The 123,944-nt window shown below is 39.5% G+C and overlaps 1 protein-coding gene across 2 annotated transcripts; it reads left to right on the forward strand.

Annotated features, from left to right (window-relative positions):
• The first annotated feature begins 55,368 nt into the window (after nt 1-55,368).
• ttc34 (tetratricopeptide repeat domain 34) lies at nt 55,369-113,866 on the forward strand. Of its 2 annotated transcripts, none has more exons than XM_002938491.5 (8): nt 55,369-55,573; nt 60,933-62,594; nt 63,346-63,571; nt 71,847-72,039; nt 74,111-74,277; nt 80,675-80,948; nt 81,550-81,764; nt 113,239-113,866. In XM_002938491.5, coding segments are annotated over exons 1-8 (3,261 nt in total). In that variant the 5' UTR covers nt 55,369-55,571; the 3' UTR covers nt 113,761-113,866. The 2 variants fall into 2 exon arrangements, with proteins under 2 accessions (XP_002938537.1, XP_031761831.1); XM_031905971.1 differs by lacking the exon at nt 55,369-55,573 and adding an exon at nt 56,121-56,205.
• The last annotated feature ends 10,078 nt before the right edge of the window (nt 113,867-123,944 follow it).

Genomic DNA, 123,944 nt, shown 5'->3' on the forward strand with positions numbered 1-123,944 from the left:
AAGATCATTTAATTAACTTAACCCAAAAGGATTGTTTTGCCACCAGTATCGATTTATGCAGCTTAGTTACCATCAAGTACAAAGAAATGTCTGATATCCAATAAGAATATGTTCTGCATGCTGATTTAAAGGAGTTGTTCACCTTTAAAGAAGAAGTAAAGGTAAAAACTAAGTATACTATATCAAAAAGGTAATGTAAATACAGCTATAAGCACTCACAGAAACGCCACACTGAGTTCTCTATCAAAAGAAACACAGGATTCCTATTCTTTTTTGTACACATGTTCTTCTGTGTCAGACTTCCTTTCCTTTAGAGCTCCTTTAGGTTTGGGACACGAGTCTGCTCAGTTCTCTCTTCTCTCCCTCCCCCTCCCTTCTCCTGCTCCCCCCTTCCATAAGAATGCATAAGAACTCACTCCCCCCGCCTTCCTTTTCTACATCTTTCCAGCTATCAAACGGGGGTCACTGAGCCTTGCAGCCCAAAAAATCTTTTGTTCTGTGAGCTTTACTTTTATCATTATTGATACTTTTTATCCCTTATCTTTCTATTTAATCCCTCTCCTATTCAAATTCCAGCCACTCATTTAAGCCATGGCCTGTTTGCTAAGGTAAACAAGTCCCTAGCAACCAGACTGGAGAGCTGCTGAACAAAAAATTTAACTACAAAAACATCCAATATAAAAAATCAAAACTAATTGCAATTTGTACTGAATATCAAAGTTTATGTCATACTAAAAGTTCATTTAAAGGTGAACTACCCCTTTAACTAGGGTCTATATGCCTGTAGAAGCAAATAACAGCAGCTGACTGGCTGGTATAGATTGCTAGTTCCTAACCAATGTGCAAAGACTCATTACTAGGCAAGTTGTTATATTAGCATTCGGGCACATTCCCAGGGATTGGGCACCAAATCAAGAACAATTCAAGTTTATAACAAGTAAACAGAAAATGTTTCCCTCCATGAATATTCCTCCCTTTCAATATTCTTTTAAAAACTTTACATACACAACCCTTTTGTGATTTGTTGTTGGCCAGAGGATGCTGGGAAATTGAATAAGAAGAGGCCAGAGTTTGACATCGGTTGTTAAATTCTTCCATTCTTAAAAATAAAACTATGCTCTTTCTATTATTTAAATCAAATGTATTGATAGACCACAAGGTAGTGCTTAAACAAAACACTATTATTCTACACCAGTGCTGTCCAACTTCTACGGTGCCAAGGGCCGGAATTTCTCTAGCATACATGGTGGAGGGCCGCTAATGGAAGCCAGTTTTGACCACTCCCCTTTTTGAAACCACACCCACTTCAAACCACACCTATTTTATCACAATGGTGGTAGCACAGCAAAATCCCAAATGCTTGGTCCTTACTGTGGGGAGATCAACCATCATTCATATGTGAAAGAATTATGTCATATTAAGATATACCCTTAAATTCCATATGCCTCCTGCTCCCCTGTGGATAGCAGAGCAACCCCCAGTACATAATTACACACCTTTGGGACCATTTAATGGCTATTTCCAACTGCTAACAAACTCCCACAACAAACCCCTGACAGGTTTACCTCCCACAAGCAGCATAGGGCAAGCAGAGTATGGCACACACAGGCAGCACTCTGCCTGTACTATGCTGTCTGTGTGTGCCATACTCTGCCTGCCCTACCCTGCCTGTGTGTGCCATACTCTGCCTTCCCTATGCTGCCTCTGTGTGCCATACTCTGCCTGCCCTACCCTGCCTGTGTGTGCCATACTCTGCCTGCCCTACCCTGACTGTGTGTGCCATACTCTGCCTCCCCTACCCTTCCTGTGTGTGCCATACTCTGCCTGCCCTACCCTGACTGTGTGTGCCATACTCTGCCTGCCCTACCCTGACTGTGTGTGCCATACTCTGCCTGCCCTACCCTGACTGTGTGTGCCATACTCTGCCTGCCCTACCCTGACTGTGTGTGCCATACTCTGCCTGCCCTACCCTTCCTGTGTGTGCCATACTCTGCCTGCCCTACCCTGACTGTGTGTGCCATACTCTGCCTGCCCTACCCTTCCTGTGTGTGCCATACTCTGCCTGTCCTATGCTGGCTGTATGTGCCATACTCTGCCTACAGTACCTATGTCTGAGGTGTGAAGAAGTGAACAATGGGAGTGATTACAGTCTGAGTCTGAGGTGTGAACACTGCAGGGGGTGAACAATGCAGAAACTAAAAGGTGTGAAAAACACATGGGATTACATATTTAAACAATACAGAGGGATTACAGCCTGAATCTGAGGTGAGAACCATGCAGGGGGGGCTGTTAATCTCAGAACTGATACCATTTAATGCTTACTTAAAGGTAAGCCATCAAAGCAGCCAGACAGGTGGGGGGCCACACAGAGGGGGGTCGCGGGCCGCATGCGGCCCGCGGGCCGCCAGTTGGACAGCACTGTTCTACACAATAGCTTAAGGGAGTCATATGAATGAAATGATCTCTGATTTCTTATCTAAAATGAAAATTTCTGGCAAATACACTGCTAAAACAAAATCATTAGCATTTATAATCATTGAAAAGACCTTCTTCATCACTTCCATACATGGTTTTGCCTTGAATTAGCACTGGTTTCAACAGTACCCTTGGTATAAGCCCAAAGCGAAAGTATTGGAAAGTTCCTGCCTTCTTGTTTTAATCTTTCACCAAGTCCTGACTTTCGCCTCCAGCCCATCTAATTGAAACTAATCTTCGCGGGCGAGGCCTGTCTCTTTCTCCTAATCCTTCTCTAAGGAAGCTCACATGGTCCCAATTAGAGTCACACCGGCTTCTTTTATTCAGTTCCTCGTCTTTTTCTGCCAGCTTCATTTTTTGAACGTTTCCATTATTAACTCCATGCTTGCGAGTTCCTGACTGTCACGGGGGCCTGAAGATGTTATCGTTGCTTGCCGTTGTATAAGGTTACCATGAAAGCATTTTAGGGATTACATTTTGCAAAAGGGCGATAGAGGGCACGATAGCTAGCATTGTGGCAAGCTTTATAGAAAAGTTTTTATTTTTATCAGAAATAAGTGCGAAGCCCAAGCAAGTGTTTATTTTGGATTTTATACCTATATCATTTGTGTCAACTAAGAGACAATATACTGCTTTTCTCAGATACTGTTGGGATGTTCATCAACTTCAAATACTACTGTATGTTTGATGGTAACTGCTTAACATAGTTTTAAAATGGTACTGCTAAATTAAATGATATATATATGTATATTCGAAAGGCCATTAGCTAGACTAGTGTAAAGGTCACCGTTATTGGAATCTTGAGTAGTGAAAATGTGTCTTCCAATGTAATAAATAGCATGTTTGGCACATGCCAGTGAAAACTATCTGCCAAAATGCATAATGCCAACAGCAGAGATTGGTGGAGGAGGAATAACAGTGCGCGTCTGTTTTACATGGTGTGGGCTGGGGCCTCAGGTTTCATTGAAAGTGAAGCATTGTGTTAACAATTTGGCAAAGGTTCTTTCTTGTTTCAGCACAAAAATGCCCCATGTACTAAATGAAGTTTGTATAGAATAGGTTTGCAGAGATAGGAACGGAAGAACTTGACTGGCTTGTAGCATTGGCCTTAACCCAACTAAATACCCGTGGAATGAACTGAAATACTGACTGCAAACCAGGACTGATCCCCAACACCAGTGGGCAACCTAATGAATGCTATTGGGGCCCAATGTATGTTTTCAGACAAAATCTAGTGAGATGAGCGACCATTGTCATATTAATACACTTGACTTAAGCTGGCCACACACGAGGCGATTTTCGATGGTCGCACGAAAGATCGTTCCAACCCTCCACTGATGTTCAGGGCTGAATCATCAGATATTGAGGTAGAAACAATAGGATTTCTACCTCCTTCTGCCGATTCAGCCCTGATTTTGCTCAGGTGCCTTCTATGGCGCCCAAAATTTTCTAACCCGCCCGATCGGCGAGTTGACTGATATCAGCAGCTTCCTGCGATATCAGTCACCTCACCGACTTGCCATACACGCACTGAATATCATACAAAATGAGGTTTTGTGCGATATTATCGGTGCGTGTATGGCCACCTTAGGAAATAACATATATATGTTAACAAATATGTTGGACAGGCAGGGTTTGAAGCTTAAATTCTTCATTTTTGATTGATTTGTGGTTTCTCATAAGGTAAAAAAATAATTTCCTAAAGTGCAATTTTTTCAGGTTTCACTTTTTGTTGATGAAAACTAGATTTTGTTGCAAAAAAAAGTTCTAATTTGTCACGATTTATTTTGCAACAAAACCGTGACAATTCCAAATGCTAAAATTTGCCTGTTAAAACCTGTTGGGATCAAGCAGAAGTCAAGGGCAAATGTCTATTTTACAACTGGAAGATCTTATATCGCTTTGTGGTTTTAGAGATTTTCGGGGTTTGTTGATGCTTTTGTGCTACAATACGAAAAAGTCACGTTTATTGTGTGATAAGTTACTAAAGTCATTGTTTTTGCAACTTTTCCACATTTTCTTTCTTTTTTGTTCATGCGTTTTCACTTTGGATCATTTATAAATGATTCCATTTGTGGAAATGAGCTTTTTGTGGTTTAAAACAAAAATAAATGTGGAAAAAATTGATTTTTATTAAATCCCCCCAAAATGTTGTTAGAATAATAGGCCATGGGTGTTCTACATTATGCAGCGCCGGATTTAAAATCCGAGCGCCCGGAGGCCACCCAACGCAGCCGCCCCCCGCGCATGCGCAACTCGCCCAGAGCACGCATGCGCAACTCACCCCCCCCAGCGCACGCATGCGCATTTTTGCGGGCGCCGATATGAACACATACGGAGCAGCGGGGAGAGGTCCCCGCTGCTCCGTATGGGAGCAGAACTTCGGTGCGGCGGGGCGGCATGCCGCCCCTAAATGTTTGCCGCCCTAGGCCCGGGCCTTTGTGGCCTCGCCACAAATCCGGGCCTGACATTATGGAAATACCCATTCTGATCCCAATGATCCTTCATTGTTGCATTCCCTGTTAACCCTAAGTTAAAGGGGTGGTTTGCATACAAGTTAATTTTTAGTATGTTAAATTCTAAGCAACTTTTCAATTGGTCTTTGCTATTTATTTTTTTAAGTTATTTGTCTTCTTCTTCTGACAAAGACAAATGGGGGTCACCCCAGCAGCCAAAAACTATTGCCCTGTGAGGCTACAATGTTATTATTATAACTACTTTGTATTCCTTATCTTTCTTTTTATGCCCTCTCCTATTCATATTTCAGTCCCTCTTCTGAACAAAAAGTGCAATAATAAAAAAACACATGAATAACAAAAAAGGTCAATTGCAAATTGTTTTAGAATAATGCGCTCTACATCTACCAAATGTTAACACAGCGGTGAACAACCCTTTAATGTGTCTAGAAATAAAAATAATCGCTATTTTTATAAATGCAGTTTTAAATAGAACATTTTTCATTTAGCTGATACATATATTTTACTGTTTGATACTACAAATACTTGTCGAATCCGTTCCCCATCATAGTATTTCCTGGTTTCACGACCAGTATCCTCAGAGGTACAGGGGATTCATATCATTCCGAAAAATGACAAGAAAATTGTCTGAATGTTCATCCTTGGGGAAGGTCAAAAAGCTGAAATATTTTGACGTATGTCAAATAAGAAGTAGAGAACATCTGGAGAGAGGATAATGCAAAGAACTGTGCTTAGGAAAGGTCAAAGAAGAGGCAGAGGGAAAGGTAGCCTTGCGGTATTAGGGATGTCTAGGCCACCCAATTGGGGATGCAGCGTATACGCTGTGGGGAAAGGAAGTTTTATGAGGAATATGAGAAGGAGAGGCATATATAATTCCTGTGAGGTGACGTTTACTTGCTGTGAAAATAGTCACACCGGTATAACTAATCATCTCATTTTTATAAGGCATTTATGCAAATGAAAATATCTCAGAGGAGATTTGTACTAATATTAGTGCATATTAATTGCTATAACTATGGTCATATTAGCAGCACCTTCTATAAATGTGCATTTAGATTTGTGTGCAAGTATGTTTGGGTATACTATCCAGCAGACAGTACAGTTATGGGATCCGTTATCTGGAAACCGATTATCCAAAAAGCTCAGAATTACGGAAAGCCCGTCTCCCATAGACTCCATTTTAATCAAATAATTTAGATTTTAAAAATTGATTTCCTTTTTCTCTGTAATAGTAAAACTGTACCTTGTATTTGATCCCAACTAAGATATAATTAATCCATATTGGATGCAAAATAATCCTGGGGTTTTAATTAATGTTTTATTGGGTTTTTTTTTTTACTTGTATGTATGGAGATCCAAATTACGGAAAGACCCCTTATCCGGAATAACCTTGGTCCCGAGCATTCCTGCATTGTGTGTTGTTCAGCTGTGCTCCAACACACACATGTGAGCATTATGAGTGAGCATTTCAGAACACTTAATATGTGCGATGTCATACTCATGTACATATTGACTGAGCTGGTAAACTTGCTTATAATGCGCATTCGTGTGCCCCAGCCTGACTGAACAACACATGACACAGGAATACTCCATTATATTTTAAAGAATCTTACCAAACTGACATATACATATCAATAAATATTGCCCTTTTACATCTTTTCCCTTGAGCCGCCATTTTGTGATATTCTGTGAGCCACTTATTTATCACCTGACAGGAAATGAGGCAGGTTCTCACTGTAACAAGGAGAGGTGTGGAAGTAAAATACACAGCTCTGTACATTTATCGGATGATCTAACCTAGCATGTATGTGTGCCCTTCATTTGTGTGTGAAGCAGAGTGTGGAACATAGTGTTTAATATGGAAGTTTTTCTATATGGGATTATACAATGACACTGCTACTAGAAAATTATATTTCATTAAAAGATGTTATTTATATGAAGCAGTAATGGTTAATCATGAGGTGCAGGGCAGGGTACAAAGTAGATAAACAGGCACAATCTGCCATGCATTCTGTGCATAATAAAAAAATTTTTAGTAGGTCTCTGCTCTTTTAAATGAAGAGCAGGGACCTGTCTTTTCCAGATAAATACACCACTGCTTCACTGTAATAATTAGGGGTGGATAGGAGAAGGCACATGGGTGTACCCCATCCCATTCCCTATTTGCCAGTGGCACAAATATGTTGCTGGGCCCCCCTGCAAAAAAAATCTTTGTAGAGGCCCAGTGCGCATATCTACCCCTACCCCACCCGCCTGCATGCCCACCCACCTGCCCCATGCATCCCTTATTCATCCACTCCCTACCAGCTCTCAGGGAAAGGGGGGTTTGTATAGAAAAAGCAGACTCGGTGGTCCAGTTCCCCACGACTACAGGGTCTGCTTCCTTATGGGTATGCTTTTTTGACCCTTAGTGCTCTTGCACTTGTGTCCAGGGTTGCTGTAATTGGCCTCAAGTGTTTTATATATGGGCTGTTTTGTGTGATATATTTTTATAGAGGCCTGCAAAGTTTGGAGGTATAATTTCCCATTAAGAAAGTTTTTTAAATAGACAGATCATTTATTTAAAAAAATGTTCTTAATGATCTACAGAAAGATTTTATAAGAGAAAAACATAAGAAAACATAAGAAATAGGTGTAGTGGCACGCTGATCAATGGGAGGGAGGACAAAGAAAAGAATTTGACATTATTTAAAGTGGAGGATCTCTTCGTGCTGGAAAAAGCTTTTCGCTCCTGGCTCCCTGCGTAATAAAACATGTTTCCACTTTGGTCTTTTGTAATTTGGCCTTTTTAAAATGTATTCCTGGTTAGGTCCCTGCTAGGTGAGGAAATTGCATTTGCCAATCCAGCAGGGACAGTCTCTACGTTTAACAGAAAAAAAACACAAAAACAAAACAAAAAAAACCCATTCTCCTTAGTGTACAGTAAATTCTACTGCCAAGCACCATCTGTTCAGTCATTTAATTTATGCTTAATAGTGTCTTCTATGGTTCTTCTAATAGACTCTACTACTTTCTCTGTCAGCATTTACTGGGCAAGATGCAATTTTCCAATAAACACGACCACTTCCAAAATCAGCTCTTCTGAACTTGATCCAGGATCCAAAGGCTTTGGATTAGGCTGTAGCAATAGGAATCAAATTAGAAAAGCAAATCTCTCCATGCGTTTCAGTGTTCTTCCAAAGACAAAAAAAAGGAGGCACGTTGCTGTTTGTTTCTGCTTGTGTTGGCTTTTAACATGCAAGAGGGTGAGATTTGGGCTGCTGTCCCCATCACAGCTTGCTTATATACACAGCGCCCTGACCTTTGCCTCTCGCTGTGAGCAGCTGCACTGCAATTGTATTACGTTGCTGGAGTTCCGACTGTGTAATGGCTTGCAAAACATTTAGCGAGGGGTGACCTATCGGAGAGCGTCTTACAAGGAGCTCTTAACTTGCAGAAAATGTCAGGCAGCTGTTAATGCAGAATACTTGGGATGAAGGCTAGGCTCGGGCTTCCAACTTTCTCTGGGCATTCTGCATTGACCCAATGTCACAATTCAACATATTCCTTTCTAATTTCACGTGTTTGTGCAAAGCTTGCATGCACCCCAGTAGTGACCAATGGTCTGAATCAAAAATATCATATAGTACCGCAATAATGTTTTGGGGTCACAGACAATCTCATTCCAATAATACTGCAAAACTGCAGCAGACTCTATCATCTATCTATCTATCTATCTATCTATCTATCTATCTATCTGTTATTAGAAAAATGTATTTCTATTTACTATGTATATTTTCCCACAAATATTCATTGTGCAACAGTGTATACATTTGTAAATAGAGTACAGGTATAGGATCCCTTATCTGTCAACCTGTTATCCAGAAAGCTCTGAATAAGGAAAAGCCATTGTCGATTTTAAGCAAATAATTCTATATTTTAAAAAGTATTTCCCTTTTAGAGATAGATTGTAATCTCTAATGAGCAGGGTCCTATTTAACTCCTCACAATGACATAACATTTGCCCCCCCCCCCCCTACATGGAATCACGGTTGATCCGCAACATGCGCCAAATCCATTGTCACCTTCAACCAGCCCCTTCATAGACCCCCTGTTCCCACCACAGGTGTACGGTCTGCCACCTCTGTACTTACACCGCTGATTCTTATACCAGTTATCTATATTTGTATGTAATCTCCTATATTTCGAATATATATACAGGGCTGAGGACGGCACACAAGAAACATGGAATTGTGCAAAAAGTGCAAAAAAGAAAGGTTTCTTACTTGATGTTTCCATCTCACAGAGACATTTATTCATGGACGGAGAAACCAACAGAGCACTTCAAGTCCTGGGTCTATTGAAACCCTATTATAGAGACTAATAAAGAGATCATTTACGATTGCAGTGGCATGTAAGGGCCCACGATTAATCTACTCTAGCATGGGTAATTAATCTCCTCCAAATGTTTTCCCATCAGCGATAATGTAAATCAGCAATAAGAAAACATATACCTTGGTTCGGCTTCTTTGAGTCGCCCAAAGTTTCCAATTTCAGACAATCTCGGAAAGCTGAAGTGACTCCTATGTTTTGCCACCGTTGATTTACATTATCGCTGGAGGGAAAACATTTGACTACAATAGATGAGATTAATCACGGGGCAACTAATCTCCTTGTGTCAGGGCCATAAAGCCAATCCTTGTCCCATCTCCTGGTCCAAAAAAATGTGCAAATGTGCCTGTTGAAACCTGGTGCTATTGCCATCATCCAGGCAGAGGGCTCTGTCAATATACACAGTGCAGTTGTACCTAAAGAATTATGTGCTGACAGCAAAAATTACATAATTCTGATTAAAATAACACACATAATTGGGCATGCGTGAATGGACACATTGGTAGCCATTGTGTCAGACCCAACCCCTTCTTTGTGCCCACGATTGTGCTGGAATTATGGGGGAAAAAACTTTGTATTATGTGTAAATAAACAAAAAAAATTTTTGTTCAAAATTGCTCTTTGCACACTGCACTTGCCTAAGTAAAACATGCTTGATGTCTAGTTGTTGTGCTTATATACAGTATATATATTTATAATATACAGTTCCAATAGAGGTAGCACTCCAACAAACCAGGGGTCATTGCCTGGGTGCTAATGCATAACAAATAGTAGTATACAAATGAAAAAAGGCTAGCACTCGCAGGACTTGTTAAAAAAGTAAAAATAAAAAAGGAACTAGCAAAGTAGATGTCTTACATGGTTTTTATTCAATCCTTGAATTGAATAAAAACCATGTAAGACATCTACTTTGCTAGTTCCTTTTTTATTTTTACTTTTTTAACAAGTCCTGCGAGTGCTAGCCTTTTTTCATTTGTATATTTATAATATACATATGTGTGTGTGTGTGTCTGTTTGTGAATAGACTGGGAAATAATCTTTGTTTATTACTGACAGCAGTTACTATTGAAATAACAAATGAAATGTACAGTATAAAACGATTGCTTTTGATATCTCAGTATGGAAGGTTCTGCTGAATGTTACTGACAGAAGAGATTTCTATAAGGAAAGTCACCTTACAATACAATGACATCCATTGTTCTTCGGATATTACCTGCCGTGCAGACAATAAACGTGTTGTGTTTCTCTTAAGCTGAAACATATCTGCTATCTGCTGTAACAGAATAAAGGGGTTAGGTGAAGGTAAAAATAATTTTCCTTTCCAGGCGATGAAAACTGCTCCATTCATTTGAGATTTTGTGCCCAGATTTATATCTTTATCTAATTGTGTTTTCCTATTTCCTAGTGCGACTTATGGATTAACCCATTCAGTATTGAACAGATGCATGCAGGGAGGTCATCTGGGTGGCCACTTGTCTCACCGGTGCATAACAAACAGAGGTATTACGCTAAATGGATTTGCAAGGAAGAAATAATCATCAGGATGCCAGAAATGCTGTAAACACATTCAACAAGCACATTTGGGACTTACAACCTGACTAGTTCCTTCCACCCATACCGAGACTCGTATTTAATTGTCATGTAGATGAATCTTTACTTTCATTTAAGGTACAGGTATGGGATCTGTTATCTGAAACCCGTTATCCAGAAAGTTCCAAATTACGGAAAGCCTGTCTCCCATAGACACAATTCTAAGCAAATCATTTTAAAAACTGATTCCCTTTTTCTCTGTAATAATTAAACAGTACTTTGTACTTGATCCCAACTAAGATATAATTAATCAACATTGGTGGCAATTGGGTTTAATTAACGTTTTCTTGATTTTTTTAGTAGACTTAAGGTATGGAGATCCAAATTACAGAAAGACCTCTTATCTGGAATACCCTTGGTCCCTAGCATTCTGAATAACAGGTCCCATACCTGTACTTAAACCATGCACATGACCCCTGAACCCTATAATAGAATGTAGTGACCCCGGAAAGTTATGCTCATTGTTCAGGCAGTTCCCTTTAGTCTGGAAACCTAAAGGTTGTCCTGAATTCTGTGTGGGACACTATTTCCTTTTCCCAGGTTGAGTGATTTCCTTGTAGTTCTGAAATGCCCAGTAGATGGCAGTCTGTTCTAGTATAAAAGGTATAGCACACATGCTCAGGGTCTTTACACCTCACTGGGAGGTGGTTACAGGATTGGAGATCAGTTAGTGTTGGGTAAGTTGATGTGATTATAGGAGTCATTATAGGAGTGAAAGGCAGGCTCAGAAAGGTAGCAGAGCAGCCCTTTGCTTCAGCGAGGAGGTAAGAGGGGTTAGGACCCCACAGTGTTCAGACCGCCAGTTCAATGACCCGAGTGGGTGAGGACAGGGGCATGTAGTGTGCCAGGGAGCAAGGCACCACCATGGTATTGCCTGTACTGGGGATACCAGAAGTGAGTTACCTTCGAGGAGGAAAATTCTCTAAGGGGGAGTGTAATCATGAATGTTGCACTGTACTCAGGAAGCTTTTTCCCATTGTTGCTTAGTTTGTGTGTTTATGCCAAATTATTGATTTCCCCGAAAGTTATATTGCCTGGGGTTCAATAAAGAAGTTTGTTTTTGTTTGCAAGAGACATCTGTGGTCTTGGTCATGTCTCTAAGCTGGCGGCCCGGCAGATACCCACCAGAGTGAGCCGAACGAACCAGAATGAGCCGAACGAAAGGTAACATTGTGGTACAGAAGCTGGGAGTGCCCTGCACGTACTGCACACAGCCTATACACACACTCTCACTTCTTCTGAAGCTTCTTCTGTGCTACACAAAAACTGAGCATCAGTCAGTAATACTAATTGGTCCCCCACACTCCTGGGGTCTTCTGCCTCTATTGATGCATTTCTGGGCATTCCAGTGGCCTAACTACCATACAGCTGACAGGGGGGCCAGGAGATACCAGATTGCAGGGTCTCCTGTATGATAGTCTGCTTCCCCCAGCCCATTCTGCTGCTTTAATTTCACATATTTGCTGCTAGTTGGTGTAAGCGAGTGGGGGATACTGGGGAGTAAAGCCAGATTGTTTTGTGTGGGGTCCACTGGGTTACTCTTTTACCAAGTTAATATAAGTATAGGTGATGAAATCACTTGAAAATTTAGGGACATGTCTAGAAAACCCAGCCAGCAGGGCTGAACTGATTACAGTTTAGAGCAAGTAAAATTTATTTTAACATTTTTTCTCTTCATTTATACAAAATTATGTATTTATTGTTCTTAACTGTATAATTTAATTTGTTTTAAGACAATTTAGAACCTCTTTCCACAGCAAACAGAATACATGCTTGAATGCATTAGGCTTCTTGTTTAATTTCCCATTAAAAATCTACGTGAATTAAATCAACTTTTCTAGTAAGGCTTGTGAAACCTTATCTGATGGAGCTTAAACATTTATAGGAAGTATTTAATATTTTAAAAAAAAAGTCGCAGCAGTGCCTTGTGAAATTGGATCCTACTTCGCTACTCAACATTCCTGAATTTATGCAGATGTGTCCCTCGAGAGTTCCATGGCTGGCAATGAGCACAGACCTAATCAGAATACTTAGGGAATACAATATGTATTGAAAATTATTCATGGGCTTTATTGCGTGAACATTTAGTTTGCTTAACATAAATGATTTTGTAAGATATTTTCATTTATATGCCTGTCAAGTTCATCAGCTTGACCCGTTCTTGTTGGTGAAAACCCAAAACGTGATCATTTGTTTCCAAAGCAAAACAATAAAACATAAATGTTGCTGGTAATTCTTAAAAGTGGGATGGTGCTGGGACTGATCTCTGACACATCCGCCAGTATTGAGCCTCCTTTTGCAGCTGCAAAAAAGTTTCCCACTGTGTGGGTTCATCACATGGTTTCAGATTTCAATAAATACAATATTGTTCTTTGTGCTATATGCCATTTTACATTGATGTGAAACACAGGTACAAAGACATGGAGGAAGCAAGAAACAAAGGCAAAGTGTTACTTTTCCAGCTTCTTGCTAGTTTTGTTTATCTTATACATCATGACAGCGTTGGTACCAGAGGTTTGTAGACAGATGCAGATGCAATGGTCACTAACAATTTCCAAATACCAAAAGCACCTTGCATTGCAGTACTATGCGTGCACTAATGCTGGTATAGGTGCTCTGTCCACAGAAGCCCACAATCCAGCAGACAGATTGAAAATAGAAATATACACCTGCGGAGTACTTTGAAAATAAGGCCATTCCAGAACTCACTCCACCTGACAACTTTCCCTCCCCACCCCAATAAACAGAGAGAGTTGATCTGAATGATAACGATGATGGCACTGTCACCATGTGATGTGATCACCTAGCTCTTTGCCATGAAATTTTAAAATAAAGGATACTGAAGACCCAGGTTCAATGTTTGAATATAGGTTTTTCTTTGTGAAGTTCCTTGATGTGTATTCGGCTTGATCTACTAGTTCCTGACTTTCTGACTCTCTATATACAGCTTTCTCCTTGATCCGTACTTCAGCCCATTTTAGGCTGTCGGGCCTTGACAGTTATATTACCAATCAGGCATCAGAATCACCCTCCTCCTCTAAACTGCTGTCAAAACCTTTCCTAATGAAATCTACATCTATCTAGAACAATAGATCAGCATCTATAAACCTCTGGTACCCCTGACAAGGTACAATTTACAATTTATCCCTCCACCTAATGGCTTGATTCCAGTAGGGGTAATAGGCATACAATATAGCATCCCTGGCCCTGGCACCACTCAAGGGATCCATCACAACAGACAAGTAGTAGTGGATGGTTCCTTTGCCTGCTTTCCTTCTAGAAGTTGTAGCACTGCATCTGACCTTGGGTAATGTTACATCAAGAAACATCTAATTTTATTTTCTACAGAATGCTTCATGTAAGGTCCATAAAAGAAAAAGGTGACTGTGTATTTTAAAAGGAACATTATCCTCAAGAACTTGGTCCTTCTATGTTGTTACCCTTATGCCCCAAAAAAGTTAATTGTGTATGTAGAAGCCACTATATCCATTCCAGGACTTTATCTTGTACAAGCTACCACTCAGCAGGGACCAGACTGTAGCAGCACCAGTTCTGAGCCCGTGTCTGACAAAAACATTAACTTTTGAGACAAAGTCCATCTTGAAAAGAAGTCAATTGCATGTAGTACCGTGACCTTAAAAAAGTATTCATTTTTATAAATACATTTATTAGCACTTTGTAATGGATCATAAACGTTTGCCACAAAGTAGGAAGCATGGAATAGTCATGAAAGTCATTATACAATGTATCCTTAAGGCCTGCCTTTACTGGAACCAGGGGACCCTAGCCCATTATTGCCTCTTCCACCAAACTTTGCCATCTGCATTATGATGTCAATAATGTAGTGTTCTCATAATGTGCCAAGCACAGAAGTGTTAAGATGTTATAATGACTTTTAGCTGAAGATGTTTCAGATAAAAGTCCAAAGAAGTTGGACTTTACACCACTCCAGCCAACACTTGGCATTGCAAATGGCGATTATAGGTTTTCCTGCTCATAAAAACTCTACGCTCCCTATCAATATTTCTGGTGTGGTAACTGTTTTTCGCTGCACATCAAAAAAAATAGTTTCGCTGATTTTTCTAAGCAAAATGGGACAGATTCACTCACCACTAAATAATGATTTTTACACCAACTTTTACACCATTGTCTTGCATAAAATATACAGTATTTAACTCCTATTCCCACTACATTCCCCTGCTGCAACCCTGTATTTGTTCTATATACTATACTACTCTATAATAAGGAATTGTTACCTAACGTTTTGCTTCTGATGAAGTGGCGAGAAGCTATGAAACGCGTTAGGCTGTAGGTGCTTAACTCTGTGATGGTTTTAATGGACTGAATAAAGGTGGTATTTTAATAGAAGGATGTTCCTGTGCTCCGTCTACAATTTATCAATATTGGCTAAAGTTTTGCCAACCACTCTGTCCCTTCTCAACCTGTCAGTTATGGCTTCTAATGCTAACGCACAAATATGGCAGCCCCCTTATAGAGGAACATGAGGGAATCTGATAAGTATTTGAAAAGCATCATATTATACGTTTATGGCAAAATTATAAAGCTCATGCAAATACAATGTTGTGATATATTTAAAAACAGTTTCATTTCACGTGTCAGTATCACTTTAAATCCAACTAAGTTTCTCTTTTGTTTTAAATAAGTGCAATAAATTAGACTGACAAAATTATTGCAGCTTCTGAAATCTTGATACCTGAGTGCAAAAATACATCTCTTTCCATTGCGCTGCTTTATTATAAATGACACAAATGATGCGATCTCCCCGAAGCTGAGTCATAAATTGCATCCGTTAACATTGGTATTCTGCAGAAATGTAATAATGTTGGCTCTTAGGTCTAGCATTAAGTCTAACCATCGAGCATTTGACTAAATACTGTATCAAATAAGCAGAACAGAAAAGCAGATGTTAGTATGTGTGTGATAGTCCTTTCACAATAGTTTTATTTTAATCATTTTTTGTAAAGTAAGAGGAAAATTTAAAAAAAATGTTTGGTTTCTAGGATACCTGCAGTTTATACTATAAGCCATTAACCATCAAACAGAGTTAATACATTCAAAGCCTAAAGGGTTTTCTTTTCTATTTTTCGTAAAAGAACTTGAACTAAATATTTTTTTTCTAATTAAATAAGTCTAAGGTGCACATTAATGGATCCTGCTGTTTGCTTGACAGAAAGGCCAGTGGAATCGGAGGAATAATGATTTTTTATTTTTCTTTTTCATTAAATAGAATTATAGGCAGTCACTCAGGGCCACTGCAAGCTTAATTGAAAGAAAACCTTTTCTCCTTAATTTACTTTCGTACTTGCGAGTGATAAAGCAATGTGCAGGCAAGGAAATTAAATAAGAAAGCATGATGTGAGGAAAGAGGTTGTCCCGTGGAAAGTAATGGCAGAAATAATGATCGCTAGGTGTAATAAATGACTGATATAAACATTACTTTTTGCAGCCTTTTAACTAAAGGAAGCTGAGAGCATTTGTTTGTGAGCAAAACTCCATGAAATAGATGATCACACAGCTGAGTGCTGAGTCTATCAGTCCATGGAAGCTACAGAACAAAATATGTGGGGGGAATTGGCAATACAAATAAAATGCATGCCCCTCATTATATGTGTTGCACTCATTGTATAGGCCCTAAAAAGTGTATTTCAAAATAATACTACAAATATGGCGCCCCATGATCCTACCCATGCTTTTCTTAAGGTGTGGCCATATATAATTGAATCCAACTGTCCTATTATGCCTAACCTCGTACTTGTTAGCAAAGGTGGGACCCTGACTACCCTAAGCCATCGGGACAAGGTCCATGGTGTTCCCTAAAGTAAATATATAGTGTTTTTAAACTGATGAGAGTCTCACCCACATAGTCAACAAAAGCCACTGATCCTTTATAATCCCATTTCAATCCTATCCCAAGCAAAAATATACAAACAATTTATATAATGCACATTTTAAATAAAAAAATAAACATTAAAAATCTTGCTGGGGAGCTTCCCCGTTAAGTAAAAATGGTACCACTCAACCTTAATTCCAACAGGACAGTAGCTTTGTCAGCTTCTGCTTTGACTGGTGGCAATTTATTTACATTTCAGTTATTCACATAACATTATCTTCTCTGCAACTGATGATAAATTATAAATTTTGAGTTTATTGGGTTGGGAAGAGTTATTTACTTACCGCAAATGCAGTGTGCAAATTGCAATTTTAAACATAATCGGCATGTTTTTTCCATACAGTGCAGTGTTTTTCCCCCATAATTCCAGTGTCATTGTGCTGCAAAGCGGGAGATGTGCCTGATGCAGTTGTAGCTGATGCATTAAATTTTCCACACTTGCATGTGTGCTTCAATGCCTGCTTTAAGAACCCTGTAGCTACCACCATCTTTGAAGTTGTTGTGAGTAGACCCTGTGGCCGCAGGGGTGCCTGGGGGACTGGGAGCCCCAGACTGTGGGGATGGCTTCCTCTATCCCCCAGCCCCCCATTTGATTTTCTTTTTTAAATATTCATGCATGAGCAGGTGGGGGCGGTGCAGGTGGGAGCTGACCCTGCAAAGATTTCTTTTGTTATGTCACTGGTATAAGCTCCAGGGTTCTGTGGTGGTAGCTAGAGGGTTCCTTGGAATACCAGTGCAAAGTTCATAATAGGGTTTTTATGTGTTTTTATTAAAAACTTCACAAGAAAGAATTAACATAACTCAGACCAACATGCCGGCCAATAATCTCAACTTACAACCTAAATTCTTCCCCCGCAGTCCACAGCCCAAATGTCCCGATGAAGAACCAAATGGACAAAAGCAGTCTCAGTGCTAGGAAGAGTCTATGCCTTTGCCATGGATTTCTGGAAGAAGATGATGATGGAAAATCAATAATAGGAGGTGGGGCACAGGTAGGGCAAAGACTTGATTGACATAAAATTCGGCCAATTACAGGTGGACACATCATTACTGATGTCACCGCCTATACCTGAATGTTATTATCCTGCCCCAAAACATAACCAGCCTCGACACTGACATCACCCACCCTGCCTTCCTGTCCAAACCTTCAAGGGAGAAAACAGGCCCGGGAATCAAAATAGGTCCTGAGATGTCCAAACAGCCCCCAGCAGCCCACTAAATTGTGACTGTCTATGGCATCTCACAGCAGCCCCTCTGGCATTGGGAAGAATCCATAGTTTGCTAGTCTGGGCCTGGGTGCAAAGGTGGAAACCCTACATCTACAACAGATGTCAGTTATGGAGAAGGATGCAATATTTGTGCATCTTGGCTACATGACCACAAACATTATTAGCATGTGGGAAAGAACAGGGAGAAAATGCAAAAAACAGCCACAAAGGACCCTGTTGTTGCACTTTGCCCTTTCCACCAACTCTTTGTGCTTCAGAATTGAGGGCAAAGGTTTGTACCTCTCATTGTAAAGCTTTGCACCCCTTTTCAGCTCTGCAAACTCTACACTTGTAACCCTGTCCATAGCGAGTGATAATATGAAGATGAGAGGAGGCTTTTGTGTGCAGTACCTACAGCAGTGCAATTACACCAATATTTTATTCTTTGTGCCTCCTCAAATATGACCTAGTCACACCTGTATAATTTAGTCAAGGTGAAATTTTCTGTTATGAGCCAACATGAGTTTTACAAATTGAAAAACTAAAACATTGTGCTGACATATATAAATGATATACAACGTAATAATGCTGTGCTCTGAGAAACAAAAAGTACTAGTGAACATGTCTGCGAATGCTATGGTAGCACACAGGGAACACTGGAATATGCAGAAAAAAATGATTTAGGAGTAAAGCAATGCGAGCATAACGAGTAGCCATGCCTGTGTATTTTTATATTCTAAATACCTATAAATTCATTTTGAGTTGCTGAAAGCCAGATACACTATTTTATTGGCCTCAGGCTTAACAGTGGCTGCTGCCAGGTACAATACCATAACAAAATAAATGATCTCCAGCGCTATCAGATTGCAGGCACAGATACAGCACGCTGATATGTTGATACAAACGCAGGAAGGGATTTTATGGCTGCTGGTTTGAAGTACTGGAGCAGTATAAACTTCACAGACTTTTGAACTGAAAATTATGAGCACGTTTACGGTAACAGCTAAGAGCAAAGAGGGCAGGCAAGAATGTGTTACATGCATCAAGTCAGCTCTCTGCTACGGTAAAAGCATATCAGGGCAGAATTTGTACAATGGCAAAATCACAACAAAGAAAGCTGTGGAAATTATAGTGTTTAATAACATTGCACAAGAGACAAACGGCATATTTACTAAAGTGCAAATTTTCATCTTGTCTAACGTTGCTACAGTTCACATCAGTACAGCAGGTGTATTTTTAGCGGTGACATATCTTAATTTTGCCATTGCGAAAGGTATGTGCCAAAAATTATATTGGTGTAATTGGTAGCAGAAAGAGGGAGTGACCTACCCCCCCCCCCCCAGGGGGCACTGGTAGAAGTACTTTGTCTACAAAATTATATTAAAGTGGTTCATCTTTAAGTTAACTTGTTAGTATGTTATAGAATATCCTATTCCTAGCAACTTTGCAATTGGTCTTACTTATTTATTTTGTATAGTTTTAGTATTATTTGCCTTCCCCTTTTACATCTTTCCAGCTTCCAAATCGGGGTCACTGACCCTGGCAGCTAAAAAATTATTGCAATGTGAGCTTACAATTTTATTGTTATTATGTCATTATTGTTATTATTAATCCTTAGCTTTATATTTAGTCCCTCTCCTATTTATATTCCAGGTTCTCATTCAAACCACTGCCTGGTTGCAGTAAACAAGACCCTAGCAACCATATTGCTGTTGAAATTCCAAACTGGAGAGCAGCTCGATAAAAAGATATATCAATATCGATCAAGACAATATCTACATTCTTACATATATATTACAGGCTTGGGATAAGGAGTCCTTCTGCAATTAGGATCTCCAAAAAGTCTGCTCAAAAGTAATTTAAATATGAATTAAAGCCTATATGATTGTTTTGCCACCAATAAAGATTAATTATATTTTAGTTGGGATCAAGTACAAGGTACTGACCATTTTTAAATATTAGAATTATTTACTTATAGTGGAGTCTATGGGAGATGGCCTTACTATAATTCAGAACCTTCTGGATAATGGGTTTCCAGATTATGGATCCCTTACATAGTTACATAGTTACATAGGGTTGAAAAAAGACCATTGTCCATCAAGTTCAACCCATCCGAGTAAACCCAGCACACAACCTATACTAACCAATCTATACACTCACATACATAAACTGTATATACAACCAGTAATACTAACTGTAGATATTAGAATCACAATAGCCTTGGATATTCTGCTTGTTCAAAAACTCATCCAGGCCCCTCTTAAAGGCATTAACAGAATCTGCCATTACCACATCTCTAGGAAGGGCATTCCCCAACCTCACTGCCCTCACCGTGAAAAACCACCTACGCTGCTTCAAATGGAAGCTCCGTTCCTCTAATCTATAGGGGGGGCCTCTGGTGCGCTGATTGTTTTTATGGGAAAAAAGAACATCCCCCATCTGCCTATAATCCCCTCTAATGTACTTGTACAGAGTAATCATGTCCCCTCCCAAGCGCCTCTTTTCCAGAGAAAACAACCCCAACCTCGACAGTCTAACCTCATAGCTTAAATCTTCCATCCCCTTAACCAGTTTAGTTGCAGTCTCTGCACTCTCTCCAGCTCATTAATATCCTTCTTAAGGACTGGAGCCCAAAACTGCACTGCATACTCAAGGTGAGGCCTTACCAGGGACCTATAAAGAGGCAAAAATATGTTTTTTTCAATGCCCTTTTTTATACAAGACAGCACTTTATTTGCTTTAGTAGCCACAGAATGACACTGCCTGGAATTAGACAACTTGTTATCTAACAAGTTAAGGATCCCCCCAACACACTACCATTTAGTGTATAACTCGCGTTTATATTATATCCCTTGAGTCAATGCCCTTTTTAATACAAGACAGCACTTTATTTGCTGTATATGTTCTACATGTTATATAGCCATATATAATTATATCATATTATTGATTCTTCTAATCTATGTCTAGCTGCTAAATCTTTGCGATTCATAAAATTATTCTGTTTGAAAGTGTAAATTTTCAGAAATATGTAAAAGCTCCCAGAATGCTATGCACGCAGTGTCGCAGTGTCTGACACTGCCATGGTACAGGTATAGGACCCATTATCCAGAATGCTCGGGACCAAGGGTATTCCGGATAAGGGGTCTTTCCGTAATTTGGATCTCAATACCTTAAGTCTACTAAAAAATCAATAAAACATTAATTAAACCCAATAGGATTGTTTTGCATCCAATAAGGATTAATTATATCTTAATTGGGATCAATTACAAGGTTCTGTTTTATTTCTACATAGAAAAAGGAAATCAGTTTTAAAATTCTGAATTATTTGATTAAAATGGAGTCTATGGGAGACAGGCATTCCGTAATTCGGAGCTTTCTGGATAACGGGTTTCCGGATAAGGGGTCCGATACCTGTATAAAGCACTTTTTGTACCTGGTAAGGTTGCCAGATTCTGTGAAATTCAGCTTAAGGTGTGCATTTATCTAATTCAACATGAGTTTAATGGAGAGGGCTTGCACTGTACATGTTTTACACCTGTTGTTTTAAACACAAAAAAAAATACTATGCTTCAGGTTTGTTTGTTTTTTAGCTAAATAGAACAAACAAAGAAAATGAAGCTACTCCATTTAATTGTGAGGCATATAACACCCTCCCATCACCCTTTGCTGTGATTGATTTGTTAGCAGGTATGCAGGGGGATACCCCTGGTATCAAGAAATAACAAAAAACGTAAAATTATCATGACAATAGGCAAAAATATGTTCAGAGTAAGTCTTATTTGGTGCACTCATGATGAACAAGGAGGTAAAGGTCTCCTTTAATTTAAATGCAATTACTTTGCAATCAGTGCAACCCAGAACCTTGCAATCAGGACAAGAGCCCCTCCCTACTAAGTATCCTTGGTACATTTGGAAGCCATGCTGAGGGGGGACTAGAGTGCCCCATTCATTTCTAATCTACAGTTCTCATCCCTTTCTGCTATTATTGATACTAGACCCTTTGGTCAGATCTCAGCAATGCAGTAATACACATTACAGCTCTATCCATTCAGTTCTTTAGTTGCAAACAAAGAAGAAACAGAAGGGCATGTAAAGCCTACATTTTACTATAATGTATAGATGTTGGGCACATCACCAGCACCCAAATGGAATCATGTGTACTGCATATATCCCCTCTGTTTGCCAGCAGTATCACATTTTCCTATAACAAATAGCAGCTTTCACCTGGTGGCCATTTTCCCTTTGACACATCATCAGTTACAATTAAATCTGCAAACAGCATACCTGCACAAAAACCCCTATTTAGTGTACATTTTATTAAGTATGCAGGCTCACATAGGCGGAACTTACTTTGATAATCTGCTTGGATTGAGCACTGTAATGGTTAAACTGAGCTCAGGAGAGGAAGTTAGGAGAAAAAAAATAGGAGCAGACAGCTAGAGCTGAGTTTCTATGGGAACCAGCAACGCCATCTCTTCACTGGCTGCTAAACTGGTGGGTGTGTTTAGTAATCTGATCTGGGAAGCACTGAGCATGCCCAGGAGCCAACAGCAAAAGTAAATTCTGGAGGAAGGGGGCTGAGTGGGTTACAGGAGGAGAAGTAAAATTTAAGTCATTAATTGGATGCTGCAGCCTTACTATTAACCTTTGAACAACCGGAGTGCCAGGTATTTAAAGATTTCAAAGAGGTTGTTCACTGATTAAATTTTTGTGTGTGGGGTTTACATGTCCTTTAATGTATGCAGCCATCTCTGCATGATATATATACCCTGGTTATATCCATCATTTTAGGGACCCAATATGAGGCCTGGGTGCTGACTATGGTAAGCAAGTGAAAAGAGGTGCAAGAGTCCTAGCCTCTCAGTTCCACAGGGCATAATTATTTACTATGATTACAAACTTTGGTTGCATACATCACTATAAATGACCTAAAAATTGGCAACATGTTCAATTCTCTTTCATTTTTATCTATTTTGTGATTTATCTCCAAACCAATGCAGTGCTAGAGGATTTCAATGCTTTAAGTGAATGGGTGTAAACAATCCTCCTTAATATTTTTTGCACTTTTGTAAACTGGTCTGTTTTCTCCATTTTTTTGTAATTTACCCCTATTATTTTAGCAACATAGGTAGAGCTGTACACAGAGGCATTTCATATTATCTTCTTCTGTATGAAACATGATGCACCTCTTATGGATTCTTTCATATGGTTTCATGCATACTTGTACAAATAACAGAATTGGGAAAAATTTTAAAAAGAAATGTAGAGTGATCTTCTCTGGATAGAAAAGTACTTTGGTGCCCTCTGCAGGTTATAAAGTAAACTGCTTTATTGTCCCATTCTGTGTCCGTGTGCACATTTTGGCCACTGTTCTGGTTATTCCATTAGAATGTGGGGTTACATGGGGCTTCTTTTCTCTGGTGGACCCTCACTAGCTCAGAGAAAAAGTCCACACAGCTTTACACACACACACACACACACATCATACACACATACAATAATCTGGATGGCAGTGGTTTATCGCTGGAATTTAGTGTTATAGGTTTCTTGTTTCCCTCACAGTTTCTTGATGTCAATTGCCAAGGAGAGCAATTAATTACAGGCCGAACTATTACTGACTCTGAGGCTCGAGGCAATGTTTGCTCTAAGGTGGGCGCTCACACAAATGTTGAAGCCAGAGCACACAAGAACTTGTGGTGCCCACACAATTTAGTATTTCTTTGTTCCCACCAAACTTTCTGTAAATATTTTTAAAGTGCCCACAAAAATCATTTTTGTTCACAAGAAATTGGTTCCAGTCACAACATACAAGACCCTCCAAGGTGACTGCCGTCTGGTTCCTTACAATAGCATACTGATAAGTCACTGTACTCAGGGAGCTCTGGGTCTACAGTATGTGGCTATTCACAGGCTGACCCCTATGCAGGCCAAATGGATGAATAGTGTACGAGGGGAAAACAAGGTTCTCATTTCTATTGTTCCAACTGTTCAGACATACATATTATACTAGCAAAACAGCAGGAAATAATAAAGAGCACTGGCTGCCATTTACTTCTTCATCTAGCTACGTACCATGCAATGACAGTTATGGTTCATTGGTAGATCAGATTTTTAAACCTGCCAGATCCCCCAAACCAACTGGTATCCATTGTACAATGCTATGTTACTACTCTGATGTCCATGCCCTTCCTTCTCCTTCCCCACCACTTCCTGGGTCGTTGTTCTCTCCCCTTCCTTCACTCCCATTCCCGTTGACCACTCATCTTCAACTGCCTCTCATCCTCACTGTTTTCCTATTTCCACCTCCACCCAGCACCTCATTAGCAGATATCAATTATTTACTCTCTTGCTTCTAAAGACGCCTCAGTTCTATCTCCTCCTCCTGTCCACTCTTTCTCCTCCCACACCTGTATCTTCATGCTCTCTCACTCTCCTGCCATTACATTTATCCTGCTGTTTCAGGAATCTATGTAGAAAATGACGTTAATTAGCCTCCCAAAGTGGAATTCAGAGACCTGTGACCCCCCCTCATTAACACAGTGACGGGGCTGTCTGCGTTCAACAACACTTTGCAAGGTTAAATGGAGGTACAACTCCAGGGGCTATCAGCTTTACCAGTAAATAATTCATGTGGTATGTAAACTTAACCAGTAACTTTTTTATTGTTAGGATTGTAACACTTGTTTGGCTTAATAGGGGTATATTACCAGGCTAGTTGGGCACTTAGAGCATGGGTTACATTCAACCCCCTTTCCCAGGAATGGGCCTCCGCTATAAGGGAGCTATGTCAGGCTAGATGAGGTAGTTGAACTACAACTCACACTGGTGTTGTGCAATATAATAAGTGATTGGACGCCAGGAGCTCTTGCAGTTAACTGAATGATACTTTATTTGGACAAGGCACATATAGAATAGTGCAGCAGGGTATATACTCACAGTCACAGCAGTATAGAACTTGGTCACAGAGAACACAGCAGAAGTGACACTCAAGGTAACAGTATAGCCCACTTGGAGGATATGCAGAGTATTAGCTGTATGCCAGGAATGGATGCCCTTTACTGGAACGGATCCCCTCCAGCCAACTATGGTTCAGGGTAAGGAACTGCCTGAATCCTGCGTCTTAACTGTGGTCCCTACAGCAAGGCATACAGAGCCTGGGTTAGACTAAACCCTTACAGTCTCCTTTGATGGGGCTAGTGCTGCCCTTACTAAATAAGCTGACTATGCTCACCACTCCTAGAGGGTGCTATTACATATAACTGACTGTGCTGGCTTGTTCTCATTCACGGGGCCCTGTCCCCGACTTACAAATCAGCAGTTCTCTTTACTGGGGCCTAATTGCCTCAGGCTCAGTGACATGCAGCCTCAGGACAACATCAGCCAAAGAGGAAGACACTTCCTTGTGCCAGACACTATATAGTCTGCACAAGGGGAGTGGTCAACCTGGGCTAAACCTATAGGGGGTAGCCTAATAACTGTAATCTGAGTGTAGAGGGCTCTGCCCTATTACAACACAGATAACATAAAGGTAGGGGATAACACCATAGGGAACTTAACCCTATGGGTCCCTACATTCACCCGGGGGAAGAATCCATTCCGACCAGGCAATGGTAAATAACAATAAGTACACCTTTCAAGCAATAACAGTAGTGCATTGATTTAGTGCAAAAACACAGTACCCATACATCCATTTCTGATACCCTCTCCTGAGGAGTATCTGGTACATTGGATATCTGCAAGGAAAAGGTTAGGCACATACAGCAACTTGTATTGAATCATATACACTTTGAGTGTCCTGTAGGATCACTCCAGTGCACACATGGGAATTCTCCCGAGGTACAGGTTCCCAGGCACCATCTTAGCTGTAACAGAATTTTGATTTAAACAAAATATTAACTGTTTCGTTGCTAGTTACGTTACTGTAAACCATATACAATCATGAGTGTCATAATAGATCACTCAGGCACTTTACTTATAGATCCATGACACACCATCTGACTCTGCAACAGAGGTATGACAGGCACAATACTTAGAGCAAATCTTGAGTCACCTTCCTGACCACTACAGGGGTGCTCAGGCACACACTTAAGAGATCCTTGATATACTACCTGTAACCTGCAACAGGAGTATAACAGATACACTTACACATGGAAACGATCCTGCCTTCATTCAGGTGTTCCAGGCTCAAGCTTAAAGAGAAAAAGGTTAGTGCAAACAATAGTTAACTCTTTAGACATTCATGGCCCCACCCAAGCCAACTTTATTAGTCCATTGCTTCCCACCCTAGCCCAGTGTTCATGAATCTCTCGTCATGCACTTCGTAGGTGTGGATTAGGCAATGGATCCTCCCTGGTGAGGTTGAGGTAGAAGTTGCAGTGAGGTGGGGGCTCAGCAGCCTTTTTAGAGCCAACTATGTACACAAATTAATGTCTCAGCAGTGCCTCCTTTTGGAGGAGAACAAACCCACCACTGAGGGGTAAACGAAGGAAGAAGTCTCTGTTTGCTCAATACCGTGAGTCCAGAGTAGGGATTTCATCCCAAAAACAGAAGGAGGGTACTGGCCAGTCGCTCAGTCCCTATACAATGTTCCTACAGTGCCCAGCCGGTGCCACTGTGGAAAATCATCTGGAGGCCCCAAACCTTTTGAGGGTTTCATCCAGTGACAGATAATAGGAGGGGTGAGGCTTGTCGATCCTGCCTCCTCCTGGGAGTTGAGCATTCATGCTGAAGTATTTCTCCTCTTGAAATTTACCGCAGCTTTTTACATAGTGCTTGAGGATGGTCCTCCCAAACCACCACTCGTGCATGGTGTTACCAATAAATTCCACATCTCGGCTCCTCCTTTCGGGGTCGCTGTGGAAAACACCTTCTTTTCCGATGTGAGCTCTCCTTATGATCTCGCCATACAGCCACTCCTGTACTTTCTTCTCGACCTCGTCGAAAACCCACTCTGGGGCATAAGGCATGCAGTATCCCCAGAGGTCCCTCACGCGTGTATTGATCATGCGTTGAACACGGGACACTGACCTCATCTTGGCTGGATCTCCCCGGCCGGGCAAGACCCAGTAGGCCTGATTCAAGCCAGGCACGGCCCCTTTTAGTGGCACAGTGGGTAAAGACAAAACAGGCTCTGCAGGAGGCTGTTCAGGCATCACGGTGGCATAACTAGGAGGTTGTTCACTCCTATCCACCCATATGGTGGTGGTCCCGTCAGTGGCCCATTCTTTGGCCTCCTCTGCGAGCTGTTCTTTTGTTGGAGTGGAGGGCTTGGTTGCTACACTAGGTACACGGCCTCTCCCCCTAGCAACCGACCTACGCTCCCCCATAGTGGTTGGAAGCTCCTCCCCCGAGCTGACTCCACGCGGGCTCTCTTGGACTGTATCCCCAGCCGGGGAAACTGGCCCTACTGCCACACTATGTTTGGAGGAGGTACTGCGCCCCCCTGGTGAGGATGTTGGGGTAAAGGGCTCCGCCTCCGCGGAGAGTTCTGACCGTCCGGACAGCTTTCTTAACCCTTGTACAAAGGGGCCCGGTGTTGGTCTCCCTTTAGGTGGCCTGGGTTCTTGGTAGGGGCCTATCCAGCAGTCATAGAAACAGTAACTGCAGTGACTTTTAAAGTCTTTGGCCTCCTCAATGAGGTCTGTACCACACCGCCCACAATATGGAACTAATTCCCTCACCCCCATATCGGTGAGCCTTTCACCATAAGTGCCGCCCCATATGTAGCGGGCACCCGTATCTATTACTGGGGGATCTCTGAGGGAAAATCCCTTAGACTTGGGCTCATCCAGGACCTCCCAACCATCCCATCCTTTGTCTGCCATGATGGGAATAGACGGTGATGTTAAGCAGTTTAAGCACAAAGTTCAGTAGTGTATCCTGGCTGCAGCCGCAGACTCAGGTAACAACTGGCAAAAATACAACCACCCGCTCCAAAGAGAGCCGCCCCACTATGTGGCTTGGCTGGGCGCGGTGGTACTGACAGTCTCTTTATGCTCAGCCGCAGCCGCGGTCTGAACGGAGTTTTGCACAAGTTGATGTGCTGGGGTACACCCGTTTGGTCCCTCGCGTCCGCGGAGGGTAGGTACAGTTCCCCAAAAAATATGGCACAATTTTTATATGGCCGGCCGCACTGTTTAAGCCGCCCCACTATGTGGCTTGGCTGTGCGGTGTATATATCAGGCCTCCTCCCCAGAGAAATTCTTACCCGCAGCCGCGGTGTATTAACTGGAGGAGTTCCTGTGGCAAAATGCGCAGCCGCGCCTATGCTGGTAAGCTGTGGTGATGTGACCGGGTATCCCTTTGCAGCCGCTTGGGGTCTCTGTACACTATCCGGATGCGGAGCTACTCAGCACACGTCCGCTCACATGAAAGTCTCACCACAAAATGGCGGCGGGTGACGTGTGTCCGGGAGCCGCCCTTGGAGATCTCGCGTCTAGACTAATCCTCACGCGAGACTCCCCCTTCGCGCCAAATACCTCCCGCGTCACTCAGAAAGTGCGCGAAACAGCAGAGGGTGATTGACAGCGCAGGGAAACCAATGGGAAACGGTCTAAGAGCTCCAAAAGAACCGAACCCACGGCCAATTACAATTTAGATTTCTCAATGCAGGCTAGCCTTTTTGCCTGTCAGTGATTTTAGAAGCACAATTTACACACAGTGTTTTCCAGCCCCACAATTACGTTGGGCGCCAAAATGTAACACTTGTTTGGCTTAATAGGGGTATATTACCAGGCTAGTTGGGCACTTAGAGCATGGGTTACATTCAACCCCCTTTCCCAGGAATGGGCCTCCGCTATAAGGGAGCTATGTCAGGCTAGATGAGGTAGTTGAACTACAACTCACACTGGTGTTGTGCAATATAATAAGTGATTGGACGCCAGGAGCTCTTGCAGTTAACTGAATGATACTTTATTTGGACAAGGCACATATAGAATAGTGCAGCAGGGTATATACTCACAGTCACAGCAGTATAGAACTTGGTCACAGAGAACACAGCAGAAGTGACACTCAAGGTAACAGTATAGCCCACTTGGAGGATATGCAGAGTATTAGCTGTATGCCAGGAATGGATGCCCTTTACTGGAACGGATCCCCTCCAGCCAACTATGGTTCAGGGTAAGGAACTGCCTGAATCCTGCGTCTTAACTGTGGTCCCTACAGCAAGGCATACAGAGCCTGGGTTAGACTAAACCCTTACAGTCTCCTTTGATGGGGCTAGTGCTGCCCTTACTAAATAAGCTGACTATGCTCACCACTCCTAGAGGGTGCTATTACATATAACTGACTGTGCTGGCTTGTTCTCATTCACGGGGCCCTGTCCCCGACTTACAAATCAGCAGTTCTCTTTACTGGGGCCTAATTGCCTCAGGCTCAGTGACATGCAGCCTCAGGACAACATCAGCCAAAGAGGAAGACACTTCCTTGTGCCAGACACTATATAGTCTGCACAAGGGGAGTGGTCAACCTGGGCTAAACCTATAGGGGGCAGCCTAATAACTGTAATCTGAGTGTAGAGGGCTCTGCCCTATAACAACACGGATAACATAAGGGTAGGGGATAACACCATAGGGAACTTAACCCTATGGGTCCCTACAGGATCTTACACAAGTATTCAAGAACAAGTGATACGATACAATGCTTTTCATATACTCACAATATTCTCTTCATACCTATAAGGGGTCAATAACAGCACAGAGGATGAAGTAATTCAAAAGTATCATAACAAGCTTTTGGGCCTCTCAAGTGGAATCTAGGCAGGACAGTTCCGCCCCTAGGTCTGTACACATGGGCCCTACTGGGCAGTGCACCCAGTCCTTAATAAATCTCCTTGATGGAGCTCAGGATGCACACTAGCTGCCCTACTCCTATCTATGATTTATGACAGAGAATAACCTCACAAATAACTATTGTTTTTTTTAGTTGACAAAAAGCAGCAAACCAATAACTGTGGCTCTGTGTCTTCACTCATTTTCTTTATCAGAATAACTGTTGCTACGGCCTCACCGAGGGCCTGTAACACCTACCTTTGCCTAGGCTCCAACATGCTTACCCTGCCTCTTCCCCTACCTATCTAGGGAAAAATCCAGGAAGAAACAGAGATTAGGGTTGATTCACTAAAGTGCGATAACGCTTATCGCATGCTTTTTTGCGTTAAAATTGACACAAAAAAACACGCAATTCGCTAAAGTATTATCACATGCGTTAAGTCGCATATTGCGTGCGTTAAATAGCGTGCAACCGAATGCGTTAATTTTACCGCATTGCGTTAATTCTCGCGCAGAAATGATACTAATGCATGATTCGCTAAATATAGCATTAGTCTGTGCGAAATTAACACCTACTTGGGGCAGGCGGTAATTATAGAAAAGTACAGTTCATGAGCTTTTGGCAACACAATATGAACTTTGCAGTGGGATTTATTCAAGTCTGTGTTGGCCCTAGAGTGATGCAGCCTCCAGTTTGCAGGGAAATGGTCATTTTCATAAAAGTAGTTTTACGAACGTAATGGTGTGTATGGCTAATATGGCGTGCACGCGATAAGTAGCGCACGTGTGTTAATTAGCGTGCGCAACAAGTAACGCAAACAGCATCGCATCTAAATTAACGCAAATATCCTTTTAGTGAACCGTGCATTAAGATGCGAAAAATAAGACACGATAACATTTTTAACGCATGCTATAAATAGTGCTTTTAACGCACCTTAGTGAATCAGCCATATTGAACCTTAGCAGTTTTCTCACTTATATAGTTTAGGATGGTATACTGTTTTCATGAGGGCAGGCAGGAAAAGGCACATAGATGTCTGCTCATGCCATCTATAGAGTGCCGCTCCTACCAGAACTTTGCCTAAGGTGGCAGAGAGCAGCTATTTACCAGGGGCAGCAAAAGGCCACCTCTGATAACTTCAAGAGCTGAATTTCCATTTTTCAAAACAAAAATTTGGCTTTTCTAGTGTAGAGAGAGCATTAGCACTCTCAGCACTAGCTATGCCCCCCCCCCCCCAGGACCTGCTCCAGTGTGGAAGAGGTAAGGCGGCAGCAGCCCCAGAGACACGGCTACTTCGATATGTCTCAATCAATGATGAGCAAGTTACAAAGTGCGGGTGGATGGAGGCCCAAGACAGGTGTTAAGGACACAGCTGCCTTGCACTTACAGGTGAAAAACTCTCCCAGACTATGCGCAGATGGCAGCCAGACCCCCTACGCAAGTTCTTTAATAAAGAGGGGTGAGTTTTGGAAATGTAGCAAATGACCCCGAATGTATCCATGGACATGGCCCTGATATTGTCACCTCTACTAACTGGCATTAAGTAGTGTATTCATATTTAAAAACAAAGTATACACATTATCAAAAATAGAATGGCGTAAATTAGTAAATGCCTGAAATGAATGTATTTTAATATTTCAGTGAGATTGTGATTATTTGGATTCATGTCCTAGTTCCTAGACTGACTCAAAGTTCTTACAGAACCCCCAGTATGTTAACCATGTTACTGAATCTGTCTTTGAGATTAAGTGAAATGAGCTTTGTGGTTTTGGCTTAATCCTTGATAGACTGCAGTCCGCATCAGATATTATACATCATTTGGCATTGACGGTCTTTTCCATCAACAAGTCTTAAGATCTCATAGACAAATGGTATTTTCTCACCTCTGTAGCTTTCATTTGTGGCAAAAACTAAGAGCTCTAGGTCCATTAGTTTAGAATTAAGCTATGCAAATACTACCCCTTCCAGGCCTAAAAGAGCTTCTGGCACCAATACTGAGAACATTATTATTTATGTTTATATGAAAATCAGGAGATACCTGTGGACTTGCTTGAGTGATGGCTGATGGCAAACCTGGAACAGGCTCAGATCACCCATCAAAGCTCCATTCTTTGACCCTGAAGTTGTAAATGGAAAAAAATGGGCACAAATAAGAATAAAAATTTGCATTTCGTAATGTAATATTGTTTATTAGACTGTTACTGCATTACAAATTTTTAATTGCGCTTTGCAAACTTTTAAGGCATGTTTGAAGGTGGCGTAATCATTCGGAGCAAACTTAACAACGTTTCATTCGTTTTATTACATACACTGCGCACTTTCACAAACAATAAAATTCTCAACTTTCTTCCACTGTCAGAAGTGGTCGCTAAACATTTTCCGTATTTGCAAAGCCCATATAAAATTTGCGCAAATGCAAATTTGTTTGCACAGAGGCAAAAAATTGCAAAAAAATGTTTCCATTACCTACTTTTATTACATTCCCCCCCCCCCCATACTGCTGAAAGTAAGGTGACTGTTTATACTAACATTAGCCCTCATGATTGTGACCTTAATAGAATCTAACGAACAGATTTATTATTGTTTGCTAATTGTCTGTAATGAGAATTAGGCTTTGATAAATGTGTCGGTTCATCAAAACACTTTTCTGACTGTCAGCAAATTATGATACAATGGTGACTGTTGGGATTACTTCAGGATTTACTTACTGCCATTTAGCAGATTCTAATAAGATATGTGGGAAAAAAGAATGTTGTTATAATGCTCATATCCCAGTGAATTATAACCAAAATCAGATATATTTTAGAGACCTGTAGTTATCAAACCCCATCTCTAAAACTTTACATGTTTACAGGAATGTGCATTCTGGGGAGGTTCACAATTACCGTAGGTGATGTTACATACTGTTTGTGCAAGGGGTTTGATAGAACTATACATTTTATATATACTTAATGACCCCAGAGGCAATAACTAGATATGAAATATGGTAAAAATAACAATCTTTATTATCCAGTTCTGCCAACAGGATTTTATAACCCTTTTTTTATAACTCAGGATTTTATATCCCTAACCCATAAGACATAGAACTGTTTCGGTTTGTTCAGTTGGACTGCATAGTTCAGGCTTACAAAAAATTGACGCATGTACAGGTATGGGACCTGTTATCCAGAATGCTCAGGACCTGGGGTTTTCTGAAAAAGGGATCTTTCAATAATTTGGATCTCCATTTCATAAGGGGGTCCTTTACTAACCGGATTTTGTTGCAATAAAATTCATGGTTTTGGATTTTAGAGGCTGGTTTGTTGTGCAACAATTCAAAAAAAATTGGAATTTTCTCAACTTTTCTTCAGCGTTTTCAGTTCAGACTTTTTGGTAAATGTATGTATGTATGTATGCATATATAACATTATTTATAAAGTGCTACAAAGGTACGCAGCGCTGTACAATCTTACAATATACACAATTACACACAGGGAGGACAAGTGTTATAATAAATACAATAAATAAGTATAAATACACAGGGAGTAAGTGCCATGTGGTATGTGACACAGTAGGTAGGTGGTCGCTGGCCCATAGAGCTTACAATCCAAGTGTAAGACATTCATGAAAACAAGTTTATTCAAATTTTAAAATAAAAAAAAAGTTATAGTTTAAGTAAATCTGCCCCTTAGTCTACTAAATAAATAATTTAAACAGTAATTAAACCCAACAGAATTGTTTTGCCTCAAATAAGGATTAATTATGTCTTAGTTGGGATCAAGTACAAAGTACTGTTTTATTATTACAAAAAGGAAATCATTTTTAAATCATTTTGAAAATGGAGTCTAAAGAAGGGCAACTAAGCTGGTAAAGGACATGAAAAGTCTCAATTATGAAGAAAGACTGGCCAAGTTGGGTCTGTTTATGCTGGAGAAGAGGGATATGATAATTGTATAAATATATAAGGGGATCAAATAACTATCTATCTAATGCTTTAGTTACCAGTAGGTCCTTCCAACTGACACAAAGGCACCCATTCTGATTAGAAGAAAGGAGGTTGTAAATATTTGTATTTTTTACTGTGAGAGCTGTGAAGTTGTGGAATTCCCTTCCTAAACCAGTCGTACTGGCTGATACATTATATAGCTTCAAGAAGGGGTTGAATGACTTTTTAGAAAGCGAGGGAATACAGGGCTATGGGGGATAGCTCTTAGTGGATCCAGAGACTGGTCAGATTGCCATGTTTGAGTCAGGAAGGAATTATTCAGCAATTTTTTTTGCCATCCTCTGGATTAACTAGCAGTTAGGCAGGTTTTATATAGACATAAAAGGCTGAACATGATGGACGTGTGTCATTTTTTAAACTAAATTGCTATGCTACTATGTTCACAAAAGCTATAGTTAATTCACATTACCAATTTTTATTGCACTTCCCTCCACAATTGGCCACAATGCTCCATTTTTGCACTTTGCACCCTGCCTTTTCGCCCTTCATGAATTGCCTCAGCTCTCTGGGCTCCATTGCACAGTTATAATACTGGTGTTGGACCTGTTATCCAGAATCCTCGGAACCTGGCATTTTCCAGATAAGGGGCACTTTCCTTAATTTGGATCTTCATACCTTAAAGGAAATGGGTGGTTCACCTTTGAGTTAACTTTTAATATTTTTAATGCCCTATTCCTAGCAACTTTGCAATTGGTCTTCATTATTTAATTGTTATAATTCTTGAATTATTTGCTTTCCTCTTCTACATGTTTCCAGCTTTCAAATGGGGGTGACTTACCCTGGCAGCTAAAAACCTATTGCTCTGTGAGCTTACAATTTTATTATAACTGTTGCTTTTTATTCCTTATCTTTCTATTCAGGCCCTATTATATTCATTTCCCAGTCTCTCTTTCAAACCACTGCCTGGTTGCTAAGGTAAGCAAGATCCTAGGAACCAGATAGCTGCTCAATTTCCTAACTGAAGAGCTGCTGAACAAAAAAAACAAATAACCGAAAAACCACAAAAAGCAATAACCAATTGCAAATTGTCTCATTATATCATTGTCTTCATCACACTAAGGGCAGTGGCAGATGGGGAGATTAGTTGCCCCACGATAAATCTTCGTTACAATCCAAATATAGAGGAGAGCACCATAAAGCAGAATTCTGCTAAAATGCTATTTATTTCAGACCAAAAAACACCTTGATAAAGGGCGTCACACTGCCTGAAACATGTTGTGTTTTTTGGTCTGAAATAAATAGCATTTTAGCAGAATTCTGCTTTATGGTGCTCTCCTCTATATTTGGATTGTATTGAATGGCTCAGCGGTGTGCCTTGCGAGGATTGATGCATCAAGCCTGATCTAAGGGCTGTGCGGTTGAATACCTATTTGTTGATAAATCTTCGTTGTCGTGGGGCAACTCATTTACCCACAATGCAATCCACCAGCGTTGCTACGATTTGCCGAAGTTGCCAGAATTTTCTTCTCGAGACAACTTCAGGCCACTTCACCAAATCGTAACAACACGCATGGCATCCCACCGGTAATTTACATTCTTGCCGGTGGGATGGCATTGGGGGGAGATTAGTCGCCCGCGGCAACAAAGATTTGTCGTGGGGCGACTAATCTTGTCGCGGGGTGACTAATCTCCCCGCTTGTCACTGCCCTAAGGGTGCAGACACACTAGGCTACTAGTAGCAGCTACTTTTTCATGGCTAGTAAACTCCAGAACATATCCTACCATAGACAATGCTGAGAATTGCCTCTGCTAAAACACACAGAGAGACAATTATCAGTAAATGATCAGCATTGTCTATTTTAGTAGCCACAACAAGTAGCTGCTACTAGTAACTCAGTGTGTCTTCACCCTAAGGAAAGAGGTAAATGGAGATCAGTCGCCCGCAATGCCATCCCACCGGCTAGAATGTTAATCACCGGTGGGATGGCATACACGTCGCTGCAATGTCCTATGGTCACCCGAAGTTTCCGCAACTTTGGCGACTGCTGGACATTGCAGAAACGCGTATGCCATCCCACCGCCGATTTACATTCTAGCCGGTGAGATGGCATTGCAGGCAACTAATCTCGCCATGTATCCCTGCCCTTAGGGTGAAGACACAACAAAGATTTTTCGCTGGGCCACTAACCTCCCCATGTACCCCTGCCCTAAACGTTAATATAAAGGTGAACAACCATGAAGACATGGAGCTACTTAGTAGCAGCTACTTGTCATGGCTACTAAATGCCAGAAAATACCCTGCCATAGAACATACTGAGAATTGCCTCTGCTAAAACACAGGTAGAGACAATTATCAGTAAATGATCAGCATTGTCTATTTTAGTAGCCGTGACAAGTAGTTGGTAGTAGTAGCTCCGTGTGTCTTTATGCTAAGTCTCCTAAGAAATCATTCAAACATGAAACCCAATAGGATTGTTTTGCCTCCAATAAGGATGCATTATCTTATCTGGGATCAAGTCCAAGCTACGGTTTATTATTATAGAGGAAAAGCAAATCATTTCTAAAAATTTGATTTATTTGATTAAAATGGAGTCTATGGGAGGTGGCCTTCCCATAATTCAGAACATTCTGGATAAAGGGTTTCTGGATAATGGATCCCATACCTGTATTTATCAGATGAATGGAAAAACATGTATAAAGTGTATTGAGAAGAAACCATATATATATAGAAAAACAGGAGCAGCAATAGCACGAGGGACTAGTGCCCTTTAAACAAGCACCACCAGGGATACAATCGGCAGATGCCAAACATGTTAATTAATATTAATGTACCAACACTTTGAAATTCTCAAAACCATTCATTTCAAGTTCCGCAGTTCGGCTTGTTCATTTACCCATTAATTACATTAGTGCGCAACTCCTTCCGTCAGTGGTGTCACTAATGAAGACTCGGGGTTCTGCAGAAACCGGCGTGATTAAACTGATAGGAACAATATACAAAGTTATTTTAACTACATATTGTGTTTGGTTTCAGAATTATAAATCAGAAAGAAATCACAGCAGTTTAGCATTAAAAATACTTTAATCACTTAATTAATCTAACTCTTGCTGTTGCAGCAAATTATGACGCATTTCTTGTAAAATTGATTAAGTTGCTAATTAAGCTGTTTATAATTTGTTTCCCTAGTTGCCAATGATAATTAACATGCAAATTAGCTACGGGAGGGGAGGCACATGGGTCCCAAGTTCATTACCAAGTTAATTACTGTTTGCATACTATAGCATTACTGTTATAAATAGTGACATTTAACTTAATAGGCAAAAAGATAATTATACTGAAGGAATGGGGGGGGGGGGAAATGAATTTCACAGTCTTATCTTTTATTTATTTTTATAGTTATTACAGAAACATGTTTATTAGTTTATGAATATGCATTGCATGGGGTTAAAATGCTGGTTAGGGAGGAGATTAAATAAACACAGTAAACTTCATTTTTTTCTTCCCTTTCTTCTTTGCACTACCCATATATATATATATATATATATATATATCAAGTATCCTTGAGAAAGGTCCTAATGAGGACTGAAACGTCGGTTTTAAACAATATATTTTCAATAAATTTTTGATAAAGTATTGAAGGGTGTGCTGGCCACGGATGATTATTATTTTATATCTATATATATATATATAGATAGATAGATAGATAGATAGATAGATAGATAGATATAAAAGAGTCTACATGACAGCACCACACTTCAAAATGCTACCATGTAGCTGCTCCTATGCACAGAATACCATATAGATACCGAATTAAACACAACCAGCACCAAGGGTCTTGTGGATCAAATAAATATTAGTGTATTATAATTGCATGTACAACTGACGTTTCGGTCCCTTTTGGGACCTTTTTCAAGGTGAAAAAAGGTGAAAAAGGTCCCAAAAGGGACCGAAATGTCAGTTGTACATGCAATTATAATACACTAATATTTATTTGATCCACAAGACCCTTGTCACCCGGGGGCTTAATGAGTATTGTTCCTTTGCCTCTTATTTAGATACCAGGTAATTTTTGGGTTCTACCTAGTACGCTTCAATTTCCGGTTCTATTATTGCAAGTGCCATTTTACTCTAGGTATTTTTAAGTAATATTTTTGCAATGCTTTTATTATTATCTGTTATCATTGTGTATTTGTATTTGGTATTTAAGTCCTTTTATCTGTAAGAACAACAATGGACTGCATTTTAACTTACGTTGCACCATCCATTTGGAATTGAAGTTTTATACATCTACATGCACTATGATGTATTGCACTATATCTTATGTTGCACTTTATAGAATATTATGCATTATGCACTTTATTTTACAGATTACCTGGAATTGTGATTGGTTTGATATCTGCTGGAACTGAGATCTTTTTTAAGGATTAACACAGCCGCTCCAGAGAGGGGTGTGGTTTGGTGGTGGTTAATTGGTGAGTCTTTATAAACACTGTTTGTTTGCTCATTTGTAGCTTGATAAAGGTTCCGGGTGAGGACCGAAACGTCGATCTTAATAAAATGAGTATCTTTTTTTGATGAAATTATCCTGGTGTGCATCAGCATTTTTTACATATTTTCATTGTTTTTCTGATTTGCACCCAGGTTGTAATACCTATAAGTGTGTGCCTCAGTCTTTTTATATATAAATATATATATATATATATTACCAGAGGGGTGGCACACCGCTTTAATTATATACCCAGGTGTAAAAACATAACACATCATACAAAAAAACCAGCAACACTGGGATTTCTGTGCAAATCAAAAAAGTATATTTAAAAGTGCATATACACGCTGTATATGCACTTTTAAATATACTTTTTTGATTTGCACAGTAATCCCAGTGTTGCTGGGCTTTTTTTGTATGATATATATATATCCTTATAAATGATGCTTAGTGATGTCATCGTTTATAATCGGTGCTCAGTAATGTCATTTGGATCATGTGACTCACTTAAACATTTGTATTATAATAAATAAAGTAAACCCTGTTGAAAAATATGAGGATATTAGAAGTCACCTCAGAGTTCCATGACCTGTATATGGAATGGAACTCCTCTATGAATTATAATAGCCTTATATTTATTCTAATAGAGGTATAGACTGTATTAGAAATCCATTATCCAAATATGCTCCACATTACAGAAAGGCCATCTCCCACAGAGTCCATTTTAAACTAAAATAATTCTAAAAAATGTTTTAAAAAGATTTCCTTTTTCGCTGTAATAATTAAACAGGACCCTCAGCTTGATGATAACTAAGTTGCATGAATCCATATCAGTGTCAAAACAATTCTATTGGGTTTATTTAAATGTAGGGTTTCCACCAAGCTGGTATTTGACTTGCCTAGTCAGTAAATCCCCAGCTAGGCCCAGTGCCAGTTTTACAAATTTACCAGCAATATATTTGGAGGGCCGCAAACTTTCTTATAGATTCCTCCCTCCTGACCTTCTGTTTGGACATCACTCCCCTTTTAAGTATTAAAAATATAAATTTTTAATATACTTATTATGGAACAAGACTCTGAGACAAGGTTCTCAGCAAAACTGATGCTTTATTTATGAAACAAAGACATAAGAGACACAGAGTCATGTGGAAGCTTTCAGCAACACAGAACAATAACTGAAATGTGTCACAAACAGCCCTGCAAGTCTCAGCCTTTTATAGATTATGTCATATCTTATCTCAGATGTAAATTACACCCCTTTTATAACTTTCTGTGTACTCTGTGGTTACAGCTGTGCAAACAGCAAAGTGCACATGGGGCTTAGCTAGTCAGCACAATCATGTCAGGTCCTTGTGGTGTAGTAAGATGGCATATTGAACATAGAATGTATATTCTATACATATACAGCACATTTTAATACTTTTATCTCATTCCTTACCTGCCTTGGATTGCCTTTATAGGGGCACTGGAGCATTTCATGTGTCCCTTTATGCTGAATTTACCCATGATAAGTGAGGGTCTCCGAAATGCCCCAAAAGACATCACTGCCTGTCCCCCATCCAAAAGGCCAATATTAACACCAAAGAAAGGTGGCAGCTCTATATTCTAAGAAGACTTAAGATATAGAGATCCAAATTACAGAAAGAGCCTTTCTCCTTATAGACCCTAGTCTATAAGGAGTGACCTATTCACCGTTAGGGATGTAGCGAACCTAAAAAAAAAAGTTTGCGAACCTGTTCGCGAACTTCCGCCGAAAATTGCGAATATTCGCGAACTTTGCGAACCCCATAGACTTCAATGGGAAGGCGAACTTTAAAAAATAGAAAAGCCATTTCTGCCCAGAAAACTGATTTTAAAGTTGTTTAAAGGGTGCCACGACCTGGACAGTGGCATGCAGGAGGGGGATCAAGGGCAAAAACCTCTGAAAAATTGACACACGCTGTTTTTCGAAATGATCGGTAATTTTGCGACTTTTTCGTATTTTCCGGCGCTTTCGTAAAGTTATCGTAAGTTTTGCGACTTTTTCGGAGCTTTCGTAACGTTATCGTAAGTTTTGCGACTTTTTCGGAGCTTTCGTAACGTTATCGTAAGTTTTGTGACTTTTTCGGATCATTCGTACCGTTATCGTAAGTTTTGCGACTTTTTCGGATCATTCGTAACGTTATTGTAAGTTTTGCGACTTTTTCGTACCGTTATCGTAAGTTTTGCGATTTTTTCGGAGCATTCGTACCGTTATCGTAAGTTTTGCGACTTTTTCGGATCATTCGTACCGTTATCGTAAGTTTTGCGACTTTTTCGGATCATTCGTAACGTTATCGTAAGTTTTGCGACTTTTTCGTACCGTTATCGTAAGTTTTGTGATTTTTTCGGAGCATTCGTACCGTTATCGTAAGTTTTGCGATTTTTTCGGTGCCGGCGAACCCAAATTGCGAACATCACGAAAAGTTCGCGAATTTGCGGACTTGCGAACACCCGATGTTCGCGCGAATTAGTTCGCCGGCGAACAGTTCGCTACATCTCTATTCACCGTCAGAAATATTGTGTGTTCTTTATAGTTTGCACTAGTGCATGTTTTAAAGACGAAACGTAAATTTGCAAAGAAAGAACTGTCTAATGAATTATATCCCATTGTGAAATGCAAACTTCCATTCTTAATTTTGCAAATGTTCCTTTCTTTTATGACATTTACCTCTTTTTCCTATATGAATGTCTCAGTCTGTCCTTATTTTAACTATTATGAAGCAGCCAGCACCTACTGGCACTTACATGTAAAGGGGTCCCGTAACAGAGCGAGGGAGGAGTTTAGGGCACGGGGCCATGATAAGGTTAGGAAGAGGGGCCCGGGAAGAAAGTGTTAGGTGTGAGGGATTGTGGGTAATGTAGTCCCGAAGGGGATTGGCTACAAGGGGGAAGGAGCAGAAGTAAAGGGGAGGAGCGCAGAGGAGAGGGGCCATCTTGTTTTCAGCAGCTCCCACCCACTCTCCCTTATTTGGAAAAAGTGGGGTGGGGGAGGGAGAAGGTGAATGAATGGAACATAGTCGCAGCCGGGGGATCAATTAGCAAAAGGTGACTAGGGCGGAAGGTTAGGCCTGAGGCTAGGGTTTACAGCCATAGGGCAGTGGTAAATGGGGGTTTCTAACCTCAGGGAACTGTTTGCGGTGGGGGCAGTTAAAGCTTCCACAAAGCAGCCTTCAGCGGCTTATTGTTATTATGTTTTCAAAGAATAAGTTATGGTATTTAATTACATTAATATGTAATGGTTAAATGGGGTTGTTTGGAATAATGGCAAATTTGATATTGTTGTAAATAAACGGGCTGCGGCCTTTTCTACCCAAGAAGGTGGCGTGTGTGTGCTTTCTTTGTCGGGGGGCAGAAGAGGTAAGCATAAGGGGATGGGTTGCCTGGGAGGGCCCAGAAAATTGACGCTGCCCTTATCATGGCACAGGATGCAGACATGAAAAAAATGTACTGGATCTAAACTAAGGGGCTGATTAATCAAATTTAGATTTGGGAAACCTGCAAGACATTTATTATGTGCAGGATTTTTAGGGCTCATTCTAATTTTAGATTTTAGAGACATGTTTGTTTATGAGAGACAAGAAGAAATGAGGGATGAACAGACCCCTCCTACTTACAAAAAATTCCGTGCAATGTTAATTATCATAATATTTGGATTCCTTATGATAATTAATATGACCAACTATATCATTTTAAGCGGTAGGGTTGAACTTTTGCATCTAGAAATTTTTAGAAATGCCAGTGTATTTAAATCTTTCAAAATGCCTTTACTTCGGCAAGATATAAAAAATAATCACAATTTTAATTTTGGAAGGTTAATGGAGCAGTTTAACTAACTTCCTTTCATTGCTTCTAATTTTATATTTTTTTCCATAGGCTCCTTATTCCACAACAGTAATATATAATTTATCTGCATTGTTTGTATTCTTTTTATATCATTATCTATAATGCTTTCATCTCTTATAGTAGCTATCATAATATCTGCCTATAGGGCAAGGGCACAAGGGGCAGAGTGACAGCCTGCAGATAAGCGCAATCCCCCCATATGCTTCAAAAATCTAGTTGTGCCTTCACCCAGAAGAACTGAATTGACCCAGGCACACCCAGCCGATACCTACCAATAAAGGTGAGACTCGCCGTTTGTTTCCTTTTTGTTTTTTGAGCAAATGCCATGTCACTAATCTTATAATGCCAGTACCCTGCACTACAATGAGTATAGTTTATTCTGAATCCTATTGATGCATTAAATATTTAGTTTCTCTCTGATCCTTTAGAATTTTGGATTTTGGGTCTTACTCTGCTTTCAAAGTGCATTAAAGTCAGTAAGAGGCAATTGCTGATCTTTTTGATAGCAAAGCTCGAACTAGAATACAGTGCATATTTTACATCCTTTTTGCTATTGGATGGTAAGTTCCCATTCCTTTAGTGTGATATGGTTTATTCTGGGTGTGTGTGTATTTCAACATGGCAACTTGGAATTTCCAAATTGTAATATTAATTTGTTTGAAGCACATTTTCCCAAGCCCATGTGCCTATTCCTTGCACTCTTTTCTATTACAGTGTTGTGAGGACCATTTATGGACCATGTGTGATTGACTTTTGGGTTCCGAGTGGCGCATTGCACTACAGGTAAGTGATACATATATGGATATAATAAAATCCTGTGGGAAGACATAAGGATCACTTTCTGAAGTAGCTCGAAGTTGCCTAGAGAGGAAACTCCAGACTACTTCACGCTGCATATGTCTTCACACAGGTGATTTACATTCATGCCAGTTGAAAGGAATAGAAGGATGTTTTGTTGCCTGAGGTAGAACAGATTTACAATGGGTGACAAAACATCTCTTGTGCCATCACCTTAATAGGCTACAACCACACCTTGTTGTGATAGCTCTAGGTTCAAGGGGAATATTACTGCTCATTGCAATTTAGCTATTTGAATCTCTGATGTTATTGTAGATTAATGGGTGCTTTATATTTAGGGAGATAACTAAGCCAGATAACTAACAGCAATCTTTTTTTTTAAACAGATAGAGGCCTGGTCTGACCTCATTGCTCTGCTCCTATTAATTGGAGTGATAAAGATACCGGAAGTAGGTGGCTTGGTGATTAATACTAAAATTGACAACAAGAAAGCCTTAAGTTGGATATTTTGGACATGATTTCAAAGTGAGTGACTATCTTGTATAGTAGACTGATAGACATATTTTCAGTTCAATGTATAAGCACAATTGTAGCATTAGTCAACTTTAAAATTAGACAAAAGGGGCTAGTTACACCCCAAGATGTCAATGCTACATATGCATTTATTCATAGCTGTTATTTAGACTACATTGCCAAAAACGAGGCATCATTTCTATTCAGTAAGAAAGATCCTTATTTAAATTAATCAAATTTTACCTTTACTTTTTAATTACTCTTGGCCCAGCTCATGGACATGAACTCAGTAATCCAATCAATTATAATAATTACATTGCTATAAAGCAATGATTTTATAAGATATTTTATAAGATATTAAACATTTCTCTAAGTAGGGTGCCTATAAGCAAACCAATTAAATTCAATTAAATATTTCTATTTCAGAGAATGCATTATTACACTTTCTAGATTGAAATAACTTGTGTCAACTCAAAACAGCCATTTTTAACTGGTCCTCTAATGAGGAATGAAAATCAAGAGAGAGAAATGTGTTGTTTTGTCACACATATGATTTATGATCATATCCTATCCAATTACAGTCTCAGCTTGATTTGCTCTGTTTCCGGATTTGCAGCTGCTTCTTTTGCTACTAAATTCATATTTGTCTGGGTTCCCATCCTAATGAAGAGAGTCTACAATGAGCAGGAGCCATATAACATGCCTTATAGCAGTTTTGATGACAGGTAGGTCGCTATTTCATCCTCTTCTTGGCTAATCCTTACTCTTTTGAGACTGATACAAAACTTGTTGATTATTCCTATGTGAACAAGTAACTATTTCTTATTGGGTGAAGCTTTCTTTAACTCATGTATAATACAATAACTGTAGCTATTTAAAAAAAAAAGGCTATTATTATATGTCTATGATATTTCTAGTTGCTAGGTATATGTAAGAGCTCTCTAATTCTCAGTATCTATTGACTTTTCCTCATAACCTTAAAAGAAGAGCACATAAAACTGATTATGACTGTTACATGCTTAAACAACAATATATCAGTTTGCACTTTATATGTTTATTTGATCAATGTGTCCATTTAATCTCTGTTATTGTTTACAGAATGCTATATGAATTAGGCTATGCCTGTCTGTTGTGCTTGGCATTATATTGGGCACAGTGATCAGTTCCATTCATCGACAAGGGAATCCACAAGCAGATCCGATACTGTGCACCACAGAACTTCTGCTGGCTGTTCCCTTTCTCTGCTGAGTATTTTCTTTATAAGAATTAGTTTGCTTGCAGCCCAAGTGAGTATTATGCAATGGGTTAATACTTTATAGAAAATATTAGTATATATGTAATATTTCACCTCTATAAAACATAAACATCATCCAACCCAACTGTTCTCCCAACTTATTTTTCTCTACAGGTTTTCCACTTTTTAAGAGGGATTTGTCTGTCTCTGAATCAGGTCCCTATAAACAAAATCATTCTGGTAACATATCTGGTTTCCTTTCCTGTGCCTGTAATGTCTCGTACTTTGCACAAGAAACAGTGCTACTGTATTTGTTTTATATCCTCTTTTTGACTTGAGTTCACTGAATTGGCTTGTGCTGCACATACTTTTTTCAATCTATGGTTTTTGTTGGTTTTTAAGCTATGCAGACAAATAGGGAAATTGGAGCTATTCTGTGTTAGGGTTTTGTGAGGTAGATAGTTATTTAGCCATTTCTGACACTGATGGCAGATTTTGGTCAGGCGCCTTCTATGGCGCCCGATCAAAATTTTCTAACCTGGCCGATCGGCGAGTCGTCCGATATCAGCAGCTTCCTGCGATATCAGTCGACTCGCCGACATGCCATACACGCACCGAATATCGTACGAAACGAGGTTTCGTACGATAGTATCGGTGCGTGTATGGCCAGCTTAAGATTATGAAATAGCAAAAGCCATATATTATTTGTGAATAAAACAATAGGTAAAAAGTATGTTTTGTACAGGCCCTATTCACTGAACGTATGTTGAACAAGGGGGTATAATTCTCCTTTAGGCTAGTTCCACATGGGCTAATAATTGGCTTCTACGCTAGCAACAGGCTTCTACCTTGCCTGCACCCAGATATTTGCCATGTATGCTGGTATAATGTACTTATAGTTGCCAAAATCCTTATGTCCCAAAGTTTTGTTCTTTTTCCATATGACAGTGCTTCCAACCTGCTTCGGTTGGGCATTTTCTGAAAAGTCATTTGTGGAATTGATAATGGCAGATAATGCCAGAGATGTGTTAAAGGCATTTGCCGGTATGCTAGTGTGCTTCTTCCTCTTGTAAAGGTAAATAGAGCTAAACCATACCTGTCTCAGAACAGTGTAGAGATCGTTCTCATGATTTGTCCATTCTTGGCTTTCATCGGAGCTGGGCTTTTTATAATTACAACTAGATATTTTGAAGAAGATGAGAAAAAAGTAAAGCAATTAGATATGCCAGATCCTGCGCTACCTTAGAAGATGAAGGTACAGTCTGATGGGAACAGATATAACTGGCAGGAGTGGGGAGAAATTTGGGGTTCAGTGGAGGTACAGAAGGCTGAGTGAAGACACAAACAGGAGGGGTGCTGTGTAACAGCAGGGTCGTCTGGCTTTGGTATTGAGAAGGTTCTTGGAAAGTATAGAAATTTGTGTGAAGGTAAAAAGTGGCAATGATTGGAGATACTGGGAGTTGACAAGAAGTATTATGGGTCCTGTATGGTGGTATGGGCAGTTGTATGGAAATACAAGCTGTTATGAGAGAGGTTTAGAAATGTTACACAAATGTATAAACATTTCTATCCTTCCTTTCGCCCATTCCTGCAGATTTCTCAGTTTCTGAAATTTAATACAATGTGATGTGATGAAGTTACTGGGTCCCTTTTAAACTTCAGTGGAAAGGCATTTTTATGAAACTGCTTATTGCCCAGTGCCCCCCTGGACCTTCAGTGCCCCCCTGGACCTTCATAAGAAGAACCACAGGGGTTGGGGGCATAGCTAGCCAGGAACAGACATGAAATTTGGAGCTCCCTGTAAACCTGTTTGTACCCAAGCCCATTATCAGGAAATAACAATGTAATATCCAGCAGAGCATCTTGGCTTAACTGACAACACTATCCTCCTTCTACACATGTTTGGGTGACAAATCTATAGCTCTGAGTGAGGACTAAACCTGCCTGACATTGCTTCTCAGACACTGACTCACATTCCTAATAGCATCATACTTCCCCAACACATCTCTGCAAAAGCTTACATATATTAGGCAAAGTGAACACAAGCAGCTGCTCAGGCCCAAGAAGCACAAGGCAGCAAGGCTTTCAACATACCAAGTGGCTTAGGCCTACTTTGAAAGTATTCATCAAAAGATACTGCAGTATAGATGCGTTACCCTGCAGGTAAGCACTAACCCTGTAACAGAAGTCACTAAGCCCTTACAACATCAGGGTATCAAGGCAATATCTTAACTTTAATCTTTTTATGGAGTTCTATTAATGGGACAGGGTTAAAATCCATTTTATTGCAACTGGCTTTTAACTTATCACCTGCCTACATATCTGTAGTTTCAGAAGCAGTATCACAGTACAACAGTTATTTTATGGTTCAATATACTGCCTCTGGAAGTATCTTTTCCTGCCCCACTAAGCACAATCTGTGGAGATAATAGAGTAATGCCTGCACTCATAAATATTTTACCCCAAACTTATAACTCTATACAGGTATGGTATCCATTATCTGGAAACCCATTATTCAGAAAGCTCAGAATTACGGAATGGCCATCTTCTATAGACTCCATTTTAATCAAATTATTCTGATTTATAAAAATTTTAAGATTTAAAGATTTCCTTTTTCTCTGTAATAATAAAACGGTACCTTGTACTTGATCCCAACTAAGATATAATAAATCCTTATTGGAGGCAAAACAATCCTATTGGGTTTATTTAAGGCGTAAATTATTTTTTTAGTAGGCTTATGGTATGGAGATCCAAATTCCAGAAAGATCCATTATCCAGAAAACCTCAGGTCCAGAGCATTCTGGATAAGAGGTCCCATACCTGTACTAAGCTGGTGATATCCTAAATTCACACAAACTGCAAGTCTCAAGCTCAGAAACAACACCTTATGTGATCTTTTGGCTTTTGCACCTGCAGTTATGCATTTAACTAAATGAGGTGCCACAGGACCCATGGAATCCCTCTACTCAATGCTTCTGCTGCTTGTCAATACATTATACTATAAAAGCAATCTATTAATGTAAAGTCCTTGTCTTGTTAGATATACACATATGTACAAGTAGCCTTACTAAAACAGATGACAAAACCAGAAATCAGTTTGTGTGCACCTTTTCTACCAAAGTCAGATTGTTTCACAGCGCAAGCAAGTTCCAACAAAAACAACCTTAATATACCCTTGGGGATGTCTGAAGAAGTTGCTATGTATTGCCATGAAACTCAAAGCCTGAGCCTTTCCCTTTTAAAAATTATCTATTAAAAGATAATAACAATGATGATATCATAAAAGACAATAATTCGGTCTGTTGATGCAAGATTGGATCTGCATTTGCCATAGAGTTTCACAATTGCACAAGAAACAGCAAAGGGCGGTAGCTGATCTATTAACCCTAACATTTGACCAACAAATTTAACATATATCATACTTCTAGAACTTTGAGAAGTGGTCACCGAAATAATACAAAACCCCAGCAAATTAATAATTGTCCTTTGCGATATGTGTTCTGTTGTAGTAAATGCCTCTCAACAGATTGCAGATTCCCCTGTTGGCTACATGTAGTTGTGTCTAATAATTATTTTTGCTTCTTCCAAATATAAAATCGATCTAATTTGTTACAGAAACAACACTGGACATCACATGAGACAGGAGCTAGACAGGAGTAATGAACATTAACAAAACAAATTAAGAAAGTGAATACTTCTTGCTGTAACCCAATCCCTTCATTCCACAGCTTGTGACACCAGCCTGTGCTTTGCTATAACCCCATCTATATTGTTAGACTCCAAGGCAACAGTTTGTAGAGATGTAAGGAGCTTTGGCTTTAATAAAAGAAATTTACTGTCAGGCAACAGTCTATTCTTGAACTGAATAGGAAAATGCACAGGTATTTAATAGCTACACAATCCGACATTCTTTGCTATTTACTTAGCCAATACTTTACAATCTTCTATTTAAATTTAAAGGAGAAGGAAAGTTAAAATCACTGGATGGTGTCAATTATTAGTCACCCCCCCAAGTGATTATAATTAGTTACCTGATACACTGGGCTGGTGCTCCTGTTAGCAGAAAACTGCAGCGGCCTGGGCCACAGAGCGATCCTCTGTTGCCCTGGACCGATGCACGCAGAGTAGTGTAGAAAAGCCGTCTTTTTGCTAAAATTTTGGCTTTTCACTCTATTGCTCATGCGTACCAATCAAGAGCAAGAAAGAAACAAAAAGGATCAATCCATGGTGCAGGGCCAGTTCTTAGCATTCTTGTGGGAGGGGGTTAGGCACAGACTCTGGCACCTGGAATTAAGGATTTTTCTAAGAGAGGAAGTCAGATACCCAAAGAACATGTTTACAAAAAAGGATAAAAGAAATCCTGTGTTTCTTTTGATAGAGGACTCAGTGCAGCTTTTCTGTGAGTGATTATGGCTGTGTTTACATAGACCTTTCTGATAAAGCTTACTCCATTATGTCTCCTTGCCTACAAACCTGCCATTTTCCCATTTTACAGTCCCTAAGCCACTGCTGGTAAAATTAAAATGTGTTGTATATATGACATGGGGCGTTTCTGGCCCCTAAGTCGCCCTGAGGTGGCTCCTGCGATGCACCCCCTTCCTCCGTACCCTGACGTATTGCTATTGAATTGCGCTTTTTGCCATCCCTGGTAACTTTGGGGGAGCTGCTGCCTCAGAGGAGTTTCTCAGTTTGCCTCATGGCAGCAGCGCCTCTCAAAAAATGGTTTCATCAGAGCTAAGAGGACAAGGATTTTTATACTGTTAGGTCTGAATTACATCGTAGCATAGTACTAAACTAAAAAATTTTTGAGTTATCACATAGAATGTCCAATTCCTAGTAACTTTGCAATTGGTCTTCATTATTTATTTTTTATAGTTTTTGAATTATTTTCCTTCTTTTATCTACATCTTTTCAGCTTTTTTATCTACAATTTTGTTTTTATTCTTACTTTTTAGTCCTTATCTTTTTATTTAGTCCCTCTTCTCTTCATTTTCCAATCTCTCATTCATACCGCTGCCTGGTTGCTAAGGTAAGCAAGACCCTAGCAACCAAATAGCTCCAAACTGGAGAGCTGCTCGGCAAAATGCTAAATAACTGAAAAACTACAAAAACTAAAAAATGAAGACCAATTGCAGATTAAAATTCAGAATTCTGCTTTACTGTTGGCTGTGACATAGCTTAACTTGATTAGATGAATTCAGATCTAACAGTATAAAGTTTCTTGACTGATAAATCCATTTAGCCCTGAAGAAGAGGAGAAGAAGTGAGTGTTATATTTTGGCTACCATTGCCAAACATTCCCTAACATGGGCCTCTGGGGTTGGATATTAGCCAACCACCAAGATCCCAAACCATGAGATTCCATGGTCTCTTTGTATTGCATCATCATTTAATTATTATTACAATAATAAAATATAAATAAAATACTAAACTACATTTAAGAATAAATGGTAAGTGTTAAAAGACATGGTCCCTGTAATAGAGCTTACAATTTAATGGTTTGTGTACCTTAACTGACTGATATAGTCGAGTATATACAATTCTTAATGATCAATGCATTCTCTGTAGCACATTCTCTGATGTCCTCTAATATTTGTCATTGCACATTTTGCTAGCCGCTTCAATTTCATTGTGATAATTAATCATGTTAATCAAAAATCATTTTAAAAGCCTAATTAAGGCAGCAATTACATAATGTATAATTGTCTCAAGGAAATGCTTAAGTAAAGCACTTTCTTATATTAGTAGCCACGTCCATCAGGTCAAAATAGCACACAGAGGCCCAAACAGCCCCTACCAACCCAATAAATAGTGACTGTCTATAGCATCTTACAGCAGCCCCTCTGGCATTTCCCACAATCAACAGACTGCCAGATAGGGCCTGGCCTGCATCTAATATAGGACAGTTAATGAGTGAGTTTTAGTCGCCTTTTAGTAAATTGGCAAATGCACTGCGAATTGTAATTTAGGCAAATTTTCACCAAAAAAAGACAATTTGCTCATTAATAAATGTGCCCCTTTGTGTCCTAGGCATGTGCCTCTTCTGCCTGCCCCTAGTTGCAGCCCTGCTATCTATATCAATATAGATAAAAAATTAGAAGACTTTTCAGGAAATTTGAATCAATTGTTGTTTCTGAGCCTAGGTTTTTTCCATGCAGCTAGGGGCACACATTTTTTGCATTATTTGACTTTTCTGTGTTTTTCCCTAGATGATGCACATCTACGAATCTGTTTAAGATAATGATCTTTAAAGGATAAATCAAGCACAACAAAGAAAGGGTCCAAAGAAGGGCAACTAAGCTGGTAAAAGGAATGAAAGGTCTCAGTTATGAAGAAAGACTGGCCAAGTTGGGTCTGTTACACTGAAGAAGAGGTGCTTAAGGGGGGATATGATAACTATGTATAAATATATAAGGGGATCATATAATAACCTCTCTAATGCTTTATTTAACAGTAGGTCCTTCCAACTAACACAACGGCACCCATTCCGATTAGAAGAAAGGAGGTTCCATCTAAATATTCAGAAAGGGTTTTTTACGCTGAGAGCTACACAGGCAGAGAGAAGAAGACTGGACAGAAGCATAATGCAGGCAAACATGCATGGGTCCATGCACAGCGTTGTGCTGTCACTGGTTCTCCTGGTTTACACTCATATCCAGCATTATAAAATATTAGAGGACAGCAATTTTTAGGGCTGCTTAAGAGCTTTAAGCAGTCTTTAGGGCTGTTTAGGGTTTAAATAAGCCCAAACAGACCGCAGGCACAATAAATGGCAAATCCTTCCTACATTTTCCTAGTATACATATTAAAATGTGTATGAAATATACTGGTAGAGCAGTGATAATCCTGACACTTTAGCTACTATCTTAATAAAGATCTTACTTATTTACTATCCTATTGCAACCCAACCAATCATTGGGGAAGGGAACCTTGCCTCTCTGCTTCTATACTAATTAATATGAATATTGAGACACTAGCTCCATATCTACTACAGTTGTATGAAGAATCCTCTGCAATAGGGTATGAATAAGTGTTGTTATGTGATTCACAGGGCCAAAATGTCATGTGTTGTACTGTCTTTGGTGCCTTTTCAGGTTTTAAGTGGGACATTATTACAGGTATGGGACCTGTTTTCAGAATGCTCAGGACCTCGGGCTTTCCAGATAAGGGATCTTTTCATAATTTGGATATCTATACCTTAATGTTTTTTACTATTACAGAGAAAAGAGAAATCATTTTTAAAAAGTTTAATTGTTTTATTAAAATGGAGTCTATGGGAGATGGCCTTTTCATAATTTGGAGCTTTTTGGATAATGTGTTCAGATTATTGATCCCAAACCTGTTTTAAAAATTCTTAGGAAAGTGAGGGCTGCAGAATTGATCTTGGTATTGTTAGAATCTGGGAATCTGATAAAACTGATTTTTTTTCTGAGGGAGTCCAGGTATGTCTTTTTCCCAGCCCACCAGGTATAATTTGGCAAAAGTACTAGCACTAGCTATTCATGGTCTCTGGCTGGGTTGCCAGGATCTGAGTGACTGCCTGAGATAAGGGCTCGTAGCCGACAGATGAGGAAAAGGGTATATTAAGATTTGGAATTTGTCAGAATTATTTGCGCAAATGTTAGGCCAAAAATAGTTTCTGCTGTTTTTGTTTAGGTGCCTATTTGTGAAATCCACTAACAATTTCAGTTACCATAACAAATGTTTCTACAAATCCTTTTTATTGTGGTTCATTGATCTCTAGTAGTTAAATAGGCAGCAGCCAGGCGGAAAGCTGAGGTCAGGCCAGCTAGCAGAACAGTGTCTGCGCAGTTCACTGTTGCACTGTTGCAAGTAAACAGACAGGTTAAAAAGGAGAAGGTCAAACAGGAAAAATAACAAATTAACACAAACATGTGACTCAGCAGGGCCCATCCTGGTTTCACTGGTTTAATTAGCAGTACTGTATAAATCCATGTAGGAAATAGATGCAAACAACTGCTCCCGCGCTGATTTTTCTCTCTCTTGTCTGGGTTAAAAGACAAGGTTAACAAACTTTGCTTTACTAACCCAGTGGCTGCATAACCATTAGCAATAGGACATGGAAGGCCCTCAGGAAAGATTTTCTGTACTGTTCATGCTGAGCCAATTATGCCACTGAGCCGTGTGGCTTGGTAATGTCAGCGCCATCACACTGAAGACTGTTGCATGCCCACTAGACTATAGGGAATTCTGGAACTGACATCAGCACACAGCCTAGTGGCGTGGAATTCATATCTTAAAGGGAAACTAAACCCCTGGCCAATGTAGGTCTCTATAAAAATATATTTCATAAAACAGCTCATATGAGAAACCCTGCTCCATCTAAATAAACCATTTTCATAAAAATATAATTTTTTTTGTAGTATATGCCACTGGACAATCCTAAATAGAAAATTGCCATTTTAAGTAATATGGGCCGCCCTCTGGGATTGTTCGATTCATGGCGCTCACAAAAACACCAAGGCACACATACAGTACATGCTAGACCACATCAGCCAATTAATGAACAAAGTTTTGTCTTTTACTCTCACACTACTTCCTGTTACAGTTAAAGCTTGGTGGTTCTGGTCAGGTGATCTCTGAGGGAGCACACAGCCCATCACAAAATGGTGGCTCAAGGTAAAAGACGCAAAAGGGCAATATATACTGATAAATATATTTCAGTTTAGTAAGATTCTTTAATAGGCCAATATACTATAAACTAATTGATGGTTAAGTATGCATTCTGGGGGTATAGTTTTCCTTTAATAGGCCCACTGGCCAATGAACACTGCTATTTTGTTATGGTTAGCCATGCTGGTAAGCCTTCCGGCTGTCTGTGAGTTCTTGCATCTGATCTTGTTATTCCAGTTTGACCTTGGCCTGTCCTGACACTGCACATTTGCTGCCTTCCCTGACTTGAGCAGATCAGGGTTTCATAATTGTGAATTTTTTATCTCTGAATATTTATCTCTCCAAATCCCACCTGATGTCAAGACCCCCCCACACAACACAAACATGATCCTCCTAGGTCCCTACTAACACAATAAGCATGGACCCCTGGATGAGACATTTTCTAAAGATCATGCATTATACTTTAGCTTAGAAAATGTATGGTACTCTTAAAGAGAAAGACAGACCATAGGTTCCATAGGTTGATGTACTGTCTAGGTCACTGTTAACCATTGCTGTTTTCTGCGGGATGGCAGCACCAGACAAAATGCCTCATGTGCCATTATCCTAAAAATAAACATACACAGTCACATCTTAGGTTGGATCACTAAAAGCTGCCATCGCAGCCCCTCCAGAATCCAGATCTAACAGCTTATTGGCACATGTATGGGGCCAGATCTCTATTGTGAAAGTTAGAAATTCCGTCAGGTGAGGACCCCATCAGCACATAGATGCAGTCCTAACTAGTGATGGGCAAAATGTTTCACCAGGCATGGATCCAAAAATTGCCGCAAGAATAGTTGTGGGCGTCAAAAGAATAGTCGCGCGACCAAAATTGTTGCAAGAATAGTCACAGGCGTCAAAAGAATAGTCTCACGTCCAAAATTGTTGCAAGAATAGTCACAGGCGTCAAAAGAATAGTCGCACGTCCAAAATTGTCGCAACCCCACAGACCCCCATTTTCGCCGTTTAGATTCGCTAAATTATTGGCGAAGCGAAACGGAACAGATTCGCTCATCACTAGTCCTAACAATATAGTCCCCAAGCATAGGCAAAGTGAGACCCCACTAACCCCCCCCAATAGATTGAATCTTTGACTGTATGACCAGCTTTGGGTTAGCGCTGGGTAATTAATAAAGTACATATTTTAAGATACATATAATGAATTAAACATCAAGACTGCCATCAGAAACCCATATTTATACTGGGACCCCACTAACCCTCCCCAATAGATTGAATCTTTGACTGTATGACCAGCTTTGGGTTAGCGCTGGGTAATTAATAAAGTACATATTTTAAGATACATATAATGAATTAAACATCAAGACTGCCATCAGAAACCCATATTTATACTGGGACCCCACACAGCGGAAAATGGCCCAATATTTGCAAAATGTGAACTGAAGTGAAAATACCATTAAGGCAGATCTGTATTTATAAAAGCTCAAAGCAACTGTTTGTCTTAAACCAGGATAACTGATAAATCTGACTACAGCCTGACTTGGGGGATGCTTATGGCCCTCCAGCTTTGTACTGAACTACAACTCCCAATACTCCAAGACAATTCTGCTATAAAAACAATGATCATTTGTAATATCTTCAGCATTGCATATAATGAGGTTAATCCTTTTCATGCAGAGAATTGCTTTTTATAAAGAAAAACTTGTGAATGTAATTAATTAATTAACTTAATTCCTTTTTCTTTTTCTATCATGCAAAATAACAATAAAAAAAAGATTAAACTTATCAGACAAATCACATTATTAAAACTGATATACTGATATTTTTTTCAATAAATTTTTTCACTTTATTGCCAAGTCCTTGTGTGTGCGGCTCTCTGTCTATATATATATATATATATATATATATATATATATATATATATACATACATATACAATAAGAAGTATATACATTATCTTTTAAATATTTGTAATAAATCAGTCCCGTGCCCCATGTGACAGTGTATGTGACAATGTGAATTAGCAGAAAACAAAGGCAGTGCTACACACCCCCACCCCTTCTCCCTATAGAATTAGTTCTCAAAAGAGATCACAGTCAGGGGGAAGAGACTCGCACAACAGCTTGGCCTACTGTTTACGGTCACCAAGACAACAGCATGTGGGAGGGGCTGAAACCTGCAACTGCTGCCTGTGGCTTACAGGATCAAACACTCAAATATACTAAATTTAAGGCTACATTGATATACCCTGAGGACAGAAATCCACCAGCGAGACAAAGTTGCATTCATGACCACCTCTAAAGCCTGTCAGCTTCATGTGAGTAGTGTGGGAAGCTTAAGTGATATGAGAAGTAAGGGGAAACAGCACTTGCAACCCAATAGCCACATGCCCTGGGAGGCCATTGTTGCTCTGATGATTGTCTCATGTACAAACTTTATTGTATTCGGTCTGGAGTGTGCATTTTTTAGGATGTCCTGTTTGTGGATGTTACTAGCTTTATAGCAAAAGAGACCGCAGTAGGCAGCAGGGATAACCCAGACAAAGGAAAAAGGGGCAGAGTTTTATAAGTCAGGCACCTGATGCAAACAAAAGGGTTCCCATGCGTGATGGCAAAAAGCCCCGGCAGCTGACGGTCTGCACATAAAAAGATGAGGCGGTCAATTCTGGCAGATATAATACAGTTATTAGAAATGCTTAGACTAATTTGTATTTGTATGATAGATACTATTTCAAAAAAGATCTTTGGTCCCTTGTTGCTATTTCACAGCAGTGTAAAACCCCCAGGGTCTGTACAAAAATAATTCTTACGCTTTTGCCCAACGTGTGGGGTGTCTGGTATTATTTAGATAGATGTGTATGTATATATACTAATGTGTACGTGTCTTGCACATTCAAATGTATCTGTGCAATTGGCTGAATAATTAAATGAATTCTTGTTATTATTCCAGGTAAGTAAATTATAGTTAATTACTCGCCGCAGACTAAAATTAGTTTTAATTCTCTCTCTACTGTGCATTTTGTAACAAGAATGTTTTTCTTATTTAAAACTATAAAAACAATAGGACTTATTTACAATCGCATGTGCAGTTGCGCTTTCTGCAGTTATTAAAGGCTCCTTGCACTTCCGTATAGTTGTGCTCGGTGCCGTTTAGTCCTTTCTGACTTCCGTTCCCATACATGTTCTGCTAAAGAATCCGCACGTGGTGAAAATAGAAATTACGCCAGTTGGACTTCCATGCAATTGCAACTATTGCATTTATTTGTTGAACCAGATGCAATTTTGACAGGAGCAGTCATAATTGCATCTGGTCAATTGCAATCTGGTCAATCATGTCAATTTCACACTTGTGGACATAAATGAGCCCTTATGTCTAGCCCCCTATTAGTTTGTAACTACAGGTCACTTATTTCCTATTGCTGTTTTATTATTATTGACCATGTGAGAATATTTTCTGATAAAGTGCAGGCACTGATATATACAAGATGTCTAAGTTGTTACTTGTTTTCCCTTTTAAAAATATAGTACAGTATGGTACAAAATGCTACTTTTCACTTCTATATAGATGCTCTCCGTCTTTCCTGCCTTCCATTCCAAATTGTGTACTGCTGCTCCTATTGACGCAGGATGACCCAGGAGCTGCCACCATCTCCCTTCATGGCTAGTGGCTCATTTCTGTCAAATGAATAGAGTGCAGATGTCACTCGCACTTTGAACACTAGAAATGACACCAGATGGACTTCCAAACAATTGCATTCAATTTGTGACAAAATAAAGTGATTTTTGGATGCAATTGCATCAAGACAATCACCCCTTTGAAACCACAATGACACTGGAATTTTGGGAAAAACCCTGCATTGTACGAAAAAACAGCAATTGTGCTCAAAATTGCAATTTCCTCGCTGCAGTTGCAGAAGTACATCTGCCCTTATATTTTTTCTGTAAGTTACACATAAATGCAAATATGCTGATGTTATTTCCATTCTGCAGTATTTGGACTGATTACAGTCAGAAAGATGACTGTTCAGTGCCTGGAGGCAACAGTGGACAAAACATCCATATGCTTTTATTTATTAATTCCTGGTATTAAGGCCAAATAGCCCCTGTCCACCTGTTATTGCTCCGTGTGACAAACATGGTGTGGTAACAGCCTGACCTCAGTGACAAAATGATGCTTTAAACGTTTCTGTGCCGAGATGCACCTGGCACCACCCTATTTTGTCCACCATTGCATTTTGCTGGATGCCACGACTGAGCAAATGCCCATTGTGCTAATGGCCTTCCACAAAGGAAGCTGTAAAAACAGTTTTATCCATGTGATACATGTGTCTATAAAGACATGTGGAATGCCAGTGCAATCAAACCTTTTTTTTACAATTCCTTACCTGTGTAAACTATTCTTTATATTGGAAAGGCCATTGAAGTTTTATTGCCACAATTTCATGAAAATCTGCAGGCCCCATATTGTATGGCAATTGCACCTCCCGACTGTATGCTGAATGCCATTAAATCTTTCAAGTGAACTAAGTTCCTTGCATGCCTGGAGGTATCCACCTTCTGGAAATGAACTTCCCTTCAGGTAACTGACTATTAACAGTAATGTGGGGGTTTACCAGTCCTGAATCAATGGATAGTACCTAAACATTCTGATGTGGCATTATTCAGTGTTTTAGAATGATTGGACTAGGGTTATACAGCCTGGCAGTATGTTTTCAAGAGTTAATTTTCCGCAATGTGGCTGCCCATGGTCTAAAGCCAGTTTCCTGGTTTCTCTTTGTCTTGTGGACCTTTCACTGTTGGCAAACAATTACAGCTGCCCTATGTGCCATTGCCTAAGGAAGATAATATAGCTCTCTTATTTCACTGCAATGCTTGGAAGTACTTTATATTGTCTAACCCTAAAGGTCCCCATACACAGGCAGATCCACTCGCTTGGCGACATCGCCGAGCGAGCGGATCTTCTCCCGATATCCCCCACCTACGGGTGGGCGATATCGGGAGAATGCAGGGTAATTCGATCGTTTGGCCCTGGGGCCAAAAAATCAAATTATAATGATGGGCATAGGCAAAGTCGGTCCGGGGACCGCATCAACAAGCCGATGCTGTCCCTGATCCAACTAGATTTTCTAACCTGCCCGATGGAGATCTGGCCGATTTCAGGCCAGATATCGGTCGGGCAGGCCCGTCAGGAGTGCCCATACATGGGCCGATTAGCTGCCGAATCGGTCCAAGGGGCCGTTATCGGCAGCTACTATTGGCCTGTGTATGGGGACCTTTAGTAATAGTATAGTTTTCACCAGTTTTTCTTTTTTTCAGATTAATTTGTTTGTCTATTTTTTTTTGTAACTTTTGCCTATCTTTAGCCAATATTACTAGAATAGGTAAGTAGTTATCCAATGGGTAAAAAAAACTTTAGCATGTCACCAAAGTATGGCTAAAGCAAAGCTGGCCATATATTGAATGATCTGCTTATTTAGTGATGTTTCCAAATGAGTAGCTCTTTCAATATTATCTGATTATATGATCTGATCCTTTGGCCCAAAGGCCATTACAATTAAGTTATGCAGGCCATCGGGACTTGCAGACCTCAGTCCAATGGTAAAATCAAAACCTGTCCAATCGGTATCTGGTAGGACTGAGTCGGCAGCTTGTATCGGCCTGTGTATGGCTATGTTCATTGTGATAATTTATCCTTATCAAAGGATGAGGTACAATATTTGTTGTGTGTGGTGGGTTGATAAGGCGACCGATGTTGCAAAGCCTTGGATATTGGTCGCCCTATTGATTGGGCAGGTCTGAAAATTTTGAACTGATGCTTTTGAAGGGGCCTGAACATTGCCTATAGTTTAATGCTGAATCATCAGATAGGGGTAGAATTCATATTGTTTCTTCCTGCATATCTGACAATTCAGCTTAACATTAGTGAAGCAGACAATTGATCAACCAATAGTAGCAGGAAAGATCATTATTGTAAAATGTATGGCCACCATTAGTTGATGTCATGTTCCACCTGCTGTAGAGTTTGGCTGGAGTATACCTCACATTGTGCAACTCTCACATTTCAAAAGTTCTGATGGGGGGGTTCATAAAATTGTCCCAGTATAGCAGCCAATCCCTGTCTAGCCTTCATACCATGTATATCCATGAAGAAAATCCTTTGCAAACTGTACTGCTCACAGCTTGCTTGGAAGAGAAAACATTTGATCTCTTCAGTATCAGGATCCCTTTCAAAGGGTGAAACCTGCAGAAAGACTTCTAAGTGTATCAGGTCTACAGCAAACACCTGTAACAAGACACTATAGCAGTATATAATATCTCAGTTTAGACGGTGTAGACTTTCACCCCACTAAGCAGTGTCAGAGGGGTCACAACAACTGGTAGAAAGTAGATGTCTACCCACCTATAGAAAGCTCGTGTAGGTTTTATACAAAACTTCTGAATAATGTGTTTGTATTGTAGGGAGACATTCTTACGGGTGCAATCACTGGGGGGTGCCAAATGTTAGGCCATGATTGCAATCAATCCCCTGATACCCCGGCCCATGGTACATGCAAGCGAGCGATCCTCCTCTTCTCTTCTTCTTTCTTCAAAATCCTGGGTCCCAGTAGAGTGAAAAGGCTAGCTTTTTAGTTCAAGTTTTTTTTTTTGTTTTAATCTATTGCACATGCAGTGTGAAAACAGAATCACTTGCTCACATGTATCCCAGGCCAATGCAGATTTCTGCTAACAGGAGCACTGGCCCAGGGTATGAGGTACATGATTGCAATCGCTGGGGGTGCCTAACATTTGGAACACCCCAATGACTGCACCTTTCCTTTTCCTTTAAAACTAGATGTGAGAAAATACATGCAGTAATATTAATAAAATAAAACTGATTAATGTTTTCCAAACAACCAGCAGTGTATATACGAGTTTTATCAGCAATGTGTGTGGAGCTTGTACTGAATTTGTCAAGTCAGATCTGACCAAATATTAATCCAGGTGTCTACAAAGGTTTTTGTTCATCCAGGTGATAAGCAACTGAGCTTGGTGGTTAATCTTGACAACATCTCACCATTCATCCTTGTGGCTTCTTTATTTCCAAAATATTCACATTGCTGTCCACAAAGGAGCATCCATTTTCTTTTATATGTATATAGACCGCTGAGTCTTTTGGGAACAGCAATTTGCATAATTGGGACCAAGAAGACAAATAGTTTGCAAGAGGCATGAAGGAAACCATTTGTGGAATTCCCTTCCACCATTTAAACTGAAGAAGCTGCTCGGATTAGTAGTGAAACATTTTCAAGATTACTCAGACTCAGAATTATCATTAAATGGTACTGTATACTTTTTCAGGTGTTGCAACATTCATCAACACATAAAGGTTTTCATCATCTGACCTGGAGTGCTATGAAACTACATTTTTGGACTGTTGCTGTTTGCCATCTACTCATGAATAATTGTAGGCATCTGAGACTTGGTCCACATTCTGACCTCCCTGTGGTCTTTTTTTTAATGTACCATAAGTGATATTATGTATGAGGTATTCATGTAACTGTGTAGTATTATTATACAATACATTTATTAGTGGTGTTGAGGATATACAGTATATGTATAAAGTGATGTAGTTCAGGCAGTGTACTTTAGGTATGTGTACTGCCCTTTACAGTTGATTTATGTCATTCTGCCTTGCAGGAATCCATTCAGATGTTTTGTTGAAAAGGGGGATGAAGGGAATGAACCACTATTAAAGATGGCTAATCAAGATGTCCCTAGAAGATTATGCAAAGAAGCTCAGCAGCACCTTGGAAAAGATGAGCCATCATTAGCGGCAGCGTTTTTTATGGCTGCTTTTAGCTGCAGTGCACCCAACGCAATTCAAAGGGTGAAGTCACTTGAGAAAGATCAGTATCAAGAGGTAATTACCACCCTGGAGCAATGGTGCTTGGGTGAGTATGAGATACCTAAAATAAATTGTGACGGCATGGCCATCGTGTCACTCAACCCCGGAATTGCAGCGGTGTTCCTTTCTACTCTGTGCCCCAGTAATGTTGCTGCTTCTCTCTTCAAACTGAGTACCTTCCTTAAAAGTGGACGTTATGATGAGGTAGTGAGTAAGTCTAGCTTCTTGTTAAATACTCAGCCTCACTACACAACTGAACTCTTGTTGACCAGAGGACTGGCAAGAATCTTGTCTCAGATCAACTGTAGGAGTGGTATTTTAGATTACATGCAAGCATTTGCAAATAACAAGGAGAAAACAAGACAATTTATTGGTACCAAGCAAAGAGAATACCTTGGTCAAGTTATTGATGCGTTTCACAACTACATGTCTACATATGAAAATGATTATGATGAAGATTACTCAGATGTCATGCTCCATGACTGCTACAGCCTTCTGGCTACATTGACGCCTGATGACCTTCAAGTGTGCAAGACACAAGCAGCATATTTGTTTGAGAAATGCAAATTTGAAGAATGTATAGCTGTGTATTCTAGAGCCATTGAGGCTTTGTCATTGGAAACAAAGATCAAAGAGGAAAAAATTTCCTATCTTCTAGTAGATCGGGCAGCAGCATACTACTCTTTGGGTTGCCGAACTAAAGAAATGATACAGGACTTAGCAGAAGCCTTCAAGATCAGCCCCTCTCATGCCAAAAAGAGGTTTGCAGAAATATTTTCTGACGCTGACATTAAAAGAGTGGTTGACCGCTCTAAGGCCTACCTAGAAATGGAGTTTGGGAATTTCAGAGAAGCAGTACGTGCTCGGCTTGAGCTGAGATCTGATACAGGTACAGAGCTCCTTCTCCCAATCATACAAACGCTTGAATTTTTAAACCAGTGTTCCACAGAGAGCCGGCGTGAGATGGATGTCCGGCTTGCAGACTGCAAACTTCTTGCTGGAGATTTTCGGACCTGCTTGGACATTTGTAACAATCTACTTAGTTCTGAGAAAAAGACTTACCAGAACACATTGTTTGTCCTTCGAGGCTTTTGCCACTTTCACAGTAACGAACATCAGCAAGCACTTAAAGACTTTCAACAAATCATAGAAGATGAATCCCCCCACCCAAACAGCTGTGTGAAGGCTCTTTGTGGAAGAGGATTGGTCCGAATGATAAGTGGTAGCGCATACCTGACTGCACTGGATTACATTACTGCCTGTAAACTAAAACTGGATGAGACTTTACTTGCACTTAAGACTTATGTACCTTGGAACCAAAGAGGCCTTTTGTTCAAGATTCTACAAGAAGAGGGACAAAAGATGCTACACAAGAAGCCACAGAGTACAAATGAAAATGGGATATTACCAAGGAAAAAATCTTTTGATCAGGACAGCTCTTCATCTAAAGAAGGGTAAACTATATCATTTATAAATGCTAGTCCAGTTGTATATTTAAATGGGATGCTATAGAGTTTGAAGTTACTTAAACTCTTTAGGCTCCTACTTGCTCAGTGAGACTACCCATACAGCTGCAGTTTTAATAAAATGCCTTTCTTATAGGTTTGGGTACTTCCAAACTAAAACCCCAAATTAGGATCCATTCTTTTAGCTGTTCTATGTCATATTTACAGTCTAGGGCAGTGATTCCCAACCAGTTGTTTGGTAGCAACATGTTGCTCACCACCCCCCTTGATGTTGCTCCCAGTGGTAGGTGGCCATTTTTAAATCTCTGGCTTGGAGTCAAGTTTTGAAGCCCAGAGACACAGTTTTACTCCAAGCAGGCTAGCAGTTCACACAGGCTACCAGTTCACACAGGCTACCAAATAGCCAATCACAACCCTTATTTAGCATCCCCAAGAAAAATGTTTTCATGCTTTTGTGGCTCACCAACACTTTTACATCGGGGTGTGGCTCCTGAGTCCAGGGAAAATTTTACTCACTTTTGTAAAATATAAGGAAATTAGAAGTCAGGAGGTCACAACCAGAGGTTTTCAGAGAACTTTCTATTTTTCTTCATATTTTAAGCAGAGCTAACCCCATATTTTAAGTATATATACAGTATATTTCACATGGTTCTTGTGTATTATGAAATCTTTAATAGGACTCGCGTATTATAGAAATCAGTGTATACACCTTGTCATAATGTAACCATTTCATTCACAGTGATGTTGCTGGGGTTCATCAGTTGGCCACGCTTCTCATGTTGCTTGATCCCTCTGATGATGTCTCTCGGATCCTGTGCACAGATGCTTTGTACCAGATGGACCGAATTGAGGAAGCACACAAGATGCTATCACTTGCCCTCAGTAGCAGTTCCCAGAGATCTCCCATCCTTGCCAGGCTTGCACTCCTACAATTCAAGAAAGGCTTTATTTATGATGGCAATCAGGTACTACTTGAATATAGAGATGTAACCAGTTTATGGCAATACTGTGGTTTCAATTTTTGTTTTGTCTATTTACTTTATTAGTGCAACTTAATACAAATTGTCTTGGCCAGACAATTTTTTTAAATTATGTTATTCCATTGTAATATACATATTTATCAGTTGAACTATGCAGAATACCCTATTCATAACTACTATCAAATTATCTCTCTCAGTTAACATTTGCCTATGAGCAGTAACCGATGGCAACCAGTTGTTGAACTCATTGTTCCACCTGCAGCTGGCTGAAAAAAGCCAATAACTGATTGGTTGCTATGGGTTACTGCCAACAGGCACATTTGCCCAGTGTTGATAAATCAGCCTAATTTGAAGGAGGCCATATCAGGTGGTTTACCAGACTGGGTCTACACAAATTGAGTTCATATCCAATAAGACACACTTAAATTGGGCTTTAAAGTTGTAGTCATGTAGTTTTTTCCTGTAACCTTTCACTGAATTATGCTCTTATTATCACAAAAGCAGGGCTTATTCTAGGGTAGGGCAAAGAGGGTAGAAAGAGTGTGTCACAGGGGCTCCACTGTGTGATAAAAACAGAAGAACATATGTTGTTTAATCACCACTAGTTATGGACCCATAAACATCATGGCTGTGTAACCTGAAGTGATTCGGCTGTTGAACTACAGCATTCGTTTGGTGGGATGTTGGAGTAGTAATTCATCAACAGCCAAACGGTTGCAGAGGTTGGACATGCTAGAATTGTATCAATTTTCCCCTTCACTGGAGGTTGTAGCAGCCTACACAGGCCCAGGGCCCACATAGATGTCTCCATCCTGGGTTGAGAATAAACTACAGCATGACCTGGAGATCCAGGACATTTGTTGTCTTCAGGTAGCAACATTCTAGCATAGTCCTTATGTGCAGAGCATGGCTATTAATACCACTTTTATAAGTGAACGTGAAGATTGGAACTCAGAAAAATCTAGCAGCAGAACAAGCACAGATGATTTACCCATTATTATTCACAGTTGCTTTCAGTACAGGGATGGAATCTATTATCCAGAATGCTCAGGACCTGCTGTTTAAACATTAATTAAACTCAATAGGAGTTTTGCTTCCAATAAGGATTAATTATATCTTAGTTGGGATCAAGTATAAGCTACTGTTTTACAGGACCCATTATCCAGAATGCTCAGGACCAAGGGTATTCTGGATAAGAGGTCTTTCCATAATTTGGATCTCCATACCTTAAGTCTACTAAAAAATCAAACCCCAATAGGATTGTTTTGCATCCAATAAGGATTATTTATATCTTAGGATCAATTACAAGGTACTGTTTTATTACTACAGAGAATTATTTGATTAAAATGGAGTTTATGGGAGACAGGCTTTCTGTAATTCGGAGCTTTCTGGATAACGGGTTTCCAGATAAGGGGTTTCGATACCTGTATTATTACAGGAAAAAAAGGATTTTTGTTATGAATTATTTAATTAAAATGGAGTCTATGGGAGATGGTCATCACTTAATACAAAACTTTCTGGATAACGGATTTCCAGATCCCATACCTGTATTACTTTCACTAATTGGTGGGCACAATATGTGCAATTTGGTAATTTCACTGAATATTTTTACCTGCTACAAATTATGGCAAGGACTTAAAAACAACAGGTTCCTAGCTGATTTGTCTGTCACAAAACCAGCATGCTGTTTACAGTAATGTCACATAAAGATATTGAAATGTTTTTTTGCTAGCTACAGTAGCCATCAGCTATGGAAACTGTTTTGCTTCTACATGCAAAAGCTCCCCTAGGGCCTTAATGGCAATAAGGGTATGAGGGCAATGAAGGTATGTATTTGTAACTTGGTAGTGAGCTAAGGTTGGCAGCAGTCATAGGTTGGGCTGGAAAGGGGGCCACAAACTAGAAAAAACCTTATCATTTCTGCCATAATGGATTGTGAATATCTTTTTTAGATGTTTTTGTCTTGACAGCAGAGATGGTGCATAGAGATATCATTAGGCATCCTTGATTATATACCTTATTCTTCTACCTTGTGCAGCAGTAGTTAAAAAAAGATTATGCCTGGACTGATAAATTCTGAGGGATTCTGCAAGTCTATCATTACATATACATTGCCCAGTTGCAGTAGAGCAGCAAATGTAGAGGAGTAATAAATCACGAGGCTCAAAAACAGATGATTAACTACGGAAACAGAAGACTTGGTAAGGCAAAAGGTATTAATTATTAGACACATATATCTTCAGACTATCAATTTTCATGGCATGTGGGCTACTATAATCTGTATGTGAAGTTTTCTCAATAGGGCAATCATAATGGCTCCCACTGACAGTATAGAAATAAAAACAGATTTTAAAGAACACAGCTTCCATGTAGTCTTTAGCCATGATCATCCTGAATACTGCCAGGAAATATGCAGTGCCTATATACTGACTGTAATTAAGAAAGACTTTCGCTATATGTAATAAAAGGCTCTACGTTTGCCAGGAGCAGTAACCCATAGCAACCAATAAGATGTTTGCTTTGAAACAGATGACCAGTAAATTCTGCATGCTGATTGGTTGCAATGAGTTACTGCTCCTGGGCAAATTTAGTGCACTTTTATTACATAACCCCCTAAGACTAATATTAACAACTGGTACTTGTTCTCAAATGTGATGATAAAAATGATTTTTGCACTTATTATTTGGATACAGCAGGTGGCACTGTAGCACAAGCATTGCTTTCTAGGCAAAGGCGATGAACTCTGCTAATCTACACTGTTATTTCCATAGATGGTTTATGTCTGATATTCATGACTTATACTGCTTTCCCTTATGTCTGTGTGGCAGAAACACTAGCAGAACAAAGTTGAATATAATGTGTCAGGTATTTTTGCTCCACAGTCCCCAGACAATTTAAAATTCCCTATTTCTGATTTGGATCCAATCTCTCTATAAAAGAAAAACGTTGCATGGTAAATCTTTTGAAAGCTGTGAAAGTCCACCATATCCATCAGTCTAGAGGGCAGGTGGTAATTGGTAATTCAGGTACTGTATGTCAATTTTGTGTATGATTTCCTGCATAAATCTTACTGTACAAGGCAGATGTATGGTCACAGAGTATATGGACATACAGGATCTGGACATGTTTTTGCTTGCCCCGCCCCTGTACGCTGCCACTGGGCTGGAACAAGGGCTGATGTGAATGATAACATTATAATATATAAATAACATATTAATATATTGTTGCCTTGAATGCCTGTAATGGGGAAAGAAAAGTGAGCCTGGATAAACCAGGAAAAAAACAAAAAAATGTTAAACTATATAAAACAATATGAAATCAAATCCTCTATTCAGAGACAAAATAAAGCTTGAGAAAAAAAAATGAAATAAGATATAAAACAGGGGGTTGGGTACAGGTGGTGATAGTATCCCAACAAGCAGAGCAGAGAGAGAGATCCTGTGTTGTTGTTGAATGAAACAATTGTCTGTGTTTTTGAATGTTTGAAGTAATTTCTATTTAGGACATTTCTAGATTTTTCATTGGGGAATTCATTGCATCCTGTTTTCTTTGTCCCAGCTGGAGCAGGTATCTCTAGGCTTCCGGCACTTCCAGCTCTATGAAATTCCATCTGCTGGATGGCTCTCATTCATCCTGTTTCTCTATTCATTCCGTGTCATCTCCAGGACAGATCTGGAGTTATGTGCCATCTCATAATTACTCTGGGAAATTCACTCCTCTAAATAAATGAATAAACATGTAATAGTGCCGTATAGTTATTCAATAGAGAGAAAGAATAAACCATTTTAAGTACAACTAATAGGCAATGATTTCTTATGTAACGAAATGTGACAAACTGCTAGCAAACCTGTTATTTTATTTTTCATGTAGCAGGCTCTAGTATCTGAACTGCGCATGGGGTAAACTTTAGGGGCTATAGAGAAGGGCAGGGGGGAAAGTGCAAAAAACTGGCGCAATTCTCTATTATTTTCCACTCTGCCCTGCTCTTTCTGCTTAATTTTCTTCATAAAATGGAGTACAGAGACCTTTATTTACCCAAACAATACATTGTAACCTGCATTTGGTGGCTCTGTATTCATTAGGGAAAGGCATAATGGGCAAGTAGGTGTCCCCCCTCCACCTTTTAAGGAATCGCTCTGTACCTAGTGCTAGATTTCTGGAAAGTGCAGCCACCTCCTGAATGCAAAATACTTTTAAAATGACTGCTGAGGGCTGCACCCTCATAATAACCACTTTTATTGATTCTTGAAACTCCCCATTTTATAATGGTTTCAGTTGGTCCCCAAATTTTTTGGGCACAGGCAATGGGAAGCCAGACTCTGCCCATGGCCCTCCATGTCTGCAAAGTCAATTGACTTTGCAGACATGGAGGGCCATGGGCAGATCAAGTATATAAATAAATATGGCTTGTTGAAAACAGGTTGGAAAAAGGTGAGATGGAGTCAGGTGTGGGTCCACTTTTTGTAGACCTACATATTACTAGATAGGGTAGATACAGTAACATGCAAAAGGCAGGGACTGTGAATGGCATAACATTAAAAGAAATATGCCAATGTGATATAAATACAGGATAGCAATACTATACAACAAAATACAGAATACAATACAACTGAATTCAGTTTGCTCTAAGACAATTCTAAGACAATCTGCAATTGGTTTATTTGGTGCATTTGTTTATTATTTTTGTTTTTTCAATTATTTTGCTTTTTGTTCAGCACCTCTCCAGTTTGGAATTTCAGCAGCTGGTTGCTAGGGTCCAAATTACTTTAGCAACCAGGAAGTGGTTTAAATGAGACTGGAATATGAACAGTGTCGGAGTGGCCCACCAGGATACCAGGAAAACTCCCGGTGGGCCCAGGTGTCAGTGGGCCCTCCTGCTCCTGACCGTTTGGCCTGTTTCATAGTTATTCCCTATTTCTGAATGGGAAGAAATAGGAGAAATAGATGGAATAGATGCTAGCATGTAAACAAAAGAGACTAGGAGAATAAAGAGGTTGGGTGAAGAAAGGAGGAAAAATAATTTGGGGAGAGGGCCTCTGGTCTAAGGTTTTCTGGTGGGCCCCTTGAGTTATAGTCCGACACTGAATATGAATAGGAGAGGGACTGAACAGGAAGATAAGCAATAAAAAGAAACAATAACAAAAAAATTGTAGCATTTTGTGCCTAGTGGACCTCATTTGAAAGTAGAAAACAGTCAAAATAATTGATTAAAAAAATATATAAAATGAAATATTGAAGACCAGTTTAAAAGTTTAAGAGTTAGCCATTCTGTAACAATACGAAAAGTTGGCTTAAAGGTGAACCATCCCTTTTAAACAGTGTTTCTAAAACTTTAGTACCTGAAGCCAGAATGCAGTGTGTGAAAGAGAAAAACACCGTTAAACTTAAGGAATCATTTTTTGGCTCACATTTCATTCCCGCTGTGTGATTGCTCAGATAGGTAGATACGAATTTCATAGTTCCACTTGAGCTCAACTGATGTGAAAATAACAATTTGACAAAATAACTGTAATTTGCTATGGAGATTTATATTTCATCTCGTAAAATGCTTTTTCCCCTTTTAGAAAAGGAAATAACAATGAGTTTATAGTCAACATTTATGGCTGTGCAGTTACCATAAATATATTTATTATCACGGGCAGGAAAATATAGTTGCCACAAAGGCGCAGCTGTCCATACATTACAGCCAATCACTGATCTTAATATTGTGAACACTACATCTATTGTATTTATAGTTATGTGCAAACAGAACATACAGTTGTATGCTATGCTTTTAAAGCCATAAACAAATAATGGACTTTACAGATACACAGTACTTCCATGAGACTACCTAGTGTAACCCTATTTTGGCTAGTATTTGCCAATGTCCAGCTAGTGGGTATGAGCACGCGCACAAGTGACTCAAACACGCAGGCTAGGCCTTCGCAAATGGGAAGAAATGCGCTTATGAGATGTTGCTTAATTGCAACTCTCCACTGCCAAAGGTATATTTGATGCAATTATGGACGCCAGAGGTTCTTTTGCATTGAACTATAACTTGGTTTATTGATGGACTGCACAGCATATGCAGGGTTAATACTCACAGTACTGAGGTATAGTTGTACAATTGTCAGATGCAGTTGCAGTATAAGCAGAATAGTGTAGCAACACGCTGGAGACAGATCAGGGATAATAGACAGGAGTCCCAAGGGTGTCTACTGGCCTGGATCCCTACAGCCAACTGTGGTTCAGGGTTTAGAAATAGCCTGAACCCTATGTTAGCATAGCCTTGGGTATACTAAACCCACTAAATTCTCCTTTGTTGGAGCACACAGCTGCTCTTTTTAAATAACCCTGAACTAAGTCACACTCCTAGAGCGTGCTATTACAGAGGTCTAACCTGCAAATGACTTCACCTCATTCACGGGGTCCCTGATCCCCACTTAGAATCACTAGATGGATGATTTCCTCTAGGGCACAGGCTTCTGGGCCTAGTTGGGTCCCAGGCTCAATGTAGCACCACCCTCTGCTGGTAAGAGGAATGCCAAAGAGGAAGTGCCCATGCCCTGTATAACACTATATTACAGTGGGCAGGTAGTGGTCATCCTATCTAAGGGCCAATAATTGCACAGATGCAAATAGCTAAAGTCGAAACATATTCTGCTTAGTAACAGCAAACTAGGAAGTGTAGGGATAAGACCATAGGGAGTGTTAACCCTATGGGTCTATATACTAGTTGTAGCATTTCACAAAATTTGAGAAAAACATTGGGGCACTGCATTATAATGCTCATTTACTAATAGAAGAGCAAAGTGCAAAATTCAGACACAAAATTCTATGATTTTCGTACTTTGCACATGGCATTTCGGAATTTGTATTAAGCACTACGTTTGCCACCTGGCAGGTATTTTACTTGCCTAGCCGATAAAACACATGCCAAGGCTGGGACAGTTTAACAAATTTGTAGTAACCTTGATTTCAGCCCCTGCCCCCCGCCCCCATGGTCCACCCAGAATTTCCACAAACTTACCCTCTGCCCTTTTGTCTGATTGAGATGTCTCCTCGAGACATCTGTGAAACCATGGCTCCACCACTTTTGACATCACCCCACCCCTTTGCCATTGTGAACTGCCCTCACCCCCACTGACCAGTAAGTTATCTTTAAACAAGTGGCAAACCTATTAAGCATCCATATGCACACTTTCACAAATGAGAGTAGCACCTCTCCCTGTATTTAATGCTTTCTATGGGTGAATAGGGACATAGGCAGCACGTGGGCATGTCCCCTTGCTTGCACATCATTCAACATTGGGTTATGAGGCATTCAAGGTGCTAATGAGCTATTTACCTTCTGCCAAACTCCTTTGTGTCAGCTCAAACTGAAAATGAAAAAATCTATTTTATTTGATCAGAAACAAATGCAAGTTTTTCACAGAATACGTTTTTTCTGTTTGTTCTCAAGAGAACTAATTAAATATTACATAACCCATAAATAATTACATAACCCAGGCAAAGCTATCAGCTTAAAAATATAATAACTAGCATTCTGTAATAATAATAATAAAAAGATGGGTACAATTGTCTTGTTATTAGGTACATTTTAGGGTATAGCTGGGACTAGGAAGATGCTCAATGAGACCTTAGAGGCAGCACAGACTGCTACCCCTGTCTTAAAGGAAAACTATACCCCCAAACAGTGCAGGTCTCTTCAAAATATATCACATAAAGCAGCTCATAGGTAAAACCCTGCTTCATCTAAATAAACCATTTTGTAATAAAATACTTTTTTTTAGTAGTATGTGCCATTGGGTAAATCCTAAATAGAAAATTGCCATTTTAAGTACTAAGGGCTACCCCCTGGGATCATAGGATTCTCAGTGCACAGAAACACACCAGGGCACACATACATGTTAAGTTACATCAGCCAATTAATAAACAAAGTCCTGACTTTTACTTCCACACTACTTCCTGTTACAATTAGAGCTGCATTATTTCCTGTCAGCTGATCTCTGAGGGAACACACAGCCCGTCACTAAATGGTGGCTCAAGGGAAAAGATGCCAAATGACAATATTTACTGATATATATATCTGTTTGTCTGAGTCTTTAATAGGTCACTTAATATGATATAAACTCTGAGTGTTCATTCTGGGGTATCGTTTGTATATAGTTTCTAAAGCACCATAGCCTCAGTTCTGTCTAAAAATCCAAAAACATATATTTCTACTATCAATAAACACATGAAAGTTTAATTTATTTTGTGTGTTCCCTTTCTGTCTCAGCTAATAAAGAAAGTCATACAGATAGGAGACACATCTTGCCTACTTCCCATCATGGATATCTTTAAAGAGGAAGACCGGAAACTGATGCAGAACCACTGCCATGCAAAAGCACTTTCAATTCTCCATAGCAAGCAAGGGGATTCGTACATCAAGGAGGCCATTGCCTACCTCTCATTTGCTATTATTGCATCAGGTACAGCCTTTACTATTTCTGTATAAATTACTTATTTTTGCAACATAAACTTTGCATGTCCCTAAAAAGATGCATCAGGCATCTTCACTGCTGTGTTAATCAATCTGACTTTACAGACTCAGGGTGATGATGACTGTGAATGATTAATATCAGATACAGAAATGCAGATTCCCATCTATCTGTAACCCAACACAGTTCGGTGTTCCCTGATTATACAGATATTACATCTACTTGTTTCTGGTTAATGGTTTTATTTGGGCAAGGCGATTACATGATATAGGTGGTTATTTAAGAAGACCTTTGACCCGAGTGCTTGAGCACTAAGGGGCACAACATCTCACCCCTTATACAAAAAAGCACTTGGATCCAGGGTTTTGCCAGGGTCAGACTGGCCCAGTGGGGCACTGAGAAAAACCCTGTGGACCCCATGGCCCCCACTGATCCAGTCTGCTCCGACCAACTATGGGCTCTGCGCATCTTCCCCCTACCTTGGACGCAAGGCTGCATGAGGTACATGGTGGGGGAAAGGTGTTTGACATCACAACTGGGGTGGAGGGCCCTGACACCCCAGTTTAACCCTGAGTATTGTTGCGCTTTGTAATTTATGCTGTCATCTTTTGTACTCCATGCTTTCATCTCACAATTTTAAGGGATGATGTCAAGATTGCATATTTTACTTTTTAAGAGGTGTATTAATCAAATGGTGAACTCTTAAAGGAGAAGGGAGAACAAGCATTATTCAAACTTAGCTCAGTAGAGTGAAAAGCCAAACTTTAACAAGAAAGTCGACATTTTCACACTACTGAGCATGCTCCGGCCCCCTGATTTGGAAGACAGTTGGAAGAGGATCGCTCACTCTTAGCTACCCCCAACTGGTGCAGTTTCCTCCTAATAGGAACACCAACCTGGTGTATAAGGCAAGCGATTACAATCACTGGGGGGGTGCCTAACATTTTGGGACCCCCAGTGGGTTTACCTTTCCTTCTCCTTTATCTTTTACCCATTGATAAATACCATAAGAGCTAATAGAGAATGGTAAAATTTTAATGCTGTGAGGAAATTAACAATTTGATAAATCTGCCCTTAAGTGTTCCAGTCAAAGTCATATCATTATGCATTGCTGGATAATTTTGGCCCAAAACGTGTCTGAATACTTTTGGCAATATAGTGTAGCTAGGACTTCCAGACAGATGACACACTCAAGATTTGGCAACAGGGAATTTCAGGTTTTGCCAAAATGATAAAAACAAAATGGGCCAATTTTATATCAGCTGTTTCAGTAGCCAAAAATCATCTTACAAAACACTGTATGCTCTTCAGTGTGCCAGAAATGTTACGTTATTCCAAGGGTATCACTGCCTACTTGTGTACCTTTAGAATTAAATGGGAGATGAAAGATTTTTTGAGTTCCCCCTACCTGATTTGCCAATATTATTAAACTGCTTATTCATCTCTATGTAGAATTGTTGATTGTGCTTTATTATTTAATTGTGCATTTATTTACTGGTAATATCTTTTATGGTACAAATGTAGAATGTTTTTTAATAGGGAACTGTGCACCAATAATAGCCCAGGAAATAATAATCATTGCTCAAGCAACTAAAGCATCTTTCATATGTTTGACATTGTACAATGCTTTTATTAATAAAAAAAAACAGCAACAGCAGCCACACTATTTGCTTTTATTGGACACTATCCCTTTAAAAGAGACTCAAAGGCACATCTGGATACCAAGCTATGTAAAGTGCTGTTCATTTTTAGCATAAATAACAATGATGTATGTAATTCCAAGAAATAATTTGTCACCGTAAGTTGCAGTCTTTGTGTTCCCCTAATGGCGTAAGCATTTGATAAAACTGTGATAAAATAGTCTCTAGGACTCACAAATAATTATCTTGACAGCTAAGCCGCACGGTATCTCCCCATTTAATGCAGGTGGCCTAGAAAGCATCATAGACTGTTACTGGGTCTGTATGACATTTCCTTAAAAGCACATTTTATTTATACGAGCTTCATTAACATTAAGCAAAACAATCAGCGATCCCATTTTTTGTTTGTTTTTTTCTGTTAGGAGGCCATGCCAAAGATTCACTGCTTGCCAGAGCCAGATGCTACGGGCAGCTGGGGCAGAAAAAAACAGCTATTTTCGATTTCAATTCTGTTCTTAAGGATGAGCCTTACAATGCAGAGGCCCTCAGTGGAAAAGGATTCATTCACATGACTCTTAACCAGCAAAAGGTATTTTTTAAATATAAATGTATTTTCAAATAACAGTGGGGTAAAGTAATAAAATTTGCCACTCTGGCCTTGGACCCCTTACCAAACTACTGAATGATTGCAAACAGCTTGAAAGGCCTTGAATTATAACATTTTAGGGTCTCTTTTGTACATGCCAACCTCCCTGCAAGGCCCAGCTCTCCTATTAAACTGCAATTCCCTTTGTTTAGGACTACACTACTGATTACTGGTTAGTATGGGTTACTAAACCAGTAGCAAACTTTGCACCATTTTACATAATACAACATCATTAAATTCTCACCTTAATCTTAGTTATTGGGCGGACGCTGTGGCAGACACCCAAATTTCCTTCACTCTGCTGTGGTTGTAAATGGGATATGGGGCTGTGATCTATGGGAATTAAAAACAATCCTGTTCTCAAAGCAAACAGGTATGTTCAGCGGGAACCCCCACTTAATGAGACTTTCTCACACAAACTTTTGATGCAGAAAAATGGGCACCAGCTTCGGCAGTCAACCAGTGAAGGCATAAATCATTGTCAGAGTCCCTCCATTGTGCTCACTCCGTGTTACCATCTTAGTGTAGAAAACTAATGGCATCGTTCTACAACTATATACATTTAATACCACAGGTCTTGGAGAGAACCGGATTTTTTTTTTTAAATATAGGTAATTGAAAAATGCCTATAAGGGTATCTGTACCCCTTTACAATGTTAGTCTAGTGCTTGTGCCAAGCATACTTTTTGCCTGTTGTTTTAGTCACCAAAAATCTGCTTAAACAATAGGCAAAAAGTATGCTTAGCACAAGCACTATTAAATGAAGAGAAGGGAAGTGGTAAGGAAAAGAAAAAGATGATAATGCAGGGGATAAAAGGAAATTAGAAGAACATGCCTGCCTCAAGAGATAGGGGAATTATATTTTGCTACCATGCGTAACAATATGTAGGAAAATCATAGTCACATAGTTAATTTGGGTTAAAAAAAGACTGTATATATATATATTCATATGTAAAAGGGGGTAGGCTCTTGTTCTTTGATCTTTTCTAAGGGAGAAAAGACCCCTTTTATCTGTCTATAATGTCCTTTAATGTACTTATAAAGAATAATTATCTCTCCTAACGAAAAACCCACCCTTGACAGACTGTCCTTATAGTTTAATTCTTTTATCCCTGTTACAAATCTAGCTGCATGTCTCCAGCTTATTAATATTCTTAAGGACTGGAGCTGTAGGGATTCACCAAATTCATTATTTTTGAATAATAGCACAATAAATGGTTAAAAATAGCTACGTAGTACATGCATGGCAAAAAAAATGATCTCCCTGTTTGTGTAAACGAAATTCACATAATTTTAAAAGTTTGGCTCCAGCCAAACCCTGCTGAAAAGGGCCTGGATTCAGCGAATCCCAAAGCAAATCTAGAATCCCTACTATAAAGAGGCCATATCACTTAAGTTAATGCCCTTTTTATGAAAGACTTTATTTGCTTTAGCATTGAATGGCACTGTCTGGAGTTACACAGCTTATCATCCACAAAAATCCCAAAAACCTTCCCAGTTTCATAGACATACATACAACCACCACCAGTAACCCCTGAACCATAGCAACATCTTATGGCTAGGTAGTGGTAATAAATGTTCCCCATTGGTTGCTCTAAACCAATGTTTAATCACCCTAAACAATTAACTACAGTTAAGTCATTCCCCTATAACCCTTCTGCCACAATTCCGAGCACACAGGGCCACATCCAGAACTTCAGATTCAGAATAGGATCAATGTGGCCTTTTCAATTAATTTTTACCAGTCAGATATTTTCAAGGTGGGCTGAAAAGTTTGTAATTATAATGTTGTATACTGTTATTTTTAATACAGTAGTTCCATTTAGAGTTGCTGCCCAAATCCTTTTGGAAAACAAACATTTTCATAATTGAAAAGCATGCAGAATATAGGCTTTTAGATCTGTTAACTTTAAAAGGGACATCAGTGGCTTGAAAATGAGTGTTGTCCCTGTAATTAGTTTTGTCCATATATATCACAAAGCCATCCACGCTCACTCTCAACAGACTCAGTAAGGGAAAATGCTTTTATTTAATGCTTAAATAGTTGATAGAGAAACCCATTTATATGCTCAGACAACTTAACATAAGTAGGATAAAAGCAAAGGAAAATTACTAAGCCCTTATACGTAAGTGTTTTTGGCTTCTTATTGGAACAAGGACTCCTAATGGAGTGTACTAGCGATTCTTCATCTTGTTTGTACATTCCATCTGCTTTATCCTTTTCTCTCTGGCAGCTCACTCTTCTAATGGCAGTTTTGATATTTCTTCTGTGCAGGGCTAATATATGTTGTTTAAAAGCCATTTCTCATAAAACAGAAGACAAAGATTACATATATTTAATTATGGGAGACATTTTGCTCTGTTTAAACTCTGGTCTGAGGAAAATGGATTTATTGTAGGAAGAATTTAAACCCCTTCATGTAATGAGCATGTGGTTTTATCCAATTAGAGTATAATCCACAATATTCTATACACCACTATTTAGTTACCGCTAGGGGTATGTAAGTATATGAATTTTCTGCTTAATTCTTTAGGCCTCCCCATAGCAACACTATAAGGAGAGGACATATTAGTCAAAGTTATATGAGAGCACTTTTTCAGATGGATCAGTCATGATTAAAGCATTTGGCACAAGCAGCCACACCCCTTTTACCAGTGAAATGAATAGTGTGTAGTGATGAGCGATTTTTTTCCCCAAGCATGGATTCGCAGCGAATTTCCGCATTTCGCCATTGGCGAATTGTTTTGCGAAACTTTTTTTGTTGTGCCTCAAATTGGGTGCGGTCCCGTTAAAATAAGGGCGCGGTTGAGTTAAAATTGGGCGTGGTCGCATCTAAATTGGGCTCGGTCGCGCCAAACAAAGTGCGGCAACAAAAAAATAGATGCGGGCAACGAAAAATCAAGTGACAAATTAGTTTCGTAAATTTTTTGCTGTTTCATGAATTTTCTTGCCGTTTCGCAAATTTTATGAAACGAAACGGGACAGATTCGCTCATCACTAATAGTGTGCCATGTGATGTGCACTGTGGACCATAAACAGTAATAATGCCTGCTCTATATGTAACCTTCAATGGGGAATTATTACAAAATGCATTCTGTGACTTCAGTCCCCTGTGGCTGAAATTACACTGGTTCTTGCTAACCTTGGAGTCATAAATAAAAATCCACTGAATTCATCATAATACACACCAAGACGCATTCATTAATATTTAATTTGTTATTTTTCTCTAAATTCAGGTGTGAAGCAATTCAATTGAGTTTTTTCTCAGGTGTTAGCATATCTAGAATCTGAAAAACTCTATTGTGTCCATTGGTGGACAAAAACATTATTGCAATGAAAATAGTATTGTCTGATTATCATATCATGTTAAAAATACACCTTGCTCTTGACTAATATATAAGCTTGTCAGGTTTTAGCTGCTTCATTTTTTCATTTGAATATTCATTATTTTCAACTGATAAGTCTTTAAAATTCTAGTTTGAAAACAATGAAAGTTGCGAGTGAGTTTTTTCGCCAAATTTTCTAAAATTTAAATAAGTTTGCCCCCAAATGTGTGCAATTTTATCCCATAGTCATTTAAATGCATGTCCCTGTATCTCATTGGTTTTTCAATATTTATTTTTCTGAATGAGTTGCCAATGAGTTGAATGAGTTTCTGAATTATTTGCCATCTTCTAAAACTTTCTAGTTTTCAAATGGAGGTCACTGACCCCTTCAGACAAAATCTATTGCTCTGTGAGGCTACAATTGTTTGTTATTGCTACTTCTTCTTTGTTATGGTTGCTTATCTTCCTATTCAGGCCCTTTACTATTCATATTTCTGTCTTTCATTCAAACCACTGCCAAGTTGCTAGGGTAAATAAAACCCTAGCAGCCAGGTAGCTGCTGAACTACCAAACTGGAGAGCTGCTAAACAAAAAATAAAAAAATAATAAATCACCAATTTCAAATTGTCTTAGCAATGTCTACAACATACTAAAAGACCAGTTAAAGGTGAACTACCCCTTTAAGAACAAAAACAAACCAAACTGTCTTCTCTGTAAGTGGTAATTTGAATTAAAGCCCTTTAAAATTGAGGCACAAAAACAAATAAACCTCTTTCAGAGGAAGAAAAACACAATTAGAGATATTTAGTCTAGGATATTTTCATCAGAACGACTTGCTGAGAAAGAAAACACAATTAGAGATGTTTATTCTAGAACATCTTCAGTAATAAGTATTCATTAAGGTACAACATCCAGGACAAAAGTTGCTAGCGCCAGTTTAATGATAGCCTAATGATTGTCATTTTATGGGTACATAGAAATAAGCTAACTGCCAGAAATAAATGCATTTTATGCCTCAGAATGCTTGAAGTTGTTTAGAAATAACACATTTTGAGATTTATTATATTCCATTTATTATGGAACAGAAGAAAATTCTTTTGTCTAATTACATTTGCATCTCTTAAAAAACAACATTTTGAATATATATTTTCTCTGCTTGGCTGGTCCCAAATAAATATACATGCTTTACATGTTTTTTAGTGATTTGCAAAGGCATCAGCTGAATAAATGCCAATGCCCTGTCGCTGCACAGTGAGATTATATTAAGGCTTAATGATGAAAATACAAAAAGGCTTTGACCTCAAGTGAGGGCAGAGCTTTCAAGGTGGATAGAACTTTTTACTGTGCATGTTATTCTTGCTGAAATTAGCGAACAGGTTATTTAGGGCCAGATCTAGGTGAAATGCAATCGACATCAAATGCTGTTGGCAACATTTGATATTCAAACCTACTTGCACTGAAATCTCCAATTCTAAGTCACAATGCATTTATCACTGTTCAGTACCAATGTTGTGTCCCCATGTAAGGCAATAGTGATGTGCGGGTCAGGAAAAACTCAACCTGCACCTGATTCTAACCTCTAAAACAGGGATCCGCAACCTTTTTTACCCGTGAGCCACATTAAAATGTAAAAAGACTTGGGGTGCAACACAAGCACAAAACATGTTCCTGGGAGTGCCAAATAAGGACTGTTTTTGGCTATTTGGTAGCCCCTATTTGAACTGGCAGCCTACAGAAGGCTCTGTTTGGCAGTACATCTGGTTTTTATGCCTGATTTAAGTCCACTGGGAGCAATAGCCAAGGGTTTGGAGAGCATCGTGTTGCTCACAAGTCACTGGTTGATGGTCACGGCTCTAAAATGTTGCCATTGTAGGACCCACACCCAACCCATACCTACATCTCTCTGCTCTGTGCACTACTTCTCCACGTGCCTTAGGTTCCAAGAAATTTAGGGAGCAGAGGAAGAGTATACTTCACCAATCTGATCCACACCCAACCTGATCCCACAATCGTTGGCCAAATTTCAACCCTAACCTGCCTGGACTAAGGGTGAACCTGCAAATCACTATATGGCACATAGCAGCACAAAACTAATTAAACTTTGGTGATAAGATTGAATTCTAAACTTCACATGGAGTGCCTGATTGGCAGCTCTGGTCAATATGAGAAAGGTTTGTGAGTAGTCTATTCTATCTCAAGACAAAATCTTGCCACCGTGGGCATTGGCACATATATATGTATACTGATTACTGCTACTTGTAACAACAATAAAATCACCCACTGCTTGATGTGGGCTGCTTCCCTTTGGTATCATGGGAGTCACGTCGGTGCCCTTGGATGAGTTCCTCTCCAGTAAAGCCTCCCAAATGTACTGTGGTAAATCTTTCTTGGCTTGGTAGAATAGAGGTTGAACACTGACCAAAAACAGGTTGAAAGAAAAAAGCGTATAGTAACATAGTTACTATGTTACTACATGTTTTTGTGCGAAGTGTTCCTCCAAATGGTTAATATTTTCATGACACACATTGGAATGGGTTTTGTTTATAAATACAGAGACATAGCACATTTCCATTTGTATAGTTACCAGTACCAGTCTGGTTACTTTAAGTAAAGACCTAAACACAAAACAGTTGTAAAGGGAATAAACCTAGAATAAACTGAATTATGCTGTAATTGTGTCCTTGACACCAAAGAATGCAAAAGCATCCATTACCTATCAAATGACCTATTCTTTATAAGGCAAATCAGTACTTGAATGAATGGTACAATGCCAAAGTGTTTCATTAAAGAATCCAGGAAGATATTTGAGCCATTTACTACTAGGAAACAAGTTGACAAATTACCGTGAAGCTTTACTTACCAGAATTAACAATAGCTCATTAACTGCTATTTTTGCTATGGTCTGTTCAGCCAGAGGTTAATTAAATGTAGGATATTAATGACCAGAACATAACGTCCCTATGGCACGCTAATTTTTTTTCTGTTTTTGTTGTTGTTCTCTAATATCACAAAGGAAGCAGTGCATGACATATGTTTGGCAATCAAAGCAGATGCAAGTTATACTATCCAGGAGATCCATTCTTTAATGCCAGAAGCACAAGTCGTAATCACTGAATGGCTGTATAACCACTGCAGGACATTGCTGGCAGAAATTCTAACTGCCAATAATAATCTTCAAAGTGATCCAACTTTCAGTGAACTGGAGGTGCTTGCAGAAGCTCTTATTAAAACTGACAACAAGACAGCACATTTTCACATATTGTATACAGACATTCTTATTGCAAAAGGTATGAATCTTTATTTTTATAAATATGTTACATAGTAAACTATTTAAAAAAATGGTTTTAGGTGGGCATTTTCTTCACAATCGAGACCAAGGACCTGTGGTCACTCCATGAATACAGCTCTGTCTGTATTCAGCAGGACCTGTGGTCACTCCATGAATACAGCTCTGTCTGTATTCAGCAGCACTGTATCCATGAAGGGTAAACTGGAGGTGTGCCATAGACCCACAGACCTCCTTTCCCTATGACTAGAAAATGTAAGAGGTCCTTAAGAATTTCAAGAAATACATATTTAACCATAGTAAAAAGCCAGGAGCAGGGGTCAAAACATGATGCACCATGTGGGGTATGAAAACTAGTCTTTAGAAGAGGTTGGATTAAGAAATCGCTGGTATCTTTGTGCATTAGTGGCAAGGAGAGGGTCTCATGGGATATTTGGAGACTATGGAATATAAGATCACTTGCTTAGGCATTTGTGGCAAGGAGAGGGTGCATGGGATAGATGGAGACTATGGAATTCAAGATCACTTGAAATTAGTGGACATTTTCCAATCTTAATAAGTATGATACAAATGTGTTAAGATAATTTCTTATATTTATTCAGAGAAATATGATGAGGCTCTCAATTATCTACGAAAATCGTTCAGCACTAATGCAATTGATGAAACAGTCAAAGCAAGATACGGCGTGCTTCATGTCAAGTATCGAAACCTTCTTGTAGCTGCTCAGGAACTCTGCACATTAGCTGGCAAAAAACCAGAAGAAGTGGAAATCCTGGTGAAATTTATGGATAAAAGGCAGCGACAAGGCTTATCTCAGGTAATATAAAACTGTACTGTTTTTATTGCAGCCATGAGTGACTTTATGCATTTTATTATTATATGTCCTGTCGTATTGTATAAGAACTTGCCCTTAGTAGCAAATATATGTTTTGCACTATGAACAAAGCCAGTTGCAGTGTACATTCCTGAATATCCTCATTTACAGCGGGTTTAGCAGTAGTATGACCCAAGTTATGAATGATCTCTAATGTCTGGAGTTTAACAGCCTTTGCCAGTAATGCTACTATAAAATGTTACTTGTCCATAAAGTTCAACCTTTTATGTCAAAATGCTAGTTAATCTATGAGAAGGCAAAAAAAGCCCCTTTGTGTCCTTTTCCAATTTGCCTCAAAGGGGGAAAAATTCCTTCCTGACTCCAAGATAGCAATCCTTGGATCAACTTTATACTAAGAGCTATTTCTGTAGCCCTGCATTTCCTGACTTGCTAAAAAGGCATCTTTTGGTGCAAAAATATCTTGCACTGAAGTTTTATTACTTGCACTGCACACTGGTGCAAACTCACTGGTTAGTTTTTGCCAGCCAGCTTAAGATAGAACAGTGGAAGCTAACATTTTGATTGGTTGCCATTTGATACTACCTAAGTGCAAATGTGCCCACGTATCCCGGTGTTTTGGTTACCTGACTCTTTACCCCTATGTCAGTCAAGCCATTGTGTCATTTATCTTTTAGGCACACTTGATATTTTTGTTATTACATAGATACAAAGCAATACATTGCTTTCCACAGGGTGGGGGTAATACATGATATAATGGTCATCTAGTAGGGCCAAAAGTGACTAACCTATCAGAACAAATATCTGTATATTTAGCCAGCTTGAGTCCAGGTGAGTTGTAACAATTGTTAAAAGAAACCTATGACCACAAGACAAGAATTGTCTCATATCACTTAATGAGTAATAGGGTTTATGGCACAAACTATAACCAGAAAATAACAGTCCTACCATATGGATTTGGGACCAGGTGTCGCTTTGGGTGTAGTTGTTTAACAGAATTCATTCCATTAGTTTGCACTTGTTGCGTACAACAGTACATCTACATTGTAAAAACATATTTTTTCAAAAGAAGTAAAGTATGTAAAATGTGATTCTCATCATTTCTGGGAATCTCTTTGAAGTTCTTGTAGGAGTGAAATTTCTACAAATGATTGAGATTTAAAGATGTTCATTAATTTCATAATTTTTTTTGGTATCCCAAAAGCTAACTATGTGGTTAATTGCCCTGCAGTTTTTCTATTCAGTTCTCACGTCAGGAGTGAGTCCACATGAGAAATTTTATGAACATCTATACACATGACTACTATGTGATCCATCATTCTCTTCTCTACAGTAATAAATGCATCTTCTTAAGCCTTTCCAGTTGTTGCTGATCACATGCATTTAGAGACAGATAAACATATAAAATAGTCACACAGTCTGCTGTTATAATTAGACATTGTTTGCATTTGTGCTTACCTTTTTTTCCAATTTTGTTTTGTATTGTGTGAAGTCCAAAAAGAGAACACAGTACTGTACAGAAACTCATTTAATCACTGTTATTATCTGAAAACTATTCATAGATTGGGGAAATGTAGTAGAAATATAATCTGGTCTTCAATAAATGTTAACATATAGTTCACATTTCCACTTACATCAACAAATATTCATCAGGAAACATAGAAAATGAATGTGATTTACTCTCTGTAGAATTTGTCAGTGGACCAATGATGCTAAATTAACTTTTATTTTGAAATCTCTACCTAAAAAAGCATCAGAGATGAAATGAAAGATAATTTAAACAGAGTTTAACAATGATAAAGATTTCCACAAATGTACAGCTGAAACTGTATTATTGTTTAGATCTACAAAACATTCTACAAAACTGGTATAGGAATTTGTAGTGCCATTTTAAACCAAATATTTGTTTTTTACAACCTCTATTTTAACTTTGATAACTTTTTACAGAACATTAGATATTAGGAATTTTAACTAAATTGTTTATCAGGACTTCCAGCTTCTAGAGCCACCTTGCCCAGATGGATAGTTGGAACTATTTCCCCAGCTTGTACTTCACTAGGAAAAGTTCTGCCTAATTTGAAGGCCAGTTTCACTAGGAAAACTATCTCATGGGCCTTGTATAACCAAGTGTCTATGGACTTTATTTGCAAGGTAGACACATGGAATTCATTACACAAGCTTTTAAGATTTTTACAAACTAGATGCTTCTGCACTTAGGGGTTATGTAATAAAAGGCACTAAGTTTGCCTAGGAGCAGTAACCCAAAGCAAACAACCAGAAGGGAGAATTTACAGGGTCACCTGTTTAAAAACAACCATCTTATTGGTTGCTATGCTTTACTTCTCCTGGGCAGACTTAGTACCTTTTAAGACATATGGGGGCAAGCTCATTCCTGCCATAATCTTTTTCTTTGGATCTAATCTTAGTTATATTTTGACCACCCTCCTTATGTACAGCTTTGGGACTTTCTCAGTCATCCTACATGGACATGTAAGTCAAAGAAGTAGAAAGGGATATTTTCTTACCAAAGCATCTTTTTCTTGAAGGCTGTCAGGGCAGCATTCCACCCAAATAGTGCAGTTAGTGGTTTTTTCTGCTCTATCCTATTTCTATAGCTAGTCATCTTAGTCAGGATAATGCATTCTGTGTCTCCACTGCCAGGCTTTGGCATAAAAACTGAGGATTGAGGTGAAGGCACAGGAAGAGTAGAATATTTTGCCCAGTTTACAGCAAGGTGGGTGACAACATGTTAGGCACCCCCAGTGAAATAGATCGATAAGGTTTTTCTCTGGTTAGAAGAGAACCGCACCAACCTGTGGAAAAAACTCTGTGCGCCACACTGTCAACTTCTTACCTTACTTTCTTATTGATTGGCATAAATTCTTTTCTTTTGTTTCTTTTTGCTAACAATCTACAATATTTTATTTTAAAAGACATATCCTTAAGTCACTTGATATTTCTGACACCTAAAAGATAAAATTCATTATCGAGACCTTAGCAACATCAAGATATGTATATTCATTCTTCACAATATTTACATTTCTTTAATAAGTAAAAAGGAAGATACAACCTGCAGTTCAATTCAGAAAGTCTACATCAGTGATCCCCAACCAGTGGCTCAGGGGCAACATGTTGCTCACCAACCCCTTGGGTGTTGCTCTCAGTGCCCCCAAACCAGGTAGTTATTTTTGAATTCCTGACATGGTTGACAAGTTTTGGTTGAATAAAAACAAGATTTACTGGGGCGTGGCCATGATCTTGAGCAGGACAGACGCGCAGTAAAGGAGCTCCGTGTCGGGACCCCAAAAAAAGCTATACTAAAGCCTGCAAACCATTACAATTCTCCTCTCAGCTCCTGGACTTACCTCCGGAATGTCACCGAAACTTGTTAAGAAACCTACTCAAACGGAACTCCAGTCTTTTCTGGTAAAAGGAAAGCTCTCCGCAAAACAACAAGATGGCGGCGCCCAGACAAAAGCAGATACGGCCGCGCCACTTCCCGAACTGACTCCCGCACCGCAACCACTTTCTGACTCGGAACAAGAATACCCCACTGTAGGTGAGTCCTCAGTAACGCCACTTACGGAAAAAACCATGCGGCTCCTATTATTGGAGTTTAAAGACTCTATACAGTCAGATATAATGGGGGCATTACAAAAACTTTCTCTTGAAATCTCAGAAGTTACAAAGCGGGTACAGTCAGTGGAAAATAAGGCGGAAGATACTATTAAGGCCCATTCCCAGTTAGCAGCCACAGTTTCTACACAAGCTGAATACATATTCTCTCTTAAGGCTAAGGTAGCAGACCTGGAGGATCGCACCCGTAGAAATAATCTAAGAATCCGGGGCATCCCAGAGGAGATAGCACAGGATCAATTACGGCCTTATATGTCTACTCTTATACAAGCATTGCTACCCCAGCTCACAGAGATGGAAGCAAATATTGACAGAATTCACAGACTCCCAAAGTCTAAATATGCACCGGCAGAGGTACCCAGAGACACAATTGTTAGGATACATTTCTTTACTACAAAAGAACTACTCCTACAAGCAGTCCGGGCAAGTGTAAATGTCCCACAACAATATGCATCTCTAAGATTTTTTGCTGATTTGTCTGCCTTTACCCTAGCACAACGCAGGGAATTTGCCCCTATAACAGCGGCACTTCGTAAGCAAGGTATCTCCTATCACTGGGGCTTCCCAGTTCGCCTGATTGTATATAGAAACGGGATATATAAGGTCTTTCAAAAACCAGAAGAAGCAACAAAAGCCATGCAAGACTGGAACTGTCCGATTGAAGATATGGACATTTCTTTACCCAAGCCTTCCAAAAAAAGGTCCTTAGATTGGTCTACAGTCTCTCCAAGGAAGGATAAGCTATCCTTACGCTCAGATCCTATCTGTCTTTAAATATTTACTTGAAGTATTGTAATTGTTATTAATATTTACAAACCATTTTATTAGCATTGACAAGTCTATGCACAATACAGTACCTATTGTTGAAATTTTTTTCTTATATATTGTTGAGCTATACTTGTATTTACCTCTGTTTACAAACCAAATGAGCTAGAATAATTAGCAGGTTAGATTTACAAACTATATGAGGGTTCCCGACAAGGGGTAGACCCTACTTAACAATTTTTTTTTCCAGTTGTGTACGTTTGTTTTATCCCTAAGCACTTTGAGTTACCTGGCAACCCCCCCATAGCTGGCTGAATAGTGCAGCCAGTTGGTACAGTTTGGCTGATAGCCTCTTGACTGTCCCCTGAGACCTGACAAGCCCTTGGAGCTGTCGATAGGTCTTTTCCTTTCTCTCTTTTCTTTTGCCCTTTTCTTCTCTTTCTTTCCTTCTTCCTTTTTTTTTTTTTTTTTTTTTTTCTTTTCTTCCCTCCCTTCCACAAAGTAACTGAGACAAAATGCAACTACATGTCTCTTCACTTAACGTTAAGGGACTGAATAGTCCACAAAAAAGGAAACTATTATTAAACTGGGCACATGATGCTAAAATAGATATATTATGTGTGCAAGAAACCCACCTAACGGGTAAAAACCACCCCAAATTACTTTCAAACCATTTCAGCCAGACCATATATGCTAATGCTCCTGTTAAAAAAAATGGAGTGGCAGTTCTCTTTCGGAACTCTATACCTATTAAAATTTTAGACTCCCAGGCAGACAGTAAAGGTAGATTTTTAATTATCAAATTAGAAGTTTTCTCCCATATATATATATATTAGTAAACCTTTACGCCCCAAACTCCCACCAAATGTCGTTCATAAATACAGTACTTAAGAAAGCCAGGCAAGAAACTGGGACCAAATTATTAATCATGGGAGACTTCAATCTCGCACCAGATCCTCTTATAGACAAATCCCCCATACCGAAGGGCAACACTTTAAGGTCAGCTACTTCTTTGTCCAAGTCCTTTTTTAACACCATAAAACAATATGAGTTATATGATGTTTGGAGAGCGGGTCACCCTACTGAACGTGATTATACTTTTTTATCGCATGTGCATATGTCTTATTCTAGGATTGACTTAGTTCTTGCAGATAAATCCACTTTATTTCAATCGGTTAAGCCTTACATAGGAATTGCCACTTGGTCGGACCATGCCCCAGTCGGGTGTTTTTTAGATTTCCTTCAGATTCCCAGCCCGTCTACTACCTGGAGATTGAATAATACCCTACTACTTAATAAACAACATGCAGAAAAAATTACAAAACTAACTACAGAATTTTTTGCATTAAATTCTACCCCAGATATATCCAAAGATTTACTTTGGTGTACGTATAAAGCATATATAAGGGGCCATCTAATTGCTATGGCTGCAAGCGAGACTAAGAAAAAGAAAGCCAAAGCAAAAGATTTAATAGTTCAGCTAGCCGAAGCTTCAAGGCAACACAAAATCCACCCGACTGAGGCATTGGCCCAAAAAGTGGCTTCCTTAAATGCAGAAATTAATGTGGTAAATATGGAAAGAGTGACATTTCAAATCATGTTGACTAAGTAACGTTATTATGTTGAGGATAACAAAAATAGTACTGCTGGCCTCTAAACTTAGGGACGCAAGGGTAAATAACAGAATATTGTCGATCAAAACATTTGATGGGCAAATGCTTTCCAATCCAAAGCATATAGCACAAGAGTTTGCGAATTATTATACCAAGCTATATAACCTAAAAGATGATCCCACAATTCCCCAACCAGATTCAATTAACATCACAAACTTTCTCACTAAAATATCCTTGCCCTCACTACCAGAAAATCAACTAGAATATTTTAATGCCCCTATAACACAAGCAGAAGTGACCTCTACAATTAAAGCACTCAAAAATAATAAAGCCCCAGGCCCAGACGGGTTTTCAAATAATTTTTACAAGAATCTTTCAGCTTCCCTATCTCCTAAGTTAACTGAATTATTTAATTTTCTCCCCACTTCTCAGTCACCCAGAAAAGAACTTTTCCAAGCTACTATAACAACAATCCCGAAGCCTAATAAAGACCCTACCCGAGTGGAAAATTATCGCCCTATATCCCTGCTTAATTCGGACATAAAGATTTACGCTAAAATACTGGCAAACCGACTAAACCCCATTTTAAAATCTCTGATTTCTGATGATCAGGTCGGATTTGTACCAACCAGACAGGCACCAGACAATACTAGAAAAGTAATCAATATTGCCATCCAAGCTAATCAAACAATATCTCCTTGCCTTCTGGTAGCTTTAGATGCGGAAAAAGCCTTTGATAGGGTCTCATGGCTATATCTACAAAAGGTCTTGGAAAAGTTCGGTTTCTCAGGTACGTTCTTAGATCATATCCTCACATTATATAAATTTCCCTCTGCCGCAATACAAACCAATGGTCAAATTTCTCCTAGATTTTCACTTACGAATGGTACCCGACAGGGGTGCCCCCTTTCTCCCTTAATCTTTGTACTACTTATGGAACCCTTAGCAGAAGCCATACGCCAACAGTCCCAAATCTCGGGGTTCCTGATAGGTAAAAACTCATACAAATTATCCTTATTTGCAGATGACATTATCCTAACTCTCTCCAACCCAACTTGTTCACTTCAAACACTGTTTCAACTACTTTCAGAATTCTCAGAGATTTCCTATTACAAAATTAATACAACCAAAACTGAGGCCCTTCCAATCTGGATTCCCAAAAACCAAGTGAGAGAATTAAAAGCATCCTATAAGTTTATGTGGCAGCAGTCTGTTATTTCGTACCTAGGCATAAAGGTGGGATTTTCAGTAACTAGTCTATACAATGCTAACTTCAAAGCAATGTTAGGGAAAATTGAGCAATATTTTCAATCCTGGTCTTACAAAGAAATTTCATGGATGGGTAGACTTTCCGCTATTAAGACCATGATTTTACCGAAAATTTTGTACCTATTCCGGACAATCCCGATTAGGATTCCCAACAAATATTTCATTACACTACAAAAATCAATCTCAAAATACATCTGGAAAGCCAAGAAGCCTAGAATCCCATTGGCATCTCTCTCAAAAGGCAAACTTCAAGGAGGACTAGGTTTTCCTAACTTTAAAAAATATTACCAAGCCTCTCACCTAAACTTTATACAACGTATCTTTACAACAACAACTCAGCCACAGTGGGTGAGACAAGAAAAGGATATAACCATATTATCTCTTCTTCACCTCGACGAACTTATCTGGATCCCTCCAAAACTAAGACTAAAATCTATCAAGTCCTTCCCTACATTTCATGCGTCGATTACGGTCTGGGATTCAGCCATACATTCTGACCACCTAAGCCTTGGTCTTCATCCTAAATTTCCTCTCTCAGCTTTTAAAGGCATTATTCCAAACTTCAACCCAGCTCCTTGGCTCCAGGCTGGAATTGATTTGTGGGCAAACATCCTGATTAATAACCAACTACCTACATTTCAAATACTTCGTACTAAATGGCCTTTACCTTCCAAGTCATTTTATATCTACCTCCAACTATCAAGTTTCTGTAAGGCAAATCCTTACTGTAAACCCAAACAACTATCTGCTACTCAGCAAAAAATTACTTCCCTAACAATGGCTGGCGCACGAATATCCCATTTCTATGCGGCAATTAATGACCAGTCTTCTAAACCACCAGGGACACATATATCTGCATGGGAAAAAGAACTCAATTTATCAATCGATCCAATAGACTGGAATACTGCTTTCACACTGATTATGGCCTCAACTAAATCTGCTAGACTTCTGGAACCCAGTATCAAGTTGATGTATCGCTGGTACCTAGTCCCATCGAGACTGCACAAAATTTTTCCACAAACAGCATCTAAGGAGTGTTGGAGAGGATGCGGCCAAGATGGAACACATGTTCACATATGGTGGGAATGCCCCAAACTTGCCTCATTTTGGACCCAAGTGTTCGATCTAATTAATAAAGTTTTGGAATGCCCAGTTCACAAAACTCCCTTAACAGCTCTCTTAAATTTGGACCTTGACTTCTTAAAATATTCTCAAAAACGTCTGGTAGTACACTTTTTAGAAGTGGCGAGACTACTAATTGCCCAGCGATGGAAAACGGACTTACCCCCAGCTATCTCAGAGTTAGTAAATTTTCTAGACCTCACTGAAAGGTTTGAATTTTTTGACGCCAGAAATAGAAACTCTTTGGGCAACCACCATAAAAAGTGGTCCCCTTGGAAACACTTCAACGAAGGGTAGACAAAGTAATAATTATATCATGCTCAACGTACTGTTCAGTCTAACTATAATTTAATAATGTCTGCTTCCCTGCTCTTTTCCCCTTTTTTTTTTCCCTTTTTCTTCTCTTTTTCCCCCTCTTAGCCTTACTTTTCTCTTTCCTTTCCTTTTTTTATTCTTTCATTTATCTTTTTAAGATTTTGTTAAGTGTCCCTTATGTGTCCCTTATGTGACACAGGGAACAACTAATGTAAAATTCAAGGCCTAAGCTGAAAGTTATGAAACTAATAACTTGTATTAAGGCCAATATGTGTGTTATATGCTGTTTCGATAATATTTTATTATGAAAATAAAAATTTGTTAATAATAAAAAAAAAACAAGATTTACTACCAAATAAAGCCCCCTGTAAGCTGATAGTGTGCATAGAGGCTGCCTAATAGCCAATCTTAGCCCTTATTTGGCACCTCCATGAACTTTTATGATGCTTGTGTTGCTCTCCAAGTCTTTTTACATTTGACTGTGGCTCACAAGTAAGAAAGGTTGGGGGAACCCTGGTCTACATGATTACTTTCTAGCTCTGATGACGTATTTGGAGTTTATTAGGCTGCTCTCTTATATCACTCTTTTTAAGTGGATTTTCTCTCTGCTTGATGTTCAGGTCATCAAACACAATTTATTCATCATTAGGGCTTTGTAAAAACATTAAAAAAAGCCTCCTTAAAGTTAAATTAGCCTTTTGGAAAAGCTAAACAGCTTGATTGTTGTTTATTGTGCCAGGTGTTTCTGTTGGCTAATAAGACCTTTCACTTCCCACACTAACAGCCCAGAAATAAAATTGCAATTCTTTCCACTGTTTCAGTGTATGATTCACATTCATAAAAACTTAGACCCTTTAGAGGACCATTTATCAACGTTTATTTTTTGTGGTTTCAAGTTTTTGGAAACAAATAAACTAATTTCCACGAAAACTGCAAATGTCTAGGCATTTATTAAAAGATGTGAATTGAAAAAGCAGGAACAAAAAAAGTTGCTGAACTAAAAAAAATCTACCATTAGTAAAAACTAAATAAAAATGGCATTTAATCAAATATAAATGGGGCACTGTTGGTTAAATTCCTTCATTATGAAAACAGAAGGGCACAGATGAAATGTATGGTCGACACCAAATAAAACCTAATATGTTATAGTGTTCACATCCAATATTCTGATTCAGAACTCAATTTCTTGCCTCCAATTCATGTTCGTATTTGGCAGATTTCAATGATACAGGTATCAGACCCTTATCCAGAAACCCATTATCCAGAAAGTTCCCGAATTATGGAAAGCCCATCTCCCATAGACTGCATTTTAATCAAATTATTCACATTTTTAAAATTGATTTCCTTTTTCTCTGTAAAAATAAAACAGTGCTTTGTATTTGATCCCAACTAAGATATAATTCATCTTTACCGGATGCAAAATAATCCTATTGGGTTTAATTCTTGTTTTATTGATTTCTTAGTAGACTTACTGTAAGGTATGAAGATACAAATTACGGAAAGACCCCTTATCCTTTTGCTCTGTAATAATAAAACAGTACCTTGTACTTGATCCCAACTAAGCTATAATTAATCCTTATTGGGGGCAAAACAATCCTATTGGGATTAATTACTGTTTAAATAATTTTATTAGCAGACTTAGGGCTCTGGCACACGGGGAGATTAGTCGCCCACGGCAAAACTCCCTGTTCGCGGGCGACTAGTCTCCCCGAGTTGCCTTCCCCTGCCATCCCACCGGCGAACATGTAAGACTTACATTGTCACCGATGGGATGGCAGGGGAAGGCAACTCGGGGAGATTAGTCGCCCGCGAACAGGGAGTTTTGCTGCGGGCGACTAATCTCCCCGTGTGCCAGAGCCCTTAAGGTATGGAGATCCAAATTACAGAAAGATCCCTTATCCGGAAAACCCCAGGTCCCGATCATTCTGCATAACGGGTCCTATACCTGTAATATATATTTAGTTATAGGAATGAATTTTAAATTAATTTCTGAATGCATATTTCTTAGTTCACATTTCAGGACATCATGTGTATAGTAAGGGTCGCTATTCAAAAAAAAATGATTTCCCTAAACACTGTAAAGCTTTTATCTTACATGATTTGGCATATTTTATTCCCTCTAGCTGTGGGCATTAAAGGAGTTAAATAAGATGCTGATTATGTAACGGCTCTCTGCTACTCATAAACACATTTAAAGAATATGTCACATGTTTATCGGATAAGGAATATATATGTGAGAATTTTGTAGCAAAGTCTGTGAAAATATGTGAAAGTACAATTGTGAGAAACAGGAAAAATGCAGAGCACAAAACATTTGATCCCTTGACATTTTCATAAGTTACAGACTGAAAGGATCATTGTGTTAATGAGTCTGCAAATAGTTTTGAGTTTGGCTTCCAAAGGCTACAAGGTTCAAGAAAGGGTGTTTGTTAGTCTTTATTTAACCTTCCATTTTGGATAATGGTTAACTGAACTAATTACATTTGTCAGTGCTACAAATGATTTTGCTATACTTCCCCTACTGGCATGGGCAAATATTAGGTGCCATTCAAGACACTGTTGATTTTTAAATATGTGGCGAGCTTCAGTGATTGCATAAATCATATAATGACACCAATTTGACAATGATTTGCTAATACAGGTATGGGATGTCCAGAAAGCTCCTAAATATGGACAGTTGCTTGCCCTTGATGGGATCTAAGCTAACAAATGCATACTGCTGATAAAACAATCCTATTTCTTTTTGTTTGTTTTTTTTAGCAGACTTAAAAGGCCAATTTATCAAAAATTGAGTTTTTTGGCAGCAAAAAAAACATGAATGAGAATATATTTGAGAATATTCTTAAAGGAGAGCTATACCCTCGGGCGCTAAAAGCCCACTTAACTATCACTGCCTTGACCTCCCTCACCTCTCCCTTATCGCATAGTTTCTAAGTTTAGCAACTGCCCCTATCGCTAACCCCAAGCTAAAAGAGCAGAGTAGAGGGTCTCACCGCCGACACGGACCTTGCTTGCGCGTGCGCAGTTAAAGCAGATTTAGCGATAGGGACAGTTTAGAAACTGCTTAGAAACTATACCCCTTTTATACCCCCTTTTATAGCCCGGGGGGTATAGCTTTTCTTTAATAACTAGAAATTGTCTTTATTTATTAAAGAAAAAGTCAGCAAAAAGTCGCCAGAAAAAATTCAGCAAGTAAAAGCTAATGAGGTTCAATAGAAGTCAATGAGAATTGTCTCTAACAATTTTATTTATTAATTTTTTCCAGTTATTAAAACATTTGAGTTTTTTAGCCTCATTGGAAATGGCTGGAACAATGTGATTGTCGCCAGCGGGCAACTTTTTTTCTGAGACAAAACACGTGGACAAGTTTTGGTTTTTTTTTCACAAACTCAAATTTTGATGAATCTGCCCTCTAATTATAATGATCGATAAGATGATGATAAGATTATTCAGAAAACCTCAGGCGCCAAGCATTTCAGATAATAGACCCCATGCCTGTATGCACATTAAGATCAATTTGTTTACCAGGTCACTAAAAAAAACAAACATCTTTGCTTGATTCAATCACCCATGGGAGCCAGATCTGTTGGAACCCAATGTTTTGGGTCCTCAGGACAACAATTATATAGCTCTGGGGGCGAGTGGAATGCTTATTTTTATAGCAATTCATATTTTCTTATTTTTTTCCTTTCTCATTTGGCTAACTAACATATTACACAGCTGTCAGCAACATCCTTGGTCATCAAAATATCATTTTATTTGTTTTCTTAATTCAAGTAAATATTGCAGATTTTCTTAAGTCTTAGCTCTTACATTCTAACCACCTATCACTCTCACACGAAATATCTGCATTTCTGTTCTTATACAGACTCCACCCACACAGGCATTGTTATTTTTGAATGTTTTAGAGAATGTAAATGAATTGTTAATTATCTGTAAATGGTTTTCTAATCTTTAGTATATCTATAAGGGTAAGAACCCACAGAGTGGTTCAGTCGTCCACGATAAATCTCTTAACCATTTTGAAATAACTTTCCACTGGCAACAATAGGAGTCGCCGGTGGAAAGCTCTTCACATCGATTAGGTAATCCGAAGTCATTGTAAGTTTCATCCTGCAGGAAAGTTCATGTGTGCAAAGGGCTTTCCACCAGGGACTCCTATTGTTGCCAATGGAAAGTTATTTTAAAGCAGTTAGTCACCCTCGATAGCAGGGATCTGTTGTGGGCAACTGAACTGCTCCGTGGGTACTTACATTAAGTGGTTTGACAACTGCATGATAATATGCATGTTACTAACAACCCATTTCATCATGAATGTGATGTATGTGTTTACAAAGAATGAATGACTGATAAAAGTGGTGTCAGAGAATGTACATGTCAATCCCATTTTCTTCTATTAAGGGTCCAATTTATAATGTTTAAGATGAAAATGTTGTTAAATTGAAAAAGTAAGATCAAACATTTTCACATCCTCTTGCAATGTATTCTCAGGAGTCACAAGGAATTCTTGGGTAGCTATACCATTAACGCTAATGGGCATCTTCAGGCTTCAGAACATTTGTGTAATAAAATGTTAAATTCCCAAAAACAAAAAGACCAAGTTCTGCCAAAATGCAGAAACGCTCGAGCAATCATAAATCTGCCCCCTTGGTTTTAGCTTCTAATGAAAGGGTTAATAAATATACTGGGATATCATCAGTATAAAGATTCAAAGAGCGGATGAGATCTCCCAAAGACAGAGAGTTCAGGGAGAATAACAACAGATGAAATATTCAACCTTGCGGCACCCCTACATTAAGTGGAACCGGAGATAAGGTTCTCTTAGCATAAGAGATAATAGTAAGGGGCTCATTTATCAACATTGGGCAAATTTGCCCATGGGTAGTAACCCATAGCAACCAATCAGTGATTGGCTTTCTTCAGCCAGTTGTAGGTAGAACAATGAATGCAATAATTTGCTTGGTTGCCTTGGGATACTGCCCACAGGCAGATTTGCCCAGTATTAAATGACCCCTGATCGGTTAGAAAGGTAAAGGAGAGCCAGGATCCAGCGTGATTACATGTAGCTGATAGGTCAAGGAGGACTAGAAGAGAGAAATTACAGCACCCAGTCTAGTAACCAGAGGTTTGCTTTGAAACAGATGACCAGCAAATGCTGCTTGCCCATTGTTTGCTCTAGGTTAATACAAACTTGTATTTAATCATTCCCAATATATAGTTATGCAAGTGCTTGTAATTGCAGATTGCAATGGGTCTACTCTAGCAGATTAAGGGTTAGCAATAGGGACAATACAATACGTTCTAGGACTTTAGAGGCAAATGGTAGAAGGGAGACAGAATAGTAATAATGTTGGAGCAGAGACAATCTATTACTTTTATATAAAGGCATTTTGCTTAATCCACGCTTCAACAATAATCCCAGGGATTTTAAAATTATTGTTTGACATTGAAGTGAGTTCTTCCTTTCTGAATATTTACCTCCACACTGTAGAAAAAAACATATGAAAAGGACGTGACCTGATATATATGTATATATATACTGTATGTGCTTCTTTTTGTGTTGATGTTTTAAATGCAGTGGGACGACAACCTTGTTTTTAGCCGTTTTACAGTGTTTTTTAATAAAATATGTGGGACTTATACCCCCATTGTTTAGTTCTAAGGGCAACTGGTGGAACCTGTGCAAATTCTCTATTTTGTGAGAATACTAGACTACTAGACACAAACACACCAAATAGTGTTTGTGTTATTGCGTAGGTAGTTATACTGCTTTGGCACAACACATTTTTATTATATTTGCAATAGCAATAGGTTAACAATAGAAACTTGAACATTAAAGAGAATACTTTTTTTAGTTTTCTTAAACCTTCAGAAACACATGGTCTGCAAATAATTTTTAGGTATACACACAATATCACTTGTACTTACCAGAAGTGCACTGGTTTCAATTGCTAACATGCAATCAAGGTGCAATCAGTGTATGGCTGCTATTTGCATTTCTATGGAGATTTTCAGATTAGAAGCATCAATAATTGTCAATATGGTCTTGCCTGTGATTCCTTTTGCATTTTAGCAGATAGATGTACATTAAAGGGGTAGTTCGCCTTTAAATTTACTTTGAATATGATGTAGACATTGATATTCTGAGTAGTGATGAGCGAAAATTAGCGAAACGGCAAAAAATTAGCGAAACGCATTTGTTGCACAATTTTTTTGTCACCCGCGTCTTTGTCGCCTGCGTCTATTTTTTTTGTCGCCCACATCAATTTTTTGTCACCACAGCTATTTTTTTGTCACCCGTGTATTTTTTACGCGACCACGACCAATTTGACGCACAACAAAAAAAATTGTGAATTTTTCCACAGCAAACTTTCACAGAAGTTTAGCAAAACAATTCACCAATGGGAAATGCAGAAATTCCCTGCGGATCCATGCCTGGCGAAAAAATTCGCTCATCACTAATTCTGAATCAATTTCCAATTGGTCCTCATTTTTTATTTTTTTATGTTTTTTCTGATATTTAGTGTTTTGTTCAGAAGCTCTCCAGTTTGGCATTTCAACAACTAGTTCCTAGGGTCTTTGAACAAGATACAGGAATATCAATAGGAGAGGGCCAGCATAGAAGGAAAAGTGATAAGAGTAGCCATGTTATTTTTGGAGTCAAATTGATTACGTGGGGGTTATTTATCAAAATTCGTATATATATATGGCGCCCTTTTTGTTGTGGTGGGGTATATATGGGGGGTGAGGTTTACACTGTCTTTTGGTTTGTCCCTGAGGAAGAGCACAGTTAGTGCTCGAAACGTTGGATTTTTTTCTATTAATAAATTTTTTGCTTTCTAAGTCCCTGTGTGTGCGACTCACATGTTTTTTGCAAGCACCCGGGGCAGCTGACTATTATTAGGGTGTGCTCTGTCTTTTTCTGTATATATAAATATATATTTGTCATTTCATTTTTTATACTATGAATAACTTAAAAAAAAAAAAGCAAATGTTACCATATTTGTCAAAATCTGAATTAAAAACTGCGATTGAATAACACTGTAAGAAAAAATTTAATTACCATCGATTCATCATTTTTGCTATTTTTAATGGGTCACAAACCTTGAAAAAATGTGACTGGTGCCTAGGGCAGCTCCCTTTGCCTTCTACATGACCTTGCAAGCTTTTAAATGCCAACACTTTACATTTCCCTTTTTTTTTTAACTTAATACTGAAAATTTACATTTTCTAACCATTATTCAAATTTATGTGAATTGAGCACTAGACTAAGGGGGGCATTGGTTAATGGTCATTTTTTTGTTTTTCAGGTTTTCTTTAATAGCTAATGGGGCCAGTCTGGGAACTTTTCTCTTCTTACTTGGCAGAAACTACTGCTTCTCTGCTGTACTGTAGCTAGCTATGGGTACTGTTGCTGTACTGTAGCTAGCTATGGGTACTGTTGCTGTACTGTAGCTAGCTATGGGTACTGTTGCTGTACTGTAGCTAGCTATGGGTACTGTTGCTGTACTGTAGCTGTACTGTAGCTAGCTATGGGTACTGTTGCTGTACTGTAGCTGTACTGTAGCTAGCTATGGGTACTGTTGCTGTACTGTAGCTAGCTATGGGTACTGTTGCTGTACTGTAGCTAGCTATGGGTACTGTTGCTGTACTGTAGCTAGCTATGGGTACTGTTGCTGTACTGTAGCTAGCTATGGGTACTGTAGCTGTACTGTAGCTAGCTATGGGTACTGTTGCTGTACTGTAGCTAGCTATGGGTACTGTAGCTGTACTGTAGCTGTACTGTAGCTAGCTATGGGTACTGTATCTGTACTTTAGCTGTACTGTAGCTAGCTATGGGTACTGTTGCTGTACTGTAGCTAGCTATGGGTACTGTTGCTGTACTGTAGCTAGCTATGGGTACTGTAGCTGTACTGTAGCTAGCTATGGGTACTGTTGCTGTACTGTAGCTGTACTGTAGCTAGTTATGGGTACTGTAGCTGTACTGTAGCTAGCTATGGGTACCAGGGCCGCCATCAGAAATCACGGGGCCCCTCACAACTAAATTTTCTGGGCCCTAGTGCTGGGCGGTATGACCAAAAATTTATATCACGGTATTTTTCAAAATTATATCGGTATCACGGTATTTGACGGTATTTTTTTTTCCCCATGCATGATTAGGTGACCACCCCTAACACCCGCCACCCGCACCCCCCCCGCCACCCCAAACACCCCCCCATCCGCACGCACCCCCCCCACCCCAAACACCCCCCCATCCGCACACACCCCCCCCACCCCACCCCAAACACCCCCCCATCCGCACACCCCCCCCACCCCAAACACCCCCCCATCCGCACGCACCCCCCCACCCCCCATCCGCACGCACCCCCCCCACCCCAAACACCCCCCCATCCGCACACACCCCCCCACCCCACCCCAAACACCCCCCCATCCGCACACACCCCCCCCACCCCAAACACCCCCCCATCCGCACACACCCCCCCCACCCCACCCCAAACCAAACACCCCCCCATCCCCTTCACATAAATATAACCCCCCACCCCCCCCAAACACAACCCCATCCCCTTCACATAAGTATAACCCACCCACCCCAAACACCCCCCCATCCCCTTCACATAAAATATAATTACTGGCCAGGCACCCCCGACAGCTCACATTGGTATCCGACTCTGAATGCGTCCTAGCGATGGCGCTTTTGTAGAGTGTGCGCGCTGACGTCACGTGCGCGCTGACGTCACGCGCGCACCCGGAAGTATTCACGCACACCGGTATGGGGGTATGTAGAAAATTCATATCGGTTTAAAAAAAAAAAAACGGTGATCGGTTTTTACCGGTATACCGCCCAGCACTACTGGGCCCCCCTCCCACCAGTACAAAGGACTTTGGCTGGTAGCCATCAGGGCCCCCCTAATACATGGTAGCCAGCAGGGGCCCCCTAATGCATTGGTAGCCAGCAGTGCCCCCCTAGTACATTGGTAGCCAGCTGTGCCCCCCTAGTACATAGGTAGCCAGTAGGGCCCCCCTAGTACATTGGTAGCCAGCAGGGCCCCCCCTAGTACATTGGTAGCCAGCAGGGCCCCCCCTAGTACATTGGTAGCCAGCTGTGCCCCCCCTAGTACATTGGTAGCCAGCTGTGCCCCCCTAGTACATTGGTAGCCAGCTGTGCCCCCCCTAGTACATTGGTAGCCAGCTGTGCCCCCCTAGTACATTGGTAGCCAGCTGTGCCCCCCCTAGTACATTGGTAGCCAGCTGTGCCCCCTAGTACATTGGTAGCCAGCAGGGCCCCCCCTAGTACATTGGTAGCCAGCAGCCCCCCCCCTAGTACATTGGTAGCCAGCAGGGCCCCCCTTAGTACATTGGTAGCCAGCAGGGCCCCCCTAGTACATTGGTAGCCAGCTGTGCCCCCCCCAGTACATTGGTAGCCAGCACAGGCCAGCACACCACAGCCCTCCGCGTCTAGCTTGGCTCCTCCGGCGTCTTCAGCAGCGGCGTTGTCTTCAGCGGCGGCGTCTTCTTCGGACTCCCCCTGGCGAGGTCCTTCCCAGATGACACCTCTGCACTTCCAAATGCCGAAAGAAGACACGCCCTTTTATAAGGTTGCGCCCCGTGCGTGCTGACGTGCATGTACGCACGGGGCGCGACCAGTAGGATTACTGCTGACCACCAATGACAGGGCCGCCATCAGGGGGGCACAGGGGGGACAGTTGTCCCGGGCCCGGAAGATTTTAACTTTAAAAGGGGGCCCGAGCTACTAAGAAAACTTTAGCATGGCCGGGCCCCCTTTTAAAGTTAAAATCTTCCGGGCCCGGGACAACTGTCCCCCCTGTGCCCCCCTGATGGCGGCCCTGATGGGTACTGTAGCTAGCTATGGGTACTGTAGCTGTACTATAGCTGTACTGTAGCTAGCTTTGGGTACCAGCTAGGCAGAATGGTGCTTTCAACCAGTGTTTAAGGTGGACAGAGAAATTGAGCCCCAGTGGGAAGAATCAAGGCTTTTGGCTTCTCCTAAAAAAATTTTAAACATGTCTAAATTATCCGTCCTTATTATTTTCTACATATTATTTGATTACTTGAGAATACAAATAATTTGGCTACACCTGTAATACATTACCTATTAAAAACTGGACTTAGTAGCTATAGACATTCTTCTTTAAATACTGACCTTCCAGTCTTTAAAGGGTTACTTCACCCAGATACAACTTAAGCTTTTTGAAAAGTAAACATAATTTCAAGCAACTGTAACGCTTTTCTGACCCAATTTGTAATAAACCCAGGCTAGTAGTGAATAGAGAGCATGGGTTACATTTGCGACACTTAATACAAAGGGGTGAGCCTCCGCTATATGGGAGAATCAGGATGGAGCGAGGGTGTAGTGGAACTACAACTAGCTGAGGTGTGGTGTGCAGGTGGTAAAAGATGGATGCCAGAGGATTCTTGCTGATCAACTATAGTACAAGTTTATTCAAGGCACAACCAAATAGTGCAGCAGGGTTATACTCACAGACACAGCAGTGTATGATGTCACAGATAGTACAGCAGATGTGACACTTTAGGCACAGAATAACCCCTTTGGAGAATGCACAGAGGATTAGCTGAATTCAGGAATGGATGCCCTTTATCTGGAATGGATCCCTCCGGCCGACTATTGATCAGGGTGAGAAACTGCCTGAATACTACGTCTTAACCGCGGTCCTGCAGAAATGGCACACAAAGCCTGGGTAGACTAAACCCTTTAGTTACAACTCCTGGTTGGGGCTATTTACTGCCCTTACTAAATAGACTGACTACGATCACCACTCCTAGAGGGTGCTATTAACAAAACTGACTGTGCTGGCTTTACCTCGTTCACGGGGCCCTGTCCCCGACTTATCACTAGGGTAGGTGGTCCCCTAGGGTACAAATGGCTTCTGGGCCTATGTTCTGGTCCAGGCTCAGTTGGGATCTGTCCAGAACACAGCATGCAGCCAAAAGAGGAAGCCACTTCCTTGTGCAAGACATTATATAGTCTGCCAAGGGGAGTGGTCAACCTGGGCTAAACCTATAGAGGGCAGCCTAATAACAGTAACCTGATATCAGAGGGCTCTGCCCTATAACAATACAGATTAGATAAAGATAAGGGATAACACCATAGGGAGCTTAACCCTATGGGTCCCTACACAACTTTGCAAAATACATTTATTTTAAAAATATCCACCTTTTCATGATTTTTCATATAATAATATGGTTTGAAACAGTTCCCTAAGCCTACCCCGTGTTCTCCTGCTGATCTGGCAGACTAAAATGTAACAGTAGTAGACTACCTTCAGCCTGCATCCTCCCAGTCCCACAATTCCCTGTGCACATGATGTCAATAAGGAAAGGAACATCACAGTGCAATGCATTGTGGGTTACGTAGTTCCTGCATGCTGTCTGTAAGCTGTGGAGAAATTGTTACAATTTGTAACATCAGTGTTTTAGTCTCTCCTCCCCTGCCAGGATTTCAAATGATGCAGAAAGAGAAGAACTGATTTGCAGCTGGATTTCAGCATATGAAAATGGTATTTATTCATATTTTTTGAAGGAACAGATTGCAGTGATTGGTATGTTGTGGGTTTCTGTGTTGTGTGGGGCTCTTTGACAAAGTTTAGTTCAGAAGCTGTTGTTCTTCATTAAATTGAGATTTTTATTAGTTAATGTGAGAATAAGAATAATTTGGCTATACTCGTAACACATTACCTACTACAAACTGGACTTTGTATTTATATACTGTGACATGCTGACTGCCTGTAAACGTAATTTTGGGGGGGAATTAGCAATGGTAGGCAGGCAGGCATGCAGAGGATCTGGAGCATAGAGACAGAGACACCAAGTCTTCAGACAAAATTCAGGTTTATTTAGGGCCAGTTCTTCCCATCAGAAACATAAGACAGTTCAGGGTTGTGATTTGTCCCTTCTTCAGGGTTCTCACCTTCCAGGGGTACTCACACTCTGGAACACTCAGGCTTCACCTCAAGCCTTACTGACTCCTCTCAGTTCTCATCCGTCTGGTCAGAACTCCCTCTGTTCCCTACAGTGGCAGGTGGCACCCCCAGCTCCTCTGGGAGTTCCTGACACAGGCAGCCCTCCTGCCCTGTGCCCTGCTCTGAGAGTGACCTTCACTCAGTCAAGGTTCAATTCCAACTCCAACCCTCTGTGTAAATCACACTACCCTTTTATTGGCTGCTCACCTGCAGCCTAATCAGGCAGCTCCCTACAGCTGGCCAAATCAAAGCCTTAAAGGAGATTTACTCCAACACAGCATTACCTGCTGTAAAACCAGGCATTTTCCCTGATGCTATTTGTATCCCACCATTAACACTGGTGGAAAACACACCAAACAATGCTGTTTCCCATTGCATCTCTCACAATACATTATTCTTCTTTTAATATCGACCTTCATCCGATCATAAATGGATTAAACATTTATTGCATGATATATTATTTGTGCCGCTGTATATCCCTCCTGCATCACATTCATCTCATGGTGTCCATTTTGCCCTGCCAAAATATTCTGTAAAAGGAACAGAGCTAAGATCTAGCGATATATAATCTCTTGCATAACTGTCTGTTTTCAGGTCTTTAAACATATTGGGGATGATTAAATAAGAGTTTGTATTAACCCAGTGCAGCCAATTGGAAAAGCTACATTTGCTGGTTACCTCTGGTTTGTTGCTATGGGTTACTAGACCGGTGCAAACTTTGCAGCTTTTTATTACATGAATCCCCAAATGAACACTTTGGATTTAATCACTTTGGTGAAATGTTTGTATCCTGTTTAGTTTGTTGTTCTTTAATTGCTTAGTGTTAGCAATGAATATTGTTCAGGAGCGGAGTGTTATTTCTCCAAGTGTAGCCATCGCTCGTAAAGAAACGCAGCCCATCTGCTGCTTCTATTTAAAGACTTTAATTATTTTGGAGAGTTTCTTGCCATAAGTGACCTGTTCAGCTGTGTATGAATCATAGCACGCATGCTTACTGGGCCAGGCCTGACTTTCACACCCATTCCCCAGAGCTCAATGAGGAGAGATTATTTACAAATCCCCTGCGGAATTTCTGTAATCCAGATGTGGTGAACTGAACTCATGCTTCCTCTATTACAAAAACAGACCAAATGGAAATGAATCAATTTGGAGAATTTAGTGAGTCACTAAATACATTTTACTGAGCGTGTAAAACAAACCCTTTAGTGTGACCCCATCAGGTAAAGTTCCCATTAAAAGATATTTGCAAAAATGTGTGTTCTTACACACATTTTTGCAAATATCTTTTAATGGGCCCTTTACTCTGAACTGAGTAGTTCCCCCAGAGTCTTCTATACATAAGTCTAGTTGCTATTAATTCAATATATGGCTTAGCATAGAGTTAATTGTATTCAGAATACAATATCCTCTATAGAAACCCTACCCTATATTTTATCTGGCCCTGTCACATTCGCTGAACATTCATTTTGTACATACAGTCTCACATACTGCCTTTATAGGACAACTCAGGTGCCTATATATAAATACAGACCTGACTGTAGAATAACTCTGCTGATTAATCACCCCCCACTGACCCAAAGAGAGCAGTCTGTTTCTGACTTCCATATACAGGTATGGGATCCATTATACAGAAACCTCTTATCTATAAAGCTCCGAATTACGAATGTGAAGCTCCTAACATTTGGCACCCCCCATGATTTTTAACATTTCCTCCTATAAAGTATGGAGATCCAAATAACAGAAGGATCCCATATCCAGAAAACCCCATGTCTTGAACATTCTAGAATAATAGGTCATATACCTGTATTGTTGATTAGTACTCTGCAGAGAATATCTCAGCCAAGGCTTTCTATATGACAGCTCCCAGTCTAATACATTAATACAAGTAAGCAGAATACACATTTTCTTGTTATACTGTATATAAAAAGTTACAGCATATGGTTATCTATAGGGCACATGTCAGTTTTTGTAGTTTTGTAATATCAGTATAAGTGAATGCTATTATATGCGGCCTGTGGTTAAGCTTAGCATTGCCAGATGATTAGCCATAGCTGGAAGTTAAAAATTCTTTTTTCAGTTCATACAAGGTCAACATTTATGTTCTGGGCAAAGTACGACTTCCTAAGCTGTAACAAGCAACTCCATTAGAGGCTGAAAAGTGCTTTTTGTGGTGCCACTGATTAGGCCTCTGCAGGCTCCATATGTTATTCTTTCCTTGATTTGAATTGGATAAATAGCATACAGGGGGCAGATTTACTATTGTTCATTTTTCCCCCAAGTAGTAATCACTGGCATCACTAAAAATCAAGAATCAATATAGATTTATAAATCATTTCCAATGTTTTTCTCAAGCTAAAAGACACAGAAAAGATTTTACTGATTTTTATGAACTAGAGCAAGGCAAACATTTCCCCCACAGCTTTACAAGTCGGTACAGTAGTAGAAGTTTGAGCAGAGCTGCAAGGTTGTAGGAAACAATAGGATTTGACTGCTTACTTGCTGCCAAAAAAAGCCAGTGGGGAAATGTTTTGATAAATGAGAAAAGTCATTGGTGCAGAGTTCAAGCAACCTGACTACTGACACCATAGAATTTTAGCTTCCAGTTTACTCTTTGATTTACTGCATTGTGAACTGAATTGACGTAATGTTGAATACAGGTATAGGATCCATTATACGGAAACCCGTTATCCAGAAAGCTCCGAATTACAAAAGGCCCTTTCACATAGACTCCATTTTAATCCAATAATTCACATTTGTAAAAATTATTTTTTTTTAAATCTTTTTTCTGTATTAATAAAACAGCACCTTGTACTTAATCACAACTAAGATATAGTTAATCCTTACTTAAGCCAAAACAGTCCTATTTATTTAATGCTTAATGCTTGGTATTAAGATCCAAATAAAGAAAATATCCCTTTTCCAGAAAACCCCAGGTCCCGAGCATTTTGGATAACAGGTCCCATACCTGTACTTACAAATCAATGCATTTTACCCATACCCATACCCATACCCGTACAATACTAACATGTTATACATTATAGGGCTTATTTTACATCCCTGAGTGCAGTTGTGGGCAAAACCACTTTCATTAAAGGTATTTGTGTCAAAATGTGCTCCTTGCATTTCCCTATATTAGTGCTTGGTGCCGGTCAGTTCACTGAAAATTTCACAAAACTGCTGAAAAGTTTGTAAAACTGAAAAAAATTTGTGACATATGGCTATGGCACAACATTTTGACACCCGTGACTTTTTTGATGCGACAGTGACTTATTTGACGGGACTGCAACTTTTTCGATGTGGCTGTGTCCGTATCTCAGACACCAGATGCTCTTTCTCTTTGGCTTCCACCTGAGAAACAGGGTGTATGTCTGCTGGGAAGTTGGGGAACATGGCCCCCTAAATAAGGCATTAGTTAGTGGCAGATGTAGCTCCCATGCCAGTAAACAATACCAGTTGAGCTAGAAAGAGCAGTCCTGAGATCCAACGTAGGAGTGGCAGATTGGAGGTATCTCTCCCAGGCCATATTGCCTGTAGGGTAGGGATCCCAGGGAAAACAGAATCAGGATACAGAATTCCCTGGAGGAGATCTAAGCCACTAGGTGAATTGAGATTCCTGCCAAGTCTGTCCGCAGGGGCATGTCAGCCTGTATTACACTCTACATTTAATGTTGCCTGTTCCACTTGCCTCAGAGAAATTGTGCTGTGAGTATCCCTGTGGATGTTAAATAAACTCTTTCTGTTTGATTATTTTGTGTACAGCAGCAAGAGAGGTGTAATTGCACAACACCCTCACCATTCTCACCCACTTTAAAAAGGCCCATTCTGTGTGAGATGGTCCAGTGAAACATATATTCTACTGCTACTAGTCCGGCAAGGCAGTTGGTGATTCCATTTCAGTCATACAGTATATTATGGCTCTGGTGTTACCATGTTTTTTTGTTGTTAGTTTGTTCTTGGGAAAGTTCCACTGAAGGACCAAAATGTCAACTGAATAAATCTTTTTAGATTTTTTTTTTCCATTTTTAACCCATGAGCGCCCCATTTATTTTATTTGGTAAATAAACATTGTATAAGTGAAAGACAAGTTCTTTTTGTACAAGTGATGCACCTGGGCCAAAATATACCAGCAGCCAGGATGTTAAACCAGCACAGAGATTGATAGTGCCAGATCTGAAGCATATGCATGAACAATATCTACTGACAAGGAAACCACCTGTGCTAATAGACCTGGGTATACAGGTTCCCTAGGAAATTCACTTCTGTGCTGTGTTTGTATCATGCCTTTAAATATTCAACCACAAATACTTTTCTAAAACTCACCATAAAAATCCTAGGGTGACTGAATCATATTTAGCCTTCCTACTCGTGGTTCACTTAAGGTTCATCCTCCTTGTAAAGTCAGCAAATGGGTATGATCCAAGTAATCATTCAGCAAAAAAAAAAACAGTTCTTCTATTCTTAGTAATTGTGTATAATTTGGGTTATTTTAATTGGCATAGTACTAAAGAAAACATCTAGTAATTAGATAGCTATAGCAACACTTACAAATGCTTATCTCTGCTCACTCTGCGGGGGCGGCAGTAATTAACAAAAGATATTCATGTTGCTTTAAAGAAAAGCCCTGTAGCATGTTGCTTCTTTGTTGTGTGGGTTGGTGGTTGTTTCCAGAGTCACAGAAAGTATGTACATTTGGTTCCAGTAAGAAGTAACTCTTGATATAACTAGAGATGGACTGAACTTGAGAAAGCTAAAGAGAAAACGGCTGTGGCGGAAACGAAAAGAAATGTCTTCTGTGCCAGATGTTGCACAATTGAACTTTTTTTCCCTGCAAGCCATTCCCATGTTTTAAATTCCCCATAATGTAAGCACACAGCGCCCCTATTCTATTCCCTATTCTCTATGGCTAAAAAACACCAGAAAATTGTGCATATATACAAAATCAGATGCAATGTCATCAATAGCACAATATTGCAGGGAACTGTAGCAAACACAAAACAACAGACTACAATGACTGGTAATTAGAAGAACTCCTTATATATTTGTATAAGTGTCCAACAAAAGTTCATGACGTGAGCGACGTTGGATCTTGACCCGCCTTTTCTCCCAACCCTAACCCCTTTTACCTCTTTTACTTAGCATCCCCAATAAACACACGGACACCAATTCTTGGGATAAAATGGCAGCAGAACATTTATTAATAACAACCAAAGTTTTAATTTAAAACATATCATAAATAACAAATATGATACAAAACATCTCATGAACACAATACAAATGTTTGTATAACAAACAACCAACTTTGAATAACCATAAACCGTAACAAGCCAATAACTGCGCAGCGCAACTGGCGCTGCCAGCTGCCCTTCTAGCCCAGAACCCCCTACCCAACAAAACTCACCTCCTGATCCACTTACTTACCCCTGAGGTTCCAGGCATGCCAGCCCCAATCAACTATCAAACTCCCTTCCTAACCCAACCATTGTTTTCCCCCAACTCAATCACCCCGCCAACAACCACTTGTTGCCTCCACCTCTATAGGGAGGGAGAGTGGGTGTTTTACTATGCTGCCTAAAATGGATTGAGGAGCGGGAACGGTTTCCAATATTTATACCTGCACTACAAATCCACCAATCACCTACAACTGGGAGTGGCTATGTCTGCCCTACGGCTCCGTCATGCCCCTGCTTCCCTACGTTTCCCTACGGGTCATTGGGCTACTTGACATGGGGTTATGTTGGTTGTAGTTCTTCATTTATTTGATGCACACCCTTATTTGGCTAGGGAAAGTAACTGCCAACTTTGGGAAAATACTTGGATATTTGGCTCAGTTATTTCTTTGGGGGGGGGTAACAAGAGCAGTTGCATCCCTTTTTTTTAAAATAGACGTAGAGCTTTAATAGTGATGGGCAAAAATTTCACACATTTTTTTTAGGTGCGTGGTAGTTTTTTTATTTGCTGCTCAACATTTTCATTCTTTTGCGAATCTTTTGAAAGATTCGCGAATTTTTCAGCGAAGCTGAAAAGGGACAGATTCACTCATCACTAGAGCTTAATCGTCCTACAACAGTACAAATTTGGGAAGCTTCCTAGATAAGGAATCTTTACATAATTCGGATCACCATACCTAAAGTCTGTTTAAGCTAAGTTAAGATTTTAACTATCGATGCACCAAATCCACTTTTTACTGATTCGGCTGAACCCCCGAACCCTTCGTCAAGGATTTGGCCGAATAGCGAACCGAAGCCGAATCATAATTAGCATATGCTAATTAGGTTTTGGAAGGGTTAAATCTTGCCTGATTATTGAACCAAATCCTGGATTCAGTGCATCCCTAAATTAAACATTAAATAATGGGGTTGTTTAGCTCCCAATAAGGATTCATTATATCTAGCTTACCAAAGGACAAGGTACTGTTTTATTATTACAGAGAAAAAGAAAATTGTTTTAAAAATGTTACTTATTTGATTAAAATGGAGTCTATGGGAGACACAGACTTCCCGTAATTCAGAGCTTTCTGGATAACAGGTTTCCATATAATGGATCCCATCCCTGTACTATTCCATTAGTACCTTATTAAAGATGTTACTTTATACAGTATTTGTAAGATGCTTAATGGCACAAAAGCAAGGGGCACATAGAATTCTTAAACGACACAAACAGAAGAAGCTTTCTGTTCCCTCTGCTTGTTAGTCTGTGCCTCCTAACCTCGAAGCTTTTGATCCATCACAATGAGATGATTATTATATCATATGAACACTCCAGCGTTTAGCAGCCAGCCAATGCTGAACTTTACAGCTTATTAACTTGACCCCACTTCAGATGGGGCCACTGGTCATGAAGTCTAAGTCTTGTAGCGAGCAATTCTGAGAAATCCATTACAGCGCATACAGTGATATAATATCGTATGCTTGCTTCTATTTACTACATTTAAGAGTCTTTTCTTGAAGTAATTCTCTTTATTTAACCGTACGTATGCCTCGTTACAGAAGTATGTTTGTCCTGCAGCAGATCACATATATATAAAGTATACAGAGTACCATTAATGTATATCTCCAAAGGACAAGAACATTCCTTGTATTTTTTGCACTTACGATGATGTAGAACAATATCAAGATATTTGCCTATTTGATTTTACCTAAAAGTTCTTTTTAAAGGGGCAGTATTACTTGTTTAACGTGACCTCAGTGATTAAAATCTATGAGTTTTTTATTTCTTGAGTTAACAGGGCAAATAGGCAAATTGAAGCTACATTATGGGGGGCATTTTCTAACATTTGTTTTTCTCACAATTCATATTTTTTTGCACAACAATTTACAACCATTTGTTCACCTTTTATTATGCATCAAAAATCTGAAAATGAAAATACACCATCTAAAAGCTGTCGAAGTCATGTAGAAGTCAATGGCAGGTGTCGTTTTCACAACTGGAAGATCTTTCTCTGTTTTGCGGTTTAAGAGGTTTCAGGGGTTTTAGTGCTTTCATTTGTGCCACAAAATGAAAATCGGTGGTTTAGGAATAGGAAAACTATACTTTATTGCATAGAACAGCTCATATGTGAAACCCTTCTTCATCTAAATAAACAATTTTCATAACAATATAATTTTTTAGTAGTATGTGCCATTGGGATCATACAATTCACAGTGCACACAAACAAATCAAGGGCACATATATGTTAGGTCATGTCAGTCAATTAATGGACATAGTTAGGCCTTTTACTCCCACACTACTTCCTGTTACAGTTAGAGCTGCATTATTTCCTGTCAGCTGATCTCTGAGAGAACACACAACCCATCACTAAATAGTTGCTCAAAGGAAAGGATGTAAAAGGGCAATATTTACTGATATATATATTCCAGTTTGGTAAGATTCTATAATAGGCCATGTCATATGATATAATCTGTTGGTTAAGTGTTCATTCTGGGTGTAAAGTTTTCCTTTAAGGGTCTACACAGTGCAGCACCAGGTTAATTACTAGGTCAGCTTATAGTTAAACAGAGCAGGAACTGTTCCATAGGAGATGATGCCTTTCTACCCAGCATGTCTTCTATATAATTGCCTTAATATGTAAGAACTGAACGTTCACATTTAACTATTAACATTTTCTCTGTAAACAATGATAAACAAAATGATGTGATGGAGATGAGTAGCGGCTTTAAAAGCGCACCTGCGCACCGCTCCGGTTTATATGACAAGCAATTACTGCGTGAAGAGCTTCTGACATAAAAATGTTCTGCTTTCCATGTGCTCTGCACCTGCGCTTTACTGCCTGCCTCTTTAACTCTTGCCTTACCCATTCCACAGTTCAGAGCTTCTTTGGAATAGATTTTTTTTTTCGTCTCCACATCACAGTGGGAGGAGGGTGTGCCCTGAACCTTATGTGTTTAAATCGCTAAAATGGTTTCCATCATATAGCCCTATACATGCTTTGTTACCATCTTGCATAGTTTGTACCTAATATGATAAATGTAAAATAATAACATTCTTATCGTTATTTTCTTTATTGATATATAGGACTACATGTATGGGGTCTGTTATCCAGAATTAATTATCCAGAAAGCTCTGAATTACAGGAAGGCCATCTCCCATAGACTCCATTATAAGAAAATAATTCAGATTTCTAAAATTGATTTTTTCTTTTTCTCTGTGATAATAAAACAGTACCTAGTAACTATTTTCATAAAATTATACTATTTTACTACAGGTTTGGGATCCGTATTCAGAAACCCATTATCCAGAAAGCTCCAAATTACTCGAAGGCCATCTCCCATAGACTTCATTTAGTCCAATAATTAAAATTTTTAAAAGATAATTTTCCTTTTTCTCTGTAATAATAAAACAGTACCTGTACTTGATCCCAACTAAGATATAATTACCCCTTATTGGGGACAGAACAATCCTAGTGGTTTTATTTAACATTTAAATTATTTTTAAGCAGACTTAAGGCATGGAGATCCAAATTACAGAAATATCCCTTATCCAGAAAACCCCAGGTTCCAAGCATTCTAGATGATAGCTCCTATACTTTTTTTATATACCATTGGATAATCCTTTATAGAAAATTGCCATTTTAAGAAGTAAGAGCCGCCTCCTGAGATCATACGATTCACGGCGAACACAAACAAGCCAAGGCACACATACATGCTAGGCCACATCAGCCAATTAATGGACAAAGTTCTGCATTTTGCTCCCACACTACTTCCTGTTACAGTTAGAGCCGCATTATTTCCTGTCAGGTGATCTCTGAGGGAACACACAGCCCATCACTAAATGGCAGCTCAAGGGAAAAGATGCAAAAGGGCAATATTTACTGATATATATTCCAGTTTGGTGAGATATTTTATTAGGCCACTTAAACATTATATAAACTATATGTTGGTTAAGCATTAACTCTGAGGGTATAGTTTTCCTCCATTGTTCAAAATATTTTTTAGTACACTAAGGGGCACATTTACTAACCCACGAACGGGCCGAATGCGTCCGATTGCGTTTTTTTTCGTAATGATCGGTATTTTGGGATTTTTTCGGAAAATTGTCGCGACTTTTTCGTTACCAATGCGACTTTTTCGTAGCCATTCCGAAAGTTGCGCAAAATCTGCCGATTTTTTCGTAGCGTTAATACCTGCACGAAAAGTTGCGCCTTTTAAGTTAACGCTATGGAAAAAGGTGCGACTTTTCGCGCAAGTTTTAACGCTACGAAAAAATCGCCAGATTTTGCGCAACTTTCGGAATGGCTACGAAAAACTCGAGTTTTTTCGCGCAAATCGTATTGGTAACGAAAAAGTCGCGATAATTTCCGAAAAGTCGCAAAGTCGCCGAAAAAATCGCAAAAAATACGAAAAAGTCGCAAAATGTTCGTTTTCCAATCGGAATTTTTCCAATTCGGATTCGAATTCGTGTCTTAGTAAATCAGCCCCTAAAGGTATGGTGATCCAACCTATATCCTGCATACAGCATATTTAACACCCTTAACCCTCCGACACTTTCGACAAAACTCAGACACAATATTCCCAAGATGCCACTCAGATAATCCCCATTTCTATCACCTAATATGGACCTGTCCAACCCTCATAGACTAGACATAGACTGGAAACAAATACCTAATAATAATTTATCCACGATGTGATGGGATCCCCAGTACCATTCGACCCCAAGGTATGCCTACTGGCCATCCTTGAACACCTATACCCCAGTACATACAAAAGAACAGCTATAGCTGAACTCCTCTAGCTCACAAACACATGACAAGAAAGTGGCTATCAACAGAATCCCCAACCTTAAATGACTGGAAAACGCTTGTAAACCAAGCACTTCCCTATAGAGAAATCACCAGAACAGAAACTAAAATAAAACAGACTACTTATAAGTCTTGCCATACTTGAAACAACTACTGTATAAATAATGCAACTCAGATGTCAACCCTGTTTATATTTTTTGTAAACTCAATAAAGTGTTGAATCGAAAAAAAAGGTATGGTGATCCAAATTACCCCTTATCAGGAAAACCCAAAGTCCTGAGCATTTTGGATAACAGGTTGAATACCTATACTAGTTTTACATGGGTTACATTCACAGAAAACTGGCATGGGATACTTGTTCTTCAGTAACAGCTGGAGGGCTGGTTAGAACAGCTAAAGGCTAAATAGAAATCCCTGATTTATATCCCCCCAGTCTTTCTACTGAAGCCCCTTCTGCTGTAATGCATAATGTACTATAACTTACATAATTTTTGTTGTTGTTACAGGTAGCAGGACAAGAAGGGAATTCTTTGATTCAGGAGAATCATCATGAAAAAGCTCTGGATTATTTCTCTCTGGCTGTTATTTCCAGCAACAATAACCCAAAATACTTACGCCAGCGTGCGATGTGCCTCACTCACCTAAGAGATTACAACAGTGCAGTAAAGGACATAGATAAGGCAATTCAGCGGCTCAGTTCTCATGATTTAAAGATCCAAGCAGAAGACTACTGTTCAAAAGGCTTCATTCTGCTGTCTGCTTCTGATGAAGACGCTGCTACAAGGCAGTACATGAAGGCCATTAGCATGGAGCACGGTTCGGCATTAGCCAGCATTAGCAATAAGCCTGGTAGGGTTAAACTGGCCGAAATATTCAGTCAGGTGGCAAACAAATATTTTGAGCAACGCTTGTTTGAAGAGTCTTGGAAATTGACAGAGTGTGGCCTTCTTATTGATGAGACTAACCAAGAACTGAAAAGGCTAAAGGCACGAATTAAGAGGGAAGCATCTGGGTGTATTGTCCATTAATATTAAAGTGGTTTTATGCAGGATACATAAATAAATGTAAATGGCAAATACATGGCAGTATGAAATGTATTACATGTATTTATTACAATAAAAACACTGGAAATCAGTACTGTGATTGGTTTATGGTTTATTGGATGGGACCTACTGGATAACTGAAAATCCTTCCAGTCTTGTAGGCAGTAATGAATAATATATGGTGCTGGTTTCACTCTGGACTAAAAAGGATCATTATCTTTAAAAATAGCCCCTTCATTGGAGCTCCCTATAGATCTGCTATGTTCCTTGTCTGTGTTTCAAATTAGGGATGGGCGTGTCCTAATGGTCCCTGCCAGATGCACAAGCAAAGGCACCCTTCTGTTCCCTATCAGGTCAGCCTAGCTGCTGATTGGTTCCAATCCTACAGTGCAGTGTGCCAAGTGCCATCAGCCCCCTGCCAGCCTGGGAGAAGAATGGATGGGCGGGGCTTGTGGGACATTTGACAACATTTTCAATAAATCAGCCAGAAACACTATTTTTAAGCCCATTCTTTCTATATTTAGAGGAGTATGATGCACTGGCACATTCTTGTTTGTCACACAATGGGTCAGAATCAATTGAATGAGAAAAAGTTATCTCATGGTTTATCGCTTGAAAAATCATGGACGAGATCCAATTCAAGATCCAAATTCAGTTCCATTTTTCCCATAGACTTCAATAGAATTTTCACGTGATAAACTTCTCTAAGCTAAGTTTCTCTGAATAGAATTGCATCTCAAATTGAATTTTATCCATGAGGTTTTTTTCTCACTGAACTGAATCTGGCCCAATATGTGTTCTTAAAGTGGACCTGTCACCCAGACATGAAAATCTGTATAATAAAAGTCCTGTTCACATTAAACATGAAACCCAAATTCATTTTTATATTAACACATCCAAACCCATTATAAAGGCATTTAAAAATCACAGCTGTCAATCATATATTGCTTGCCCCGCCTCTATGCCTTAGGCATAGAGGCGGGGCAGACAGTAACTTTAGCTTTCCATTCAGCACTTCCTAGATGTCACTGCACATCTCACTTCTCCCCTCCCTCCTCCTCATCTAATTGTGTAGCCAGTGCATGGGCCTGGGCATCTGGTCCCCCATTCTATCACATAAACAAGATTTTGGCATGATACAAAGCTTGCCTTAATAACAGTGTCCACAAAATGGTGCCTGCCTGCTTGCTTTGATTGAGTAATTCCGAGACGGAAGGAAACAAGATTTATATTATTTATATAGAGTAAGTTAAGTTTATTTTGCTCAACTAACAATATAGAAAATAATTTGGACTTATTTCTTAGGGTGACAGGTCCGCTTTAAAACAATATAGTGAAGAGTTTTGGTTGTTTGCTGATACATTCTTAGTAACGCTGACAGCATTGGACTGGACCACTGGGGTACCAGGAAAAAACCCAGTAGGCCCCAGCAACCCTCCCGCGATCCCCCCGTTTCCCTCTTTCCATGCTCTGCAGGTAAGTTCAGCGTCGGACTGGACTGGGAAAAAACCCGGTGGGCCCCATCAGCCCAGATCCAATCCCCCGGTCTCCCTCGATGCGCCGCAGGTAAGTTCATGTTTTCCAATGATGTTCATTTCATCTGATGTCTAAATCCGGTGTCTAGTGACCATCAAATAAATCCCTGCAACAAGAACTCCCAGCTGGAAACTGTTTACTGAAGTCACAGGGGCCCTTTAAAACTACCCTGTGTCCATATACAGGTATAGGACCTGTTATCCAGAATGCTCGGGACCAAGGGCATTCCGGATAAGGGGTCTTTCCATAATTTGGATCACCATACCTTAAGTCTACTAAAAAATCAAGAAAACATTAATTAAACCCAATAGGATTGTTTTGCCGCCAATAAGGATTGGTTGTACCTTAGTTGGGATCAATTACAAGGTACTGTTTTATTATTACAGAGAAAAAGGGAATCAGTTTTAAAATTCTGTATTATTTGATTAAAATGGAGTCTATAGGAGATGGGCTTTCCATAATTCTGAGCTTTCTGGATAATGGGTTTCTGGATAAGGGATCCCATACCTGTATTGCACTTACAAATTCAAATTCTATCTCATCTATGTACCATCAGATCTTAAAAATAACTGCCGGGATCCTGATATTCTGTTATGATGACAGAAAAATACATATTTCCTTCCATTTGTTGTATGTTCTATCTCAGGTACAGTGCCCATTAATCCTTTCAAAATAACTTGTTATTAGCACTGCCATGTTATTTATGGTCCGTCATTTCTACGATGCTTTCATCATTAAGGCACTTGCTGTAGTCCAAATATCTGTCATAAATAAAAAGTGTGGTACGAGAATTCTAATACAGACATAGGAACATTTCATGTTTTGGAAAAACCTTTGTTCCAAAACACTGACTTCTCTAAAATTGTCATATTTAGGACAATTCCCATTATGAGGATTAAGTGGTACAACGTTTATTATTACTGTACTTTAAATCTTGCAGCATATGGGTAGTTTCAAGGTTCTATCACCCCATAAAATAGAAATGGATTTTCCAATGGATTTAACCATGTGCATTGTAATTAAACACTGGCTCTTTGCAGAGAAACAGTAGAGAAATTGAGTAGAAAATTAAATAAAGGTCCAATGGGTTTTCCCAATAGGTTCCGGTTTTCCCAATAGGTTCCAGTTTTCCCACTTTCCTGGCAGATCATTATTTCATTAAGGGTCATGTTTCCAGTGACAATTTTACTGCAGTGTAGTGTAATGAATCAGCTTATGTATCTTGTCGTGGGCCAATCACTTACTCTGAATTCAATCAGGTGATTGATTGGAAAGGTCCAGAATGTTCATACATCTTAATAATTAGACAAAATACACAACAATGAAAATATGACTATGAAGATTTTCATTCATCCAGGCAGGTCCTGGTATATCTAGTAGAAGTAAATATAGAGCAATGGACTTGTTGAGTAATCATGGAAGACGTTTCACTCCTTATCCGTGACGGGACGCCCTTGGCATATAAACTCTTCCACAGCATTCACAGGCTGTGAATGCTGTGGGATTACTGTGATAGGATTACCAAAGTGTCCTGCAACTCCTAGAGACAGGTGTCACAGAGAGCATTGTATGTAACAGACAGGTGCTGTCGAAGGCCTCCGCCACTGTTCAGGGATGGTCCCTCCACCTTAACATCAATAGCCTTTTTTCATAAAAAACCTTTTTTTCATGAAAACCTTCATAGTCATATTGCCATTTTTTTTGCGGTTTTCATTATTTTTATGGTTAGGGATGCTTTGCTATTTTCCATGGCCAGCATAATAACTTTAACTTACCATGGATTCGAGGGTCGAATTTTAAGAATCTGCTGTCCCCTGGAATTATAGGAGGTGGAGGATTTGTAAGATGGATGAGCGAGGTTAGTACCCTGGTAATGCCACTTGAGAGTTTTCCCTATAGCTGATAAAAGTGTCACTGTGTGTACCTGTTGCTTCTGAAATTGTGTTATTAAATTATATTTTGGCACCTCTTTGTCCTGTATTCTGTACTTTATTAATAACTGCCTCGGAACCTCCAGTGTGAGAATTCTGTGCCACAATAGTTCTGACAAATTCAAGATTCATTTAGCCTTTTCCTAGAGTACAATGAAGTTCTTTTGCAAATGAGCCACTCATTCTCTTACTTGCAAACCTCCCCCGGCCACAGCGACCAACTTCAACTGGTGGATTCTAAAACTATAGTTCAATGGCTGTTAGTAAGTAAATGTTGCGTTTCAGTGCTTTTCAATCAAGTCATTTAAAATGGCTTCATGAAAAAAATATTCCCCCCTCCTTGGGGGATGCAGGCCGAGTCTAACCCTGCCCATAATAGCCTAGTTACACCGGCTGATGATCCACACACCCCAGATTATCTTTACTAATTGCTGCTAAGACACCAAATTGTTGTGGAGTTTTCACCGGACCCCCTGGAGACATTGACGTTGCTTTAAAAGTAATGTTTGTTCCATACTCGTATGCAGGAGAAGTTTACATGGATGGACACTTCTGCCTGAAACTGGGCATGGCTTTTTTTGATAGATTCCCTGGTGTGAGATACAAGAAGGGGCTTAAACCCATGAGAGAGACATGCCTAGCTTCAGGAGTCTCATAGTCTACTATTAAAAGGTTTTAAGGCTGAGCCCAAATATGGACTCCCTCTTGCAGCAACTCAGGGATTCACTATCTCTGCCAAGGTCAGTTTTAAAACTTATGAGAGAAAAGATGAATTGTGTTTTTAGTTATTTAAGTTCTACATCAAATGGATTATATATATGCAATATAGATGCAAGCGAGATGATTCTGGAAAATCTATAACAGTAGTATCATGGTATGAATATCCATTCTCAACTCGCCGCCAAATATTTGCATTCTGTGGTTTAGCCAACAGCTAGGTCTGAAGCAGGGGTCCCCAAGCTGTTTTACCCATGAGCCACATTCAAATCTAAATTATCCTTTTTAACCCATTAGTTGCTATGCAAGCTAGATTAGTTCCATTAAAGCAGTGGTTATTGAACTATTGTTAGTTGGATGCCCAGTCTTTGGTTAGGCCACCCTTCAGTGTGTAATAAGAATAGAGACCAAGTATAAAATAGATGTATTAGTCATTCAAGCATGGTTTCAAGAATAACTAGGACAATAACTAAGTTGTCAGCCCAAATCTCACCCTAACTTTAGTGTTTAATGTGTATCTAAGGTTATCAAACATTTTTCCTAAATCTCACTCTAAATGGCTTTCTGGCTAAGCCCCCCCTTACCAGTTCTTTAAGCCCTCAGAACAAGAAGTTTGGAAACTACTTCAATAAAGCATGAATCATTTTTTTATAATTAATATTTCAAATCTGATTAATATTGTGACTTGTGCAAGTAGGCATAGCTCATTATTAATTCTGTTAACACTTAAATACTGCTGACATTTTTTAAAACATATTTTGATTAATGTTATCTCATGTCGGAGTGTCTGTACTGCTTACAATATGATGGTATGGGGGGGGGCAAAATGAGTGCATAAAATAAAGCAAATGTTATCACTGCTGGTACTGTAATGTAGTTATCCCAAAGCACAAAGCAGTACTCAAACCTTTATATCTTTGTCCTCCGTAATAGAATTCCCAATAGTGATTATCACATACTATTTTAGAAAAGGACAAATTGTGAAAATTCTTAAACATTAGGCATTCAATATTTGTACTGAGCTCAATGTTGAATTTTCTACATTTAGGCAAAGTCAATAAAATAAGTCATATCTTGGTATGGGAGGGTGACTGGTTATTATACGCTTATATTAGGTGCAGTTAGTCTAACTCATAAGTGGATCAGAGCATCTCTGCAGCACAGTTGCTTATTAGCATTAAGCAATTTCAAGGATCTAAAGAGATAATGTCCTTGTGTGCCCAAGGTCACTTATAATAAATTGCAATTGGCATAACAATCTTTCTCATTAGGTACTCAGGCTTTAATCACATTTCAGTTGTATAATTCATGTTAAAGCTTCTGGCATGCTGAATCCATAACTCAGTGACAGTTCAGATCAGCTATCTCCTCTTTCAAATAAGCAGAAATTTAAAGCTAAAGGATAATGAGTCACGAAGCCTCATCCTTCATGTGTGTGTTATTCTCTATTTATAATGGCTTATGACAAGAAAATGGTTGTTAAGGTTCTACTATCTACCTAGCTCGCATTGTATCTGTAACAGATTTACCTTTTGAATTTATTAAGGAGAAATAATCAAGGCAAAATGTGTGGCATCCAAATACCCCAATATAATCAGTTTAACTATTCAAACCTGTATTGTATTTTCTTTTGTTTTTACATTTTTTTATTTAAAAAAATAATGATTGATTCAATAACATTCAATAAAGAAAGGAGAGAAAAAAAAGTAAAAAGAAAAGAATTCTATGATTATTAAGCTTAATTTAGTTATTACATTACATTACATTAACATTTATTTATAAAGCACCAACATATTCCGCAGCGCTGTACAATAAGTGGGTTACATACATTGGACATACAGAGTAACATATAAAGCAATCAATAACCGATACAAGAGGGGAAGAGGGCCCTGCCCAAAAGAGCTTACAATCTACAAGGAGAAAGGGTTGAGACACAAGGTGTGGGAATGGGCATGACCAGAGTTGTGAGAGGTGTGGCACAGGGTATTGCTAAACTAGATTAGGGTAAGCTTCTCTAAATAAATGTGTTTTTAGAGATCTCTTGAAGGCAGAGAGATTGGGAGAAAGTCTGACAGTTTGTGGGAGCGAATTCCAGAGAAGGGGGGCAGCCCTTGCAAAGTCTTGAATGCGAGCATGTGAGGAGGGAATGAGAGAGGAGTTGAGGAGCAGGTCAGTAGAGGAGCGTAACAAGCGGGTTGGATGGTACCTAGAGATGAGTTCAGAGATGTAGGGTGGGGCAGAGTTATGAACTGCTTTAAATGTGAGGGTCATTAGTTTGAATTTTATCCTGGATGGTAGGGGAAGCCAGTGCAGGGATTGGCAGAGTGGCATGGCAGAGGAGGAGCGGTTGGAGAGGTGTATGAGCCTGGCAGCAGTATTCATTATGGACTGGAGATGGGACAGTCTTTGGAGGGGAAGGCCAATTAATAGGGAGTTACAGTAGTCCAGGCGAGATATTATAAGTGAGTGAATAAGAATTTTGGAAGCATCTTGGGTGATAAATGATCATATTTTGGAGATATTTCTTAGGTGAAAGTGACATGATTTGATAAGTGATTGGATATGAGGAGTGAAGGACAGGGCAGAATCAAGGATAACCCCAAGGCACCGGGCCTGGGAAGATGGGGTGATGGTAGAATTGTTAACCGTTATAGATACCTCGGGAACAATGTGGGCGTTGGATGGGGGAAAGAGAACCAGTTCAGTTTTAGAGAGGTTTAATTTAAGGTAACGTTGGGACATCCAAGTGGAGATAGCGGACAGGCAGGAAGAGACGCGAGCTAGAAGCTCTGGGTTGAGATAAGGAGAGGAAAGATAGATCTGAGTATCGTCAGCATAGAGGTGGTACTGAAAGCCAAAAGAACTGATTAATTTGCCAAGTGAGGAGGTATAGAGAGAAAATAGTAAGGGGCCCAGGACAGAGCCTTGAGGAACCCCGACAGAAAGAGGCAAGGGAGAAGATGATTCCCCATTGTAAGAGACACTGAAGGATCGATCTGAGAGATAAGATGAAAACCAGGATAAGGCAGTGTCAGTTGATGCCTTCATCCCACAATTTCCAGGTTTTGTAAGTTTTTGGAGACCTTTTTGAGAGGCTATTTTCCTATGATCCATATTTATTTTTCTCCTTCGACAATATTCATAATGTTTGGTATGTTGTTGTTATATTTTCTTAAACGAATATGCATAAGAATAGTGTTTTTGTTCCAAAGGCATGTATTGGGGTAATAGTCCAATAGGTTTTAGCGTTTTGACAGTCCCATCATATATGGAATTAGGTTTCAGTTTTCCTGTAAAGTCTCCAGTATGAGTCCAGACAATATTCTTAATGTTGGAAAGATGTTGTTGATGTTATATTTTTCTTGCTAAACAAATATGCATAAGAATAGTGTTTTTTTTGTTCCAAAGGCATGTATTGTTGTAATAGTCCAATAGATTTTAGCAGTTTGACAGTCCCATCATATATGGTATAAGTTTCAGTTTTCCTGCAGTTCAGTCTCCAGTATGAGTCCAAAATGTTCTGATAAATGTTGTGGTGTCGAGATGGCATTGAGTTATTGCATTTTCATTTAGATTTATATATGTCACTTAATTATCTAACTAAGTGGAGAGACTTAACAATGTCTTGGGTATTTACATACTTTTGTATTATACACATGGTCGAGGGCTGGGGGCAGGGGGAAGGAGGATCTGCTTCCTCTATAGCTGAGTAGAAATCTCCCCTTTACCTGAGAACAAGTGGGCAGGGAGCGGGGGACACTAGTGGGGACTGGGGGGGTTGCAGGTAAGGGTTGCAGTACATGCTGGGCCCCTCCAAAGAATTTTTCTCCGGACCTGGGGTTTTGCAGATAAGGGATCTTTCTGTAATTTGGATCTCCATACCTTAAACATACTAATCATTAAAGAAACCCAATAGGATTGTTTTGCCTCCAATAACAATTACTTATATCTTAGGGACCAAATACAAGGTACTGTTTTAATATTACAGTAAAAATAAAAACATTTTGAATAATTTTAAAATGGAGTGTTTGGGAGCTGACATTCCTGTAATAGAGCTTTATGCATAATGGGTTTCCAGTTATGGGATCCATACCTGTATCTACATTCATGGCTAATAGGGGCTAGATCAAGAGTTAGACCAGCAGTATCTACAAATACAGAGGTACACCGTCCTACTTAACCAACCTGACTTGAAGAGAAAAGTCATATGGGACAATTTTAAGTGTTGGTCCCCAGGGAGATTAGTACCTCAGTGGGAATGAAAGCATGGCTACTCTTGCTTCATATGTGATTCCCTCTTGGAAATATGAGCGCCATGTTGCAGACCAAGAAATGTGCCATTAACAAGAGCACCCACGTTTTATGCGACTGTCATACTAGTAAAGTGGGGATGACTGACAAATATCTGTCCTCCAACCAGAGCTATTTAGAATTGCCTCATGGGACATTACCCTAAAACTAACCACGACAATATGAAGTGTCATACAAATCTGATTGCAGACTTGTTTATAAAATAAATATTTTACCATTCCAACAATGATGTAATTAATTATGATGCCTGTACAATAAAGTGCTGCCTGCCTGTACATTGGCTGCAGCATCCAGGTGCTTATCTGTGAGCATTTTATTTTATGAAGGAATGCTTTTCCCCATTTTGACATTTTATTATGTTGCTTTTTTATAGTATTATGGTATTATGTATAGGATATACTATAAAGGATAAACTATATAGCTGTGCTTTTCACAGGAATCCTTATTTTGGCTGTTTGCTAAATCAATTACAGTTCATGCTGGTACTTTCTTCACTTGTGTTCAGCCATCCTTCTAAATAAGTGCTTCATTTTCTTGGTTATCCCAGCCATTGCCAAGCCTAGCTTTATTTTCTTCTATTCTCACTTCTGTAGTTTTCAAGTGAGACTATTCCTTTCATTTAATATAGCAAGGGTTGCATGGCTCATTGTATTTAATCTCAATAGTTGTTTGAGACTAATAACACACAGGGAGGTTTGTCATCAGTGGTTAATATGTGATATCTGGCGCCATTGGTGAATATATTTGCGAAACTGCTGCAAAAATTTCCTGTGAAAATTTATCAGTGAAAAACACCCATAGACTCCAATGTATGCATGGAAAGGTAGCCATTTTGCCATTTTGTGAATTTTCCCACAGTTTAGCGGATTTTAGTGAAGACGGGACAGGTTCAATCATCACTACTGACCAGCCCTCCACTTACTTTCATCTGATTTATTAAGAATTCTACTATGAACCTGCAACTTGCTTGCTTTCAAGGTTAAAAGACCCAAATGGTTGCCCTCTTTATTGGCCACCACTGGGATTACCTGACTAACACTGGGAATGATGGGAACTACAACATGGAGCTGGCCCTGCTCCTTTATAAATGATAACAAATAATGGACTGTTGTGCTCATGTTTAAATCGTTAGGCGGAGGTGCAATGAGGCGGAGACCACAAAATTCATACTGATAAAGAGAAGAGGTTACTTTTTACTTTACTTCTTTTCAAAAAGCAAAATAGTTACATAGTTACATAGGTTTGAAGAAAGGCCAGAGTCCATCAAGTTCAACCCTTTCAAGTAAACACAGCACACACAAACCTATACTGACCTATCTATACACTCACATACTTAAACCATATATACCAACATCATTAGTAACTGTAGCTTTTAGTTATTATAGGAAGCTAACAAAATCAATGCAGTAATCAGAAACACAACCAACATATGTTGATCTATGGGCCCTATTGTCCAAGATAAGAGAAATGAGATGACGATGCCAATGACACTGCTAACCTAAAGATGAATAATTCTCTTTGAGAAAATCATTTATGATTATGCCAAAAGGAGCTGAAGTATGTTCACCTAAAAATGAAAACAAGGTCGGACTGGGGGGTGCAGGGCCCACCGAGGCTGCCGCCCCAGAGGCCCCACACCCCCCAAGGTTCCCTCGCCATGTTCCCCGCTCCCCG

Source organism: Xenopus tropicalis, chromosome 7 (genome assembly GCF_000004195.4).
Source record: "Xenopus tropicalis strain Nigerian chromosome 7, UCB_Xtro_10.0, whole genome shotgun sequence".
Classification (NCBI taxonomy): Eukaryota; Metazoa; Chordata; class Amphibia; order Anura; family Pipidae; genus Xenopus; species Xenopus tropicalis.

Excerpts from the sequence above, each read along its gene's own strand:
- ttc34 (XM_031905971.1), top strand. The coding sequence starts at position 56,183 with ATGAATTCTTGTTATTATTCCAG. Across the intron at positions 74,278-80,674 it reads TGACTCTTAACCAGCAAAAG|GAAGCAGTGCATGACATATG; the intron begins GTATTTTTTAAA and ends AATATCACAAAG. Across the intron at positions 80,949-81,549 it reads AGACATTCTTATTGCAAAAG|AGAAATATGATGAGGCTCTC; the intron begins GTATGAATCTTT and ends ATATTTATTCAG.